The sequence below is a fragment of the Symsagittifera roscoffensis genome, chromosome 4, assembly GCF_963678635.1.
Source record: "Symsagittifera roscoffensis chromosome 4, txSymRosc1.1, whole genome shotgun sequence".
In the NCBI taxonomy this organism is placed as follows: Eukaryota; Metazoa; Xenacoelomorpha; order Acoela; family Convolutidae; genus Symsagittifera; species Symsagittifera roscoffensis.
Genome location: NC_087065.1, coordinates 50,610,945 through 50,745,738, shown reverse-complemented (window position 1 = coordinate 50,745,738; position 134,794 = coordinate 50,610,945). Strand labels below are relative to the sequence as shown.

The 134,794-nt window shown below is 38.0% G+C and overlaps 4 protein-coding genes across 7 annotated transcripts; 1 reads left to right on the top strand and 3 right to left on the bottom strand.

The window, feature by feature from the left end:
* Positions 1-13,307: 13,307 nt before the first annotated feature.
* LOC134844648 (G protein-coupled receptor kinase 3-like) lies at positions 13,308-76,664 on the bottom strand. 4 transcript variants are annotated; one of them, XM_063861443.1, is made up of 5 exons: positions 76,528-76,664; positions 75,472-76,268; positions 67,175-68,528; positions 19,195-19,776; positions 13,308-14,790 (listed from the first exon to the last, which is right to left on the bottom strand). In XM_063861443.1, exons 3-5 carry the CDS (start codon positions 67,860-67,862, stop codon positions 13,946-13,948), a joined length of 2,115 nt encoding a protein of 704 aa, XP_063717513.1. In that variant the 5' UTR covers positions 67,863-68,528; positions 75,472-76,268; positions 76,528-76,664; the 3' UTR covers positions 13,308-13,945. The 4 variants fall into 4 exon arrangements, with proteins under 4 accessions (XP_063717513.1, XP_063717514.1, XP_063717510.1 ...); XM_063861444.1 differs by lacking the exon at positions 76,528-76,664 and having other exon boundaries at positions 75,727-76,455; XM_063861440.1 differs by lacking the exons at positions 67,175-68,528; positions 75,472-76,268; positions 76,528-76,664 and adding exons at positions 41,105-42,452; positions 49,396-50,260 and having other exon boundaries at positions 13,309-14,790.
* On the top strand, positions 22,685-31,947 carry LOC134844649 (uncharacterized). The gene is made up of 5 exons (XM_063861445.1): positions 22,685-25,244; positions 27,358-27,587; positions 28,592-28,781; positions 30,314-30,609; positions 31,449-31,947. The coding sequence occupies exons 1-5, from the start codon at positions 25,034-25,036 to the stop codon at positions 31,848-31,850; spliced, it is 1,329 nt and encodes a 442-aa protein (XP_063717515.1). The 5' UTR covers positions 22,685-25,033; the 3' UTR covers positions 31,851-31,947.
* A 12,192-nt stretch (positions 76,665-88,856) lies between the features above and the next one.
* LOC134844932 (uncharacterized) lies at positions 88,857-89,267 on the bottom strand. The gene has a single exon (XM_063861758.1). The coding sequence runs from the start codon at positions 89,265-89,267 to the stop codon at positions 88,857-88,859; it is 411 nt and encodes a 136-aa protein (XP_063717828.1).
* An 8,399-nt stretch (positions 89,268-97,666) lies between these two features.
* On the bottom strand, positions 97,667-98,077 carry LOC134844931 (uncharacterized). Its single transcript, XM_063861757.1, has one exon. It carries the CDS (start codon positions 98,075-98,077, stop codon positions 97,667-97,669), a length of 411 nt encoding a protein of 136 aa, XP_063717827.1.
* Positions 98,078-134,794: the final 36,717 nt, after the last annotated feature.

The following is a 134,794-nucleotide window of genomic DNA, read 5'->3' as shown; positions in this document are numbered from 1 at the left end:
AGCTATTTCATGGAGCTGAATAAGTATTTCTTCCAAAGTATAATAAAAATTCTTCGTTGTCAGTTAACTCTAGCAATGAATCGACTAACGCTGCCGCCGGCGATACTCATAGCCAGGAGTCAACCGTTTTCCTCCTGCCAGTTGCATCAATTGCCGCTTCTGATGCAAAGAATGCTAATGCCGTAGTTCTTTACGATAATGCTTCCACGTACTCATGGGTATCCGCCAATCTCGTATAACTTCTCATTTGATTGGTACTCCCGCAAGCCTCACTATAAATGGATTCACTTCAAAGAGCTTGTTGAAAAGTCATCAGCTAAGTTTTTTTAAAGTTTCCTCTGAAACAATAATAGTGAATTTTCGTTTTCTTTTCGAGCTTATGTTGAACATCAAATCGGATAGCATAAGTATTCCTGCAGTTGGCTCCGACAAAAAACCCATACATTATAAATATAAGAAAATCGAAAATAATATTGGACAAGATTTCTACTACGCAATAAGACCTGTTGAGTACCTTCTAGGGAAGGACTCTAAGTCACAGTGCGCCTTACGCCTACCGATAGATTGGGTTGTAAGTGGTCCATTACTACCGTGCTTTAATCGAATTACTCTTGCTTTCAATGTGTTGGTGAGCTGACCAAATTAAACCTTTGCATGAGTTGGAGTCGTATGGAACCTTCCAGCAAGTAGATGCCCGTTCTTTCTGTCGCTGAAAAAAAACGCGTTTTGTATTTTGTTGAAAAATGATACCTTTCACGATGGTGAGAGGTACATTGTACCAGTGCTTTGGTGTGATAATGAAGTTGAATTACCGAAATAATATTATTCCCCTTTAGCTCAATTAAAACCTTTAGAAAGGAGGTTAAATGGAGATTCGTTGCTCAGCGAGAAAAATGCCGAGATGACATACAAAGAAGATGTGTAACAACCATTGAAGCACACGATACCAAATCACGAGCCGATCGTGAATGGTATCTCCCGCATCATCCGGTGTTGAACCAGAACAAATCCGGTAAAGTGCACTGAGTTCTCAATGGTGCATCGAAGTGTCATGGCGCTTCCTTGAACAAATCTCTGTTGGTTGGCCCGGATCTCCTTGAAAATCTCAATTTTGTACTTTTGAGATTCCGTCAGCATACATACGCCGTTGAGACCGATATCGAAGGGATGTTTTTACAGGTTGGAATCCGTGAAGAAGATCAATTTTCTTTCCGGTTTTTGTGGCGGGAGGAGCCCAAAACAAGTGCAGAGGTTCACCAATACACTCGTCACATTTTCGGCGCTCGCGACTGGTCGACTTGTGGGAATTGCGCTCTGCAGAAGACTGCATCTGATCATCAAAGTGAGCACTCCGAAGCTGCTTCAGCTGTTGTCCAGAAGTTTTATATGAACGTCTACATGGATTTTTTTTTCAAAATAGTGATCATGACTTAAAATTAGGAAGAGGTTTAGTCTCATGCTTAAACTAGGTGGGTTTCATCTGGCAAAATTGGTCAGCAACGTGCCCGATGTAGCAACCGCTCTCGATCTAATTCCTCTGTTAAGGATCTTTGTAAGAGTCCAGACCAGCCATCGCATGTCCTCGGTCCTAATTGGGATCACGTAAAAGATACCTTTGTCGTTAGTAGAGGGATTGATCGTCCACTAGACAAAGCAATCACTCAACGTACTGCGTAGAGTTTTGTTTCCTCTGTTTTTGGTCCAATTGGATTAGTAGCTCCGTATACCGTGAGACCTGGCCTTTATTAAAAGGTATATGGCGAATCAGTGGTCAAAAAGGGACGATGATCTCGCAGAGAAAGTCAAAAAGCAGTTCCCTGAGTGGCACTTAGGTCTTCATTTGTTAGGTTCTCTGACAAAAAATCTTAGCTATTTCACTGAAACTTTCGACTGAAGAGAACTTGACATGTTTGGTGTGAAATCGCCAGATGTTTTCTGCGCCGTCTGTAACCTTCGTGCGCGACTAACGAGTTCGCATCAGACCGAATTAGCCTGTGTGCTAGTTATTAATTAGTTACTTGTTGTTACAATCAAAATCACATTTTTTCAAAACTCAACAGCAATTTTTTTATAGATTAATTTTGATGTTAGTATTTCACTTCGACAACCCCATTTACTTTGATTGGCTACCTGAGAAGTAGCTCTCTCAATTCTATTCATAGCTGTTACTGTTTTTTTTCTGAAAATCCCTTTCCGAAAATCTCTTAATTTTCTTTTTTCTATGCAGAACGCGAGCGATTTCTCCCCAAAAGTATTTCTGACAATATTTGCTAATTGCATATCAAGCGAAATTATTCTTTGTTGCAATGCAAAAGTAAACAAAGTGGCGAAACTACATTTCGCATACACAAGCAAAAAAATTTGACTGATAACGCTACTGGGAAAGCTGAATTAGTATAACTTTGAGTCTACACAAACTAATAAGTGCCGCAAGCCAATTATGAGTCTACACAATTACTAAATGACACAAACCAATTATGATGCAAAAGCAGTATCAATCAATTTTAAAAAAAATACTATCTAATGTCTCTCAATTCAGAACGGACAGATTTTAACTAGTATCGAAAATGTTCATTAAACACACCCGACCCTGCCCAGGTTCAACCCTCTTATTTTGTTGCGGGTCTCTTCCACTACCTCTACGTACAGATCCATGATACATTCAAGCAACAGAGCTACTAAAGGCTCAGCTAAAATTGGAGAAGCCTGTTTGATAAATTTTGATATCAATATAATCATGTGGGATGAAGTAGGTAATTTAAAAAATATAAGCATTGGGCTTTACCCAAAACATTGGTTGTTGCTTTTTTAAAAAATGAGTGGAAAATTTTGTAATATTTAAATTTCTCAAAATTATACTTCTTGTTCAAACTTTAATGCGGAGCAGTTTATGCAAGGAGGCTTCTTACAAACTGCAAACTGTTGTCTTGGTTAAACCTTTGATATCAGATTGAGTTCTTTTGTCAAAAGTTTAAAAAAACGGACAAGAAATCAAAACATTGACTTTTTGGAAGGCCACAACTTTTTCTGTTCGAAAACTTGAGCGTGAGCGCTTACACAGACGAGCTTTGCTCAAACTTTTTTTCTCTTCATTGAACCTTAAGTTTCAGATTTGGGACGGTAGCTTAAGACAATTAGTAGCAAAACTGCTAAAAACAGTTTTTTTACTTTTGAAACTGCTCAAGAAGCTTACGTTTCCAAGGGTCATAAAATTTTGTGTAAAAAACTGGTCTTAACCGCTTATGAAATGGACCACAATCCGTTCTTGACGCTGAAACCAATATGTCAGGTTCGGGAGGATAATTTTCGAGAGAAGTTAAAAAGAATCAAAAATCATTAGAAAATTCTAACTATCCGAGGGTCATAAACTTTTGTGTACAAGAAATTGGGCGTAGACACTTATACAGGAGAGCTTGCCACAACCCGTTCTACCTATTGAAACCAAAATCTCTGAATTATGATTGTTGATTTTGAAAAAAAAAACCAATTTTGAAAAAACGGTCAAAAAACGAAAATTTGATTTTTCGGAGGGTCAAAAATTTTGTGTAAAAAAACTTAGGCGTAATCTTTTATGCAGAGGAGCTTCTCACAACCCAGTATACTAACTGAAACCAAAACCTCAGATTTTGGGATGGTAGTATTCGTAAATTTGACATTTCTGAGCTTCAAAATTTTTTGTGTGAAAAACTAGACCGTAACCGCTAAGGCAGGGGAGCTCCCCACAACCCGTCCGCTCAGTTGAAACTAATTTATCAGATTTTGGAGGGTCGTTTTTGAAAAATTGACTATTCTGAGGGTCATAACTTTTTGTGTAAAAAATGTTGGCAAAGCAGCTTATGCAGGCGAGCTTTCCACAACCTGTTATATCCAATGAACCCAAAATCCTAAACTTGGGAATGGTAGTTTTCGAGAAAGTATAAAAAAATCCAAAAATTTGGGTCGAAAATTCCCTTCACACACTTTTTCGAAAGCTGTAGAAAGTGGGATAACTGCTCATTTTTTTTTACATTTGTAAAAGAGAAAAAAGACGGCTGCTTGTGCAACCGATTGGGTCATTTCTTCTGTGATTTTTTTGGGTTATGATATTGTGGATTTTAGAGTGCCATATTCGTGAGAAAATCTGGCGCATGAGATAAGAGTATCTACAAGTGAAACTAGCTTATTGACATGCATCAAGTACCGTACCTATTGGCTATCTCCCCACCCACGCGGGAATGGTAGGGGTTGCGCAATTAATTCTTTTTTATTAACGTTTTTTAAAGGCTGCTCAATTCATTCAATCTCAACACTTGTGAACAAAAACTATTTAAAAACCGTTTTACGATAAGCGGATTTTATCCTTTTATCGGCAAAAGATTTACGTTCAAAATCTTTCCTCAGGAAGTTGACGCTTCTTACCACTCAAGGGCTTTTTCTGTTTCATAAATTTGATTTGGTTGATCGAAGGTATTTAAGTTAATGGGGTGCCGAAAACAAGGAGTAATTTTTACCGTTGCGTTTTGTCGAAAACACGCCTGCGGCGAAATACATATTTGTGTCGAACAGACGATCTTCGGAGAAAAAATTAATGCTTTTTTGAACAATTTCAAAAAATTTCGTCGATACTTTCAAAAAAATTTGTGAAACAATTGACGCTGTTTAATAATCGTGGTAGAATATCAAAAACAAAATTAACCACAGCGTTAATAGCTCATTAGCTTTTGCACAATTTGCGTTGAGTTTTTTTGAGATTTTAGATAATTGATTTTTGAAATTTTTTCTCATTAGCTTCAACCTCACTAATTTTCTTCATTTCGCCATTTCATTTGAAAAGTCAACCCCAAGCAAGCCTGAAGTCCTATCAAATCAAAATTATATCAACTCAAAAATTTCGGTAATTGTACGATTTTGTTGTTTTACTGTGTCAACTTGAGTTGCTGTCTGCTAATTTTCCTGACACACTTGTTTTATTTCCTACTCTTATGTAGATCTAATGCGTTATATCAGTAATGAAATAACTTTTTAGTCCTTTGTAATGTTTGTTTGTTCTCATTTTCTTTAAAAAACTATGAGGCCAATAAATAGGCCAATTATGACGCATAAGCAGTATCAATCAATTTCAAAAAAAAACTATTGTCCCTCAATTGAGAGCGGACGGATTTTAACTAGTATCGAAATCATTCTTTAAAAACACCCGACCCTGTCCACGTTCGAACCTTTTATTTTGTTACGTGTCTTTCCCTACCTCTACGCTACAGATCTAAGATACATTCAAGCAACAGTGCTGATAAAGGCCCAGCTAAAACTGGAGAAACTGGTTTGATAATTTTTGTTTTAGTTGTACTGATGCGTGAAAAAGTAGGTAAATTAACAAATTTAAGCATTGAGCTTTAGCTAAAACCTTGGTTGTTGCTTTAATGCCAAGCAGTTTATAAACGGAGGCTTCTTACGAACTATTGCCTGGATTAAACCTTTGGTATCAGGTTGAGTTGTTTACGAGAAGTCAGTATTTAATAAAAAACGGACAAGAAATCAAAACATTGACTTTTTGGAAGGCCATAAGTTTTTTCTGTTCGAAAAATTGAGCGTGAGCGCTTACACAGACGAGCTTTGCTCAAACTTCTCTCTCTTCATTGAACCTTAAGTTTCAGATTTGGGACGGTAGTTTAAGACAATAAGTAGCAAAACTGCTAAAAACAGTTTTACTTTTGAAACTGCTCAAGAAGCTTACATTTCCAAGGGTCATAAAAATTTGTGTAAAAAATTGGTCTTAACCGCTTATGAAATGGACCACAATCCGTTCTTGACGCTGAAACCATTGTGTCAGGTTAGGGAGGATAAGTTTCGAGAAGTCAAAAAGATTCAAAAATCATTAGAAAATTCTACTTATCCGAGGGTCATAAACTTTTGTGTACAAGAAATTGGGCGTAGACACTTATACAGGAGAGCTTGCCACAACCCGTTCTACCTATTGAAACCAAAATTTCAGATTTATGATTGTTGGTTTTGAAAACAAAAATCAATTTTGAAAAAACGAAACTTTGACTTTTCGGAGGGTCAAAATCTTTGTGTAAAAAAACTTAGGCGTAATCTTTTATGCAGAGGAGCTTCTCACAACCCACTCTACTAACTGAAACCACAACCTCAGATTTTGGGAGGGTAGTATTCGGAAATTTGACATTTCTGAGCTTCAAAACTTTTAGTGTGAAAAACTAGACCGTAACCGCTAAGGCAGGGGAGCTCCCCACAACCCGTCCGCTCGGTTGAAACTAAATTATCAGATTTTGGAGGGTACTTTTTGAAAAATTGACTATTCTGAGGGTCCTAACTTTTTGTGTAAAAATGTGGGCAAAGCAGCTTATGCCGGGGAGCCTGCTACAACCTGTTCTATCCAATGAACCCAAAATCCTAAATTTGGGAATGGTAGTTTTCGAGAAAATATTAAAAATCCAAAAATTTGGGTCAAATATTCCCTTCACACACTTTTTCGAAAGATGTAGAAAGTGGGATAACTGCTCATTTTTTTTACATTTGTAAAAGAAAAAAGACGGCTGCTTGTGCGACTGATTGGGTCATTTCTTCTGTGATTTTTTTGGGTTATGATATTGTGAATTTTAGAGTGCCATATTCGTGAGAGAACCTGGCGCATGAGGCAAGAGTATCTACAAGTGAAACTAGCTTATTGACATGCATCAAGTACCGTACCTATTGGCTATCTCCCCACCCACGCGGGAATGGTAGGGGTTGCGCAATTAATCCTTTTTATTAACTATTTTTAAAGGCTGCTCAATTCATTCAATTCTCAACACTTGTGAACAAAAGCAATTAAAAAACCATTTTACGACAAGCGGATTTTATCGTTTTATCGGCAAAAGATTTACGTTCAAAATCTGACGCTTCTTACCACTCAAGGGCTTTTTCTGTTTCACAAATTTGATTTGGTTGATCGAAGGTATTTAAATTAATGGGGTGCCGAAAACAAGGAGTTATTTTTTCCGTTGCGTTTTGTCGAAAATACGCCTAGGGCGAAATACATATTTGTGTCGAACAGACGATCTTCGGAGAAAAAATTAATGCTTTTTTTAACAATTTCAAAAAATTTCGTCGATACTTTCAAAAAAGTAGGTAAATTAACAAATTTAAGCATTGAGCTTTAGCTAAAACCTTGGTTGTTGCTTTAATGCCAAGCAGTTTATAAACGGAGGCTTCTTACGAACTATTGCCTGGATTAAACCTTTGGTATCAGGTTGAGTTGTTTACGAGAAGTCAGTATTTAATAAAAAACGGACAAGAAATCAAAACATTGACTTTTTGGAAGGCCATAAGTTTTTTCTGTTCGAAAAATTGAGCGTGAGCGCTTACACAGACGAGCTTTGCTCAAACTTCTCTCTCTTCATTGAACCTTAAGTTTCAGATTTGGGACGGTAGTTTAAGACAATAAGTAGCAAAACTGCTAAAAACAGTTTTACTTTTGAAACTGCTCAAGAAGCTTACATTTCCAAGGGTCATAAAAATTTGTGTAAAAAATTGGTCTTAACCGCTTATGAAATGGACCACAATCCGTTCTTGACGCTGAAACCATTGTGTCAGGTTAGGGAGGATAAGTTTCGAGAAGTCAAAAAGATTCAAAAATCATTAGAAAATTCTACTTATCCGAGGGTCATAAACTTTTGTGTACAAGAAATTGGGCGTAGACACTTATACAGGAGAGCTTGCCACAACCCGTTCTACCTATTGAAACCAAAATTTCAGATTTATGATTGTTGGTTTTGAAAACAAAAATCAATTTTGAAAAAAACGAAACTTTGACTTTTCGGAGGGTCAAAATCTTTGTGTAAAAAAACTTAGGCGTAATCTTTTATGCAGAGGAGCTTCTCACAACCCACTCTACTAACTGAAACCACAACCTCAGATTTTGGGAGGGTAGTATTCGGAAATTTGACATTTCTGAGCTTCAAAACTTTTAGTGTGAAAAACTAGACCGTAACCGCTAAGGCAGGGGAGCTCCCCACAACCCGTCCGCTCGGTTGAAACTAAATTATCAGATTTTGGAGGGTACTTTTTGAAAAATTGACTATTCTGAGGGTCCTAACTTTTTGTGTAAAAATGTGGGCAAAGCAGCTTATGCCGGGGAGCCTGCTACAGCCTGTTCTATCCAATGAACCCAAAATCCTAAATTTGGGAATGGTAGTTTTCGAGAAAATATTAAAAATCCAAAAATTTGGGTCAAATATTCCCTTCACACACTTTTTCGAAAGCTGTAGAAAGTGGGATAACTGCTCATTTTTTTTACATTTGTAAAAGAAAAAAGACGGCTGCTTGTGCGACTGATTGGGTCATTTCTTCTGTGATTTTTTTGGGTTATGATATTGTGAATTTTAGAGTGCCATATTCGTGAGAGAACCTGGCGCATGAGGCAAGAGTATCTACAAGTGAAACTAGCTTATTGACATGCATCAAGTACCGTACCTATTGGCTATCTCCCCACCCACGCGGGAATGGTAGGGGTTGCGCAATTAATCCTTTTTATTAACTATTTTTAAAGGCTGCTCAATTCATTCAATTCTCAACACTTGTGAACAAAAGCAATTAAAAAACCATTTTACGACAAGCGGATTTTATCGTTTTATCGGCAAAAGATTTACGTTCAAAATCTGACGCTTCTTACCACTCAAGGGCTTTTTCTGTTTCACAAATTTGATTTGGTTGATCGAAGGTATTTAAATTAATGGGGTGCCGAAAACAAGGAGTTATTTTTACCGTTGCGTTTTGTCGAAAATACGCCTAGGGCGAAATACATATTTGTGTCGAACAAACGATCTTCGGAGAAAAAATTAATGCTTTTTTTAACAATTTCAAAAAATTTCGTCGATACTTTCAAAAAATTTTGTGAAACAATTGACGCTGTTTAATAATCGTGGTAGAATATCAAAAACAAAATTAACCACAGCGTTAATAGCTGATTAGCTTTTGCACAATTTGCGTTTTTTCTCATTAGCTTCAACCTCACTAATTTTCTTCATTTCGCCATTTCATTTGAAAATTCAACACCAAGCAAGCCTGAAGTCCTATCAAATCAAAATTATATCAACTCAAAAATTTCGGTAATTGGACGATTTTGTTGTTTTACTGTGTCAACTTGAGTTGCTGTCTGCTAGTTTTCCTGACACACTTGTTTTATTTCCTACTCTTATGTAGATCTAATGCGTTATATCAGTAATGAAATAACTTTTTAGTCCTTTGTAATGTTAGTTTGTTCTCATTTTCTTTAAAAAACTATGAGGCCAATAAATAAGCCAATTATGACGCATAAGCAGTATCAATAAATTTCAAAAAAAAACTATTGTCCCTCAATTGAGAGCGGACGGATTTTAACTAGTATCGAAATCATTCATTAAAAACACCCGACCCTGTCCACGTTCGAAACTTTTATTTTGTTACGTGTCTTTCCCTACCTCTACGCTACAGATCTAAGATACATTCAAGCAACAGTGCTGATAAAGGCCCAGCTAAAACTGGAGAAACTGGTTTGATAATTTTTGTTTTAGTTGTACTGATGCGTGACAAAGTAGGTAAATTAACAAATTTAAGCATTGAGCTTTAGCCAAAACCTTGGTTGTTGCTTTAATGCCAAGCAGTTTATAAACGGAGGCTTCTTACGAACTATTGCCTTGATTAAACCTTTGGTATCAGATTGAGTTGTTTACGAGAAGTCAGTATTTAAAAAAAAACGGACAAGGAATCAAAACATTGACTTTTCGGAAGGTCATAACTTTTTAGTGTTGAAAAAATTAAGCGTGAGCCCTTTCACAGAAGAGCTTCACTCAAATCTTTCTCTCTTCATTGAACCTAAAATTTCAGATTTAGAATGGTGGTTGAAGACAATTAGAAAAACTGCTAAAAAAACAGTTTGTTGCCTTTTGAAACACTGCTTAAGAGGTTTGACTTTTCCAAGGGTCATAAATATTTGAAAAAAAAGGTCTTAACCGCTTATGAAATGGACATGAACCCGTTCTTGCCATTGAAACCAATATCTCAGATTCTGGAGGGTAGTTTTTGAGAGAAGTCAAAAAGATTCAAAAAACATAAGAAAATTCTACTTTTCAGAGGGTCACAACTTTTGTGTACAAGAAATTGGGCGGAGACGCTTATGCACGAGAGCTTGCCACAAACCGTTCTACCTATTGAAACCAAAATTTCAGATTTAGGAGGGTCATAACTTTTGTCTTAAAAAAATTAGGCGTTATCTTCTATGCAGATCTTCTCACAACCCAGTCTACTAACTGAAACCAAAACCTCAGATTTTGGGAGGGTAGTATTCGTAAATTTGACATTTCTGAGGTTCAAAACTTTTCGAGTGAAAAATTAGACCGTAACAGCTAATGCAGGGGAGCTCCCCACAATCCGTCCGCTTGGTTGAAACTAAAATCTCAGATTTTACAGGGGTAGTTTTCGCGGTCTAAGTTTCACAAAATGGTTTTAAAAAGTTTAAAAAATTGACTATTCTGGGGGCCATAACTTTATGTGTAAAAATTTGGGCCAAGGCGCTTAAGCAGTGGAGCTTTCCACAACCTGTTCTATCCATTGAACCCAAAATCCCAGATTTGGGAATGGTAGTTTTCGAGAAAAAGTTGAAAAAAATCTAAAAACTTGCTTCGAAAATCCCCCCACACATTTTTTCGAAGGCTGTAGAAAATGGGGTAAGTTAAAAAGAGAACATGGGAGTATGCAGGCACACAGGGGAGAGGTTGGAATATCCATTGTTACCACACTTTTGAAAATTGATAAAGTAGTTTTTGAGTAAACGAAAAACTTCCAAAACGTATCAAAAACAATTTAAAAAAAAAAAAACGGATCCTATACGTTTTCACAATACCTGTTTTTATCAAACAGGAACTAGAGGCTAGCTAAAGCTGGAAATACGTGTTTAATAATTTTTCATGTTTTTGTATTGATGTGGAAGGACAAGGGTAATTTCAAAAACAGACCTGTAGCAAAGAAAAGTAAATCCAAACTGAATGACTTGAAAATCTGTTACCTTCATCAATTACTTCATTTTTTTTGAAAATTTAAGTGATTACAAGAGCTTGTTAGGTTAAACGATGCTTAAAACGTTGCTTACTAAATTTGGGTGGGTAGTTTTTGAGAAGTCAAAACGTTTCAAAAAACGGTAAATGATCAAAAAACTGACTTTTCCGAGGGTCAGAACTTATTGTGTTAAAAAATGGGCGTAACCGCTTATGCAGTGGAGCTTAACTTGCCACAGCCCGTTCTACCTATTGAAACCAAATACTCAGATTTGGGAGGGTACTTTTCGAGAAAAGTCAAAATTTTGAAAAACGGTGAACATCGTAAATTTGACTTTTCTGACGGTCATAACTTTTTGTGTGAAAAAAATTGGGCAAAGCCGTTTATGCAGGGGAGCTTCCCACAACCTTTTCAATGCATTGAACCCAAAATCCTAGATTTGAGTGGGAAGTTTCTGAGAACATGTAAAACTCCAAAAACTTGGGTCAAAAATCCCCCCACACACTTTTTCGAAAGCTGTAGAAAATAGGGTAAGGCAAAAAGAGAGTATGCAGGCACACAGAAGAGAGGCCGGAAATCCCATTGGTAACGCTCTTTTAAAAATAAGTGAAATATTTTTTGAGAAAAACGAAAACTTTTTAAATCGTTTCAAAAAATAATAGTAAAAAAATCCGATCCCATACATTTTCATACTACCTGTTTTATCAAACAGGAATTTGTAAAATAATAATCTGTGTTAATATGCTTCGCATTGGCTATACTTGATAGCTGGTTATTGATCAAAATGAACACATTTTGTCGCAACAATATTTGCGACTTAGGTTGGAAAAAAAGGTAGTTCATACTATAACACAAGCATTGCTTCTAATTAGACAAGCCTTTTAATTCATTGGACCAAAAATAACTGCATATAAGAACAGATGGTCGAGCAGAAGACTACTCCGGCGTAGGTTAGAGTCCCCCAGATACCCATGTATTAATATACTACAAAAGGGGTTACATCCTATTTTAACACTTTTTTTGGTTCTAATTCTGTTCAGCCTTGGTTTAGGCTGACCGTAAAAAAGAACAATTTGTCTCAAGGATTAACACTGGCCATTTGACAGCTTGCTTAGTTATTCAGACGATTATGGCCGATGTCTCCGATTATAAAGTATGTTCGAAAATTGTGATATTTATGGATTTGCAGAGTTATTTTGCCGGGAAAATGCTCTTTAATTCAATTGTTAGAATTCCAAAATTTCTTCTTTTTGTGGAGATTAGCGCGCACGTTCTGTCCAAATTGATCCCAACTAGGAATTTAGTTAAGTCGATGTCTTCATCTTCCTTCTCTCTATTCTACAGTTTAACGACATAAGTTTTACTCGATAAAAAGTTTTGGAAACACCACACTTCTCCTTTAACGCCACTAAGTAAAAACTGCCTAAACTTAAATTCCGTTTACAAATTATTTTCCATAATTCTTGTAATATGAACTAAGAACGTAATCTCAAGTTCCACACTCTTAGTTATATTTGAATAGAAAGCATGCACATTTTTGCATCCACCAAGTTAGCAAGTAGTTCACGTGTATGCAATGCCTCTCTATCTTCCTGTAACTAAATGAACGAGAACGAATCGAATCCATCAGACATAATCCGATATTATCTTACTCAAAGGCAAAATCTATTGATTATGCTTATCGAGGCTACAAAAAATTCAGTGAAATCCTTAGCTCTAAATCAGATGTCTGTTACTTCTAAGCAAAAAAGTCAATGATCCGCTTTGTTCTTGCTTTTGAATTTTCTAATCAATCCATCAGTGGTAATCGAGATTAACCTTTCATAATTCAATATTCGAGATCCACTTTACAATCTGCCCTTTCTTTTTAAAAAGGGGGAGAAAGTACAATAAATTAGCGAATTGAATTTTTGCCCGATCAGAATGCAGCGAAATTGGACTTTTCACTAGTAAGTTCTAATGCTAATAAGTTGCTGTTTTTATTTACAGGGGAGACTTTAGCAGGTGCCATAGGAGGGGGAGCGGTGGTGAAGTGATTACGTCTCCGCCTCTCAATCGAAAGGTCGGATGTTCGAGACCCACCATGATCCGTGCTCGATGCTTGCGGGTGAGGCATCGTTACCCAACCCAGAAAAATAACCAAAAAATGGCATGTAGTTTTTAAGCAGGGGCACAACAGCGGTTCGCCGTGATGAGTTGTACAGCTCGTATGTTGGTCCTTTCCCTCGTGAATAAATGGTCTTAACTTGAGGAGGGATCGAACATCTCAGTAGTTTCATAGAAAAACATTAGAAATTTTATTTAAATAAACATTGATGTGAAATACATAATCAGATTTATTAAATTGAGTTAACAAGTCATAGTTATTTTTTTTATGTCACATGCCACAGTTGGCTTAATTTAAGTGTTTAATTGGACGAAATTAAATTTGCAGAAAATTAAATTGCGCGCACTCTCCCGTCCGCTCATCGTGAAGCAACAAACAACCACGACAACAATACTTGGAGAGGAGAACAGCTGGACCGAAATACAAACAACGAGTTCTCATCAACTAAAATCAATAAATTAAATCTATATTGCACCTGGGGGTAGTAGTAGTAAATATTGCGCTAACCTATTTTACACGTTTCATCGGCCATCATTTATTTTATTCATTTAGAGAATCAGCCGAGCTTTCAAAATGTAATCATCCTTATGTCCTTTAACAAAGTCCAAATTAGGATTTGTATGCAGATCAATGGTGAAACATTTTGAAATCTCGTGTTTGAGACGATTAGTTCGAATTTGATTGGTGACAATTGAATGTAATAAAAACATCAAGAGATAGAGAGAAAGAGAGAGAGAAAATAAGTTGAGCTAAAGAGTGGCGGAGGAGGAGCAGGAGGAGTGTCTAATTAAACGACAACAAAAGTGTATTGAGCAGCGGCAGCAGCAGAAGTCAGTCTATGGACACGGAGTGTTTGAGGTTTTTGGCAACTGCACTGACCGAGGCGTCAATAGTTTCGTTGTTGTTTAAGCCACGAGATAGAATTTTGTGGGCAGTTTTGATTCTGTGAGTGGCTTCGGTGAAAGCGGCTTTTATTTCCTGCATCCACTGTACATGTTCTGGCTCGGAGTCGCACTTGAACAGGTAGTTTTTCTCCTGTCCCATTTTGGTGTACTTGATCTGTATGCACTTGCAGTTCTTGATGGTCGTCTCCTCGATACGAGTGGTCGAGTCAAATGGCAACAGGTTCAAACTCTTACTTGAGTCACTACTCGCGTCGTCCCCGCGCCATTCCAGTCTGTTGGGAAAGAGGTAAAAGTATCGCTTCTGCCACTGGGACGCAAACGCTCCGCCCTGCTTGTGCATTAGACCATGCATGATACAATCACTCTTCTCTGCGATATCTGACTCCATAGTCGTGATGGTCGAGTTGCGAGCCCGAGTGGCCCTAGCCCGCTTCGCCTCGGCCTTGTCCGCGTCCTGATTGATGACCTCGAACACGGTCTCTGTGATTTCTGCCTGCCACCTGTCTGATAATGTGATTGCGAATCCCTCGTACTGTTTCTGGTCATTCTCGTCCAGCCGAATGTGCTTCGTCTCTTCGTCGTCGAACGAGCCTATGTCGAATGCATCGGCCGCATTCACCTCTCCCCTCGGTGGGATTAAGGGGGGCGTAAGTCTGTGGTGGTAGACATGTGACCAGTCTATCGAGGCGAAGAACGGCAGCTCCTTGATCTCATCCACCCCCTTCTCTCTCCGACAACCCAGTCGATCTGAAGGATTTCGCTTCAGCAAACCTATAATTAAAGTGCGAACAGTCATCTAAGTCAAGAAAAAACCTAGCCAACAGACAGTTGGAAAAGAGTCAATGAAGGCTAGTAAACAGGTATTCTGACTTATTTTTTTTAGTATCAGGGAGAAGCCCTGAATGTTCAAACTACCTTTTAAGGTCTATGGAGCAGTACCACTATGAAAAAATTTTTGATTAAATAAAACGATTTTTTTAAAATTTTTCTCACCAAATGCCATATAAAGTACAAAAAGATAGATTTCGCTTCTAGTTATAAATCAATTATGGCAAACAAGCGTCTTTTAACTAATTTGGACCGATTTCTAAAACGGATTATATCTCCACTTACGCGTTAATAGCGCGAAATATATCGCGCGTTAATTGTCCCAAATTGTCCAAAATGGCAATCTTTAAACCCCATAACTTTACGAAAAAAAATCACAGGTGAAATATCTTTACAAATTGCTCAGGACAACGATACCTTTTGAATGCTGCAAATTTTTTTGTCAAAAATGGCTAGTTCAAAAGTCGAAAATTGTCTGAAGAAAAAAAACCCACCCCGAGCACAAATATTCTGTTACTTTCGTTAGGAAAGACGGAACAAAAAGCTTGTAAAAAACTTTACAGTAAGGAAACTAGATACCGACTATTTATCTGCTTCAACTGAACTTATACTTTTCGCTTCACAAGAGCTTTGCTGATAATTCCTCGCCACATGGTGCTGTATCAATTCCAGCATAAATAAAATGGTTTCGTGAACATCTGGCAAATATATCGCGCGTTAAATGTCCCAAATTGGCAATCTTTAAACCCGATGACTTTACGAAAAATGATCACAGGTGAAAAAATTTTAAATTAAATTTACGCTCAAGACGACAATGCCCGTTGAATGATACAAAATTCCGTCAAAATGGCTAATTAAGAAGTCGAAATTTTTCTGAAGGAAAAAACACCCCGACACGAATATTCCGTTACTTTCGTTACGAAAGTCGGAACAAAAATAGAATTACAAGTTTCTAGAAATATTTATGATTGACAACTTTTTTTGATAAGACTAACAGAATTTGAAACACAGAGGCGAAGCTGCGCTTCGCAAACACTTGCGAGGACACGACCAAAAACAAGCTCTATCAAGTGAAATCGGAAAAAGTAGAAATAAGGCTCGAATTACCCAAAACTCGGCTACGTGTAGGATTCGAATCTGCCACTTTCTGCAATCAAGAGCCACGCAAGCCTAACAACCGACAAACACTAGTCACGAATAAAACAGCTACATATGCTAGTAAATTGTCAATACGATTCAGTAAAATTGGCACCATATACAAATAGACTCAATTGTGCAAGTAATAACTTGGAATATAACAAACTGAAGTCATCCACACTAACTTTGCATGTAACAAATCGCAAAGCATAAAGCCACATTATGTATAAATTATGCATTTCATAAAACTGAGATTTATTGACTCAGAAAATTACTGAAATCGAGATCGAGTTTTTATTATTGTGATGTTGTTTCAATTAAATAGCTTTTTCCGGTTCATTTGATGAATTAAAAATGCATCAGCTGTGTTACTTTACAACTATTCGAATGTCGAAGCACATGCTATCAAAAAGTTGTAAGGGTGCCTCAAAAGTGGCACCAAAATTTGCGTGTGTAAAATTGGATCAAAAGTGCAAGTGTAAAATTAGATCAAAAAATGAAATTTTTATTTCTTTGGGAAACCTGGTCATTAAATTATATTTCCGAAACTAGAAGTCGAGTCGATCACGTTTTTTGTGACCTTAACACTTTCGCTGTTCGATAGTGCAGTTTGCCTTCCTTTGAAAAAAAGAATTGTATTGAATTTCAAAAGAAATCAAAAGTCAAACCGTGAAAACTTTAATTTGAGCCCAGAAGGTGTTACTTCTCTTTCCCTCAGGCTGGCTTATATATGCTCCTCAGGGTGGAATCTTCGCAAATGTCGTGCCATGCTAGTTGCCGAGCGCGAACTTTCGCACAAAATTGCATTCAAGGTAAGTTGCCTAGAAAACTCTCGTTGGTTTTCTGAATTTCTTTTCGTGATTAGTTCTGGTTTTACTTGTTTTTAAACTTCTTCGACAATATTGATACGGAAAAGTGATGTTGAACTTTTCTTCGATTCATTTTATATATATTTGAGTCCTCCGATTGATTTGCTGTTTCTCACAGGTTCTAAATTTTAACACGGAGGCGAAGTTGCACTTCGCATACACAAGCAAAAATATGACCGACAACGCTACTGGAAAAAACTGAATGAGTAAAACTTTGAATCTACAAAATTTCTTAAGTAACGCACGCCAATTATGAGTCTACATAATTGCTAAGAGACGCAAGCCAATTATGAGGCATTAGCAGTACCAGTCAATTTGAAAACAAATTTACCAACTAAAATGCCTCAATTTATAGAGCGGACGCATTTTATCTAGTATACGAAAAAAAAACAATCGACCCTGCTGAGGTTCGAACCCTCTTACTTTGCTGCTGGTCTCCTTACCTACTTCTACGCTACAGAACCATAACACCTTGAAGCTAAAGTGCTATTTGTAATACAATAGTGTGTGTTAATATCCTTAGCATTTGCTGTACTTAATCGCTGGTTAGGTTGGAAGGTTGGAAAAAAAGTGGGTTCGTAATATCACACAAGCTTTGCTTGTGTAATGACGTCTTCTTTTCATATCCGAGTTTCATTCAGGTTGGGAATCTGAGAATTCGATCAATTATGTTCTGTTGCCTTTTCTGGTTTCCTGAAAGAGTTCAAGACCAGAAACATACCCTGTGTTTTGTGTGTTTGGTTCTTCAGGTCCGCGGCGATTGTGTGCACTTTATTCTAACCGATTCCTATTTGTTGTAAGTTTTTTTCCACTAGAACATGGTTGAGCTCTTTCTCCCTTTCTTCTTTTGACCCTTTCTCGAGGTCTTGTAGAAGTGCCAGCATGGCCCATTTTGTTGCCCATCGGGCAGCAGCTTTGAACGATATTAACAAAAAGGCGAAGCTGAATTTCGAAAACAGGCAAAAAACGGCGGCAACAACTCCCAAAAATAAATCAAAAAAGGCGAAACTGAGCTTGAAAATATGGAAACAAACACGTCGTCTCCCAGATTCGAGCTGCCAACCTGGAGATTACGACTCTAGCATCCTCCTATATCTCCGCATCGTTAAAATACGCATCGAACATTCTATTGAACTGCCAATGCTATGCAGCAACACTTAACAAAAATTAACACTAATTTATGCGAGTTGGATTTAAAAAAGTAAATTCGTAATATATCACTCCGCTCTACCACGCTGTGTAGTTACTGTAATTTAGGCGTGCGTGTTGGTTATTATCTATCATCATTGGAGAAAAAAATGCCTTTTCTTTGTTTCAACATTCGAATTTCATGATTGTCACTTTTGTCATGAAACAAAACTAAAGAAACCTGGACTCAAAAGTCATTTTTATAATCCGCTGGGAACTTTGATAATTAAAACCCACTTTCACAACAGTCATTCACCGTTATAGCACTTTCATTATTGAGCAGCGTGATTTGTTTTTTAATGAATTTGAATCAAGTCTAAAAAATCAACCGCGTGATCAAATAATAAGACTTTTTTGAAAAAAAAAAGAAATCATAAGAAGCTAACTCACTTTGTTCATCACTTAACAGGTAATAGATCGTTAAACTTTCAACTTTTGAATTGCTTTATGAATGAATCCGGATTACGTAATCACTGAAAAGTAAGAAGGTCAATCCTTAACCATTTATACAGTGCTCATTTAAATTACCCGGAACTAGAAACTTAAAAGGCTTTTTTTCTCGTATTGGGTTGACTTGATTTGAGGTTTACAAAAATGAAGACAAAACTTGCTTAGGATTTCAGCAGAATTAATATGGTGCAATTTGTTTTGCTAAATTCAGTCACAAAATTTTACCCCAAAAAAGACAACTTTTGGCTTTTTTAGTTAATCAAAAATTATTCCAACTAAAAAAACTGGATCATAAGTTATTTTCTAATTCCACTCTGAAATCTTGAAATTAAAACCTACTTTTGAAACTAAAAATTGTTTACAATTTTCGTGACCGTTAACTTTTTCTGAAAGAGGAAATTGCCTTTCTTTAACAAAGGGAAAGAGCTGAACTTAAGAAAAAACCAGAAGTGAAAGCGCAAAACTTAAATTTGAGCGTGAACAAACTTTAATGATTTTTCTAAAAAAAAAAATAGAAAAAATCATCAAAAAAATGAAAAACGTCTTCACTTCGCTCACTGACACATAAAAAAAACCCATCATATTTTAAGCTCTTTGAATTTCAAGAATTTTTTTTGATAACAAGATAATAAGAGAACAACACGATCTAGCCGAGCGTTAATAATGCTTGAGCTGAGGGAAATTTGTGTGTTGGCGTGTTTACCTGTTAGGAGCTCCTTCAACTCGTCGCTCATCGGACTGGGCAGATCAACGTCGTGGTTGGTGATGGCATTCTCGATCTCTTCCCTCTTCGTCTGCCCCTTTCCTCTGAAGGGACTGTAGCCTTTAACCAGTTTGAAAATGACACAACCGAGTGAGAACCAGTCGACTGAGGAGTCGTAGGGAATCTTCAGAATCACCTCTGGAGCCATGTATCCCAGGGTTCCCACATACGAGGAGGGCTTCTTCTTCGAGAAGTCGTAGGCCAGACCCAAATCTGATATCTTCACGTGGCCTGCTTCGTCTAGCAGAATGTTGGCTGGTTTCAGGTCTCGGTAGCAGATATTTCGGGAGCTCATGTGCTCCAGGCCCAGGATGATTTCGCAAGCGTAGAAGCGTCCCTCCTCTTCCGTGAACACTCCGTGGGACCCCAGGTGGTAGCTGAGGTCGCCTCCGTTCATCAGATCCAGAATAAAGCACAATTTGTCCGGAGTGGAGAATGCGTACGTCATGCACACTATGAATGGACTGTTCACTAATGCCAGCATGTTTCTCTCTGTGATCGCTAGACTTTCTCCTCCCTTGGCTGAAAACAAAACAAAATTACCTGAGAAATACGAATTACCTGAGAACATAAAATGTAGACCGAGGAACATTTGAACAGAGGTTAGGTAATTTTTCTACGTTAGCTGATACCTTTACTACCTCACCAAGAAGAAGATTAAACTTATTTCTTAATTTAATAATCAATCGCAAGCTATTTTTATGGTAAATATAATTTTAGCACATATCAAACTTTGAAACGATAAGCGATGAGACAAGCGATTTGCTAGCCGTATGAATCAAGCGTATCGAGCTAGATTGTCAGTAAGCACTTAGAAAAAAAATGCTAACTTAATTTTCGGGGCTATTGAAAATGGGGAGGAAGTTTGTATACAGGTGTTTTAGTTTTTTTTTGTTTTCCACGCAAAATCAAGGTACCATAAATAATCATGGGTTGAGTGATATGTCATATTAAATCAATTTCAGTCGTGATTCGAACGACATTCAAACTCCCAGTGACGAGAAAAACCGGTTTGAAAATTTTGATTTTTCGTTTATTTTCGAGCGTGTAAAGCGATCGAGTAACGTTCGTTGTATGAAAATTAACAATTTAGGCTAAAATATAATAACTTAAAATAAAAATAAGAATATAAAATTTTTTGGATGCCTAATATAGCGCTTTTCTGGCAAAAAAAAACTTATTTGAACAAACTTATAGGCAAAAATAATTAAACTTTCAGTGCAAAAATAATTAAACTTTCAGTGCAAAAAAAATAGAAAAAAAAATTAAAAAACTTTTTGAAAAGATTTGATTTATTGTTTATTCACTTTTTACAGACAATTGTAATCGTTTATGTCAAGTTCACTAAATTTCTACACGTTTGTATAGTTCTATCATCACACGAAGTAAAAGAAAAGGCACTAACTTGAAAAAAAAACATTCTGAGAATGTGGTCGGAACACTCGGTGGTATTTGCGGAGCAACCGGCTATCCATTTTATATCTTAATTTTTAATGAAAGACCAAATTAAATTTTTTGTTAACTTTTTCAACGATTCCCATTCGGAAAAGATCCCTGACCCCTTCGTTTTCAGTTCATGCATTTTACAATTAAGATCCTGGTTCATGGTGAAAACAATTAAATTTTTAACTCATTGTTCACCGAAACTGAGTAGACTACTGGGCGTTAAAAACATTAATTTTGTAATATTAATTTTACTGATTTAAACGTATTACCGACCGGAAAGGAATGGAAAACTTTTCTAGCTTTGTGCGCGAGGGTGGTTCATGAAAATCGCCATTAATAGCAAAATAAAAAAACTTCTTTCAAAAACTACTCTGAGTATTGATAGAACTAAGCAGAAACATACAGTTCTGAGTCACACAGAAAATTTTAGCTTTTAAAAAAATTCATCAAAGCCGTCCAAAACATTTTTGATAATACGTGAAATTTACTAAATTTTTTGGCAGATGAATATGGGTTTAAGATTCGGAAAACAGCAGCATCCATATCAACATACCGTATCGAACAGACTCGTAGCAGAGCTTCGAATCACTTACAATCAATGCAAGCGCAGCATTGCAACAAGCGAATAGAAATAGTGACGCTAATACCAAAATCGAAAGGAAAAATGAAAAAAAAAATGAAAAAGAAAAGGACAACCACCAACATCAAATATCTTTCAGTATTTACCAAGCGGCACCAAAGCCGACAAGTGAGTGGACGCCGAAAACAAAACAAAAAAAAGCCATATAAAAAAGTTAGTGTTGAAAAAGTTTTTAACAATTAACTGTAATCTTTCAAAAAATCGATGTTACTTTTTGCCTTTGAAGCAACCCAAAATGAACAAACTAAGACGATAAAAAAAATAGCCAACACCATTTAGGCCGAATTAAGTTTTTAAGCAAAAAAAATAGAAAACGGAAAATATACAACGAAGGGGTATTAATTTAAGAATTACAGGAGAACCAAAAACACTTGCATCTACGATAAAAATTGCTGACAGCACAAGAAAACTCTCCGATGTGGCAAATAAGCCAACAAACATAAGCAGATAAACGAACGTTCGACAGTTCAATTTTAATGGAAAAAAAGAATTTCATGCATACTGAAAAAAAACAAGGCCCGGCCGGGACTACAACCTCTGTTCTTAGGGTACAAAGGCATCCGCGAATCCTCTAGGCCAAAAGGGAAAAGGTCTCGAAGTTACTTAGGTTCAATAATAAGCAACTAGACTTTTTCCCGATTACAAGACAATTGCTCTCGCAAGTGTAAATAAAACATCATACTTATTGTAGCACATTAGCTAGTTTCGAGGTCCAAAAATGACGAAGCCACATACTACTCCACATTGCACCTATCATCTTTTTAAAACAGGCTGAATTGGGGATGGAAAATTTCATTAAGAGACTAATCTGATACCTAAACACTTGCAAGCTGGTCCAGCCTCTCCCCAAACAAGTTATATGGAACGCAGCTGATGTTTTATTCATCATATTTAAATATTTCTTTTATCTTTTGACCCCTTTGTCCAGGACTGCACGCACTCTGCACTCGAAAAGATTTGCTCCTCGGTTGATTACTGTTTTTGAGATATAAGAAATATATTTGATGAGCATGGAAGATTTGCTACAAACACAGTGCACAAACTATCCACAACTTATTTGCTTGGTCCTGGCTGGTTGATTCCAAACTTTATTCTGCAAATGCAATTTACTCTTGCTGTATACTTAGCCCGAAGTCTGTATTTTTCGGACCGTTAGTTTTTATTACTTATACAACTGGATCAATCGCCGAGCGGAACCACTAATCTAATCAAGCGTTAACTCAGTTAGATAGCAAGATGCTAACCCATTTTTTGTGTACAAACAAGATGCTATCAAATGGGAAGTCATTAAATATGTTTCATCTCAGCGACTGTTCCAATCAAAAACAAATCAGCCGTAACTAAGGCGACATAAAAAAAATTCCATATCCATTCCAACATACTCTCAGCGAATCCATCCAATTTTATTGAAAAAATAACCAGAACCAATAAAACCAGGAAAGCTTTTACAGTCCCTTTGATAATAACTACCCGCCACATGCTGACAATTTTGGCAGATTTTGACACTTTAAGCAGTTTTTTTCGAAGAACAACTTAGAACAGCCACGCCTTACAACAAATTCGAATGGTATTTTTGCGTTTTTGTTTTGAAGCAACCTCAAAACTACCAATTTACCCAAACATTATTATTGGGGGCGTGTTTCTCGTGCGGAGCTGACGACTTGGTTGAAATCATTTCGCCTGACTGCCCTTTTTGGAAATAAAAAAATTGTAAGGCAGCTTAATCTGTGAACTCGTTGCCTTCTTATTCTAATAAGTAAACTTCAAATGAACCTAATTATAGCACTCATTAGAAAACAAATAACAGTAGCAGACAGTTTACTTGAAACAAATCTTTCCTTGAAGTCAGAATTTAGTCCAACAAAGCTTCGTTTTACTTGTTTCTTTGAGGGTTTGACTGAAGAAGAGTTTGCAAGTTACACGCCAGTGTCGACAATTTGATACTAACTTCAAGTGTTCTAGCATTCTCTCAAGTGCCACTTATAAATTATACCACTTAAGCGAAAGAGAAATTAACCTATCATCGATACACAATTTGTCAGATACTCCCCAGTTGATCCCCCCTTGAGAATTTTGCGGAGATGACTAAATACGAGTATAACTCAACTTTGCAAAGTTTGAGGTTATTTTGAATGAGAACTTACAGCAATTTGCTCTTTTCCATGCTGAGACTAACTGAGCCAGTAGTTTGTAAACTTGAACAAAATCTGGTCAGTCTAAGCCGCGTCAGAGCAATTTGGGGTTTAAGCTGCTGTCACTGTCACAGATAGAATCATTTGGGCCTATTTCTGCTACTCTTCAAAGCAAACCCAAACATAAAGCCCAGAGCAAACGAGCCGTGCAAGTTGACGCTACTTGAGCTTAGAACGAACAACAATTTGGTGTTATTTCTACAGATCTAGTTACATTTGTAAGCTCAGCTCACATTTCTACCCCAACTTTGAACTGAACAACCCGTTGTTCAGTCGCGGTTGAAACCTAACTTGCGGCAGTCGTCATTCTTGTAGCTGCCGGTCGGCCGGCAAATGTGAATGCATTTGTGTTTGGCGTTAGTATTAAAACCTCATTAACCAGCAGTTATAATTTCGTTTTATTTGCCTCCTGTTCCTTGGTCTAATACTGTGTTCCAGTTAGCAACATCTGGTAAATTAGGAATACTGGCACGATTCGGACCCCTTCCTTCATTCCCTCCGTCATCCCGACACCTGTTTGGTAGTTGCGCACTAACAACAGCACAGGTCAGACATTTGTGCACGTGAATTGAATAGTAGACAGGTCCAATCAACAGTGCCCCCCTCGGGTTGCAGTGAAGTTTGATCAAGAAATAGACTAACTGCAATCTAAAGGGTAGTAGTACTAGGCGGCAAAGGTCGCAAGGGAAGCAAGTCCCGTCTGGTTTCAGTGCCAATTGGGGCAATATTGGTTTAATGTGCGCGTTCCTTTCAGTTCCAGTCCCATTTCAGGTGACTTTAGTTACTTCAACTTAATTCAATCCAATTTATTCCTTACTGCCTCAGACGACACAACTACCCCCCCCCCCTCCCTCACGTCAACACAACATACTCCTGCCCTCCCCCGACGTCCAGCTCGTTTCATTGCTGTTTTCTTATTCCTCGAACCTTGGCTTGTGTTTTGCTAGCATTTGAGGAATGTACATAAACCATTAGAGACACCATTTTCATAGCTAAATGCAATTGCAAATGAGTGAGCGATCCAAACGAACAACCCAGCACCAACTACTTTACCCAATTGCTCAAACCTGCTCTCTCCTGTTTCACTTCTGCCTTCTTTATAGCAATGTTTCCTTTTAATTCACCTTTCCTGAGAAACTCTTGGCTTACTTCACAAACAGGAAACAACAATTAACACACTGACACAAATTCGGGCGTCGAGCGCAGACAACAAATTTGGTTTGGTAAAAACTTGTTTAAAAACATTGATCGAAAAACGAAACAGCAAATTGGCACAATTTCCGTTGCTTTTATTGCGTTCTGAGATCTCACTCTTTACACAGAGTCTGCTTACCCACAACAAACAGAGTTTATTAAACACTTCCCAAGAAGTTAACTTAGTTTCCATTCTTTATTAAGTGAATCAGTCGGTAGTGAGTTTTACTACTTTTCTCTGGTCGACATTTTGTTTTGTACTGAAAAACTCGATTGATTTCGTAAAATAAAAACTACTTTTGGACAGATGGCTCTGCAAACCTCCACTTTGGTATCGGCCACAGTCAGCTTTTTGAATGGAGCTGTGACTGTGGCTGAGGCTGCAGGGCAGCAGCAGAACGAGACTGGCCTTGAGAGCAAAGAGCACTGGCTGGTGGAGTGTGCCAAAAGCTACCACACACTGGCCACCATAGCCATCATCGTCTTCTTCATCGTCAGTCTGCCCGGAAACACTTTTGGTGAGACTCACTTCACTTCAGTTCACTTCACTTCAGTTGATATGCACCTAGCGAGCATCGCTTACTTCACAGTCACTTCATTTGCACCAGACACAGCAATTCTTATCATGACTCAACAAAAGCACTCCACCTTCTCCACAATACTTAGCAGGCAACAAACATTACACGCAAAACACACTTTTCCACACACACACACACACACACACACACTTGGAGCAGCCTAACATTAGATTTGAACTCTTCACCCATAATTGGCTTCCTCATACTATCAAAAACACTCAACTTTTAAAATCTATTTATCGCTTGAGCATGGTAGGGATTGGCTACATTGAAAAATTTAAAAGCTATTTTCAACCAGCTATTTGAGTACCGGGCGTAATTACAGTACCACTATCAAGCAAATTAAAGTACCGTTAATTCGAGTACAGTTAAGCAAATCAAAAAGCCGGCTTGAAAAAGCAAGCTTCAAAAAAACACAATTGGAAAATCTGAAAAAAACCCACGTATTTTCTCACTAAATTCAGAAGCACTCAAATCATTACTCCAAATAAGCACTGGAACCATTTAGACAGTAATGCACCAATTCAGTTAGAATAATCTGCCTTCACGATAAATCAATATCGCTATAAGTTAGTAGCAATACACGAAGGTCAGAAGCTTGAAAAATTGCAATACGACTTGGAGTGAATGCCAATACAACGATCAATGCAACTCAAATTTAACTTACCAGCGCCAAACTTTTTTATTTTTTCAAATTTATTAGATTTGACTTGGCAAAAAACATGATTTGATTACAACAACTCACTTAATGATAACCGGATCATAATGCAATTTGATTTGTTTTTTTTTGTTGGAAATGAGAGGAAGTGGAGAGGAACTATGTTTTCGGATGTTTCTTTCTGTTCACGCCTGAGGTACCGCGAATAAACTCCAGTTGGAGTTGAAAGATAAATCAGAGTCGGGACACTTCTATCGATGTTGAAAAACTAAAAAGTTTCTGCTGAGAAAAAAAAACGGTTTCGAGTATTTGTTTTAAGCTCAATTTGTAAAGCACAAAGCCAGCGAGCGAGTAGCGCGAAAGGCTGCAAACAAATTAAATTTAAAAAGCGATCTAAGTCCGCGAAAGATCAAATTTGAGCGTGAACAAATTTAAGGCTTTTTCCTAAAAAAAAAAGAAACCACAGGAACTAAAAAGCGAGGAAATACAATATCAGTTCGTTCATCAACACCAAGCGATTGGAAGAGCTCAAATACCTACCGGAAAATTTGGGCTCACTAACAAGACATGTATGCATCAATGAAACCCAAATACATCAAAATTCTGTTGTTTAAGTCTCAAGCTTCAGCATTCTCAGAAAAATGTCGTTTTCGGAAACATATTTGCCTCCAAACAATGCACTAAATCTGCAAACGCCGCATTCTATAAAATAATTCTAAAAAACCTCAACAAAGCCAAATAGCTATCAAATAAAAAAGGATACTTGTTACTCTGCAGAACAAGCTGCAAAAATAGAACTCTAAACCCATTTTAAAGTAGAGCAGGAAAATAAATGAAAATGGTGAAAACATTTAAATTAGACTTCAAAGCACTCAATTTATTCGCTGCTGGTCGGCCGGCCGACGAGACCAAAGAACCGACGGAATAAGCAAGAGGATTAGAGAGGTATTAATTTGGCAGTTGCTTTTCCACTTCAGTGACATTTTCACATTTCAATTCTATCACAACCGACAAAGACTTCCTTTAAGAGACTGCACTTGTTTCAATATGCATTTGTGATGCGCTACAGGCGCCAGCCACCATCGTTGCACTTTTAACAAATCTAACTATACAGCTACCAGCAGCAGCAGCACCATTGCATCAGCAGTGCCACAACATTAGGCATGAACAAAAAAGCGAGAATGTCAAGGAATGAACAACTAAATGGGCAGACCTAATTCACTCATTTGGAGGGTATTCCAGAAGAAGAAAGCATACAGGAGTGAAATGAGAGAAAAGGACTAAGATCATGTATGGTATGGTATGTATTGTGTGGTATGTATGGTATGGTATGTATTGTGTGGTATCTATGGTATGGTATGTATTGTGTGGTATGGTATGGTATGTGTGGTTTAGTGGTGTGGATCTATGGACAGCAGGTGACTCGGACCTCGTATGCATTCTACGTGCTGGTGATTGCCTCCATCGACCTCATGTTCACAGTGGTGGTGGTGCCGTGCACTCTCTTCCTGCGCATCTCCAACTATCTGCCCTTCAACAAGTTCTACGTGCAGGAGGTCTTTTACCACAGCCCCAAAGACATGTGCCAAATATTCACAGTCTTCCTCCTCATATTCATCGCAGAGGTCAGTCAGTCAAGTCACCACCACATCCACATCCACACAAACCCACTCCATTCAAACTCAACCTCAACCTCATCCTCATCCAATCCCTCACTCACTACTGCCTCCACGCCCTCGTCATTTAAGTTGCGTACAATTCAACAAATGAGCACATCCTATTTCCAACTCCCTCTCATGCTATTATTACTGACAACCAATTTCCCACTTTTACTCATTTCGAATTGCAAACAAAAAAAAATGAGCTAGCTCTTTTTTCAGAATACAACCAAGAAACAAATTCATACCTTGGATATTGAAAAAAATGGAGAAAAAATAATTAAGTGTCGAATTATTCAAATCTTTAGCAATGCTTTTCAAGTGTTTTTTCTTAATCACACCAAAATCGCTCGACTTTTTATCTCAGACACGCAATTCAAAAGGCACCTTCCACCACTGCCGCTAGTTTTTATTGCACATTCCGGGGCACTAAGAAAAAAAAACAAATCCCCTGGCTCTAAAATTCTTCGAAATCGGGAAAACAGACCACAGATCACTGCTTTTTATTTTGACATTTGCAGCCAGATGGCTAGTAGAAGCTAGTAATAATAAGTTATGATATAATAGTATATCTGGGAAAAGGTGGGATTTAATGCGTTTCAGGGCCCTCCCATTTTGACGCCAAATTAATGAGCTACAATTTCGACTAAAAGCATGTGAATTACATGTCAGTTGAAAAAAAATAAAAGAAAAGTGAAGAAATAGCTTCAGAGCTACAGATTACCAAGAGAAAACTTAAGTACCCCAGCGCAAAATGTATATCTCGCTGTGTCCATTCCCAAAAAATCGCAAAAAAACAACGACGAAAAATTGATAGAATCGCACGAAGGATTTTTTTTTTGAAAAATAGTTGATTTTGCCGAGGACGCTTTTATCATTTATGATTGAATCTAGTATCCATCTAAAAAAAGAGGGCGGCAGCGTTATAAATGAAATGTAGACTAGTGTTGTATTTGTTGTATTAATTTGAGGAGCGGATCAAAATTTTCTCCAACCCGTTCCGCCCTATCACGAAAGCGGCCCAGGGGCTGATGCGGATAGGCTGTGTGTTGACTGTGGCCCTGTGTCTGTTTGTGCCCCCAGTGCTGCTGGCATACTACCAACTGGCATGGCACCTCAAACTGTTCACCAAACTACTGCAGCCACTGGTGCTCATTGTGGGTATGTAATGTATACTGTTACATTGCACCACACAACACAGCATATAGTCACGTAACATGCTGCTGCAGCTGCCCTTGCTTTGTACATGAAACTCTGTGGGTACGAGAAAACGCAAAAGCTCTGTTCAATCCTGCAAACCTGCCATATCTCAAAGCGAAGGGGTGGGAGAGCGGGGGACGGGGAGAGGGGACAAGAGAGCGCATTGCATGGTCAACAAGAGTGGGTTGAATGGGCAGGGAGGCTATCTACTAACTGTCCCATTGAAGGTTCTATCGATATGTAGAAGCCACTAAATATTATAATGTTATATATTATCAGTAGCGTGCCGGGGAGGGGGGGGGGAGGAAGGGGGTTTCTCTCAATTCTGGTTGCCAAACTTTTCCAAAGGGTCCCCCTTTGGTATAATTTCACGACACCCATTTTTTGCTAACCAACCTCTCAAAATTTTTCTAAAGGCCTTTGGCGCCAACATCACTAACTTTGAAAGGGGAGCGCGCGCCAAAAAACGCAAACTTTTTGGTCAAATTTTTCCAAAAGTGACTAAAAACGCCTCTTTTGGCCAGCTTTTTTTAAAATTTTTTTGACAAAGTAGGGTTTGTATAGTACTTTTGGAGAACTCGGAAAATGAAATTTTTAGACCTTAAAAAAGGTCGACAAAATTTTCAACATTTCTCGAAAAACCGCCCCTCCCCCTAGAAAAATTTCGCATGCCACAAAATATTATATTTTATAATTTGGAAGCGCCGAAGCGGCCAAAAACGCATCGCGCCAAAATAAACAATTAACTGCATGCCTCTCATGTACTTGTGGGCAGTGCAATTGGCGTGCACGCTCAGCTAGAAAGAAACTGGCTTTTCTTCTTCTCAACTGAAGTGAGACGAGCATCGGAATGGAATGGCCATAGAGTAGATGGGATTAACATTTCAAGTCAATAAAGGAAATAATATTTTAGGAAGCTTCTTGGTCGGCAGAGGTAGAAATGAAAGAAGAAAAGGAAAGAAGAAAAGGACAAAAGCATCTAGCTCTAATTATACCGCAGCCTCCTTTTCTTCGTCTCTCCTCCTCCTCCTCCTTTTCTCATGCTGGAGGATAATTTGAAACAAAGTAAAGCAAAGCAGGGCGCACAAACAGCAACAGCAGCATATTTTACACGTTCTACTTTCACCTCCTCCTCCCACTCCGCCATTTCAATTCATTTACCCCCCCCCCCCCCCCGTTTCAACTGATTTTTATAATACATCCACGTGATTAAAACCTTATCTTTTTAAACCATTTGAATCACATGGTTAAAAAAGAGATAGTGTTTGATTCATTTGATGAAGTTGAACCAACGCTACATGTGCATGTTTCACATCTTTCAACTTCAATATTTTGCAACACAAAAGCAGGGTTTTTGTCAGGTCCAACTAAAAGGCAACTAACAGCTGCAAAAATGGTCAAATGAACGACGTCAACTGATGGCTGAGATAGAAATGGTCATTTCGAAACTTTTTCATAAGTCCTTTTTAAGCAAGCATCTAACTTGGTTTCAGCTGCCACAATTCTGTTCTGTCTAAACGTTCGAGTCGTGCTCTACGCCACACGATCCAAATCCGAGCGAAATGAGCTGCAGAAGGACATCCGAGCTGCCAAGTCTCGCTGTCGGCGGGAGAACCGAGGCAGTGGACCCAACCAGAGGGGTTTAGGTGGGGGCAAGAGTGGCAGTTCCGGGGGCTCTCTGGTGACAGGGACAACAGCCAATGGAGCGGCCGGAGGCAGCAGCAGCACAAGCGCTCAAGGGATCGAAATGGCCCCAATTCGGGAAAACAAGCAATCCTTCGCATCGCAGGCTAGCTTTCTATGTTCGAATATCTACGCTTTCCCACAAAACGCTAACATAGGGGAACATTTCACTTTCCACGAGATGACTTGCGTTAAATTTGAAGCTAGAGAAAACTTGCATGTATTATGAAATCGCATCAAAATTAGTTGAAAAAAAATTGACAACAATAGAAAAAGGATGATATGATAATAAGATAGACAGAACAATGTTGAGAAAAGGTTAAAAGATCTTAAGCAGTTCTCTGTAAATACCCAAATAGCTCGTATGCTGGCCCTATATTTTATGGAGTCACTTAGCATTTCAGCAAGACTCTCTCTTTGGGATCGTCAGATCGTGCATTCTATTCAATGCCATCATGGCAAGCATTCTGTTCAAGGCGAGCTCTCACTTGACTTCTAGCTTCAGGTCCACCACAACCTGACCAATTTTCGCCCAAATAATAATTCCACCGACACTTCACAATGCAAACCAAAACAAGCTTCAATCAACTAAATAATTCAGTCTAGAATGATGAAAAACGGAGAAAAAAAAGGAAATTGATATCTCAACATTTATCAATTTTCGAATTTCGGAGAAAAGAATAAATCACGTAATTTTGCGCCGTTTGCACATTTGTAATTGGAAAACACATTTGTCCTTCCTTCTAGCGCACGAATTTGAATTGAACTCAAAAATAAAGCAAAAACCAAAACAGCCAAAGATCGAATTCGCATGTGAACAGAAATGTCTTTCCTAACAAAAACAAAAAAAATCAAATCGACCTTTATAAGTGTCTTCACTAAGTTCGTTGACACTTCAAAAAAATATGTTATAAAGTGTGCCACTGAACTTGTTTAATTGTGTAGAACAGACGCCGACTGAGCAATTTGGAGGAAGATGCGAAAATGGTGATCGCGTTGATTGTGACATCACTGGTGACTTGTGGATTCTGCTTGGTGAAAATGCAGCTGATCATTGAGTTCATTCTGGACAAAAACAACTTGTTCATTGTGCACGGATGCTGGTCTTACTACCTACTGCAGGACTTCATCCCACACGCCCTCGCATACACCAATTACGTAATGAGTCCTATAGTGTATTACGTCATTTCGAAGCGATTCCGAGAAGACGTCTCGAGGACAGTGCGAATCATCAGAGACTGCAACATTTCGGAGCCGAAAGCGAAGACAATTACAATCACCGACTGTTCCACTCGATCCAACAACAAGATCTCCAATTCGCTCGCGTCTGCAATTTCCATAGTGTAATTAATTACTGAATGCAATGCAACCAAAGACAATGAAATAAGGAATGTTTATTCAATGTTGAAACTTGATTGAGAAATGCTTATTTGTTGCACGTTTAATTCAAAAATAAATTCGCACTTAGCTTAAAAGAAATAAAACTCAAATAGGAGCTCCTATAATAGGCCTTATGGGAGCATCTATAATAGGAACTTATCGCACGAAGTGTAGTGGAAGGAAAACAAAACTCACAAGGAAATAGAGAGAAACTTCAAGTCGAGTGACATGAATCTGAAAAATCTTCACACTGCAACTGACACAACACACAGTGGGAATTTAGCGATTAAACCCAAATGAAACACTCAAAGATAAGGACAGCCAGTTGCTGTGCAAGTAGCACAAAATTACGACCAGGATATACTAAAAAAAAATCGGAAATACACATTCGATACTGCGTCAATTTATGATTTTTTTTTCGATTTTGAATCAGAGTTGAAAGGACTTTAACAAGACACCACTTTGAACCCACAACGAGCTTTGTCAAAGTAGTCAAGATTGGGCAAAAAATCCACCTTTCGCAACCCTGATGACATAGCCAAAGGACAGTCTTGAGCTTCCTGCCAGTCGTTTCCATCCTAGTTTTCTTACGAGGCCCCTACAGAACCCAGAGAAATCCCACTTCCTGAATTTTCTGGCAGAAAGTCTAGGACTAAGCAGTTCAATTTAATTATAGCTACGGTTATTAACGGTTAATCAATAAAAAAAGCTTGAAGTTTATAAATCTTTAGTACAAATTTCATTCATCTTAAAAAGCAACTTCATTCATCTGCAATCAATTAGCCTTTATTAGCTTGCATTTTTGCAGTTATTTCAATCGCCTTTCACTGAAAAACAAAGCGAACAGGTTGTTGAAAAAGTATAGAAAAATGAAACCGAAACTCCGATTGATCTTTCGAAGGAAAAAATGTATCACGTTGAAATACTTTGAAATTCAAGAATTGTTCATGACTGGCACTTTTTTCTTAAAATTATCAAATTTAGAGAAAAATGGATCAAAAAGTAATTTTTTTCATTCCACTGGGAATTCAGAAAACTTAGGTTCATTTTTGAAATTAGAAATCATTTACCTTTTTCGTTACCTAGACACTTCTGCTATCCGATAGTGGAATTTGGTTCCTTCCAACAAAAAAAAACTGAATTTGAATAAAAATTAAAAGTCAAACCGCGAACAATGCAACTAAAACAAAAAATTCTCGAACAACTAGTGCCGATCACTTCTTTTTTATCGTGAGGCAATAATTCGTCGCTAGCAACAATTAGTAGCAGAAGATGATTCATCGCAACTAAAAAAGCGGCAGAGCAATTTTTCATATTAATTGTGAAACCAATTTGAAATGAATTGATTTAGCAATGCGCAGCCAGAATTGTAGTCAGAATATCCTAAGCAAGTGCTACCTGACATCAACCGACTATACTTGTCGATTTGGGAGTTGAAGCAAAATTGTAATCATTTGATCTGCTACCCTTCAAATTCAAAATATACTTTTGAATTCCGCATCACAACACCCGCAGCAAGGCTTGCCAGCTGCAATGGAAAAACAGTCAACTGATCCTAACAAATTTTGTTATATCAAGCACAAATTATACGCAGAAGCGAAGTGGAGTCCGGCAACACTTGCGATAGATCACACCCATAGCATTACAAGCTAGCGGATATCAAATTACAGGGGACACTATTAAGCCACAAAATTAATTCAAAGGTCGAAAAAAAACTAAATATAGAGAAAACAAATTTTTGAAAAAACAATCGAGAGACGAAAAACCAAGCGTCAAATAAGCACTGATAAAAAACTACCGAGCGGTTATTGGCAGACAATGCTTGGGTCTATGTACGTTGAGCCAGAAAAAAGTCGCAGCATTTTTGTGCTAATAAAAAATTCAATAATAGAAAGCGATTAAAGCTTAAGCTATTTAAGCAAAAAGTATATAGAAAATCTTGAAACTCAAAAACCAGCATCTTTAAAAACATTAAAAACGGCACTTTAAAACGGTGGAAACTTTCTGAGCCTTCAAGCAAAGTTCATGCTTTGAAAGAAAGCCGACAAAAATAACCAAAAAAACGTCAGTCCGACAATTCAAGCATATCATGAAAAATCAAATTACATAGATTTTTTTAAAAAAATCACCTGAAAATCGAGCCTCAGACCTCAAGCTTCTATTGGAGGCACTTTAACAATACACTAAATTGAAAACCTGTAAAGTTACAGAGGTTTCTTAATAAAGCAAGGTCACAAATTTATAAGAAAAGTTCTTTACGAAAAAAGTCGATTTACCGATCACAACTCGTTGAAGGCAGGCAAAAATTAAGCTTAAACATTAGTTAAAGCTTCAGTTGACTGATATTTTATTTGCCAAATTCATTAAAACGAAAACAAAGTTCTCTCCAACTTTTTCAGAAAAACTTAACAGGCAAACAGGCGAACTTAACAGGCAAACAGGCAGAAAAACAATCCAAGTCAAACTAAACAGGCAAACAGGCGAAGTGGAGCTCCGCACCACTTGCGATAGAACAAATATAAAAACATTTTTTGTAAGTCTCGATAGAAGTTCACTCTAGGTAGGCAACCATGCCAGACATTTGAATGTTATAACACAGCCAACAGACAGTAAGAAAAGAGTCTTGAACGCAAGGACATAAGAAAAAATACTGCGAAAACCAAAAAACAAATATATGGCACTAAAGCTGTTTCATTTTCAAAAAAAATTTTGACTGACATTATGTTAATAAAATTAACCCAATTTGAGAAAACTGGATCAATAGGTAAGTTTTTATTCCGCCGGGAAATCTAAGAAAAATTCCACTTTCGAAACTAAAAATCAATCCATTTTTTCGCGCCAGTTCGACTTTTATAATTGGAGAGCACATTTTTTCCTAACTTTAAGCAGATGATTTTGAACTGAACTCAAAATGCATAGCTACCTAGGTGCATTCATAAATGCATTAACATATCTGAACGCTCATCTGTAGTTATTAATGCATTTTAAGACTTTTCACTGAAAAAAAAAACAAAAAAAAGTACCAGGAATTTTATAAAGTTATTCACTACTTTGATTACTCTTAATTAGCAACGGAACAAATTTACGAAGAACAAACAAAGCCGACAATCTTTGACATACAAAAATTGGGCCGAAAAAACATGTTCTTATTAAAAATATCTTATCATGTTCTTATTAAAAGTTTTAAATCCCACCAAAAACTACGAAAAAACTTTCACCGGCAACTAAAAAGAATTAGTTAAGAAAAATTAATCTGTGATGTGGCAACTAAGCCGACAATTTGAGAGCAGAGACCGGTTAATCTGAATTTTTTTTTATATATATTTAAAATAATTCAATCCCCCGTGAAACTAGAATGAACACCTAACCAAAATGACCAACACCTCGTAACTACAATGAAATTTGCCTACAGCACAACCCAAAATCCATGATCTGGCAACTAAGCCGGCGAAATATGAGCAGACACCAGCTGAGCCGAAAAAAATTGATTAAAACTTTTTAATGTTTCAAGAACCCATTCCGAAACTAGAGCGAACAACACTTGCACTTGCAACTACAATAAGAAATGCTCAAGCACAAGAAAAATTTGTGATGCGGCAACTAAGCCGACAAAACATGAGCAGACACCAGTTGAGCCGAAAAATATTGATTTAAAATTTCTTTTTTAATGTTTCCAGTCCCCCTGAAACTAGAATGAACAACACTTGCAACTACAATGAAAGTTGCTTGCAGCCCAGCAAAATCCTTGAAGGGCAACTGAGCCGACAAAACGTGAGCAGACAAAAAAAGTGCCATAATGCAATTTCACCAATTTTTTTAATTGCCTTATTAGACTGAAAAAAAATCAAGGTCCGGTCGAGACACACACCCCAGATCTTAGAGTGCAAAGGCGACGGCGTTAACGCCAGGCCAAGTGAAAATTAATATGGAAGTTTTTGAGGTTTAATGAAAAAGAAACAATGTGTGAAGAAAAGACTAAAGATAGAGTAATAGAGAAGATTTGTAAGAAAAGTTTAGTTGTTTACGGGAAATTTTTTACGGTTTTGCTGTTTACGGTGGGGGTTAGGAAATTAGACGATAAGCAAATTAGACGTGACCAACAAAAACGAATTTAGACGTTAAATTGTTTTTGCAAAACTAGCATTTTAGACGGAAAGCAAAGGGCTAACAAAACTTATTGCTTAAAACAAGTTTTCATAATTACAAAAATAATATAAGATCGCATTGCATATCAAAATATTTATCTCAATTGATTTATAAAATGTTAATTTCAAGATTATAAAACATTTTTGAAATGCATAAATTATATACAATTGCGGCATGTGATAAATGCGGAATGTGAAAATTGCGGCATGTGAGAAGTTGATTTGCATTTAAGAAAGCTGAACAAAAGTTAATTGTAGTCGGTAAACAAACTTCAGACACGAAACAATACAGCTAGCGTGTAGCGCACCTCCGGTGCTGAATTTTTGACAACTCATGAAAAACCGCATACATTGGAAACCACATCTGCAGGCTTTTACTGTACTCAGACAGCGCCCAATTACATGGCTGGTGATTTGATAATTTATTTATTTTTTTAATTCCTATTTTCCGTCATCTCGAAAAAGTCAAATCTCGAAAAGTACAAAAATTTGAGTAGTCATATTTGGAGGCAAGATTTACAACTCCTGGGAATACCCTGGCAGCACCCAATCACAGGGTTGGGATATTTAAATTTTAAGAATTTTCTAAATCTAAGTTAATTGAAAATGTTGGAAAAATCGTACAAAAAATCCTCAAATCTTGAAAACTACAAGGATTTGAGCAGTCATGTTTCGAGGCAAGATTTGCAACCCTTATGAGTACCCAGACAGCACCCAACTACGACGGGGTTAGGAAATTCAAATGAAAAAATCAAAGTTTCGTTTTCTGAAAAACTTTGACAAAATCACAATAACGTCATATCTGAAAAAACCACAAAAATTTGAGCAGTCATAAATGTATTCAAGGTTCAAAACCGTGAGAGTAGTCTGACAGCACCCAATTACAAGTTTGGGAATTTCAAATCTGAAGAAAAAAGTTTGTTTAGGTTTTCTAAAACTTTTTTTGAAAAAAATTACAAAAAAACGTCATATCTCAAAAACTACAAGAATTTGACCAGTCATAATTGGAGGCAAGGTTTGCAATCTCCTGAGAATACTCTTATAGCCCCCAACTATAGGGTTGAGAAATTCAAACAATGAGGAAAAAAAATTCGTTCAGTTTTCTGGATTTTTTTTTTGAAAAATCATAAAAAACGTAATATCTCAAAAACTACAAGGATTTGAGCAGTCATTTTTAGAGGCAAGATTCGCAACTCCTGAGGGTACCCTGCCAGCACTGAATTACAGGGTAAAAAATTTCAAATTTTTAAGAAAAAAATTCATTAAGTTTTCTGAAATTTTTTTGAAAAATCACAAAAAACGTGATATCTCGGAAACTGCAAGGATTTGAGCAGTCATTTTTGGAAGCAAGATTCGCAACCCAAGAGAGTACCCTGACAGCACACAAATCCAGGGTAAAAAAGTTTCAAATTTTGAAAACAAATATTAATTCAAAATTTCGAAAAACTTTTTTGAAAAAATCACAAAAAACGTGATATCTCGAAAACTACAAGGATTTGAGTCGTCTCATTTGAATTAGGATTCGCAACTCACGAGAGTACTCTGACAGCACCCAACTACAGGTTTGGGAATTTCAAGTTGAGTAAATTTTGTAATTTAAAGTTTTCTTAATTGGAGGCCAAATTGGCAACCACTTTGTGAACCCTGACAGCATCCCACTATTGGGCTGCTTTTTAAAAACTCGGTGGAATAACCACTGAATTCAAACTGGGAAATCGAGAAAAAATCTGTACCATTGCAATATATGAAAAAAAAAAGATATAGCTTTGAAAAAAAAATCCAAAAAAGATTTCTGATAAAGGTAAAGAGAGATTGGAGACAACCGTTTGACAGTAGTACTATTTAAAACTAAACCGTCGACACCAAATTCAAAGTTCAAAAATTAGGAGACGGGTAGACAGACATAATCAAATTAATTAAAAAAGCAGGTATTCAGACAGACAGACTTAATTTGGCCTTGAAAAAAATTACTGAAAAATTAATGACCTTGCGAAAAAGTAATTGAAAAATTTTCTTAAGCATTGCAAAATTATTAAGCTTAAACATGGGAGATAGCTGTCACTAGCATTTAAATATAGTATAGATATAGATTACGTCTAATGTCCCATATTTGTAATTTTGCATCGACGTCTAAATTCGTTTTTTGTTGGTCACGTCTAATTTGCTTTTCGTCTTATTTCCTAGGCCCCGTTTATGGTTTAGTGCTTACTGGAAGAAAAGTCTAGATACCGATTACAAGACACTTAGAACGGCTTAGCATTGTACTTATAGTAGCAGATTAGCTATTTTCGAGGCCCTCAAGTGACGTAATCACATACTATTCTTCAGATTCAAAAAGCATTCGTTCCACCGTTCAGTAAACTTGAAGTTTGATAAACTCGAAGTTTGATTGCAAGACAAAGTGTTACATTAACACAGACGAAGAAGGGCGAACATTTTTTTTTGAAAAAGTGGAAATTCAGAGAAAATCCAGAAAAAAATTAGAAACACAACCAACAAAATTATTAAGCTTTTGTATTTACCGAGCGGCCAGTAAACCGACAATACGTGGATAGGCGCCCAATTATCAGAAAACAAAAAATTCAGACTAAATTTTTTGTCAGAAAAATTATTTAACTATATAACTATGAACTTTAGTATCACAACAGACCTGAGTTTTTTGTGAAATGATAATCAATTTTTGCCTTTCAAACGACAAATCTAATAAGACGTAAACCAAAACCATTTAGATCGAAAAAACCTTAAAGCGATATATATATATATATATATATATATATATATATATATATATATATATATATATATATATATATATATATTTACAAATTATATGAGTAAATTGACAAAACTTGCAACAAAAACGAAATTGCTTACAGCACAATAAAAATCCTTGATGTGGCAATTGCGTCGACAAAACATCAGCTAAAAATCCAAATCAATTTTCCCCGAAAAAAAAACAATCAATTTTCGACACTGAAAAAAACAAGGGCCAGCAGGAACCTGAGAGTCCCAAGGTAACCTCGTTACTTTTAGACCAAATGAGAAGGAGCATGCAAGCTGTTTTGGTTAAAAAATAAAGCAAGTTCAATTTCTCGAAGATTTGTAAGAAAAGCTGTTTACGGAGATAAAATTCTAGCTCCCAATTAGAAGAGTTGCTACCGCAAGTGTAATAAAAAATCCCCTTTATATTAATTCACGGTTTTCGATAACTTCTATTTTTAAAACAAATGCAACAATTTAGAAGCTTTGCCTTCATATGCTAGATATTGTGGCATGAAATGTATTAGCTTGAAAGATAATCTGTTGATAATTTCCTAGGAATGGAGTTCTATATAAAAAAAGAGGTTACAAAAAAAGGGAGCCGGTTGCGGTGCAAGTAGCAAGAATGTTACCGCCACAATTATTTAAGGAAAAATGCAAAAACAAGGAAAACATTAGAAGATAAAATATAAAGTTTCAAACATTTTTTCTATCTTTGGCTTTTCATTTTTTTGTCTTGTGTTTGTTATGTTTTGTAATGAAATGAATTAGATTGAAAACTGCAACAATGAGATGTAATTATAGACGAAAAAAAATTTAAGTGTAGCAGCATTTAATTTGGAAGTGAGCTTATACATTGGCTGAATAGGATGTTGCAAACGGATACTGCTGGTTTCCATCTACACTTGCACTTGATTCAGTGGCCAAAGTGAAGGCAGTTTTCACTATTTGGCTAGAGCAATGAAATAGTATACGTCGATTCGCTTGCACAACAAAACATGTTAAAAGGCATGCACTGGACCAGTGAAAAATTCTCAGCTTCATGCCGTTAGATTTCACAAGAAAAAAGCCGAATAAAATTTATGATCGATATCTATTTGTAGCTATGCGCCATTCGCTTCAAATTATACTATCTGCAAACAAATTTTTTAACTGCTTCTGCAAGAACATTGCTCACGCAGCATTTAAAAGCGCAGGGATATCAATCATGTATCATCGGCACAAAAGTCAAGCTAGCACACTTGGGGGGAGGGGGTGCTGCTGGTGTTATGTAATTCTCTTTCATATCTTCTGTTGACATTTAACCAGACGAGGAAGTGACATTTTATAGCACGCTTTTACTTCCTGCAGATGTTTTGAATTGAATGCCGCAACCCTCTTTTGAAGAGTGCGTTAGAAGTACTGAGTTCAAGAGCAGCAGACAAGGTTGTACACAACAAAAAGTGTGCTGACATTACCACGCAAATCAGACCAGTTGTTTAAGCAATTAGTGTCCTTCTCTATCTTCAGTGAAAGTTACCAATTGTTATCTTTCCAGGCAATGTTAAAATTAAAAAGGGTTAAAACCCGCAGGGGACCACTGTACAATTATCAATATTCTCCACAAAAAAAAAACTTTTTGGCTATCTTTGCTCCCACACTGAGAGTATAAGAAAGAGCAAAAAATATAAGAACATAGCCAACTGACAGTTGGAAAAGAGTAATGAACGCAAGGAAACTGAAACAAAAACTGACTTGTTTTTTTTTCAAAACCTTCAACTTTTGAATTTCGAAGAAAAAAAGATGGCCTTAAAGCTTTTTGAATTTGTAGAACAATTTATGATGGACACTTTTTGGTTAAAATTAACCCAATTTGAGAAAACTGGATCAATAGGTAGAACTTATTTCACTGGGAAATCTGATAATTAATTTCCATTTTCGAAATTAGAAGTCTATCACGTTTTTCGTGACCTTTACATCTTTACTGTTCGATAGTGGAGTTTGCCTTCCTTTTTAACAATGGAAATGCACCGAGCTTAAAAAGAAATCACAAGTTAAACCGCGAAAAAACAAAATTGAGCGTGAACAAATAATAAGACTTTTTCCTGAAAAAAAAAATCAGCAAGATCTATAAAAGAGTACTCACTACGTTCATTACTCTTAATAGTATAAGTGAGGTTCAAAAACACAATCTTATATTTATGTCAGTCTTGTAGTTGAACAGCTCAGGAGAAAGTGGTTGGTTTGGTGATATTAGCTAGCCGAGCACAATGGCTGCTGCTGTAATGAAATACAGATAAGATGAAGAAGAAGTAGAGTGAGAATTTTGATGCTTACCTTTGATTCGCTTCTTGTCTAGACACTTCATAGCGTACATTTTGCCCGTGTCCGCCTTCCTAGCCCCGTATACCTCTCCGAAGCCGCCCCTGCCGATGATTCTGTGCACTGAGAAGTCGCTCATAGACAGCTGTATGTTGAGCTCCACATTCTTCCATTGGAGAAAGCGTGTGAACTGTTCGCTCTTGAGAAAGGGCTCGTAGGCCTCCTTCTCTAAGGACTTCTTGATCTCCTCAATGTAGACGTTGAACAGTTCTGTGGAGGGTACCTGGTTCTTGTTCAGCTCCTCCTTGATGTGGTTGAGCGCTTCCTCCGAGTAGTTGTATGTCACACAGATCAGCTCAGTCATGATGTGCTTGTCGTACATCTTGCGCGTGATCTTCTCCCGCTCCTCGTCACAGTGTGTGCTCTGGTAGTTCAGGATGTCCTCGTAGAACTCAATTCTCTGAGTGGACAGTTCCAGGTGTTTGCTGCAGTATTCCTTCATAAGGAGAAAGCCAATCTTCTGATGAAATATTTTCTCAAATGTGATTTCGTTGCGCTGTTGCAGGTACCTGTGCATCACACATCTAATTTGGGGGTCCGGCAACACTATTTTCTTACTCGCTCGGGCAGCCGGGGTACTCTTGGACTTCTCCATCGCCATCAGGTAGCTCACATCTGCCAAAACTGCCTCCAAATCCGCCATTTGGAAGTACGTCCAACAGAACTGATTTAATACAGCCTTTTAAAAAGTGTAACAAACAACTAATCAAATATACTTGATCGCAAACAACGTTACAAATAAGATTACAAATAAAACCATAAGGGTTCTTTCAAAGAAAAGTAGTAAGAGTCTTCGTAGCGAGAGAGAAAGAATAAGTGTAAAAAAACTCGCGACAAAAATCGGCAGTTAAAAGAGGGTGAGACAAAACAAATGCTAAAAGATTAACCAATTAATCATAATTTGGGGGAAAATGATAAGAGAGATAGGGCATCTGTAATAATGAATGAGTTGCTGGAGCGGAGGAGGGGAACGGGTCAGCACAACAGGTGAGAGAAAGGAAGGATAGAATGAGAGTTGATGAAGGTAAGACAAGCTATGGTAATGGAACTCTTTAGTTTCACCGCCTAGACCACCACCAGCAATAAAATAAAAAAACAACTACAGCAACAGCAGCAGCAGTTGGGGCTGCATGGCAAAATCAGGACATTCTAGATGCTAACAGGGCTCTTCTTTTCCTTCCTTTCTTGCCCTTCTAATAAATTGCTAATCTAAATATAACTGCTGCAGTGCAGATAAATTGGCAGTGGATTTAAATTTTGAAGCATGGAATCTGCCGCCAAGGTTGACATCACATATCGAAACCTGAAACAAAATGAAGTTTGTTGAATAAAGAGAGAGCAATTGTAAAAACAGATGGCGTCCAAATGTGAAAGAGACAAAGAGTCAAACTGAAGCACCAATTTTCTCCTGGGCACTTATAAAATAATAGGAACAGGAGCGACAGCAGAGAGAAGAGAAAGAGAGATTAAGTGTTCGCCCGCCTCCCCTCTCTCTCTCGCTCTACGCCTCCCCTCCCCTCGCCGCAACTGCGATTCGGAGCCACTTTCCTCTTACTGTGGATTGGTGCAGACTCATTCGAAACTTATTTGACCAGTTTATTTATTCTTGTCGGCGCCTTTTTTCAGCTTATAATCACTGAGGTAGAAGCAACTTCAAATAACGAAACTATTGTTTCGCAAAAATTCATCTTCGTCTCACTTGAACAAAACAACAGCAAAACATCCCAAAATCTGCTAAAACAGTCTAATACTATCAGAACGAGTTCCACACTTTTAGCGGGTAGAGTTTGATGCTACTAATGGTTTCCTTTGGAAGTATGCATGATTAAAAGAGATTTCGCTGCAATTTCAAAGTGGTTTGAAAACGATTCTAATTTGCAATCCAAATTACTCATTAGGCCATAAAAACATGCATGAAGAATCTTCACAAAAAATGAGTCAATTTCTGGATGAAACAAGTTCGTCTTTGAACACATTTTGGTTACGGCAAAAACTCATTACATAAACCATCTTTTTTGCCATAAATGCACTTCGATTTTTTTCTGTGGGGGTTTAACAAACTCGTTTGTCATTATAAGCTTTAGTTCACATTTGAGTGCGAAAAAGCTACTTGAATTACATTTTAAACACTCTTCCCAGGATTATTGTTCCGACTAATTCCAAAAAAACTATAGCTTTGGGAGTGTTTTTACAATAAATTTTGAGTTAAGAGTGGTATCATATTAAAGCTCTTTCAGCTCTGATTCTAAAAAACTAAAATTGTCTCGAAAACTGATCAAGCATCTCAGACAAGTTAAAAAACCATACAATATAAAAGTAGAAAAAACATTTTTGTACAACAAAACATAACCAACAGACAGTTGGAAAACAGTCAATAACCACTGACCTGTTTTTTTTTGAAAAAAAAAACACATTTTTCAATTTTCCGCGAAAAAAATAGAATGCTTCAAAGCTCTTTGAATTTCTAGAAAATTTATGGCTGACACTTTTGCGTTAAAATTAACCCAAATTGAGAAAGCTGTATCAATAGGTACAATTTTTTTTTCGCCGGAAAATCTGATTATTAAATTCCATTTTCGAAATTAGAAGTCAATCGCGTTTGTCATAACCTTTACACTTTTGCTGTTCGATAGTGGAAATTGCCTTTATTTTAAGAAACGAAATCAACCAATTTAAAAAGAACAATAAATTAAAGAAAAGCAAAATTAAATATGAGACTGAACAAACTTCAAGACCTTTCAAGAAAAAAAATCCTGGCGATCTTTAAAAAAGTCTGAGCTACGTTCATCGACACCAGGGGCGGACACCCCCCCCCCCCTCAGGGATTCGACACCCTGCCGACCCAAAGGGTCCTCCCTTTGGTACTTTTAAGAAATCCACTTTTGGCTAACCGACCCTAAAATTTTTCTAAAGGCGCCTTGGGCGCCAATATTTACTAATTTTGAGGGGCGAGCGCGCGCCGAAAAAACGCAATTTTTTGGTCAAAATTTTCTAAAAAGTGCCTAAAAGCGGCGCAGAAAATTTGGCGAAAACAGCGTTTTTTTAGTGCTTTGGGAGAGCTCAAAAAATCAATTTGGTCGACCTAAAAAAAACAAAAAGGTCGTCAAAATTTTGAAAATCCGCCCCCCCCCTCGAGAAAATCCTAGATCCGCCCCTGATCGACACTTTAAAAATTTCATTTGGATGCTTGCTTTTTTATAAAAACAATTCAATTTCCAGTCGTAGTTCATTGTCTAAATTATGTCGTCCCTATGACATAACACAGATGATTATTTCTTTTTGTTCGGACCAATTCACAAAGTGCAGAAACTATTCTAATTTTTTTTCACCAAACTTATGGTACCTTAAGCAAAGCTCACAGGTCCTCAAGTGAGGTATCATATTAAAGCCAAATTGGTCGAGATCCGAATTCCAGGAAAAAAATTGCCTCAGCGTCCAGGAACTCAATGAAAAGAAACTTGTGAGATGGATCTCCATACTGCAACTTTAACGCTATTCTACTAAAACTATTTACGTTGTTTTAGCAACTATCCCTTCGCATTCCTGCAGTTTTTCGTCTACTTCAGAAGCACTTTACAAAAAAAATACCCAGAAACCAAAATTTGACATTTACAATTTTTCATTTCTTTTCGAAATTCTGTCTTAATCAAGGTCGGAACAATCCGAGCTGTTTGCACAGCAAGTAGCAATCCTTGTTCGATTTGGATAATCTGAATTGTCCTATAAATAAATCACCGTGTTCATGTTGTTTTGCTGCAGCTACACCGATTTCTTCGGAGCTATGCTAAGGAGAGGTGACGAAATCAGCACAAAGTCGCCATCATTGGAATAAGTTGTTTCACCTTCTATGTCGATTGTGCCGTTAAAGACCCTGAAAAACTACAGTGGCAGATGTGAAGGAAACGAAATCACAATGTCCAGGCAAACAAAATGTTCCCAAATCTGTCTCTAGCATAATTAATCTTTCTAATTCAATCGGAAGCTCCGAAGAAATCGGAGAGATTAATTACGCTAGGGACGGATTTGGGAAAAATTCGTTTGTCTGGACATGGTGATTTCGTTTCTTCACATCTGCCACTGCAGTTTCCCAGGGTTTTTAACGGTACAATCGACATAGAAAGTGAAACAATTTATTCCAATGATGGCGACTTTGTGCTGTCGTCACCTCTCCTTAGCATAGCACAATTAAAAAGAAAGTTGGGTTATGGTTTTGTTCAATCTGTTTTAGCGGACAGTTTTTTCGGCGTGCGAATAACCGAGTGAAAATCTATCACCCTTTTGAGCGGGCAGTTTTTTGTTATTAGAGATAATGAAGGAAAACTGCCATAATGTGAGGTTTAGCAGCTTCTTCGGGATTCTACCAGAGATAACCTTGAAAGCAGTTACATAGATGAACGCTGGTATGTTCAGACGAGGGCAGACACCGGGTACATTATTGTTCAACCTATGATGGTATAGCTTTTAATGTGAGTTGAGCACCCGAATTGGAGCTGAGAGAACATCTGATTTTTTCCGGTCTTGTTTGCAATCACTCGCTGATATAACTTGCAAGTATCTTTAACTTTTGGCTGGGAAAATTCTGTACTTTTAATGGTATGAAAATTTTTGATTCCATGAGCATAATCGTGCTTCAAAATGCTCTCCTGCTTTTCGATAAACAAATGCTTATCGTCGGGTTTGAACAAATGTTCGAGCGAGGGTCTGAATGTTTTGGTTGATTTCGTCGAATAAAATACGGTGCTCTGATCTGTGCTAAAGGTTACAGCTGACAATGTTAGAAGATGATTTGACATTTCATTATGTTTTTAAGCGGAGATATTTTTGTTTTGTAATGTAGATATGTGATGATTTTCATTCTTAAGCATCCAGCAGTTGTTTTTAAAGTGTTCTTTTACATTGCTTGCAGACATTGCCAGTAAGCGTCACTAAATTTGATGGTTCATAGCTGCATAGTTCAGGGCACTCCTACAAAACGGTTTTTAAGTAACACTAAGAGCTGTCAGTAACTTTTTTGAGCATATGACTTTTTTTTGAAAATTGTCACACTTCTTAATGCAAAGCTAATTGAAGCTGACTTGGCGTCAATTTTGCTTCGAGAATTTTGAGGTTGCGAGAGGCAGACAGTGTGGTGCCATCAACCATTACATTTCGGAATGTTTAATCTAGAATCAAACATTTGATTCTAAATTAAACTCATTGGTTCATGTTGAAAACATAGATGTAGTGGACTAGTCTTATGATACTGATATAGGTTGATGAATGTAATTTTTTTTCTCTTTCCTTTCATTCAAAATATTTGAAAACACAAAAATGAACATAATAGAGCCAATTTTTTTGTACCGAGCACAACAACAAATTTCCATTATATTTACAGTTCCATCAAACCGATAAAAAATAATTAGAAATTTTTTCACAACTTTTGTCGCGTTTTTTTAGTAAAGAGCGATTGGAATGAAATCAAACTTCAAAAATTCAATCGAAACTCATAGACTAGCAAGCGAATAAAAAGATAAATTCCGTAGCTATAATTCTTCAAACACCATTAAGATCGTAATAAATTGGAGTCAAAAGATTCAGACGCTTTTTCAACACGAAACCAATAAATTTCTTTCAAAGTTTTCAATGCAGCTCAATCTTTGACTTCATAATGATATATCAATCGACCTCCTCCGAAGTATGCTAGCGGTAACTGATTTTGAATGCAAAAAAAAATATATATAAACTTATAAACAAATGCTTTTATAAAATTAAGATTAAAATGAAAACAAACAATTATCTGGGAAACTTACGATCAAATGAAGACTATCGACAGAACCTTGTTTTAAACAAAAATCAGGTTTAAATGACATCAAATTTCGAACAAAGACGAGATAGCGTTTCGAATACAATTTTTAAAATTGAACACAAGACTAAGATATTGAGATAATTACAGAAAATTACGCTTGTCAATGAAATTGTAGCGCTTTCAAGCGATCTTAGAGGCAGAATGTACCATTCATTAACGCCAACAACTGGGCCACTGCTGCTTACTTATACTCATATTGCCAAATGAAACTCAAACCAAGCCAGCAATTCAATTCTTTAGTTGCTACACCAAAGCTGAAAATCTCAAATAGCTCGTGAAATAGCTAAATTTATTTTTATTTTCGAACAGGTGTCAGATTTTTCATCGGTTTAAAGATATCTGCTCTAAACACAAAACGAAAAAGTTTTTTTTTATAGGTATTGATAATTTACTTGTGTCCAATATTTTAGCCAAAGAGAGGTAATTAGAAGGTTGCTTTATAGTCCTACTTCCACCAAAATTTTGATTAGACTCGTGCTTACTTGACATTAATTTCATAGTCAAAACCAGAGAATACGAAATGAGAGAACAATTTTTCATCAACATTCGGTTGTTTTCAGTGCATGGTGTGCTAAGAGGAAGTAGACGAAAGCTTGTAACAAGTGAAAATAGTAATGATAAAAGTAGTAGTAATCGACTTCAATTGTCTTCGAAAAACTTCTAACTGTCAAATTTTTTTCTACTCTTTTGCAGTTTTTTTTTCAAAAAATTGTAAACAATTTTTTATAGCCAAGGAAGCGCTTAACACCACTTAAGCCGCGCTGAAGAGCTTCAAAAACTTATTTGCCTGAATTCGAACTTATTCGCCTGAATTGGAACTTATTTGCCTGAACTGAAACTAAGAAACTAAGCTTCAAAAACTTAATTGCCTGAATTGGAACTAAGCTAAACACCGCTTAAACCGCGCTGAAGAGCTTCAAAAATTTATTTGCCTGAATTCGAACTTATTCGCCTGAACTGGAACTTATTTGCCTGAATTGAAACTAAGAAACTAAGCTTCAAAAACTTATTTGCCTGAATTCAAAATAAGCTAAACACTGCTTAAACGCGCTGAAAAGCTTCAAACACTTATTTGCCTGAATTGGAACTTATTCGCCTGAATTGGAACTTATTTGCCTGAATTGAAAATAAGAAACTAAGCTTCAAAAACTTATTTGCCTGAATTGAAACTAAGCTAAACACTGCTTAAACAGCGCTGAAGAGCTTAGAAAACTTATTTGCCTGAATTGGAACTTATTTGCCTGTATTGAAAGTAAAAAACTAAGCTTCAAAAACTTATTTGCCTGAATTGAAACTATAACACCGCTTAAACAGCGCTGAAGAGCTTCAAAAACCCATTTACCTGAATTGAAACTAATGTCCCAGTTATTGAGGAAGTAACGGCATAGTTTTTTTCATCCTAATTTTAGGCACCTCATTGGAAGCTCGAATAGAAGTTAAGTATGGTATCGTATAAAACCTCTTTTGGTCCGTATTTGGATTCCACATGTAACATCAAAAAATATATCAAAAACAACTACACATTGTACATAATCAAATAACAAAAACAGAACAAGGATAGCCGGTTACTGTTAAAGTAGCACAGAATGTTCTGACCATTGTCTAAAAAATTACATCAAAAAAGTTTTTTCAAATTTTTGTCGTTTTGTTTTGGCGCAGTGTGATAAAAGGAGCTGAACAAAAAAACTGGGGATTAGTTATATTCGACATTCATAGTAAAACAGGCAAATTGAAAAACAATTTTTGCAGAAAAATCACTAGAAAAACGAAAAAAAAAATCAAAAAAAAGTTATTGAATTTTTGAAGATTTTGATTCCAAAAAGGCGCTAAAACACTAAAACCAACTATCGTTACTCAAACGAAACTAAGTTTTTAAATTTTAAATTAAGCTATTGTAAGCTTTTAAGCCATTAAAATAAGACTGCTCACTCGATTCGCTCGAAGACAAAAACCAGTTTTTAAACCAGTTTTTTTCCCGACACTGGGAAAAATTTTTTGAAATGGTTTAATGTTCGAATCACAACTGTAACAGTTTCAATGTGATATATCACTCAACTCTCTCCATGATTTATGGTGGTAACTGATTTTGCGTGGAAAAAAAACAAAAAAAATACTAAAAGGCCCGAATACAAAGTTCCTCCCCATTTTTCAAATAGTCGGAACAATAACAAGAAATAGCTACATAAAATGCATTTTTAGTCATTTTCACCGTATAAAAAATGTTTCGAGTTTTTTTTCTCGCACCAACCCTGAATTAACGGGAAGAGCAGTACAGCTCCTATCCGGGCAAATCAAAAGATCCGAGCTTGCAGAGTGAAATAGTAACCGGAGACTCTATAAGTTGCGGGGGCGGAAGTTATTAAATGTTCACGCTAATTTATTGAAAGCAATCATCTCTTACCCTTTGAGCCCAGAACAGAATTCATGTGCGGCACATCAAAAGGAATGGAATAATAAGACCATAAACACACGCACTTGGGCTCACGTTCTAAACCGGGCAATAGACGGCCAGCCGCCCTGGCAACCTAAGTAGGGTGGGAGGAGGAATGCAATTCAGGGTCAGGGCTAATGGAGCGCGGAACACATCTTTCACATGTAATTCACTAGACCAGGTGTTCTAGGGCAGAGAAAAGAGCACAATAAAAAAGTCACTGACCAACAGTAGTTTTGATGTGATGATATAATAAGACTGAGTAAAGCGAAGTAATTGCTTCCCATCAATAATTACATTGATTCAATTCAGACCAACTTTAATAGCACAGAAGGGGAAATGGGAAGAGAAAAAGAGAAAGATTTTGGAAGAGCAGCAGGCTAGTAGCATTGTAAGGACGAGAAAGGACGTAAACGCAAACAGTCTGTTTCAGTAGCCACAATCACAATCACAGACAGCGGAGGCAACTATCACAATTCGTGCTAATTTACCCAAATTCATTTCTACAACCGAATTTTAATCGGTTTCAGTTAGGCGAGCAGCGCAACAGCACAGCACAGCGCATTGGAGGGGGGATGGTGATAGGATGTTTGCAATGCAATTTAGACAATTGATTGCATTTTGATGGCACGTTTCGTTTCCATTACGCTTCTTTCCAAGCAGTTATGCTATGCTTGCTACTGTGAATTTTCACATAGCATTATTAATAAAACATTGGCAGTGAAATGCAATTTATTTTTTGTGCAATTGGTGTATCCTTCTCTCTTCTGCGTGTGTGTGTGTATGTGTGCATTAGTGCTTTGCTCGCTTCTTCTCTTGTGCTACTGATGGATAGGGAAGTACTATTTTTGATGCGTTTAAATTAACAGTACCGAGCGAGAGAGAGAAGAGAAGAAAGAAGCTCTGCTTTCCTTTACAAAGAGAGAGAGAGAGAGAGAGAGAGAGAGAGAGAAAGAGAGGGGAGACAAGGAGGGAGCGAACGAGCACCAGAGAAGAGAACAAGAATACTATGTACGGCTTTGTACACTGCATGGCAGAGGGTAGCGCGAATAGAAGAGAGAGCAGAGATGTATTGTAAGGTTAAGCTATGGGGGAATTGGGGGAAGCAACTCCACCGTTGGGGCACACAGCACAAGGTTTGGGTATGGTGTGTATCGATAGAAATGGTAGTACGCGTAGTAATAGTAGCAGTGTTAGTAGTAGTAGTAGTAGTAGTGTGGATGGAAAAGAAACGACGACGGCGGCAGTGCTGTGGGCGGCTGCTACTAGTTGGACTTAGCCAATGCAGCAGCCTGGGCTGAAATGGGTAAAAGATGGCCGACTAAAATATGAAACAAGTTTTTAAGAGAGTGAGAGAGAGAGAGAGATAGCGAAGAAAATGAAAGTTGACTTGAGGGCTAACTGATGAACTGCACTAGTGGCAATGCAACTGCACTAGTGGCAATGTAGTCCCTATGCTCTCACTCGAGTTAGAGTGAGAAGGCCAAATGAGGAGCGACAGGGAGGGGGATTGGTGGGTTAGGCGGCGGCCGCCACCACCACCACTACCCGTTGGCACTGTCTACTCATTATAATTTATCTAAAATACTCCATTGACATCGCATTACCTTAGCTACTCTTTTCCTTTCCTTTCTTTCCTGCTCTATACTAGTACTAGCATTCTACTCCCTAGCAGGGGACAGCAATAGTGTATGGACTAACAGACAACTTCAGTTTCATACTCAAAAGTAAGCAGATCCTAACTCCACAACCCGATTAGTTGAACGAGCATACAAAGTGGCATTTAGAAATATTCAGTCAAAATGGCCCAAAAAAAATTACCGAAATATACATATCGAAATTATTCAAACTGAGGTTTCACTTGAAGAGAGAGATAACTAGATACTTTTCAAAAAATTGCTCAAAATCGTCCGAGATTATTTTGGTAGTTGTCTTTGCTAAGGATAAAACACTTGTTCATGAATGGAAATGGAAGTTGAAAAAGGTTACTTCACTGCCCATTAGTCTGTTTATTAGGCTGTCTATTAGATGTACTGCTCTGATATAAAACCTATTGGGCACTCAATGACTATGGACTGCACAACACATTGGCCCAAATTGGCAGTAGAAGAGCAAACACACACACACGCACACAAGTGACTTCTAATCCCCCAATAGTCTTGTCACTTCACTAATATCTTTATAGTAATTTCTTACCATAATACATATTAGCACGTAAATAACCAACCCACAACAGCAGCACAGATTTGAACATAGAAGAAAATATCATGCCACAAATCAGTCAGCCAATTATGTGAACAGTGCGCCAATAATATCTCTCCTCCCCAGAACCCAATTGTGTCTCTTCAAGTACGAAGCACAACAACACAGTCACAAAAAAACGCTAACAATGCCATGCCAACAACTCATACATATATCTCCATTCTGACTTCCTATTTTAGCGGAAATTAAACATTTTCTGCTTTGAGCAAATACCAATTAAAACCTGTCTTAAATTTCCTCCTTATGTAGTTGTAGTAGTATGTGTTAAAATGTCAGAATATATATTCGCATGTTTAGGTAGTACACACGTTTTATACCATGTCTCTTCCCTTTTCTTAACAAGTCTATTATTTCCCGTTCTTTTTCATCAACTTGTACTAAATTTACACATACGAGAATCACGCATACACTTTCCCATGTAGGTATATTCGCAATATCTTAGCAGCTAACGGAACACATGCTTTCTTTTTTAGCAACCAGCAGCAAGCTCCGTCACTTTTCTTATTAACATACTTAGTCTACGGCAGTCGTCCATGATATCATGTGAAACAAAGATTAATCAAAAAAGGTTAAAAAGAACAACAGTTCTGAGCTCTCTAAGAAGCCGCTGAAAACAAGGTCGATGTATTTTTTTCTCGCCGACCCACGTCACAATGACAGGGCGGCAAAATGCCAAACAAGGCACAACCCCCACCCAAACACCCACTTGAACAACCCAAACAATGCAAAAAACATCAGTTACAGTTACAACTCTGACTGTCTTTTGGCGCGTCCGGGTACAAAAATTTCAAAAGATAGATGTATAAGCGGAAAAGATGTCACTGGAGATGATGGCATAGTCTATCTAGTCTGTAAAACAACGGGAGATTTTCTTGTCACTCGAATTTGAATTTAGGACCCTAGCGCTGAAATTTTATAAGCAAGCGTTTAGTAACTTAAGCGAGAAAGGGACAAGAACTAGCTCTAAAAGGTTCAAAAAGTGAAAAAGTAAAGAAAACGCTAATAAAAATTAAGCCGGGATCAAACACCCGACTTTGAGATTACAAGTCGCGCGTCTTAGCATCTGCGCCATGTCCACAGGTCTCTTTTTATGTAATTTTTTTTTACACAAGCGAAGCGGAGCTTTGCACCACTTGCAAAAAAAAACACGAAAAAAACAGAGGCGAAGCGGAGCTCCACGTCACTTGCAATACCACACATACAAAAAACACAGATAGAAAAAAACGAAAGAAAAATGCTAAGCTAGGCGAAACAAAATTTTTGTATGTCTCGATAAAAGATAACTAGATAAAAGATAAGTCCGAAATACGTTCTAACTCTCAAACAAAAAAAAGACAATTTCGAAGTCTAACACTCATTTTTTACACTTTTAAAAAAACTAGGTCGCAGCTTATGAAACAGTGATAAAATTCCTACTCCTAGATTTTTAGATCAAACCACTTTAATCTCATATTTGGCAGGGTAGTTTTGGAGAGAAGCAGAAAAAAGTTTCGAGAACTGTCAAAAATTGACATTTTCTAAAGCCGAACCTCTTTTTTCAACAAAATTAGGGCAAAGCAACTTACTCAGGGGGAATCCCAGAACACGCTTTTGATTGAACCCTTAATTTCAGATTTGTCATGGTGTTTCGAACTAGGAGGGCAAAGGTCGTAGAACGCCCGGTGAAGTAAAAAGAGACTAGCTAATAAACCATGTTCGCAGGGAAGCAGCTGTTCTCTCTATTGGTTCCACTTGTTGGTACTACTATGATAGATTGGTCCTATGATAAAAGCAATTATGATCTTCAGGTCCCGCATGCATTTCGCATGTGATAATTTTGAAAACTAGTATGCTTATAAATTATACATTTCAAAAATCTAGCGAAAATCTATCAGAAACCTTTCAGATTTAAAAAAAAGGTCAATTAAAATAGGCCCTTCCGTCATGCGACGATACGTGCACAGGTTGGATAGGGCCCTACCAACGCTACATAAATACATCGGCAAAAATTAATGAATAAATCAAGTCGATTTTAATGCATCCAGTGAATTGTCAATTAAAATCTACGCTCCTCGATTATAGCACAGATAGAATTGTCTATGTTGGATGTATTTTTAAGTTTTTTTACACCCCCTAAGGCGGAGGATTGCACTCCTCAGAAGCGCAAAACTTATTTTTGTTCTTAAAAAGTTTTTTGTGTCCGAGTATGATTCGTTCCGTTTTTCGCTTATTTCTCTGCTAGTTTCTGGACGGTTTTTGTGAAGCCTGGTGCTGTTTAAGCAGAGCCTGGTTCAGATTAAAAATTTTAATCACTTTTATTTTTATATCAAGAAATATGCTCACTTCAACTTATTTTACGATTTAACAACAATAATCGGATTGGCTTATTTGTCATCAAAATTCGATTTTTTTTTGCATTTTTTGAATTTTCTACCTCAAAATGTTGAGGGGGGAGGTTTTACGAAACAAAGAAACTTAAAATTTGTTTGAAAATATACAGCGACATCTTTCTGAATGGCGAAATCATAATTGTTAGACATTTCAGAGCCCTATGTGTCCTATTCACAAGGGGCCTGGTTATTTTCAAGGAACCACTCTATCATAGTAGTACCCACTTGTTTGAAATCAGCAAAGTAGTTCGAGAAAAATTGATTTTTTTTAAAAAGCAAATTTTTTCATAAGCGCCATAAAAATAATAGAGGAAACCACATCCTTATAAAACATGTTTTTTTTAAATCAAATAGAAACTATTCACCAATAAACCAGATACAAAAAAATGTTAGGGACCACCAGGTATAGATATAAAATTCCAGATATACCGTGATAAGCCACTACGCTTCGCTTGTAGAAAACAGAATCTGGATTGCATACTCGCACTGATAAAACCGCTTGAGCAAATTTTCATATATTAATAGCTAAGGGTTTTTTCACAGGGCTATGTGATGAAAGATCAGTCATAACACGATAACTTTCGACCTAGTGATTAATTACATAGAAAAATTCGAAGACTATTGAAAATATTTCAGTATGAATTAAAAGTGGTGGCTTCTTTTTTTCTTTTTCTGAAACACACCCAGTTGAAAATAGCGAACAGAAATTTTGAAACAGTAGGCAACAGCCCAATGAGAATTTGCTTAAAATAAGATTCGAGATAATCACAGGTTGTCGAAAGTACTTACGGTATCGAAATCTCTGTGAAACCATCGAAAAATTATTTCATCTGTCGCGTGGCTAGCTTAGACCATTACAGTAAACAAATCCTTCCTAAAAATTAGATGAATGAAAACCAACAGAGAGTTAGTTAGCCAAAGCAAATTGAAACAAAAAACAGCAAAATGATTGTTACAGAAAAGTATTTACAGGAAGGAAAAACATAGCCAACAGACATGGGGGAAAAGTGTCAAGGTGTGCCATTCCCTCGGATTGGCACAGTCAAACCTGCCGATGCACGACGAAAAGAACATTAAAGGCGTTAGCACCGAATTTGTGATGAAAAGGAGTATGTTCTGATATTTTGAATTTTCAAAATTTCGACTTGAACAAAAACGTTTCTGAGAAATACGAAAAACGGCCATTTTGACCGGAAAAAAGACAAGACAACAACAACCGAATTGCAAGACAAAAACAGTCGAAAAATGAGTGAAAAACAGAAGAGCGAAGCCTTTTATCGTGACAACAAGACAAGATAAGGTGCTTATCGAAAGAAGATCATACAGACGGAAGTTCCAGTTGGACTTTCGGGACGGATCCGAATCTCCTGTGCCACGAAATCAGAGAGATAACGACGTTATCTCCAGGAGAGTACTGAATCAGAGGCTCGGGGCCCAGAGACTGTTAGAGACATTCACGGTATATTTTAACTGCTGTAATGCACTGAACGTGTTTAATTTTCTCCAATTATGTTTAGTATTTCACAGCATGAGCAGTTAGAGTCGAGGACAGAGTCAATCCATCCTAATGAATTTAGTATATAGCAGTCACTAAAACATATTGATCTATTGTTTTCTAGCCGTGTTTTTGATAACAATCACGTTGTCTGGAAATCCGAGACCCAGCTACGTGTTTATTTTTGCAGGTAAACGAGAGCTGATGGCCTAAAAAAGGTAATTAATACTAAGGCCTTACCAGACCAGAAAAATAACTGGCTGAGTCAAGACGGTTAAAAACGAGTAGGATTAAGGTATCTGACGTCAGCCAAATTTCATTAGGTCTTTTTTTTTACAATCCGTCACCGTGTAGTGTCTCGGCGAGAGATACATAGACTTTTAATGGCGCTCCTGGGCGGGCTTGTTAAAGGCAATAGACCTTCATGATCAGAAAACGTTTCAGCGCCGGATCCTCCTCTTTGGGCGTACGCCCGAATTAGAGGCCTTAGTGTCCTGCATTATGCTGGGCGGAAGGTGTGGACCCTCTACCTGGTACTACTTAGCTTTTTAACCTAGTTAAGACCAAAATTTCAGGGGTCGGAGGATCGTATAACCTTCGCCCGGAAATACATATCGACGGAAAATAAAGCAAGGTTACGAAACGACTGCCTAGCGTCTAAACACAGATTTACATGCTTTTAACTGTCTCTGCAAAAGCCAGTTCTCTGTGTGGTCCTTTTAAAATCGGGTCGACAAAATCATTACTGTTTTTTGGCTATCGGCCAGAAAGCGCAGATAATCTTAGTTACATGCAAATAGTGAGTTCATGGTTGGGTCTCAGTATCCCAAGACCGTGAGCTCACTCCTGAAAACAAGGCTACTAATTATTTTTTATATTACTATTTTTCTTTCAGTAGACAAAAATCATCATATCCATCGGAGATGGATCATCCTTTTACTCAACTCCTAGCTTCTCATTATCTGAAAACGAAATTAGATGTTATCAATTCAATTCAGGACATGACCGGAAGCTAAAAGTTGTTATAAAGGAGTTACAGTTTTCTTCCCGAGACCCTTCCGGATTCTCCGGAATTGATCGTAAACGATTGTAGAGCTACAATCGTTACATTTCAAACAGTCTCGATTGTAATTTCAATATTGTTTTCACGTTCGTCTCATCTTCGAGAGTCAATGTTGCTGTTTTCTACCAAAAATTGGTCTGTTTTCAGTGTTTGCTGAATTTGAAGGCCGTGACCTGTCTTTATTTCACAAAGAATTTTTAAAATTTATTTTGTCACTTCAAACTGACCTTTCCTGATTCGTCAAATTGTACGATTAGCACAGTTAATCTATGAAAACTGCCAATCTTCCCACTCGAATGTCACAAAAAAAATTCGATGCTGCCATGCATTTTGACGCCATTCTGGTAAAACTAAAATTATCCTACTATGCTTCCTCCCTTCGAAAATTTAGTTGTTATTGGTCCTGAATAATAATAAAATTAAGAAACTTGGTGGTTAGAAGGAACAATGAAATAATCTCCTTGTTCAGGAGATTACTCAAGACCTTCATATCACCACAAAGTGATCAGTCATCTTAGTTGATTAAAAACAGTCATGCAGGCTGAAATACTTATAATACACTTCACTCAAGCCTTTCTTTTGGTCTTCTTTGTTTAGAAGTTCTGAAAATTTTAAATTTTTTCTATCTTTCCTGTTTTTGGATCTTGTTCTCCGGATCTTTGTCATTGCTCCATCTCTTCCTCCTGCGACATTGACTCTGCACTTTCAGTTTCAGTGTCTTGCAACATGTCAGTGGCCATTCTGACGCTGTTGGAGGCAGTCCTCCAACACCTCTGCTCTTCTACCCTTTGTTTACCTCAAGGTAGAGGATCTACACTAGTTTCCCTATTCCTGCAGAAGCTGTTGTAGAGGCACAACGTCACGCTTCTCTCCAGGTCTTCCTTCAACCTTTCATTTCTTTTTCTCCCGTCACAATAACTTGTACTGGACATTCTTTTCACTGCGGTAGTCTCTGCATTCCGATGCGTTACGAAAGCTCGCTAGAAAACTCCCGATCCAATGTCCAGCTGATACGCCCTTTTCACCCTGCTGTGCTTCGACATGAGCTTTTTTGGCTTACTCGTACAGCTATGCAGTCATTTTGGCTCTAACCCATGGCATCAGTCGCCTTCTGGCCCATATCGTCTTCACTTCCATCGGAATGTTCAACACTTTGCGCGTTGTCTCAAAAACATCTAAGTCTTTTAGACAATCAAGTTCCTCCAGCTGTTCTTTCGTCGGTGTATCTTGTCGATTGTTCTCCTTTATATGAGCTTCCATTCATCGAATTGCAATAACTGCATAACTCCAACTATCACTAACGCTATCGGCTGTGATGAATCTGATAAACCCATTGAGAGCAGCTCTGCAGAGTCCCAGATCAATACCAGATTACTAAGCCAGGGATACCACATTGTTTGTCGTAAACAGTGGCATGGGAACTCGTCATGTGTCAACATGATGCCTCTCAAATTCCGTTTCCCGACCCTTCCAGTAGTGGTTCTACTTCCATCATCACTTGGTGGAATTCATCATTTTCGTCTACTGCATTATAATCCGTCGCTGTTGATCCTCACTGTTTGTGTCTTTCAAAATCATTATATCCGAGATTCTTCCTGGGTTCATCAGCTCCACCATCCGATATAACTAGACTATTGTGGCGCCTCCGAAGGCCATCATCGTAGTGATCCATGACGTCCTTGAGTTCTGCAAAACTCTCACCAGACTATCGCCCAATATCAAATGTGACGTCCCGAGCGTTGCTGAATGTTCATTGCCGGACTCAACTTCGATCGGTTAAAACACGCTCGCATGTCCGTATCTGGAACTCAAGTGAAACTGTTCTTAATTTGGTTTTTCTTCTGTATGTCAAATACGCGGGACATTTTCTTCATGGGCACTCCATTGTCTTCCTGCCAGAGGCTTTTGAGGTCTCTGTTGGTTTTGTCCCGGCAGCAGCTCCCGTTTTCTTCATTACTTCCGAAGAGAGCTCTACTCTGCCAGTATTGTCAAGCCTTCCATAGGGTGCAGTCACCCCGGAACTTCTCACACTCCTGTTGGCAACAAGTCGTCCAGCTGATTCTCTCAGCTTTTGCATGGTTTGCTCCACGGCTGGATCACCCAGGGTGTCACTTGGGTCGGGGATTGTTACTCTGCCTGTTGCTGTTGGGATTTGCAATTCAGTTGTTTGGCTCAGTTCGCGAGGCGTTAGAAGCTCCATCGGGGACTGTCCACTAGGAACATCCCTTTCGGGCATTGTTCTTTCTGCTGCTGTCGTTAATGCCAGTCGTTGCGATCGCTCCTTATACTCTTGCCTCAAGCGTTCTATCTCCTCTCCTCGCTTCTTGTTGCAATCCTTGAACAGACTCCTCCACATGTCTGGGTCTTCTTCAGTTCTGAGTAAAGTTTTTTTCACCCGCTCCAGTTCGTCTTTTGTTTCGTTCAGCTCTATCATTGTTTCATTCATCTGGACCTCTTCTTCTACTCTCGCCCGTTTAGTTGGCACAGCTCCTCTCAATTGTGAGCTAGACGAGGCTGCCTCGCTTCTCACCTCTTGATGCATTCTCCTTAATCTAGGCCTAGGCTTGGTCGGAAGAAGCGTTTCACCTGGTTGGTAGGTCCTGAAACGTCCCAATCCAGGCTCGTTTGCCAAGTCACTTCCTGAGAGTGCCCCGTTTCTCCACCTCATTACCCTCATGTTTGGGCGGTCTAGTACTCCTTGTTGTCCATAAGCGGCCATCAGTAAGACTTCCGTGGGGCGGTCTCCACGGTTGTCGTGCCCTAAGATGTTTATTAAGGCGGCCAGCAACATGATTACCTCTGGGTTCTCCAGAGCAAAGTCTCGATCCATCAGCCGGCGATAGATCGCATCTATCACCGGTCCTACAAAGGTTTGGTCAAGGTCCATTAATTCATCCAAGTTGAAATTATCCATTTCGTATGATTCGGTTTCGATTATCATGTTGCACAATTGAAATTGGATGAAAACTTAAACGATCAATCAGGATCTAGAAAAAAAATTATACGCAGAAGCGAAGTGGAGTCCGGCAACACTTGCGATAGATCACACCCATAGCATTACAAGCTAGCGGCTATCAAATTACAGGGGACACTATTAAGCCACAAAATTAATTCAAAGGTCGAAAAAAAACTAAATATAGAGAAAACAAATTTTTGAAAAAACAATCGAGAGACGAAAAACCAAGCGTCAAATAAGCACTGATAAAAAACTACCGAGCGGTTATTGGCAGACAATGCTTGGGTCTATGTACGTTGAGCCAGAAAAAAGTCGCAGCATTTTTGTGCTAATAAAAAATTCAATAATAGAAAGCGATTAAAGCTTAAGCTATTTAAGCAAAAAGTATATAGAAAATCTTGAAACTCAAAAACCAGCATCTTTAAAAACATTAAAAACGGCACTTTAAAACGGTGGAAACTTTCTGAGCCTTCAAGCAAAGTTCATGCTTTGAAAGAAAGCCGACAAAAATAACCAAAAAAACGTCAGTCCGACAATTCAAGCATATCATGAAAAATCAAATTACATAGATTTTTTTAAAAAAATCACCTGAAAATTGAGCCTCAGACCTCAAGCTTCTATTGGAGGCACTTTAACAATACACTAAATTGAAAACCTGTAAAGTTACAGAGGTTTCTTAATAAAGCAAGGTCACAAATTTATAAGAAAAGTTCTTTACGAAAAAAGTCGATTTACCGATCACAAATCGTTGAAGGCAGGCAAAAATTAAGCTTAAACATTAGTTAAAGCTTCAGTTGACTGATATTTTATTTGCCAAATTCATTAAAACGAAAACAAAGTTCTCTCCAACTTTTTCAGAAAAACTTCAATCCAAGTCAAACTAAACAGGCAAACAGGCGAAGTGGAGCTCCGCACCACTTGCGATAGAACAAATATAAAAACATTTTTTGTAAGTCTCGATAGAAGTTCACTCTAGGTAGGCAACCATGCCAGATATTTGAATGTTATAACACAGCCAACAGACAGTAAGAAAAGAGTCTTGAACGCAAGGACATAAGAAAAAATACTGCGAAAACCAAAAAACAAATATATGGCCCTAAAGCTGTTTCATTTTCAAAAAAAAATTTTGACTGACATTATGTTAATAAAATTAACCCAATTTGAGAAAACTGGATCAATAGGTAAGTTTTTATTCCGCCGGGAAATCTAAGAAAAATTCCACTTTCGAAACTAAAAATCAATCCATTTTTTCGCGCCAGTTCCACTTTTATAATTGGAGAGCACATTTTTTCCTAACTTTAAGCAGATGATTTTGAACTGAACTCAAAATGCATAGCTACCTAGGTGCATTCATAAATGCATTAACATATCTGAACGCTCATCTGTAGTTATTAATGCATTTTAAGACTTTTCACTGAAAAAAAAACAAAAAAAATTACCAGGAATTTTATAAAGTTATTCACTACTTTGATTACTCTTAATTAGCAACGGAACAAATTTACGAAGAACAAACAAAGCCGACAATCTTTGACATACAAAAATTGGGCCGAAAAAACATGTTCTTATTAAAAATATCTTATCATGTTCTTATTAAAAGTTTTAAATCCCACCAAAAACTACGAAAAAACTTTCACCGGCAACTAAAAAGAATTAGTTAAGAAAAATTAATCTGTGATGTGGCAACTAAGCCGACAATTTGAGAGCAGAGACCGGTTAATCTGAATTTTTTTTTTATATATATTTAAAATAATTCAATCCCCCGTGAAACTAGAATGAACACCTAACCAAAATGACCAACACCTCGTAACTACAATGAAATTTGCCTACAGCACAACCCAAAATCCGTGATCTGGCAACTAAGCCGGCGAAATATGAGCAGACACCAGCTGAGCCGAAAAAAATTGATTAAAACTTTTTAATGTTTCAAGAACCCATTCCGAAACTAGAGCGAACAACACTTGCACTTGCAACTACAATAAGAAATGCTCAAGCACAAGAAAAATTTGTGATGCGGCAACTAAGCCGACAAAACATGAGCAGACACCAGTTGAGCCGAAAAATATTGATTTAAAATTTCTTTTTTAATGTTTCCAGTCCCCCTGAAACTAGAATGAACAACACTTGCAACTACAATGAAAGTTGCTTGCAGCCCAGCAAAATCCTTGAAGGGCAACTGAGCCGACAAAACGTGAGCAGACAAAAAAAGTGCCATAATGCAATTTCACCAATTTTTTTAATTGCCTTATTAGACTGAAAAAAAATCAAGGTCCGGTCGAGACACACACCCCAGATCTTAGAGTGCAAAGGCGACGGCGTTAACGCCAGGCCAAGTGAAAGTTAAAATGGAAGTTTTTGAGGTTTAATGAAAAAGAAACAATGTGTGAAGAAAAAACTAAAGATAGAGTAATAGAGAAGATTTGTAAGAAAAGTTTAGTTGTTTACGGGAAATTTTTTACGGTTTTGCTGTTTACGGTGGGGGTTAGGAAATTAGACGATAAGCAAATTAGACGTGACCAACAAAAACGAATTTAGACGTTAAATTGTTTTTGCAAAACTAGCATTTTAGACGGAAAGCAAAGGGCTAACAAAACTTATTGCTTAAAACAAGTTTTCATAATTACAAAAATAATATAAGATCGCATTGCATATCAAAATATTTATCTCAATTGATTTATAAAATGTTATTTTCAAGATTATAAAACATTTTTGAAATGCATAAATTATATACAATTGCGGCATGTGATAAATGCGGAATGTGAAAATTGCGGCATGTGAGAAGTTGATTTGCATTTAAGAAAGCTGAAAAAAAGTTAATTGTAGTCGGTAAACAAACTTCAGACACGAAACAATACAGCTAGCGTGTAGCGCACCTCCGGTGCTTCGAATTTTTGACAACTCATGAAAAACCGCATACATTGGAAACCACATCTGCAGGCTTTTACTGTACTCAGACAGCGCCCAATTACATGGCTGGTGATTTGATAATTTATTTATTTTTTTAATTCCTATTTTCCGTCATCTCGAAAAAGTCAAATCTCGAAAAGTACAAAAATTTGAGTAGTCATATTTGGAGGCAAGATTTACAACTCCTGGGAATACCCTGGCAGCACCCAATCACAGGGTTGGGATATTTAAATTTTAAGAATTTTCTAAATCTAAGTTAATTGAAAATGTTGGAAAAATCGTACAAAAAATCCTCAAATCTTGAAAACTACAAGGATTTGAGCAGTCATGTTTCGAGGCAAGATTTGCAACCCTTATGAGTACCCAGACAGCACCCAACTACGACGGGGTTAGGAAATTCAAATGAAAAAATCAAAGTTTCGTTTTCTGAAAAACTTTGACAAAATCACAATAACGTCATATCTAAAAAAACCACAAAAATTTGAGCAGTCATAAATGTATTCAAGGTTCAAAACCCGTGAGAGTAGTCTGACAGCACCCAATTACAAGTTTGGGAATTTCAAATCTGAAGAAAAAAGTTTGTTTAGGTTTTCTAAAACTTTTTTTGAAAAAAATTACAAAAAAACGTCATATCTCAAAAACTACAAGAATTTGACCAGTCATAATTGGAGGCAAGGTTTGCAATCTCCTGAGAATACTCTTATAGCCCCCAACTATAGGGTTGAGAAATTCAAACAATGAGGAAAAAAAATTCGTTCAGTTTTCTGGATTTTTTTTTGAAAAATCATAAAAAACGTAATATCTCAAAAACTACAAGGATTTGAGCAGTCATTTTTAGAGGCAAGATTCGCAACTCCTGAGGGTACCCTGCCAGCACTGAATTACAGGGTAAAGAATTTCAAATTTTTAAGAAAAAAATTCATTAAGTTTTCTGAAATTTTTTTGAAAAATCACAAAAAACGTGATATCTCGGAAACTGCAAGGATTTGAGCAGTCATTTTTGGAAGCAAGATTCGCAACCCAAGAGAGTACCCTGACAGCACACAAATCCAGGGTAAAAAGTTTCAAATTTTGAAAACAAATATTAATTCAAAATTTCGAAAAACTTTTTTGAAAAAATCACAAAAAACGTGATATCTCGAAAACTACAAGGATTTGAGTCCTCTCATTTGAATTAGGATTCGCAACTCACGAGAGTACTCTGACAGCACCCAACTACAGGTTTGGGAATTTCAAGTTGAGTAAATTTTGTAATTTAAAGTTTTCTTAATTGGAGGCCAAATTGGCAACCACTTTGTGAACCCTGACAGCATCCCACTATTGGGCTGCTTTTTAAAAACTCGGTGGAATAACCACTGAATTCAAACTGGGAAATCGAGAAAAAATCTGTACCATTGCAATATATGAAAAAAAAGATATAGCTTTGCAAAAAAAATCCAAAAAAGATTTCTGATAAAGGTAAAGAGAGATTGGAGACAACCGTTTGACAGTAGTACTATTTTGAACTAAATCGTCGACACCAAATTCAAAGTTCAAAAATTAGGAGACGGGTAGACAGACATAATCAAATTAATTAAAAAAGCAGGTATTCAGACAGACAGACTTAATTTGGCCTTGAAAAAATTACTGAAAAATTAATGACCTTGCGAAAAAGTAATTGAAAAATTTTCTTAAGCATTGCAAAATTATTAAGCTTAAACATGGGAGATAGCTGTCACTAGCATTTAAATATAGTATAGATATAGATTACGTCTAATGTCCCATATTTGTAATTTTGCATCGACGTCTAAATTCGTTTTTGTTGGTCACGTCTAATTTGCTTTTCGTCTTATTTCCTAGGCCCCGTTTATGGTTTAGTGCTTACTGGAAGAAAAGTCTAGATACCGATTACAAGACACTTAGAACGGCTTAGCATTGTACTTATAGTAGCAGATTAGCTATTTTCGAGGCCCTCAAGTGACGTAATCACATACTATTCTTCAGATTCAAAAAGCATTCGTTCCACCGTTCAGTAAACTTGAAGTTTGATAAACTCGAAGTTTGATTGCAAGACAAAGTGTTACATTAACACAGACGAAGAAGGGCGAACATTTTTTTTGAAAAAGTGGAAATTCAGAGAAAATCCAGAAATTAGAAACACAACCAACAAAATTATTAAGCTTTTGTATTTACCGAGCGGCCAGTAAACCGACAATACGTGGATAGGCGCCCAATTATCAGAAAACAAAAAAAAAAATTCAGACTAAATTTTTTGTCAGAAAAATTATTTAACTATATAACTATGAACTTTAGTATCACAACAGACCTGAGTTTTTGTGAAATGATAATCAATTTTTGCCTTTCAAACGACAAATCTAATAAGACGTAAACCAAAACCATTTAGATCGAAAAAACCTTAAAGCGATATATATATATATATATATATATATATATATATATATATATTTACAAATTATATGAGTAAATTGACAAAACTTGCAACAAAAACGAAATTGCTTACAGCACAATAAAAATCCTTGATGTGGCAATTGCGTCGACAAAACATCAGCTAAAAATCCAAATCAATTTTCCCCGAAAAAAAACAATCAATTTTCGACACTGAAAAAAACAAGGGCCAGCAGGAACCTGAGAGTCCCAAGGTAACCTCGTTACTTTTAGACCAAATGAGAAGGAGCATGCAAGCTGTTTTGGTTAAAAAATAAAGCAAGTTCAATTTCTCGAAGATTTGTAAGAAAAGCTGTTTACGGAGATAAAATTCTAGCTCCCAATTAGAAGAGTTGCTACCGCAAGTGTAATAAAAAATCCCCTTTATATTAATTCACGGTTTTCGATAACTTCTATTTTTAAAACAAATGCAACAATTTAGAAGCTTTGCCTTCATATGCTAGATATTGTGGCATGAAATGTATTAGCTTGAAAGATAATCTGTTGATAATTTCCTAGGAATGGAGTTCTATATAAAAAAAGAGGTTACAAAAAAAGGGAGCCGGTTGCGGTGCAAGTAGCAAGAATGTTACCGCCACAATTATTTAAGGAAAAATGCAAAAACAAGGAAAACATTAGAAGATAAAATATAAAGTTTCAAACATTTTTTCTATCTTTGGCTTTTCATTTTTTTGTCTTGTGTTTGTTATGTTTTGTAATGAAATGAATTAGATTGAAAACTGCAACAATGAGATGTAATTATAGACGAAAAAAAATTTAAGTGTAGCAGCATTTAATTTGGAAGTGAGCTTATACATTGGCTGAATAGGATGTTGCAAACGGATACTGCTGGTTTCCATCTACACTTGCACTTGATTCAGTGGCCAAAGTGAAGGCAGTTTTCACTATTTGGCAAGAGCAATGAAATAGTATACGTCGATTCGCTTGCACAACAAAACATGTTAAAAGGCATGCACTGGACCAGTGAAAAATTCTCAGCTTCATGCCGTTAGATTTCACAAGAAAAAAGCCGAATAAAATTTATGATCGATATCTATTTGTAGCTATGCGCCATTCGCTTCAAATTATACCATCTGCAAACAAATTTTTTAACTGCTTCTGCAAGAACATTGCTCACGCAGCATTTAAAAGCGCAGGGATATCAATCATGTATCATCGGCACAAAAGTCAAGCTAGCACACTTGGGGGGAGGGGGTGCTGCTGGTGTTATGTAATTCTCTTTCATATCTTCTGTTGACATTTAACCAGACGAGGAAGTGACATTTTATAGCACGCTTTTACTTCCTGCAGATGTTTTGAATTGAATGCCGCAACCCTCTTTTGAAGAGTGCGTTAGAAGTACTGAGTTCAAGAGCAGCAGACAAGGTTGTACACAACAAAAAGTGTGCTGACATTACCACGCAAATCAGACCAGTTGTTTAAGCAACTAGTGTCCTTCTCTATCTTCAGTGAAAGTTACCAATTGTTATCTTTCCAGGCAATGTTAAAATTAAAAAGGGTTAAAACCCGCAGGGGACCACTGTACAATTATCAATATTCTCCACAAAAAAAAACTTTTTGGCTATCTTTGCTCCCACACTGAGAGTATAAGAAAGAGCAAAAAATATAAGAACATAGCCAACTGACAGTTGGAAAAGAGTAATGAACGCAAGGAAACTGAAACAAAAACTGACTTGTTTTTTTTTCAAAACCTTCAACTTTTGAATTTCGAAGAAAAAAAGATGGCCTTAAAGCTTTTTGAATTTGTAGAACAATTTATGATGGACACTTTTTGGTTAAAATTAACCCAATTTGAGAAAACTGGATCAATAGGTAGAACTTATTTCACTGGGAAATCTGATAATTAATTTCCATTTTCGAAATTAGAAGTCTATCACGTTTTTCGTGACCTTTACATCTTTACTGTTCGATAGTGGAGTTTGCCTTCCTTTTTAACAATGGAAATGCACCGAGCTTAAAAAGAAATCACAAGTTAAACCGCGAAAAATCAAAATTGAGCGTGAACAAATAATAAGACTTTTTCCTGAAAAAAAAAATCAGCAAGATCTATAAAAGAGTACTCACTACGTTCATTACTCTTAATAGTATAAGTGAGGTTCAAAAACACAATCTTATATTTATGTCAGTCTTGTAGTTGAACAGCTCAGGAGAAAGTGGTTGGTTTGGTGATATTAGCTAGCCGAGCACAATGGCTGCTGCTGTAATGAAATACAGATAAGATGAAGAAGAAGTAGAGTGAGAATTTTGATGCTTACCTTTGATTCGCTTCTTGTCTAGACACTTCATGGCGTACATTTTGCCCGTGTCCGCCTTCCTAGCCCCGTATACCTCTCCGAAGCCGCCCCTGCCGATGATTCTGTGCACTGAGAAGTCGCTCATAGACAGCTGTATGTTGAGCTCCACATTCTTCCATTGGAGAAAGCGTGTGAACTGTTCGCTCTTGAGAAAGGGCTCGTAGGCCTCCTTCTCTAAGGACTTCTTGATCTCCTCAATGTAGACGTTGAACAGTTCTGTGGAGGGTACCTGGTTCTTGTTCAGCTCCTCCTTGATGTGGTTGAGCGCTTCCTCCGAGTAGTTGTATGTCACACAGATCAGCTCAGTCATGATGTGCTTGTCGTACATCTTGCGCGTGATCTTCTCCCGCTCCTCGTCACAGTGTGTGCTCTGGTAGTTCAGGATGTCCTCGTAGAACTCAATTCTCTGAGTGGACAGTTCCAGGTGTTTGCTGCAGTATTCCTTCATAAGAAGAAAGCCAATCTTCTGATGAAATATTTTCTCGAATGTGATTTCGTTGCGCTGTTGCAGGTACCTGTGCATCACACATCTAATTTGGGGGTCCGGCAACACTATTTTCTTACTCGCTCGGGCAGCCGGGGTACTCTTGGACTTCTCCATCGCCATCAGGTAGCTCACATCTGCCAAAACTGCCTCCAAATCCGCCATTTGGAAGTACGTCCAACAGAACTGATTTAATATAGCCTTTTAAAAAGTGTAACAAACAACTAATCAAATATACTTGATCGCAAACAACGTTACAAATAAGATTACAAATAAAACCATAAGGGTTCTTTCAAAGAAAAGTAGTAAGAGTCTTCGTAGCGAGAGAGAAAGAATAAGTGTAAAAAAACTCGCGACACAAATCGGCAGTTAAAAGAGGGTGAGACAAAACAAATGCTAAAAGATTAACCAATTAATCATAATTTGGGGGAAAATGATAAGAGAGATAGGGCATCTGTAATAATGAATGAGTTGCTGGAGCGGAGGAGGGGAACGGGTCAGCACAACAGGTGAGAGAAAGGAAGGATAGAATGAGAGTTGATGAAGGTAAGACAAGCTATGGTAATGGAACTCTTTAGTTTCACCGCCTAGACCACCACCAGCAGCAGCAATAAAATAAAAAAACAACTACAGCAACAGCAGCAGCAGTTGGGGCTGCATGGCAAAATCAGGACATTCTAGATGCTAACAGGGCTCTTCTTTTCCTTCCTTTCTTGCCCTTCTAATAAATTGCTAATCTAAATATAACTGCTGCAGTGCAGTTAAATTGGCAGTGGATTTAAATTTTGAAGCATGGAATCTGCCGCCAAGGTTGACATCACATATCGAAACCTGAAACAAAATGAAGTTTGTTGAATAAAGAGAGAGCAATTGTAAAAACAGATGGCGTCCAAATGTGAAAGAGACAAAGAGTCAAACTGAAGCACCAATTTTCTCCTGGGCACTTATAAAATAATAGGAACAGGAGCGACAGCAGAGAGAAGAGAAAGAGAGATTAAGTGTTCGCCCGCCTCCCCTCTCTCTCTCGCTCTACGCCTCCCCTCCCCTCGCCGCAACTGCGATTCGGAGCCACTTTCCTCTTACTGTGGATTGGTGCAGACTCATTCGAAACTTATTTGACCAGTTTATTTATTCTTGTCGGCGCCTTTTTTCAGCTTATAATCACTGAGGTAGAAGCAACTTCAAATAACGAAACTATTGTTTCGCAAAAATTCATCTTCGTCTCACTTGAACAAAACAACAGCAAAACATCCCAAAATCTGCTAAAACAGTCTAATACTATCAGAACGAGTTCCACACTTTTAGCGGGTAGAGTTTGATGCTACTAATGGTTTCCTTTGGAAGTATGCATGATTAAAAGAGATTTCGCTGCAATTTCAAAGTGGTTTGAAAACGATTCTAATTTGCAATCCAAATTACTCATTAGGCCATAAAAACATGCATGAAGAATCTTCACAAAAAATGAGTCAATTTCTGGATGAAACAAGTTCGTCTTTGAACACATTTTGGTTACGGCAAAAACTCATTACATAAACCATCTTTTTTGCCATAAATGCACTTCGATTTTTTTCTGTGGGGGTTTAACAAACTCGTTTGTCATTATAAGCTTTAGTTCACATTTGAGTGCGAAAAAGCTACTTGAATTACATTTTAAACACTCTTCCCAGGATTATTGTTCCGACTAATTCCAAAAAAACTATAGCTTTGGGAGTGTTTTTACAATAAATTTTGAGTTAAGAGTGGTATCATATTAAAGCTCTTTCAGCTCTGATTCTAAAAAACTAAAATTGTCTCGAAAACTGATCAAGCATCTCAGACAAGTTAAAAAACCATACAATATAAAAGTAGAAAAAACATTTTTGTACAACAAAACATAACCAACAGACAGTTGGAAAACAGTCAATAACCACTGACCTGTTTTTTTTTGAAAAAAAAAACACATTTTTCAATTTTCCGCGAAAAAAATAGAATGCTTCAAAGCTCTTTGAATTTCTAGAAAATTTATGGCTGACACTTTTGCGTTAAAATTAACCCAAATTGAGAAAGCTGTATCAATAGGTACAATTTTTTTTTCGCCGGAAAATCTGATTATTAAATTCCATTTTCGAAATTAGAAGTCAATCGCGTTTGTCATAACCTTTACACTTTTGCTGTTCGATAGTGGAAATTGCCTTTATTTTAAGAAACGAAATCAACCAATTTAAAAAGAACAATAAATTAAAGAAAAGCAAAATTAAATATGAGACTGAACAAACTTCAAGACCTTTCAAGAAAAAAAATCCTGGCGATCTTTAAAAAAGTCTGAGCTACGTTCATCGACACCAGGGGCGGACACCCCCCCCCCCCTCAGGGATTCGACACCCTGCCGACCCAAAGGGTCCTCCCTTTGGTACTTTTAAGAAATCCACTTTTGGCTAACCGACCCTAAAATTTTTCTAAAGGCGCCTTGGGCGCCAATATTTACTAATTTTGAGGGGCGAGCGCGCGCCGAAAAAACGCAATTTTTTGGTCAAAATTTTCTAAAAAGTGCCTAAAAGCGGCGCAGAAAATTTGGCGAAAACAGCGTTTTTTTAGTGCTTTGGGAGAGCTCAAAAAATCAATTTGGTCGACCTAAAAAAAACAAAAAGGTCGTCAAAATTTTGAAAATCCGCCCCCCCCCTCGAGAAAATCCTAGATCCGCCCCTGATCGACACTTTAAAAATTTCATTTGGATGCTTGCTTTTTTATAAAAACAATTCAATTTCCAGTCGTAGTTCATTGTCTAAATTATGTCGTCCCTATGACATAACACAGATGATTATTTCTTTTTGTTCGGACCAATTCACAAAGTGCAGAAACTATTCTAATTTTTTTTCACCAAACTTATGGTACCTTAAGCAAAGCTCACAGGTCCTCAAGTGAGGTATCATATTAAAGCCAAATTGGTCGAGATCCGAATTCCAGGAAAAAAATTGCCTCAGCGTCCAGGAACTCAATGAAAAGAAACTTGTGAGATGGATCTCCATACTGCAACTTTAACGCTATTCTACTAAAACTATTTACGTTGTTTTAGCAACTATCCCTTCGCATTCCTGCAGTTTTTCGTCTACTTCAGAAGCACTTTACAAAAAAAATACCCAGAAACCAAAATTTGACATTTACAATTTTTCATTTCTTTTCGAAATTCTGTCTTAATCAAGGTCGGAACAATCCGAGCTGTTTGCACAGCAAGTAGCAATCCTTGTTCGATTTGGATAATCTGAATTGTCCTATAAATAAATCACCGTGTTCATGTTGTTTTGCTGCAGCTACACCGATTTCTTCGGAGCTATGCTAAGGAGAGGTGACGAAATCAGCACAAAGTCGCCATCATTGGAATAAGTTGTTTCACCTTCTATGTCGATTGTGCCGTTAAAGACCCTGAAAAACTACAGTGGCAGATGTGAAGGAAACGAAATCACAATGTCCAGGCAAACAAAATGTTCCCAAATCTGTCTCTAGCATAATTAATCTTTCTAATTCAATCGGAAGCTCCGAAGAAATCGGAGAGATTAATTACGCTAGGGACGGATTTGGGAAAAATTCGTTTGTCTGGACATGGTGATTTCGTTTCTTCACATCTGCCACTGCAGTTTCCCAGGGTTTTTAACGGTACAATCGACATAGAAAGTGAAACAATTTATTCCAATGATGGCGACTTTGTGCTGTCGTCACCTCTCCTTAGCATAGCACAATTAAAAAGAAAGTTGGGTTATGGTTTTGTTCAATCTGTTTTAGCGGACAGTTTTTTCGGCGTGCGAATAACCGAGTGAAAATCTATCACCCTTTTGAGCGGGCAGTTTTTTGTTATTAGAGATAATGAAGGAAAACTGCCATAATGTGAGGTTTAGCAGCTTCTTCGGGATTCTACCAGAGATAACCTTGAAAGCAGTTACATAGATGAACGCTGGTATGTTCAGACGAGGGCAGACACCGGGTACATTATTGTTCAACCTATGATGGTATAGCTTTTAATGTGAGTTGAGCACCCGAATTGGAGCTGAGAGAACATCTGATTTTTTCCGGTCTTGTTTGCAATCACTCGCTGATATAACTTGCAAGTATCTTTAACTTTTGGCTGGGAAAATTCTGTACTTTTAATGGTATGAAAATTTTTGATTCCATGAGCATAATCGTGCTTCAAAATGCTCTCCTGCTTTTCGATAAACAAATGCTTATCGTCGGGTTTGAACAAATGTTCGAGCGAGGGTCTGAATGTTTTGGTTGATTTCGTCGAATAAAATACGGTGCTCTGATCTGTGCTAAAGGTTACAGCTGACAATGTTAGAAGATGATTTGACATTTCATTATGTTTTTAAGCGGAGATATTTTTGTTTTGTAATGTAGATATGTGATGATTTTCATTCTTAAGCATCCAGCAGTTGTTTTTAAAGTGTTCTTTTACATTGCTTGCAGACATTGCCAGTAAGCGTCACTAAATTTGATGGTTCATAGCTGCATAGTTCAGGGCACTCCTACAAAACGGTTTTTAAGTAACACTAAGAGCTGTCAGTAACTTTTTTGAGCATATGACTTTTTTTTGAAAATTGTCACACTTCTTAATGCAAAGCTAATTGAAGCTGACTTGGCGTCAATTTTGCTTCGAGAATTTTGAGGTTGCGAGAGGCAGACAGTGTGGTGCCATCAACCATTACATTTCGGAATGTTTAATCTAGAATCAAACATTTGATTCTAAATTAAACTCATTGGTTCATGTTGAAAACATAGATGTAGTGGACTAGTCTTATGATACTGATATAGGTTGATGAATGTAATTTTTTTTCTCTTTCCTTTCATTCAAAATATTTGAAAACACAAAAATGAACATAATAGAGCCAATTTTTTTGTACCGAGCACAACAACAAATTTCCATTATATTTACAGTTCCATCAAACCGATAAAAAATAATTAGAAATTTTTTCACAACTTTTGTCGCGTTTTTTTAGTAAAGAGCGATTGGAATGAAATCAAACTTCAAAAATTCAATCGAAACTCATAGACTAGCAAGCGAATAAAAAGATAAATTCCGTAGCTATAATTCTTCAAACACCATTAAGATCGTAATAAATTGGAGTCAAAAGATTCAGACGCTTTTTCAACACGAAACCAATAAATTTCTTTCAAAGTTTTCAATGCAGCTCAATCTTTGACTTCATAATGATATATCAATCGACCTCCTCCGAAGTATGCTAGCGGTAACTGATTTTGAATGCAAAAAAAAATATATATAAACTTATAAACAAATGCTTTTATAAAATTAAGATTAAAATGAAAACAAACAATTATCTGGGAAACTTACGATCAAATGAAGACTATCGACAGAACCTTGTTTTAAACAAAAATCAGGTTTAAATGACATCAAATTTCGAACAAAGACGAGATAGCGTTTCGAATACAATTTTTAAAATTGAACACAAGACTAAGATATTGAGATAATTACAGAAAATTACGCTTGTCAATGAAATTGTAGCGCTTTCAAGCGATCTTAGAGGCAGAATGTACCATTCATTAACGCCAACAACTGGGCCACTGCTGCTTACTTATACTCATATTGCCAAATGAAACTCAAACCAAGCCAGCAATTCAATTCTTTAGTTGCTACACCAAAGCTGAAAATCTCAAATAGCTCGTGAAATAGCTAAATTTATTTTTATTTTCGAACAGGTGTCAGATTTTTCATCGGTTTAAAGATATCTGCTCTAAACACAAAACGAAAAAGTTTTTTTTTATAGGTATTGATAATTTACTTGTGTCCAATATTTTAGCCAAAGAGAGGTAATTAGAAGGTTGCTTTATAGTCCTACTTCCACCAAAATTTTGATTAGACTCGTGCTTACTTGACATTAATTTCATAGTCAAAACCAGAGAATACGAAATGAGAGAACAATTTTTCATCAACATTCGGTTGTTTTCAGTGCATGGTGTGCTAAGAGGAAGTAGACGAAAGCTTGTAACAAGTGAAAATAGTAATGATAAAAGTAGTAGTAATCGACTTCAATTGTCTTCGAAAAACTTCTAACTGTCAAATTTTTTTCTACTCTTTTGCAGTTTTTTTTTCAAAAAATTGTAAACAATTTTTTATAGCCAAGGAAGCGCTTAACACCACTTAAGCCGCGCTGAAGAGCTTCAAAAACTTATTTGCCTGAATTCGAACTTATTCGCCTGAATTGGAACTTATTTGCCTGAACTGAAACTAAGAAACTAAGCTTCAAAAACTTAATTGCCTGAATTGGAACTAAGCTAAACACCGCTTAAACCGCGCTGAAGAGCTTCAAAAATTTATTTGCCTGAATTCGAACTTATTCGCCTGAACTGGAACTTATTTGCCTGAATTGAAACTAAGAAACTAAGCTTCAAAAACTTATTTGCCTGAATTCAAAATAAGCTAAACACTGCTTAAACGCGCTGAAAAGCTTCAAACACTTATTTGCCTGAATTGGAACTTATTCGCCTGAATTGGAACTTATTTGCCTGAATTGAAAATAAGAAACTAAGCTTCAAAAACTTATTTGCCTGAATTGAAACTAAGCTAAACACTGCTTAAACAGCGCTGAAGAGCTTAGAAAACTTATTTGCCTGAATTGGAACTTATTTGCCTGTATTGAAAGTAAAAAACTAAGCTTCAAAAACTTATTTGCCTGAATTGAAACTATAACACCGCTTAAACAGCGCTGAAGAGCTTCAAAAACCCATTTACCTGAATTGAAACTAATGTCCCAGTTATTGAGGAAGTAACGGCATAGTTTTTTTCATCCTAATTTTAGGCACCTCATTGGAAGCTCGAATAGAAGTTAAGTATGGTATCGTATAAAACCTCTTTTGGTCCGTATTTGGATTCCACATGTAACATCAAAAAATATATCAAAAACAACTACACATTGTACATAATCAAATAACAAAAACAGAACAAGGATAGCCGGTTACTGTTAAAGTAGCACAGAATGTTCTGACCATTGTCTAAAAAATTACATCAAAAAAGTTTTTTCAAATTTTTGTCGTTTTGTTTTGGCGCAGTGTGATAAAAGGAGCTGAACAAAAAAACTGGGGATTAGTTATATTCGACATTCATAGTAAAACAGGCAAATTGAAAAACAATTTTTGCAGAAAAATCACTAGAAAAACGAAACAAAAAATCAAAAAAAAGTTATTGAATTTTTGAAGATTTTGATTCCAAAAAGGCGCTAAAACACTAAAACCAACTATCGTTACTCAAACGAAACTAAGTTTTTAAATTTTAAATTAAGCTATTGTAAGCTTTTAAGCCATTAAAATAAGACTGCTCACTCGATTCGCTCGACGACAAAAACCAGTTTTTAAACCAGTTTTTTTCCCGACACTGGGAAAAATTTTTTGAAATGGTTTAATGTTCGAATCACAACTGTAACAGTTTCAATGTGATATATCACTCAACTCTCTCCATGATTTATGGTGGTAACTGATTTTGCGTGGAAAAAAAACAAAAAAAATACTAAAAGGCCCGAATACAAAGTTCCTCCCCATTTTTCAAATAGTCGGAACAATAACAAGAAATAGCTACATAAAATGCATTTTTAGTCATTTTCACCGTATAAAAAATGTTTCGAGTTTTTTTTCTCGCACCAACCCTGAATTAACGGGAAGAGCAGTACAGCTCCTATCCGGGCAAATCAAAAGATCCGAGCTTGCAGAGTGAAATAGTAACCGGAGACTCTATAAGTTGCGGGGGCGGAAGTTATTAAATGTTCACGCTAATTTATTGAAAGCAATCATCTCTTACCCTTTGAGCCCAGAACAGAATTCATGTGCGGCACATCAAAAGGAATGGAATAATAAGACCATAAACACACGCACTTGGGCTCACGTTCTAAACCGGGCAATAGACGGCCAGCCGCCCTGGCAACCTAAGTAGGGTGGGAGGAGGAATGCAATTCAGGGTCAGGGCTAATGGAGCGCGGAACACATCTTTCACATGTAATTCACTAGACCAGGTGTTCTAGGGCAGAGAAAAGAGCACAATAAAAAAGTCACTGACCAACAGTAGTTTTGATGTGATGATATAATAAGACTGAGTAAAGCGAAGTAATTGCTTCCCATCAATAATTACATTGATTCAATTCAGACCAACTTTAATAGCACAGAAGGGGAAATGGGAAGAGAAAAAGAGAAAGATTTTGGAAGAGCAGCAGGCTAGTAGCATTGTAAGGACGAGAAAGGACGTAAACGCAAACAGTCTGTTTCAGTAGCCACAATCACAATCACAGACAGCGGAGGCAACTATCACAATTCGTGCTAATTTACCCAAATTCATTTCTACAACCGAATTTTAATCGGTTTCAGTTAGGCGAGCAGCGCAACAGCACAGCACAGCGCATTGGAGGGGGGATGGTGATAGGATGTTTGCAAAGCAATTTAGACAATTGATTGCATTTTGATGGCACGTTTCGTTTCCATTACGCTTCTTTCCAAGCAGTTATGCTATGCTTGCTACTGTGAATTTTCACATAGCATTATTAATAAAACATTGGCAGTGAAATGCAATTTATTTTTTGTGCAATTGGTGTATCCTTCTCTCTTCTGCGTGTGTGTGTGTATGTGTGCATTAGTGCTTTGCTCGCTTCTTCTCTTGTGCTACTGATGGATAGGGAAGTACTATTTTTGATGCGTTTAAAATTAACAGTACCGAGCGAGAGAGAGAAGAGAAGAAAGAAGCTCTGCTTTCCTTTACAAAGAGAGAGAGAGAGAGAGAGAGAGAGAGAGAGAAAGAGAGGGGAGACAAGGAGGGAGCGAACGAGCACCAGAGAAGAGAACAAGAACACTATGTACGGCTTTGTACACTGCATGGCAGAGGGTAGCGCGAATAGAAGAGAGAGCAGAGATGTATTGTATGGTTAAGCTATGGGGGAATTGGGGGAAGCAACTCCACCGTTGGGGCACACAGCACAAGGTTTGGGTATGGTGTGTATCGATAGAAATGGTAGTACGCGTAGTAATAGTAGCAGTGTTAGTAGTAGTAGTAGTATGGATGGAAAAGAAACGACGACGGCGGCAGTGCTGTGGGCGGCTGCTACTAGTTGGACTTAGCCAATGCAGCAGCCTGGGCTGAAATGGGTAAAAGATGGCCGACTAAAATATGAAACAAGTTTTTAAGAGAGTGAGAGAGAGAGAGAGATAGCGAAGAAAATGAAAGTTGACTTGAGGGCTAACTGATGAACTGCACTAGTGGCAATGCAACTGCACTAGTGGCAATGTAGTCCCTATGCTCTCACTCGAGTTAGAGTGAGAAGGCCAAATGAGGAGCGACAGGGAGGGGGGGGGATTGGTGGGTTAGGCGGCGGCCGCCACCACCACCACTACCCGTTGGCACTGTCTACTCATTATAATTTATCTAAAATACTCCATTGACATCGCATTACCTTAGCTACTCTTTTCCTTTCCTTTCTTTCCTGCTCTATACTAGTACTAGCATTCTACTCCCTAGCAGGGGACAGCAATAGTGTATGGACTAACAGACAACTTCAGTTTCATACTCAAAAGTAAGCAGATCCTAACTCCACAACCCGATTAGTTGAACGAGCATACAAAGTGGCATTTAGAAATATTCAGTCAAAATGGCCCAAAAAAAATTATCGAAATATACAAATCGAAATTATTCAAACTGAGGTTTCACTTGAAGAGATAACTAGATACTTTTCAAAAAATTGCTCAAAATCGTCCGAGATTATTTTGGTAGTTGTCTTTGCTAAGGATAAAACACTTGTTCATGAATGGAAATGGAAGTTGAAAAAGGTTACTTCACTGCCCATTAGTCTGTTTATTAGGCTGTCTATTAGATGTACTGCTCTGATATAAAACCTATTGGGCACTCAATGACTATGGACTGCACAACACATTGGCCCAAATTGGCAGTAGAAGAGCAAACACACACACACGCACACAAGTGACTTCTAATCCCCCAATAGTCTTGTCACTTCACTAATATCTTTATAGTAATTTCTTACCATAATACATATTAGCACGTAAATAACCAACCCACAACAGCAGCACAGATTTGAACATAGAAGAAAATATCATGCCACAAATCAGTCAGCCAATTATGTGAACAGTGCGCCAATAATATCTCTCCTCCCCAGAACCCAATTGTGTCTCTTCAAGTACGAAGCACAACAACACAGTCACAAAAAAACGCTAACAATGCCATGCCAACAACTCATACATATATCTCCATTCTGACTTCCTATTTTAGCGGAAATTAAACATTTTCTGCTTTGAGCAAATACCAATTAAAACCTGTCTTAAATTTCCTCCTTATGTAGTTGTAGTAGTATGTGTTAAAATGTCAGAATATATATTCGCATGTTTAGGTAGTACACACGTTTTATACCATGTCTCTTCCCTTTTCTTAACAAGTCTATTATTTCCCGTTCTTTTTCATCAACTTGTACTAAATTTACACATACGAGAATCACGCATACACTTTCCCATGTAGGTATATTCGCAATATCTTAGCAGCTAACGGAACACATGCTTTCTTTTTTAGCAACCAGCAGCAAGCTCCGTCACTTTTCTTATTAACATACTTAGTCTACGGCAGTCGTCCATGATATCATGTGAAACAAAGATTAATCAAAAAAGGTTAAAAAGAACAACAGTTCTGAGCTCTCTAAGAAGCCGCTGAAAACAAGGTCGATGTATTTTTTTCTCGCCGACCCACGTCACAATGACAGGGCGGCAAAATGCCAAACAAGGCACAACCCCCACCCAAACACCCACTTGAACAACCCAAACAATGCAAAAAACATCAGTTACAGTTACAACTCTGACTGTCTTTTGGCGCGTCCGGGTACAAAAATTTCAAAAGATAGATGTATAAGCGGAAAAGATGTCACTGGAGATGATGGCATAGTCTATCTAGTCTGTAAAACAACGGGAGATTTTCTTGTCACTCGAATTTGAATTTAGGACCCTAGCGCTGAAATTTTATAAGCAAGCGTTTAGTAACTTAAGCGAGAAAGGGACAAGAACTAGCTCTAAAAGGTTCAAAAAGTGAAAAAGTAAAGAAAACGCTAATAAAAATTAAGCCGGGATCAAACACCCGACTTTGAGATTACAAGTCGCGCGTCTTAGCATCTGCGCCATGTCCACAGGTCTCTTTTTATGTAATTTTTTTTTACACAAGCGAAGCGGAGCTTTGCACCACTTGCAAAAAAAAACACGAAAAAAACAGAGGCGAAGCGGAGCTCCACGTCACTTGCAATACCACACATACAAAAAACACAGATAGAAAAAAACGAAAGAAAAATGCTAAGCTAGGCGAAACAAAATTTTTGTATGTCTCGATAAAAGATAACTAGATAAAAGATAAGTCCGAAATACGTTCTAACTCTCAAACAAAAAAAAGACAATTTCGAAGTCTAACACTCATTTTTTACACTTTTAAAAAAACTAGGTCGCAGCTTATGAAACAGTGATAAAATTCCTACTCCTAGATTTTTAGATCAAACCACTTTAATCTCATATTTGGCAGGGTAGTTTTGGAGAGAAGCAGAAAAAAGTTTCGAGAACTGTCAAAAATTGACATTTTCTAAAGCCGAACCTCTTTTTTCAACAAAATTAGGGCAAAGCAACTTACTCAGGGGGAATCCCAGAACACGCTTTTGATTGAACCCTTAATTTCAGATTTGTCATGGTGTTTCGAACTAGGAGGGCAAAGGTCGTAGAACGCCCGGTGAAGTAAAAAGAGACTAGCTAATAAACCATGTTCGCAGGGAAGCAGCTGTTCTCTCTATTGGTTCCACTTGTTGGTACTACTATGATAGATTGGTCCTATGATAAAAGCAATTATGATCTTCAGGTCCCGCATGCATTTCGCATGTGATAATTTTGAAAACTAGTATGCTTATAAATTATACATTTCAAAAATCTAGCGAAAATCTATCAGAAACCTTTCAGATTTAAAAAAAAGGTCAATTAAAATAGGCCCTTCCGTCATGCGACGATACGTGCACAGGTTGGATAGGGCCCTACCAACGCTACATAAATACATCGGCAAAAATTAATGAATAAATCAAGTCGATTTTAATGCATCCAGTGAATTGTCAATTAAAATCTACGCTCCTCGATTATAGCACAGATAGAATTGTCTATGTTGGATGTATTTTTAAGTTTTTTTACACCCCCTAAGGCGGAGGATTGCACTCCTCAGAAGCGCAAAACTTATTTTTGTTCTTAAAAAGTTTTTTGTGTCCGAGTATGATTCGTTCCGTTTTTCGCTTATTTCTCTGCTAGTTTCTGGACGGTTTTTGTGAAGCCTGGTGCTGTTTAAGCAGAGCCTGGTTCAGATTAAAAATTTTAATCACTTTTATTTTTATATCAAGAAATATGCTCACTTCAACTTATTTTACGATTTAACAACAATAATCGGATTGGCTTATTTGTCATCAAAATTCGATTTTTTTTTGCATTTTTTGAATTTTCTACCTCAAAATGTTGAGGGGGGAGGTTTTACGAAACAAAGAAACTTAAAATTTGTTTGAAAATATACAGCGACATCTTTCTGAATGGCGAAATCATAATTGTTAGACATTTCAGAGCCCTATGTGTCCTATTCACAAGGGGCCTGGTTATTTTCAAGGAACCACTCTATCATAGTAGTACCCACTTGTTTGAAATCAGCAAAGTAGTTCGAGAAAAATTGATTTTTTTTAAAAAGCAAATTTTTTCATAAGCGCCATAAAAATAATAGAGGAAACCACATCCTTATAAAACATGTTTTTTTTAAATCAAATAGAAACTATTCACCAATAAACCAGATACAAAAAAATGTTAGGGACCACCAGGTATAGATATAAAATTCCAGATATACCGTGATAAGCCACTACGCTTCGCTTGTAGAAAACAGAATCTGGATTGCATACTCGCACTGATAAAACCGCTTGAGCAAATTTTCATATATTAATAGCTAAGGGTTTTTTCACAGGGCTATGTGATGAAAGATCAGTCATAACACGATAACTTTCGACCTAGTGATTAATTACATAGAAAAATTCGAAGACTATTGAAAATATTTCAGTATGAATTAAAAGTGGTGGCTTCTTTTTTTCTTTTTCTGAAACACACCCAGTTGAAAATAGCGAACAGAAATTTTGAAACAGTAGGCAACAGCCCAATGAGAATTTGCTTAAAATAAGATTCGAGATAATCACAGGTTGTCGAAAGTACTTACGGTATCGAAATCTCTGTGAAACCATCGAAAAATTATTTCATCTGTCGCGTGGCTAGCTTAGACCATTACAGTAAACAAATCCTTCCTAAAAATTAGATGAATGAAAACCAACAGAGAGTTAGTTAGCCAAAGCAAATTGAAACAAAAAACAGCAAAATGATTGTTACAGAAAAGTATTTACAGGAAGGAAAAACATAGCCAACAGACATGGGGGAAAAGTGTCAAGGTGTGCCATTCCCTCGGATTGGCACAGTCAAACCTGCCGATGCACGACGAAAAGAACATTAAAGGCGTTAGCACCGAATTTGTGATGAAAAGGAGTATGTTCTGATATTTTGAATTTTCAAAATTTCGACTTGAACAAAAACGTTTCTGAGAAATACGAAAAACGGCCATTTTGACCGGAAAAAAGACAAGACAACAACAACCGAATTGCAAGACAAAAACAGTCGAAAAATGAGTGAAAAACAGAAGAGCGAAGCCTTTTATCGTGACAACAAGACAAGATAAGGTGCTTATCGAAAGAAGATCATACAGACGGAAGTTCCAGTTGGACTTTCGGGACGGATCCGAATCTCCTGTGCCACGAAATCAGAGAGATAACGACGTTATCTCCAGGAGAGTACTGAATCAGAGGCTCGGGGCCCAGAGACTGTTAGAGACATTCACGGTATATTTTAACTGCTGTAATGCACTGAACGTGTTTAATTTTCTCCAATTATGTTTAGTATTTCACAGCATGAGCAGTTAGAGTCGAGGACAGAGTCAATCCATCCTAATGAATTTAGTATATAGCAGTCACTAAAACATATTGATCTATTGTTTTCTAGCCGTGTTTTTGATAACAATCACGTTGTCTGGAAATCCGAGACCCAGCTACGTGTTTATTTTTGCAGGTAAACGAGAGCTGATGGCCTAAAAAAGGTAATTAATACTAAGGCCTTACCAGACCAGAAAAATAACTGGCTGAGTCAAGACGGTTAAAAACGAGTAGGATTAAGGTATCTGACGTCAGCCAAATTTCATTAGGTCTTTTTTTTTTACAATCCGTCACCGTGTAGTGTCTCGGCGAGAGATACATAGACTTTTAATGGCGCTCCTGGGCGGGCTTGTTAAAGGCAATAGACCTTCATGATCAGAAAACGTTTCAGCGCCGGATCCTCCTCTTTGGGCGTACGCCCGAATTAGAGGCCTTAGTGTCCTGCATTATGCTGGGCGGAAGGTGTGGACCCTCTACCTGGTACTACTTAGCTTTTTAACCTAGTTAAGACCAAAATTTCAGGGGTCGGAGGATCGTATAACCTTCGCCCGGAAATACATATCGACGGAAAATAAAGCAAGGTTACGAAACGACTGCCTAGCGTCTAAACACAGATTTACATGCTTTTAACTGTCTCTGCAAAAGCCAGTTCTCTGTGTGGTCCTTTTAAAATCGGGTCGACAAAATCATTACTGTTTTTTGGCTATCGGCCAGAAAGCGCAGATAATCTTAGTTACATGCAAATAGTGAGTTCATGGTTGGGTCTCAGTATCCCAAGACCGTGAGCTCACTCCTGAAAACAAGGCTACTAATTATTTTTTATATTACTATTTTTCTTTCAGTAGACAAAAATCATCATATCCATCGGAGATGGATCATCCTTTTACTCAACTCCTAGCTTCTCATTATCTGAAAACGAAATTAGATGTTATCAATTCAATTCAGGACATGACCGGAAGCTAAAAGTTGTTAAAAAGGAGTTACAGTTTTCTTCCCGAGACCCTTCCGGATTCTCCGGAATTGATCGTAAACGATTGTAGAGCTACAATCGTTACATTTCAAACAGTCTCGATTGTAATTTCAATATTGTTTTCACGTTCGTCTCATCTTCGAGAGTCAATGTTGCTGTTTTCTACCAAAAATTGGTCTGTTTTCAGTGTTTGCTGAATTTGAAGGCCGTGACCTGTCTTTATTTCACAAAGAATTTTTAAAATTTATTTTGTCACTTCAAACTGACCTTTCCTGATTCGTCAAATTGTACGATTAGCACAGTTAATCTATGAAAACTGCCAATCTTCCCACTCGAATGTCACAAAAAAAATTCGATGCTGCCATGCATTTTGACGCCATTCTGGTAAAACTAAAATTATCCTACTATGCTTCCTCCCTTCGAAAATTTAGTTGTTATTGGTCCTGAATAATAATAAAATTAAGAAACTTGGTGGTTAGAAGGAACAATGAAATAATCTCCTTGTTCAGGAGATTACTCAAGACCTTCATATCACCACAAAGTGATCAGTCATCTTAGTTGATTAAAAACAGTCATGCAGGCTGAAATACTTATAATACACTTCACTCAAGCCTTTCTTTTGGTCTTCTTTGTTTAGAAGTTCTGAAAATTTTAAATTTTTTCTATCTTTCCTGTTTTTGGATCTTGTTCTCCGGATCTTTGTCATTGCTCCATCTCTTCCTCCTGCGACATTGACTCTGCACTTCAGTTTCAGTGTCTTGCAACATGTCAGTGGCCATTCTGACGCTGTTGGAGGCAGTCCTCCAACACCTCTGCTCTTCTACCCTTTGTTTACCTCAAGGTAGAGGATCTACACTAGTTTCCCTATTCCTGCAGAAGCTGTTGTAGAGGCACAACGTCACGCTTCTCTCCAGGTCTTCCTTCAACCTTTCATTTCTTTTTCTCCCGTCACAATAACTTGTACTGGACATTCTTTTCACTGCGGTAGTCTCTGCATTCCGATGCGTTACGAAAGCTCGCTAGAAAACTCCCGATCCAATGTCCAGCTGATACGCCCTTTTCACCCTGCTGTGCTTCGACATGAGCTTTTTTGGCTTACTCGTACAGCTATGCAGTCATTTTGGCTCTAACCCATGGCATCAGTCGCCTTCTGGCCCATATCGTCTTCACTTCCATCGGAATGTTCAACACTTTGCGCGTTGTCTCAAAAACATCTAAGTCTTTTAGACAATCAAGTTCCTCCAGCTGTTCTTTCGTCGGTGTATCTTGTCGATTGTTCTCCTTTATATGAGCTTCCATTCATCGAATTGCAATAACTGCATAACTCCAACTATCACTAACGCTATCGGCTGTGATGAATCTGATAAACCCATTGAGAGCAGCTCTGCAGAGTCCCAGATCAATACCAGATTACTAAGCCAGGGATACCACATTGTTTGTCGTAAACAGTGGCATGGGAACTCGTCATGTGTCAACATGATGCCTCTCAAATTCCGTTTCCCGACCCTTCCAGTAGTGGTTCTACTTCCATCATCACTTGGTGGAATTCATCATTTTCGTCTACTGCATTATAATCCGTCGCTGTTGATCCTCACTGTTTGTGTCTTTCAAAATCATTATATCCGAGATTCTTCCTGGGTTCATCAGCTCCACCATCCGATATAACTAGACTATTGTGGCGCCTCCGAAGGCCATCATCGTAGTGATCCATGACGTCCTTGAGTTCTGCAAAACTCTCACCAGACTATCGCCCAATATCAAATGTGACGTCCCGAGCGTTGCTGAATGTTCATTGCCGGACTCAACTTCGATCGGTTAAAACACGCTCGCATGTCCGTATCTGGAACTCAAGTGAAACTGTTCTTAATTTGGTTTTTCTTCTGTATGTCAAATACGCGGGACATTTTCTTCATGGGCACTCCATTGTCTTCCTGCCAGAGGCTTTTGAGGTCTCTGTTGGTTTTGTCCCGGCAGCAGCTCCCGTTTTCTTCATTACTTCCGAAGAGAGCTCTACTCTGCCAGTATTGTCAAGCCTTCCATAGGGTGCAGTCACCCCGGAACTTCTCACACTCCTGTTGGCAACAAGTCGTCCAGCTGATTCTCTCAGCTTTTGCATGGTTTGCTCCACGGCTGGATCACCCAGGGTGTCACTTGGGTCGGGGATTGTTACTCTGCCTGTTGCTGTTGGGATTTGCAATTCAGTTGTTTGGCTCAGTTCGCGAGGCGTTAGAAGCTCCATCGGGGACTGTCCACTAGGAACATCCCTTTCGGGCATTGTTCTTTCTGCTGCTGTCGTTAATGGCAGTCGTTGCGATCGCTCCTTATACTCTTGCCTCAAGCGTTCTATCTCCTCTCCTCGCTTCTTGTTGCAATCCTTGAACAGACTCCTCCACATGTCTGGGTCTTCTTCAGTTCTGAGTAAAGTTTTTTTCACCCGCTCCAGTTCGTCTTTTGTTTCGTTCAGCTCTATCATTGTTTCATTCATCTGGACCTCTTCTTCTACTCTCGCCCGTTTAGTTGGCACAGCTCCTCTCAATTGTGAGCTAGACGAGGCTGCCTCGCTTCTCACCTCTTGATGCATTCTCCTTAATCTAGGCCTAGGCTTGGTCGGAAGAAGCGTTTCACCTGGTTGGTAGGTCCTGAAACGTCCCAATCCAGGCTCGTTTGCCAAGTCACTTCCTGAGAGTGCCCCGTTTCTCCACCTCATTACCCTCATGTTTGGGCGGTCTAGTACTCCTTGTTGTCCATAAGCGGCCATCAGTAAGACTTCCGTGGGGCGGTCTCCACGGTTGTCGTGCCCTAAGATGTTTATTAAGGCGGCCAGCAACATGATTACCTCTGGGTTCTCCAGAGCAAAGTCTCGATCCATCAGCCGGCGATAGATCGCATCTATCACCGGTCCTACAAAGGTTTGGTCAAGGTCCATTAATTCATCCAAGTTGAAATTATCCATTTCGTATGATTCGGTTTCGATTATCATGTTGCACAATTGAAATTGGATGAAAACTTAAACGATCAATCAGGATCTAGAAAAAAAATTTTGAGTATCACATTTGTCAACATTACTCCCAATTTGTTTTAAAATTAATTTCAAAACAATCAGATAAAAAGATTTTGACTTTGAAATATTTTAAAATTGATTCAATTCCGAAACCTTGGAATCTGATTTAAAATTGGGCAGTCCAAACTTTGAGTGTATTCCTAAGATTATTATTCAAGCACTCGTGGTCACTAACCCCTCTAAACCCAAGATCCTAAATACATAACACATAACACATAAAACATCCTACAGTCAACCTACACTCAGCCTATACTCAAATAGTATTTTTTATGTAAATACATTTATATATTAGTATCAGAAAAAATTACGTGTATCAGCCCAAACAGCTCCCGTGGATAAAGTCGTCCGCGGTTTGTGTTGTAAACTGGAAGTGAGAGTTCTTTCACTTCCTTCTCCACTACGAAGTCTCACAGTCTCGTTAATGATAGAACCAAATCTTCAGGGTCCACTTGCTGCTTTTTCGTCGCCCTCGTCACCAAGAAACATAAGTTCTTTCCTGGTTTGTGCGAAGCCACCGGAGGCAAGGCTGCTACACCTCCTATTCCTGGTCTTTGATTCCATAAAAGTTCTATGTTTTTATATTCTCTCTTAAACTCTGCTGCTAACGCTGTTCTAAAACTCATGTCCGCAAAGATCGCTATCGCTTATGTCCTATTTGTAAGTATAAAATCGCTATCCGTTAGTATTATGCTGCTCGAGTATTCATTTAGCAAGTTAAATATGACTCTTTTACTCTCCCTGTGTCCGGTTTCTTAGAGTTTTTGCTTGCTTCTGCTTCTAGGTCACCTATTTCTCTCGCAGGTTTTAATTTTTTCATTAAAAAATTTTCAGTTTGGGTAAGTCTTACCACCAGACCCCGGACAAAAGTATCTATCGACGTCCCCGTTGTTCGCATACCGGATATAAGGTTAAGGTTGGACGCAGGAATGAGTAATTGCCCTTCCTGGGCTGCCCCGGAAGGATCTTCTCTGTCTTCTTTTATGTTTTTCTTGCTCTCGCGGTCTACTTCTTGAATCGTGACACTGGTTTCTTTCGGGTCTGATGTCATTTCATTAAACTGCTTTAGGACGCGCAAATTCGTTAATTCCTGTTTGTATGATTGCTGCTGCTCATCGTCAAGTTATACCTCAGATTTACTCCGATCGTCGATACATTCCTTATCTTGGTCATAGACGATGTTGATGTCTTGTGACGCTGGTATCTCTTCTAGACCCATCAATTCCTCCACTATCTTTTTCAGGTCTATCCTGTCCACTACCAAATTGTCTGCGTAAGTTCTTGCAGTTCTGGTCCTGTCACTCTGTCTTGTTTGCATTGTAAAGGGTAGATCTGATTCCATTTTCATTTTCATTTTCATCGCAATTTCCTTAGATCCTTTTTTGTTGCCATGACATACATGCTGTTACTCACTTCTCGCATGCCTTCTCATCCCAGGCCATTCAAAGCGTTTCAGGATCCTCTGATTTTTTTTTTGATCCCCTGGTGGCCCATTTGATCATGTGATCTGAATAAGAGTTCCGTTTGATAGAGTTGCTGCAGCACTATCGCATTATATTTATACAGGACCTTGTCCTCCTCTCTCCTTTTACAGGTATAACCTCCCCTCTTTTTGGATTTAGTATTGTCTCAAGATTCGGTAACTATCCTCTTCCAGGTGACCCATTCAACCATTTTCTATTCCCTTATCACCTTTTCAAGTACTTGTCATGTGGTAATTTCTTTGCGCTCGTAGTAGGTCCGAGGTCTGTATCTCGCCTTCAAGTATGTCTTCATGACCCTCGATTGACTAATCAACTCGTCGGGCTGATGCGCGTCATCTTCCATCTTAACGAACCAAATCTTCGCCAATGGCTCTGTCTCTTGTCTGAACGGTTGAAGGTCAGTCCTGACTGCTTCCTTCTGCGGTAACAAGCTCATCGAACGTTTCGATACCGCTATCATTTCCAGGTCATCTGCTTCGTTGTCAAAGACTCTTTCACTGGGCACCAGGTAGCGATCACTGTCAGGGTCTTGACATACTTCCCTGTCCAAGTCTCTTGCCCGAGTCTCTACTAGTAATATGTGTATCTCTAACTCTGACATTTCTGATCCTTTGCTCGAGTTCTTCTCTGAGTAGGTGTCGATCTCTGAATTCCTCGAGGGGTTGCCCTGATGAGTCTGTCAGGGAGCACGCCTCCACCGCAGGTTCCAACTTGTACGTTCTGCTCAGCCATCTAAACTTCCCGGACAAGATTTGGTTCGTCTGGTATTGTTCATTTACATGACCATTTTCTTCAACATCCGACTCCCCCGAAAAATTCTCGTGTTCCGCGTTTTCCGATTCAACTTCCATCCAATCATTGTCAGGTTCCTCAAAAGTGACGACAATCTTCTTTTGAGCTCCGATCTTTTGTATTTTTTCCTTGTATGATGTTCTCACCAAACGCTTTGTGGAATCGATAATACCATTTGCTGAATTACCGTCCTGCAATCCTTTTCGTTTTCTTGATGGTATTATCTGTATCTTCTCACTGACTGTCGGCAATGCTATGGCTGCTGCCCATTCGGGGTCATTTCTAGTCACTTCTCTCTCTATTGATCCACCCAGCATCCGCATTACTTGTGATGTGACCTGCACCTTGTTGTATAGCAATGAGAAGCTGTTTATGTTCATACGGGATTGTTCCTGTTGGACCAGGTTCGAACGTAGCACAGATCCAAGGGCACTGGGTCCCTTTTTGATAAGATATTTTTTTCTGCTGCTTTCTCCACTGGTAATTCTGGGTGTCCTCGAATTGGATGTCCTGACTTGTCCAACCACCTCATCATGGGAAGTGCTTCATAAGTTTCTTTGTCCAGAAACGAGAATCCGTCCATGACTTCCGCCTGATTGGCCTGCTTCTGTTCTAGTCTCTCAGAAAAATTGGTCTTCTTAATAAGACTGTCAGCATTTTAGTGCATGTCACCCATCCTGGGCTCGATTCTCATGTGGTAGCCATCCAACCAGAAAATCCAACGAACGATATAACTCTGGTCCATCAAGTACGTCTTCAGTCAGGAAAGGGCTCTGTTATCCACACGCAACAAAAAGGGAGCGCTCAACAAGTATGCGCGGTACTTATCCAAGAACATGACTACCGCAAACATTTCTGCTTTTGATGCACCATATTTCATTTCAGTGTCGCCCAACACTTTGCTGCCATATGCAATGGGACGGAGAACTGTTCTCCCATTCCTTGCTCCTGATGTAGTATTCCTGGAATGGTTAGTACTGGAGCATCAGTGTCGAGAGCGTACATGCCTTTCTCCGTGGGCGTGCCTAGCACTGGCGCTTCACAGAGTTCCCGCTTTATATTCTTGAAAGCTTCCTGAGCTCTTTCATTCCATTCGAACATTTTCCCTTTGTTGTGCAAAAATTGCTGCATTGGGTACACCTTGTCAGCGTATTTTTGTATGAACTCGCGGTAATAATTGGCAAATCCCAGGAAACTCATGAGCTGTGTATCCGTTCTGGGGGCCTTCCATGGCAGCACGGCCTCCACCGCATCCGGATCCGGCCTCACGCCATGCCTGTCTACCATTCTTCCCAGGTATTTGATCGAGCCCCTAAGGATCTCACATTTCGACGGTTTGCATTTCCTGCCGGCTTTCTTCATGCAATCTGCCGATGTGATCTGCGAAGGTTGGTGTCGCTATGACCACGTCATCCACGTAGCACATCACGAGATTCCAGTACTTCTTTAATATCCTGGTTAAAGCCTGAGCCATCAGTCTTTGAAAGGTCGCCGTGGCATTGCACAAGACAAAGGCATCTTCTTCCACTGGAACAAACCCAATTCGCATGCAAACCTAATCTTCTCTCTGTCCCTGTTTCGCAGAGGAACCTGCCAGAAGGCAGAACCCAGATCCAGTGTAGTAAAAAAAAATTGGCATCGCCTAGTCTCGAGAGGCTCTCGTCTATGCGTGGTATTGGGTTAGCGTCCTTTATGGTCACCGCGTTCAGGTAGCAAAAATCACAACAGAATCTAAGCTGTCCCCCTTTCTCTATAGCCATGACAACTTCACAAGCCCAAGGTGACTTTGAGGGTTCTACCATGTCGTATTCGAGCAACATTTCTATTTTCGCTCGGCACGCTTCCAATTTATGTGGTGTCAAGCGCCCTACCTGTGGGGAACGGCGCCTTCCTCTAGTCCGATTTTGTGCTCGACGAAATTGCCACAACCAATATCCGCCTTATGTTTTGAAAAACGTCCGCGTTCCGATTTAAAACTTCTTTTAGTGACTTGAACTCTCCCTCACCTATCTTACCTCTCAAGTGCTCTATCTCTAGTTCATATGACAAAGGGCTTTCCGGAAAATTGGAGCAATTCGACAGGCCGTCATCCGTTTCGGATCTCATTGAAAACATTTTTTTCAAAGATTTCAACTCAATAATCCTTTTTAGGATCTCCTTCAATCAGCATGAAAGGGATAGTCTTTCATGGAATTTTTTCAAGTGCGGTTCTTCTTCATAATCCTTTCTCATTGGCAAAGCGTAGCCAAGTTCCCTTTCACGCTGGATTGAAACTGTTGTGTCCAGTGTATTCCACAATACACTCACACACAGCACGCTTCGTGTTACAGAAAAGCCTAAAACTACTGAACTTTTACTGTTTGGGTTGAGTACCAAGCAAACCTGCTTACTATAACTAAAAGAAGTCAAGTTTCTCATCCTAAAATAGCTACTACTGCCTGACCGGGCTGTAATTTCACTTTTCTGTCTAAAAAAATTGGTATCTTATTTTCATCAGTTGATATTCTGTTAACTGGTCTCTTAGCATACTTCCTGTACGGGTTCCTAATTCTAATCAGTCCATTGATCAGGTCGATCATCACGTCGAAGTTTCTGAGAAAGTCGCGACCCAAAATGAAGTGATCTGAATCGTCCAGGTTCTCTACCACAAGGAAACTCATCCATAGATTTTGTCCTCCAATGTGGAGGACTGTTATCAGTGTTCTCCCAGCCACGTAAATTGCTCCTGACGGCTGACAATCTTAGATTCGTTGGAAATAAGTCATGCCCTCTGAAGCCCATTCCCTCCCAAGTCTTCACTGGCAATACACTAATCAATGACCCTGTATCTAGAAGACCTGTTACTCCAATTTTCTTTCCATTGGTGTCTAGCAGATGTGCAGTCACATCTGCCTCGTACCCAGTGTTTACCGCATCTTGCTCCTTCATGGCGTCATGACCGATTTTACGGACTTTAAGATCTTCCTGACCAAAAACGATCTGTCTTGTTTGGTCACTGTCTGTTGTGACCTAGGTCTTAGTATAGATACTGATCCCGTCCACGCTCAACATGACTTGATATGGTCCATAGACTTCCACATAGCGCCCGTGAAGTTTCTTTATAAGAGTGCCACTCGTTGTTAACAACGCTCGCGCAGCCCTCGATTCAGTGCATGGCTCTACCTGTCTCAGATAGTCCGCATATGTGTCCAAATGCCTTAAAGTGAACTCTGAAGGCTCACTTAGGTTCCTGATCACCTGATGTCCCGCCACTGAGATTAATGACTGTATTTTGCTCCTTTGTGGCACCATACCGAATGTCTGCCCGGAGATTACATTCAGTTTCATGGTCAAACTGCTCAGTGCTTTTGTTTCTTCCATCTCCGATGCTTCAGAGGCGTTTAGCTTTTCTTGATTTTTCTCATTTTCTAATTCTAGCTTCTGTTCTATCTCCCTTGTCACCAATTCCTTTTGGACTCTGTTTAAGGCATCTCTCGCTGCTGCCTTATAGTCGATCTTAAAAACGTCTGCTGTGGTTCCAGGCTCCCGTTCACACGTTTCTTCTAACACCGCCTGCATTTTCTTCGTAGCCAGCTCATGCGGTTTCTCTTTCCTGCGGGCTTCCGTCTCACTCATCAGGCGTGCCTTGCTAGCTTTCACAGCCGATAAAGCTTCTTCATGCCTTGAATGCTTGATTTCTGCCACAGAATCTCAAAACTGTGGACAATCTGATTTAAATTGACCCTCCCTGTAGCTACAAAAAAAACACGTGGGGCCGAATTTTGCAATCACTCCTCTCATGAAATCTTCATGATCGACCTCTGCCGCATCCTCATCTTCGAGACCCAAGCCTATCGCCTTCATACCTTGTTTGTAGGTTGGGCATGCTAATACGTGATGATCCGTCGAACTGCAGTTTGCACAAGAGCGTCTATTGTCCATGTCGTCCCTAGGTTTGTACCAGTTGTTACCCTGGTTAACAGGTCCATTATTGAAATAGCCATAAATGTTTTTGTAATAACCTGATCCAATAGTAGGTTTAAAAACAGATACTTCTTGGAGTTCAGCCGCAAATCTTCCGGTGTCGGCGCATTGTTTGAGAGAGGTGTATAATGCGTTGCTAACATTGTTCTAAGTTCATCGTTCTTCACACCATTTATGAATTTTGATGCTACTGCTAGGTTCTTCCTGCTGTTTGATTCATCTGGTTGACTACGCCTTCTCAGCATTTCTAAATCAGCTAAGAACTTGTCTTCGTTTCGTCTTCACGTTGCCTCCGTTTTTCGAAGCGGATAAATACTTGGTGACCTTGTACCCCTGAGCCAAAACGATTCAACACGATTTCAAAGATGGTATTGTTTTTTGACCATTGCGCAATTAGGGCTGTCCGATCCAGGTTGCTGGTGAGCGCACTGCTTTCTTGTCTTTCTGGTCTTTCTGTCAAGTTTTCTTCCTCAAGATGCAGCTTCATGATCTCTATCCAGGTATCTATACAGCCGTCAGATTCATTTTTATAGCATCTTGGTTTCTTGAATACCCTTCGGGACTTCTCTTTGCGTTCACTGCTCCTAGATAACCTCGCTAGGAAAGTCTCCAAGGACCTGTTCAGATGTTCATACGCTGTAGCCATTGCCGTTGCATCACGTGAATGCCCCGCTTGATCATTGTTGCCCTCTGATGGAGGCTGCGGAATTTCCCTCCTGTTCGAGTCGCTGGGTTGACTTCTTTTGTGATTGGCATGGCTCCAGCTTGTCGAATCACATCTTCCAGTCTCATTTGCGTCTCGCGTCGGTCGTTCGTCTGAGGTCGGATTGTTGCCAGTAGAACCTCCTCTGATGTTTGGGCCCCGCGGCCTATTGTCCCCTGTCGCATGGCTGGATGAACTGCCCCTTCCTCTCGTGGATCCATATGTCCTTCTTCTTTTGGTTTGTTCATTGAAGTTCACTCTCGGCTCCCTGCTGGTTTTTCCTGAGTTTGTTTCCACAATCCTCGATCCGCTCCTGGTTCCTAGGAGCCCATCCAACCTATCCATGATAGCCTGAGTGCGCCTCTCCATCATCGCGTCTTTTCTCGTGTCGAGAGTCCCAATTGTCTGCTCTTGCTGACTCGTAGTTTCTCCATATAATATCTCAGTGGTGTCTCTCTTTGCTCAGCTTCCCTCGTCATTCGCAACAAATTGTCGGCCAAGTATTCATTCGTCCTTTCCTCCAAGCGTTTTTTGCTTCTGCTGACTTCTTGTCTATTGCAGTTGATCTCTTCCCGCAAGTTTTCTCTCTCGACGTGAATTGCTTTGTCCAGTTCACTAATTCTTAGGGACATCTGTTCATTCTGCTCACCTATGCAGTCTTCTATACTGGACAAGGCCTCTTCGATTGATGCCCCGTTGTCCAATAATGGCGTGACTAGTGGTGGCGTCACCCTATCGGTTCCAGGTAGTTCAGTGCTCGTCGAGACTCGAATTTTACATCTCTGTCTCGATGTTTCTTTATTATCCGAGTTATTTGACCCTGTGTTCCTGTTCTTTCCGGGTTGCACCTCCGAATTTGTCACGGTCATAAGCTCTTTTGCCTGCTGTCTTCCATCTATAGTCTTGTTGATTGTCCTGACCACGCCAAACTGATCGGAAGAACCAGTCTTCCTGTTGGTGGATGCTCCATTCTCATGGGTCGAACTGTTGAGGCTTACTTGAGTCTCGAAGTCACCTACCTCGTCATTGTCCTCCTCCTCTTCCTGGGTTTCTGATTCATCACTCTAGTAAATGGGAAGAAGTTTCCCAAAGTGTTCTTCACTCGTTCTGAAAACGAGGAGGACGTTGCCGTTTTCTCTGTCACCCCAGGCATCATGATATTGTCAGTGGGTGGTCTTGTTGTTGCTAGATTTTCAGTCGAGGTGTCGGACAGTTCCGATATCTCCTCTCGATCTAGAGTCCCGGTGGGAGTGGCAAATTCGTGGCCTTGTTCTACTGGAGTAGATTCTTTTGCCAACCTTCTGTTGCCCTTCCCTTCCGTTCCACGTTCCGCCCGATTATCATCCAGGGCGGGCCTCGGATAGATCTCTACAACCATTCAGCCTGAAACTTTCTTCCCTTTGTTGGTCCGAGCCCATGCAATCCTTACTACAAAAGGGTTGTTCATCGGTTTTATTTGTTTCTTTGGTATAAATTTTCGAGAGCTATCCTTTAGTTTAGGTATCTTCGACTTGTCTAGACTCATTTTCGATTGTTCACTTCACGCTAATTACACACTCAATTCTTTGATTACCGTTTTTTTTGTTTGACAACTGATGACAATAACACAGAACATTAAAATCCAAAAGTTTCACTCAAATAGTAACCACGAAATTTTATAGGTTATAACAGTACAGCGTGTATACAATTTATGCACAACAATTGATTATTGGTTAATGGATGTAAAACTAGCACAGATTGATGATATCAATATCGCTAAAAGATAGTGTACTCACTACCCAATCAAGAAAAATTATTGAGGATTTAAAACCAAAAACGGAGAAAGCTAAAATATATATATATAAATATATATAAATATATATATATATATATATATACATATATATATAAAAAAATAAACATAATATATATATATATATATATATATATATATATATATATACATTTATATTTATTTCCAAAAAATGTATGTGTATTTCACTTGGTCTGTCCTAATTCGATAGTCGAACATGTTTCTAAAGAAAGAGCTTTCCCTGTTTAGTGCAACACTAAACAGACAAAACTTAAAGGCAGTATTTTTTCTCAAGTGTGTGACTATTTCATCCACCAATTCCTGTGTTACCTATCTGACTTCGAATTTCCCGAGCTAGACCTACTGAAATCTTCAAGGCAACCACTTTTTCTAAACAAAATTGTTAAGATTTTCATCCACACCAATCAGTGTCGAACTCTGTTTTCAATTAGACTTAGAGTCAAGAATCTCCGGGCTTAGACCTGTTTTGTTTTACTATGATCTTTTCAAATTTTAATTTAAGGCAAGTTACCAGTGCAGTCATTGGTGTCTAGCCTGATTCCTAATATCCTAAGACCACTATGTATCTCACTTTCGTCTAGGTACGTTTTAGGATTCCTACAACCACGTTCGTTTTATAAGAAAAAATGATATTTCTGGGACCTCTCCGGATTGGCGAAATGAAAATCCCTCCCGATTGACAAAAATGGGACCCCTTCGGATTGCCAAAATTATTACTCTTCCAGATTGGCAAAATTAGGACCCTTTCGAATTGGCAAAAATAGGACCCTTCCGAAATGACAAAATTGGTACCTTTTGGGATTGGCGAAAAAAGGACCCTACCGGGTTGGCAAAAACAGGACCCTCCGATTTGGGACCCCTCAGGGTTTGTAAAAATAGCCTTTCCGTGTTGTTCAAATATCACACCCAAGACCCTTCTGATACGGTCTCAGTACTTATTATGCTATATATACTAATCAGGAAGGGTAAATTCCGGCCCTAGAACCTTCCGGATTGAAGCTAAGCTGCTTGTTTGACATTTTTCCTTAACTGTGAAGGGTCTTATAACTAGCCTAGCTTTGACTCGAATATCGTTTTCTGGGTTTCTTAGCTCTCCGTTTTCATCGAGAAAAACGTAAAATTGCCTTTTTTAACCGTTACTACCGTTTGGTAGGGGTATAGGGGCTTTCTAAAATTTTTTTTCTACAAAACGTGAAGTGTCTACCTTCACAGATTGGTAGTTTTGCTAAAATTAACCTTAAAATTTGTTATGCTCACTTTTTTTCTCGAAACAATTAGTTCATGGGTAAGCCTGTTTAATTTCTGTTCAATCGGTACCATGATTAATTGGATTTGAGTAGTTCTAAAGTTATTAACCAAAACATCTTTTCTGCGAAGTCAAAATGTTTTCAAACTTGAAGGTTCTGCCTAATTTTTTTTAGCAATTCCTGTCTTATTGACCTAAAATGTATTGATCCGAGCTCAGAAGGCCTTTAGTCTTCTAGTTGGTTGCAAAAAAAAACCCCATATAAAACGTTCCAGTTGAAAACATTTGTCAAAAAAATGCTATTTGGACCCCTCCGAATTGATAAATCCTCTAAATCAAATACGTTAAGTTCAATTTCACCGTGGCCCGTCATTTCACTAGTGTATGTTTTCTGAACAACAATTTTTTATCGCTCTATCTCAAAAAAATTCTTATTTTGTATCTTTTTGTTTTTTGAAAAACCACAAAATTTCGGATTTCGGCACCCAATTAGTTCCAACCGCGTCCGAACAGTGTAACTCACTAATTTTGCGCTTTTTTACCTTTCAAAAAATATCGATATCTCAAAAATCGCGATATGTGGGAGGATTAAAATATCACTAATTTGACCCTAAACCCGGTCTGTTTGCTGTGTTTTTCACTGAAAAACGATAAATGAGTTTTATTACAGGCAGTATAAATAGTATTAATATTAATACAATTTTGATCGTAACAATCTTGCTTGATATAAATGCCTGTAACAACAATAAATCTGACAACAACAAACGGGAGGGTCGGATCACATCTCGGCTGGGGGGATGATTTCTACTGATTTTATATTTTTTCTGTTTTTGTTTTTTTTGGTTGTTTTTTATGTTTTTGGCTTTGCTATGTGTATCTCTAACTCTGACATTTCTGATCCTTTGCTCGAGTTCTTCTCTGAGTAGGTGTCGATCTCTGAATTCCTCGAGGGGTTGCCAACTGATGAGTCTGTCAGGGAGCACGCCTCCACCGCAGGTTCCAACTTGTACGTTCTGCTCAGCCATCTAAACTTCCCGGACAAGATTTGGTTCGTCTGGTATTGTTCATTTACATGACCATTTTCTTCAACATCCGACTCCCCCGAAAAATTCTCGTGTTCCGCGTTTTCCGATTCAACTTCCATCCAATCATTGTCAGGTTCCTCAAAAGTGACGACAATCTTCTTTTGAGCTCCGATCTTTTGTATTTTTTCCTTGTATGATGTTCTCACCAAACGCTTTGTGGAATCGATAATACCATTTGCTGAATTACCGTCCTGCAATCCTTTTCGTTTTCTTGATGGTATTATCTGTATCTTCTCACTGACTGTCGGCAATGCTATGGCTGCTGCCCATTCGGGGTCATTTCTAGTCACTTCTCTCTCTATTGATCCACCCAGCATCCGCATTACTTGTGATGTGACCTGCACCTTGTTGTATAGCAATGAGAAGCTGTTTATGTTCATACGGGATTGTTCCTGTTGGACCAGGTTCGAACGTAGCACAGATCCAAGGGCACTGGGTCCCTTTTTGATAAGATATTTTTTTCTGCTGCTTTCTCCACTGGTAATTCTGGGTGTCCTCGAATTGGATGTCCTGACTTGTCCAACCACCTCATCATGGGAAGTGCTTCATAAGTTTCTTTGTCCAGAAACGAGAATCCGTCCATGACTTCCGCCTGATTGGCCTGCTTCTGTTCTAGTCTCTCAGAAAAATTGGTCTTCTTAATAAGACTGTCAGCATTTTAGTGCATGTCACCCATCCTGGGCTCGATTCTCATGTGGTAGCCATCCAACCAGAAAATCCAACGAACGATATAACTCTGGTCCATCAAGTACGTCTTCAGTCAGGAAAGGGCTCTGTTATCCACACGCAACAAAAAGGGAGCGCTCAACAAGTATGCGCGGTACTTATCCAAGAACATGACTACCGCAAACATTTCTGCTTTTGATGCACCATATTTCATTTCAGTGTCGCCCAACACTTTGCTGCCATATGCAATGGGACGGAGAACTGTTCTCCCATTCCTTGCTCCTGATGTAGTATTCCTGGAATGGTTAGTACTGGAGCATCAGTGTCGAGAGCGTACATGCCTTTCTCCGTGGGCGTGCCTAGCACTGGCGCTTCACAGAGTTCCCGCTTTATATTCTTGAAAGCTTCCTGAGCTCTTTCATTCCATTCGAACATTTTCCCTTTGTTGTGCAAAAATTGCTGCATTGGGTACACCTTGTCAGCGTATTTTTGTATGAACTCGCGGTAATAATTGGCAAATCCCAGGAAACTCATGAGCTGTGTATCCGTTCTGGGGGCCTTCCATGGCAGCACGGCCTCCACCGCATCCGGATCCGGCCTCACGCCATGCCTGTCTACCATTCTTCCCAGGTATTTGATCGAGCCCCTAAGGATCTCACATTTCGACGGTTTGCATTTCCTGCCGGCTTTCTTCATGCAATCTGCCGATGTGATCTGCGAAGGTTGGTGTCGCTATGACCACGTCATCCACGTAGCACATCACGAGATTCCAGTACTTCTTTAATATCCTGGTTAAAGCCTGAGCCATCAGTCTTTGAAAGGTCGCCGTGGCATTGCACAAGACAAAGGCATCTTCTTCCACTGGAACAAACCCAATTCGCATGCAAACCTAATCTTCTCTCTGTCCCTGTTTCGCAGAGGAACCTGCCAGAAGGCAGAACCCAGATCCGGTGTAGTAAAAAAAAATTGGCATCGCCTAGTCTCGAGAGGCTCTCGTCTATGCGTGGTATTGGGTTAGCGTCCTTTATGGTCACCGCGTTCAGGTAGTAAAAATCACAACAGAATCTAAGCTGTCCCCCTTTCTCTATAGCCATGACAACTTCACAAGCCCAAGGTGACTTTGAGGGTTCTACCATGTCGTATTCGAGCAACATTTCTATTTTCGCTCGGCACGCTTCCAATTTATGTGGTGTCAAGCGCCCTACCTGTGGGGAAGGGCGCCTTCCTCTAGTCCGATTTTGTGCTCGACGAAATTGCCACAACCAATATCCGCCTTATGTTTTGAAAAACGTCCGCGTTCCGATTTAAAACTTCTTTTAGTGACTTGAACTCTCCCTCACATATCTTACCTCTCAAGTGCTCTATCTCTAGTTCATATGACAAAGGGCTTTCCGGAAAATTGGAGCAATTCGACAGGCCGTCATCCGTTTCGGATCTCATTGAAAACATTTTTTTCAAAGATTTCAACTCAATAATCCTTTTTAGGATCTCCTTCAATCAGCATGAAAGGGATAGTCTTTCATGGAATTTTTTCAAGTGCGGTTCTTCTTCATAATCCTTTCTCATTGGCAAAGCGTAGCCAAGTTCCCTTTCACGCTGGATTGAAACTGTTGTGTCCAGTGTATTCCACAATACACTCACACACAGCACGCTTCGTGTTACAGAAAAGCCTAAAACTACTGAACTTTTACTGTTTGGGTTGAGTACCAAGCAAACCTGCTTACTATAACTAAAAGAAGTCAAGTTTCTCATCCTAAAATAGCTACTACTGCCTGACCGGGCTGTAATTTCACTTTTCTGTCTAAAAAAATTGGTATCTTATTTTCATCAGTTGATATTCTGTTAACTGGTCTCTTAGCATACTTCCTGTACGGGTTCCTAATTCTAATCAGTCCATTGATCAGGTCGATCATCACGTCGAAGTTTCTGAGAAAGTCGCGACCCAAAATGAAGTGATCTGAATCGTCCAGGTTCTCTACCACAAGGAAACTCATCCATAGATTTTGTCCTCCAATGTGGAGGACTGTTATCAGTGTTCTCCCAGCCACGTAAATTGCTCCTGACGGCTGACAATCTTAGATTCGTTGGAAATAAGTCATGCCCTCTGAAGCCCATTCCCTCCCAAGTCTTCACTGGCAATACACTAATCAATGACCCTGTATCTAGAAGACCTGTTACTCCAATTTTCTTTCCATTGGTGTCTAGCAGATGTGCAGTCACATCTGCCTCGTACCCAGTGTTCACCGCATCTTGCTCCTTCATGGCGTCATGACCGATTTTACGGACTTTAAGATCTTCCTGACCAAAAACGATCTGTCTTGTTTGGTCACTGTCTGTTGTGACCTAGGTCTTAGTATAGATACTGATCCCGTCCACGCTCAACATGACTTGATATGGTCCATAGACTTCCACATAGCGCCCGTGAAGTTTCTTTATAAGAGTGCCACTCGTTGTTAACAACGCTCGCGCAGCCCTCGATTCAGTGCATGGCTCTACCTGTCTCAGATAGTCCGCATATGTGTCCAAATGCCTTAAAGTGAACTCTGAAGGCTCACTTAGGTTCCTGATCACCTGATGTCCCGCCACTGAGATTAATGACTGTATTTTGCTCCTTTGTGGCACCATACCGAATGTCTGCCCGGAGATTACATTCAGTTTCATGGTCAAACTGCTCAGTGCTTTTGTTTCTTCCATCTCCGATGCTTCAGAGGCGTTTAGCTTTTCTTGATTTTTCTCATTTTCTAATTCTAGCTTCTGTTCTATCTCCCTTGTCACCAATTCCTTTTGGACTCTGTTTAAGGCATCTCTCGCTGCTGCCTTATAGTCGATCTTAAAAACGTCTGCTGTGGTTCCAGGCTCCCGTTCACACGTTTCTTCTAACACCGCCTGCATTTTCTTCGTAGCCAGCTCATGCGGTTTCTCTTTCCTGCGGGCTTCCGTCTCACTCATCAGGCGTGCCTTGCTAGCTTTCACAGCCGATAAAGCTTCTTCATGCCTTGAATGCTTGATTTCTGCCACAGAATCTCAAAACTGTGGACAATCTGATTTAAATTGACCCTCCCTGTAGCTACAAAAAAAACACGTGGGGCCGAATTTTGCAATCACTCCTCTCATGAAATCTTCATGATCGACCTCTGCCGCATCCTCATCTTCGAGACCCAAGCCTATCGCCTTCATACCTTGTTTGTAGGTTGGGCATGCTAATACGTGATGATCCGTCGAACTGCAGTTTGCACAAGAGCGTCTATTGTCCATGTCGTCCCTAGGTTTGTACCAGTTGTTACCCTGGTTAACAGGTCCATTATTGAAATAGCCATAAATGTTTTTGTAATAACCTGATCCAATAGTAGGTTTAAAAACAGATACTTCTTGGAGTTCAGCCGCAAATCTTCCGGTGTCGGCGCATTGTTTGAGAGAGGTGTATAATGCGTTGCTAACATTGTTCTAAGTTCATCGTTCTTCACACCATTTATGAATTTTGATGCTACTGCTAGGTTCTTCCTGCTGTTTGATTCATCTGGTTGACTACGCCTTCTCAGCATTTCTAAATCAGCTAAGAACTTGTCTTCGTTTCGTCTTCACGTTGCCTCCGTTTTTCGAAGCGGATAAATACTTGGTGACCTTGTACCCCTGAGCCAAAACGATTCAACACGATTTCAAAGATGGTATTGTTTTTTGACCATTGCGCAATTAGGGCTGTCCGATCCAGGTTGCTGGTGAGCGCACTGCTTTCTTGTCTTTCTGGTCTTTCTGTCAAGTTTTCTTCCTCAAGATGCAGCTTCATGATCTCTATCCAGGTATCTATACAGCCGTCAGATTCATTTTTATAGCATCTTGGTTTCTTGAATACCCTTCGGGACTTCTCTTTGCGTTCACTGCTCCTAGATAACCTCGTTAGGAAAGTCTCCAAGGACCTGTTCAGATGTTCATACGCTGTAGCCATTGCCGTTGCATCACGTGAATGCCCCGCTTGATCATTGTTGCCCTCTGATGGAGGCTGCGGAATTTCCCTCCTGTTCGAGTCGCTGGGTTGACTTCTTTTGTGATTGGCATGGCTCCAGCTTGTCGAATCACATCTTCCAGTCTCATTTGCGTCTCGCGTCGGTCGTTCGTCTGAGGTCGGATTGTTGCCAGTAGAACCTCCTCTGATGTTTGGGCCCCGCGGCCTATTGTCCCCTGTCGCATGGCTGGATGAACTGCCCCTTCCTCTCGTGGATCCATATGTCCTTCTTCTTTTGGTTTGTTCATTGAAGTTCACTCTCGGCTCCCTGCTGGTTTTTCCTGAGTTTGTTTCCACAATCCTCGATCCGCTCCTGGTTCCTAGGAGCCCATCCAACCTATCCATGATAGCCTGAGTGCGCCTCTCCATCATCGCGTCTTTTCTCGTGTCGAGAGTCCCAATTGTCTGCTCTTGCTGACTCGTAGTTTCTCCATATAATATCTCAGTGGTGTCTCTCTTTGCTCAGCTTCCCTCGTCATTCGCAACAAATTGTCGGCCAAGTATTCATTCGTCCTTTCCTCCAAGCGTTTTTTGCTTCTGCTGACTTCTTGTCTATTGCAGTTGATCTCTTCCCGCAAGTTTTCTCTCTCGACGTGAATTGCTTTGTCCAGTTCACTAATTCTTAGGGACATCTGTTCATTCTGCTCACCTATGCAGTCTTCTATACTGGACAAGGCCTCTTCGATTGATGCCCCGTTGTCCAATAATGGCGTGACTAGTGGTGGCGTCACCCTATCGGTTCCAGGTAGTTCAGTGCTCGTCGAGACTCGAATTTTACATCTCTGTCTCGATGTTTCTTTATTATCCGAGTTATTTGACCCTGTGTTCCTGTTCTTTCCGGGTTGCACCTCCGAATTTGTCACGGTCATAAGCTCTTTTGCCTGCTGTCTTCCATCTATAGTCTTGTTGATTGTCCTGACCACGCCAAACTGATCGGAAGAACCAGTCTTCCTGTTGGTGGATGCTCCATTCTCATGGGTCGAACTGTTGAGGCTTACTTGAGTCTCGAAGTCACCTACCTCGTCATTGTCCTCCTCCTCTTCCTGGGTTTCTGATTCATCACTCTAGTAAATGGGAAGAAGTTTCCCAAAGTGTTCTTCACTCGTTCTGAAAACGAGGAGGACGTTGCCGTTTTCTCTGTCACCCCAGGCATCATGATATTGTCAGTGGGTGGTCTTGTTGTTGCTAGATTTTCAGTCGAGGTGTCGGACAGTTCCGATATCTCCTCTCGATCTAGAGTCCCGGTGGGAGTGGCAAATTCGTGGCCTTGTTCTACTGGAGTAGATTCTTTTGCCAACCTTCTGTTGCCCTTCCCTTCCGTTCCACGTTCCGCCCGATTATCATCCAGGGCGGGCCTCGGATAGATCTCTACAACCATTCAGCCTGAAACTTTCTTCCCTTTGTTGGTCCGAGCCCATGCAATCCTTACTACAAAAGGGTTGTTCATCGGTTTTATTTGTTTCTTTGGTATAAATTTTCGAGAGCTATCCTTTAGTTTAGGTATCTTCGACTTGTCTAGACTCATTTTCGATTGTTCACTTCACGCTAATTACACACTCAATTCTTTGATTACCGTTTTTTTTGTTTGACAACTGATGACAATAACACAGAACATTAAAATCCAAAAGTTTCACTCAAATAGTAACCACGAAATTTTATAGGTTATAACAGTACAGCGTGTATACAATTTATGCACAACAATTGATTATTGGTTAATGGATGTAAAACTAGCACAGATTGATGATATCAATATCGCTAAAAGATAGTGTACTCACTACCCAATCAAGAAAAATTATTGAGGATTTAAAACCAAAAACGGAGAAAGCTAAAATATATATATATAAATATATATAAATATATATATATATATATATATATATATATACATATATATATAAAAAAATAAACATATATATATATATATATATATATATATATATATATATATATATATATATATATATATATACATTTATATTTATTTCCAAAAAATGTATGTGTATTTCACTTGGTCTGTCCTAATTCGATAGTCGAACATGTTTCTAAAGAAAGAGCTTTCCCTGTTTAGTGCAACACTAAACAGACAAAACTTAAAGGCAGTATTTTTTCTCAAGTGTGTGACTATTTCATCCACCAATTCCTGTGTTACCTATCTGACTTCGAATTTCCCGAGCTAGACCTACTGAAATCTTCAAGGCAACCACTTTTTCTAAACAAAATTGTTAAGATTTTCATCCACACCAATCAGTGTCGAACTCTGTTTTCAATTAGACTTAGAGTCAAGAATCTCCGGGCTTAGACCTGTTTTGTTTTACTATGATCTTTTCAAATTTTAATTTAAGGCAAGTTACCAGTGCAGTCATTGGTGTCTAGCCTGATTCCTAATATCCTAAGACCACTATGTATCTCACTTTCGACTAGGTACGTTTTAGGATTCCTACAACCACGTTCGTTTTATAAGAAAAAATGATATTTCTGGGACCTCTCCGGATTGGCGAAATGAAAATCCCTCCCGATTGACAAAAATGGGACCCCTTCGGATTGCCAAAATTATTACTCTTCCAGATTGGCAAAATTAGGACCCTTTCGAATTGGCAAAAATAGGACCCTTCCGAAATGACAAAATTGGTACCTTTTGGGATTGGCGAAAAAAGGACCCTACCGGGTTGGCAAAAACAGGACCCTCCGATTTGGGACCCCTCAGGGTTTGTAAAAATAGCCTTTCCGTGTTGTTCAAATATCACACCCAAGACCCTTCTGATACGGTCTCAGTACTTATTATGCTATATATACTAATCAGGAAGGGTAAATTCCGGCCCTAGAACCTTCCGGATTGAAGCTAAGCTGCTTGTTTGACAATTTTCCTTAACTGTGAAGGGTCTTATAACTAGCCTAGCTTTGACTCGAATATCGTTTTCTGGGTTTCTTAGCTCTCCGTTTTCATCGAGAAAAACGTAAAATTGCCTTTTTTAACCGTTACTACCGTTTGGTAGGGGTATAGGGGCTTTCTAAAATTTTTTTTCTACAAAACGTGAAGTGTCTACCTTCACAGATTGGTAGTTTTGCTAAAATTAACCTTAAAATTTGTTATGCTCACTTTTTTTCTCGAAACAATTAGTTCATGGGTAAGCCTGTTTAATTTCTGTTCAATCGGTACCATGATTAATTGGATTTGAGTAGTTCTAAAGTTATTAACCAAAACATCTTTTCTGCGAAGTCAAAATGTTTTCAAACTTGAAGGTTCTGCCTAATTTTTTTTAGCAATTCCTGTCTTATTGACCTAAAATGTATTGATCCGAGCTCAGAAGGCCTTTAGTCTTCTAGTTGGTTGCAAAAAAAAACCCCATATAAAACGTTCCAGTTGAAAACATTTGTCAAAAAAATGCTATTTGGACCCCTCCGAATTGATAAATCCTCTAAATCAAATACGTTAAGTTCAATTTCACCGTGGCCCGTCATTTCACTAGTGTATGTTTTCTGAACAACAATTTTTTATCGCTCTATCTCAAAAAAATTCTTATTTTGTATCTTTTTGTTTTTTGAAAAACCACAAAATTTCGGATTTCGGCACCCAATTAGTTCCAACCGCGTCCGAACAGTGTAACTCACTAATTTTGCGCTTTTTTACCTTTCAAAAAATATCGATATCTCAAAAATCGCGATATGTGGGAGGATTAAAATATCACTAATTTGACCCTAAACCCGGTCTGTTTGCTGTGTTTTTCACTGAAAAACGATAAATGAGTTTTATTACAGGCAGTATAAATAGTATTAATATTAATACAATTTTGATCGTAACAATCTTGCTTGATATAAATGCCTGTAACAACAATAAATCTGACAACAACAAACGGGAGGGTCGGATCACATCTCGGCTGGGGGGATGATTTCTACTGATTTTATATTTTTTCTGTTTTTGTTTTTTTTGGTTGTTTTTTATGTTTTTGGCTTTGTCTTGGGTACTATATTAATTTTTTGTTTGGTTTCTTGTATGTCTTTAAGTGCCTTTGGTCATATACCGCTCAGGGAACGACGGGACTGCCAATCCCCCCACCCTTCACGATACGTGAATTTTCGGTCTTAAATAGGTTAAAAAACTAAACCCGGGAATTGGGAAGGCTTCCTTGTTCCGAACTATCCTTCCACCCCTGTGCTAAGGGCCTTATTTAGAGCATCCGCTCGGCGCGGAGTGGTGCTCGTTAACGGTTCTGCCGGTCATGATGTTAAAACGAAAAACACCCAGGAGCGCCATAACAACAAATATGTAACATTCGCCCGGAAGTACATATCGACGGAAAAAAAAACTAGGTTATGAAACGACTGGCTAGCGTCTAAACACAGCTCTACATGCTTTTACCCGTCTCTGCCAAAGCCAGTTTTTTTTGTGATTCTTTTAACATCGGGTCGACAAAATCATTACTCTTTTGGCAATCGGCTACAACGACTTTTGGGTATTGTTAGCAACTTTTTAGAATCGTTCGGGTACTATTTCAATGAAATTAGTTGACAGAGGTCACAATTAGCTCGGTCCGAATGTACATTACATCGCTTGCGAACTTCTGAGTCAAGGGTCCTAATTCGGGTTTTTGGTGTGAAGGAGGGTGTAGCAATATCGATTAACGGCCACTATCAGGCTAAACCTGTATTATAAATTACCTATCTACCATTTAGACCCGAAACGCAACAATTTGTCGAAAGCTACCGATTTTTGAACAAACAGTTAACCCCAAACTTTTGGATATCCGAGTTCTTCCGAACGATATAAAGCTTCTGCGCAGTGAGGTTTTACATAGTTCAACACCACTAATAAAAGAACCCGCGCGGTGAAAGACTCAGTAATAGAATTTTTTCGATCACATTTTTCATTTTTTCTGAATTTCGACAATAAGTTTTCAGGATTGAAATTTTAAGTTTTTATTGATAAAGCGATAAAAATTTCTGCCCTAAGAACTTGTTAGCATAACAAGCGCCGTTGTTAGAACAGTTTTCAAGTAACCCTCGAGTAGCTCGGTGGATAAAGATAGAGACTTAAAGATTGGAAAAGGAAGGAATCGAAGGGAAGGAATATCACACCCAAGACCCTTCTGATACGGTCTCAGTACTTATTATGCTATATATACTAATCAGGAAGGGTAAATACCGGCCCTAGAACCTTCCGGATTGAAGCTAAGCTGCTTGTTTGACATTTTTCCTTAACTGTGAAGGGTCTTATAACTAGCCTAGCTTTGACTCGACTATCGTTTTCTGGGTTTATTAGCTCTCCGTTTTCTTCGAGAAAAACGTAAAATTGCCTTTTTTAACCGTTACTACCGTTTGGTAGGGGTATAGGGGCTTTCTAAAAATTTTTTTACAAAACGTGAAGTGTCTACCTTCACAGATTGGTAGTTTTGCTAAAATTAACCTTAAAATTTGTTATGCTCACTTTTTTTCTCGAAACAATTAGTTCATGGGTAAGCCTGTTTAATTTCTGTTCAATCGGTACCAAGATTAATTGGATTTGAGTAGTTCTAAAGTTATTAACCAAAACATTTTTTCTGCGAAGTCAAAATGTTTTCAAACTTGAAGGTTCTGCCTAATTTTTTTTTTAGCAATTCCTGTCTTATTGACCTAAAATGTATTGATCCGAGCTCAGAAGGCCTTTAGTCTTCTAGTTCGTTGCAAAAAAAACCTGATATCCGAACGATATAAAGCTTCTGCGCAGTGAGTTTTTACATAGTTCAACACCACTAATAAAAGAACCCGCGCGGTGAAAGACTCAGTAATAGAATTTTTTCGATCACATTTTTCATATTTTCTGAATTTCGACAATAAGTTTTCAGGATTGAAATTTTAAGTTTTTATTGATAAAGCGATAAAAATCTCTGCCCTAAGAACTTGTTAGCATAACAAGCGCCGTTGTTAGAACAGTTTTCAAGTAACCTTCGAGTAGCTCGGTGGATAAAGATAGAGACTTAAAGATTGGAAAAGGAAGGAATCGAAGGGTCCAACTCCGATAGTTTTTGGCCAAGTTTTTGTTTCTAAACCAAATTTTGTCCATTTTTTTTTTGCTAACCGGTTTTTTAAAAATCCTTTACTGTACAAGGCTACTGCGCTCATTTCAAGTTTTTTCGAGCTCTGTCAGTAAGAATTGCAAAAAAATTATCTAATAAATTATATAGGTAGTGAAAAAAGGCCAATTTAGTGAACACTTTCTTGTTGATTTCTCAAAGACTAAGCAACTTGTCGACAAAAATAGGACCCCTCCGAATTGGGACCCCTCCGGGTTGTTAAAATAAGACCCATCGGGGTTGGCTAAAATATTACCCTTCCAGATTGGCAATAATAAGACCCCTCCGGATTTGTAAAAATAGCCTTTCCGTGTTGTTTAAAAAAATCATACCCAAGATCCTTCTTGATACGGTCTCAAGGCTTATTATGCTATATACACTAACTAGAAAGGGTATATTCCGGCCCTAGAGCCTCCCGGATTGAAGCTAAGCTGCTTATTTGACAATTTTTCTTAACTGTGAAGGGTCTTATAACTAGCTAATTTTGACTCAACTATCGTTTTATGGGTTCCTTAGCCCTTCCATTTTTTTGAGAAACACGTTAAACTGTCTTTTTTAACCGTTAGTACCGTTTGGTAGGGCTATAAGAGCTTTTCAAAAGATTTTTGTTTACAAAACGTAAAAAGGTTACCTTCACAGACCGGTAGTTTTGCTGAAAACAACCTTAAAATTTTGTTATGCTTTAAGGTGCATAACACTAAGGTGCTGAAAAACAAACTTAAAATTTTTTATGCTTTGATTTTTTTAAAAAACAATTGATTTTTGGGTAAGCCTACTTAGTTTCTGTTCTGTCGGTACCAAGATAACAGGATCTGTCCATTAGTTCTAAAGTTTTAAACTAAAACGTCTTTTCTGCGAAGTCAAAATATTTTCAAACTTATAGGTTGAGCCCAACTTTTTTCGCAATTCCTGTTTTATTGCCTAAAATTTATTGATCCGAGCTCAGAAGGCCTTTAGTCTTCTAGTTCGTTGCAAAAAAAACCTGATATCCGAACGATATAAAGCTTCTGCGCAGTGAGTTTTTACATAGTTCAACACCACTAATAAAAGAACCCGCGCGGTGAAAGACTCAGTAATAGAATTTTTTCGATCACATTTTTCATATTTTCTGAATTTCGACAATAAGTTTTCAGGATTGAAATTTTAAGTTTTTATTGATAAAGCGATAAAAATCTCTGCCCTAAGAACTTGTTAGCATAACAAGCGCCGTTGTTAGAACAGTTTTCAAGTAACCTTCGAGTAGCTCGGTGGATAAAGATAGAGACTTAAAGATTGGAAAAGGAAGGAATCGAAGGGTCCAACTCCGATAGTTTTTGGCCAAGTTTTTGTTTCTAAACCAAATTTTGTCCATTTTTTTTTTGCTAACCGGTTTTTTAAAAATCCTTTACTGTACAAGGCTACTGCGCTCATTTCAAGTTTTTTCGAGCTCTGTCAGTAAGAATTGCAAAAAAATTATCTAATAAATTATATAGGTAGTGAAAAAAGGCCAATTTAGTGAACACTTTCTTGTTGATTTCTCAAAGACTAAGCAACTTGTCGACAAAAATAGGACCCCTCCGAATTGGGACCCCTCCGGGTTGTTAAAATAAGACCCATCGGGGTTGGCTAAAATATTACCCTTCCAGATTGGCAATAATAAGACCCCTCCGGATTTGTAAAAATAGCCTTTCCGTGTTGTTTAAAAAAATCATACCCAAGATCCTTCTTGATACGGTCTCAAGGCTTATTATGCTATATACACTAACTAGAAAGGGTATATTCCGGCCCTAGAGCCTCCCGGATTGAAGCTAAGCTGCTTATTTGACAATTTTTCTTAACTGTGAAGGGTCTTATAACTAGCTAATTTTGACTCAACTATCGTTTTATGGGTTCCTTAGCCCTTCCATTTTTTTGAGAAACACGTTAAACTGTCTTTTTTAACCGTTAGTACCGTTTGGTAGGGCTATAAGAGCTTTTCAAAAGATTTTTGTTTACAAAACGTAAAAAGGTTACCTTCACAGACCGGTAGTTTTGCTGAAAACAACCTTAAAATTTTGTTATGCTTTAAGGTGCATAACACTAAGGTGCTGAAAAACAAACTTAAAATTTTTTATGCTTTGATTTTTTTAAAAAACAATTGATTTTTGGGTAAGCCTACTTAGTTTCTGTTCTGTCGGTACCAAGATAACAGGATCTGTCCATTAGTTCTAAAGTTTTAAACCAAAACGTCTTTTCTGCGAAGTCAAAATATTTTCAAACTTCTAGGTTGAGCCCAACTTTTTTCGCAATTCCTGTTTTATTGCCTAAAATTTATTGATCCGAGCTCAGAAGGCCTTTTGTCTTCTATTTCGATGCAAAAAACCCGATCTAAAACGTGCCAGTTGAAAAAATTTGTCAAAAACAATGCTATTTGGACCCGTCCGAATTGATGAATCCTGTAAATCAAACATGTTAAGTTCGATTTCAGCGAGGCCCGGATGGTTATTGGCAAACGTTATTTAAAACCTTTCGAGTCACTAGTGTATGTTGGCCGAACAACAATTTCTATCGCCCATTTGTCTTGTTTTGTATCATTTGGTTTTTTAAAAAATCACGAAATTTTGGAGCTCGGCGCGGAGTGCTCGTTAACGGTTCTGCCGGTCATGATGTTAAGAAGAATAAGACCCAGGAGCGCCCTAAAAACAAATATGTAACATTCGACCGGAAGTACATATCGACGGAAAAAGAGCTAGGTTATGAAACGACTGGCTAGCGTCTAAACACAGCTCTACATTCTTTTATCCGTCTCTGCATAGCCAGTTTTTTGTGTGGTCCTGGTAACATCGGGTCAACAAAATCCTTACTGACTTTGGCTATCGGCCAGAACGCGCAGATTAACTGAGTTACATGCAAAATAGTGAGCTCAAGATTGGGTCTCAGTATCCCACGACCACGAGGTCACTCCTTAAAACAGGGCTACTACTCATTTATTATATTACGATTGTTTTTGTTCAGTAGAAAAAAATCATCATCTCCATCGGAGATGGATCAACCCTTTCCCTCAACTTAATTATCTGAAAACGAAATTAGATGTTATCAATTCAATTCAGTACATAACTGGAAGCTAAAAGTTGTTAAAAAGGAGTTTCAGTTTTCCTCCCGAGACCCTTCCGGATTCTCCGGAATTGCTCGGTAACGATTGTAGAGCTACAATCGTTCCAATTCGGCCAGTCTCGATCGTAAATTTAATATAGTTTTCACGTTCGTCTCATCTTCGAGAGTCAATGTTGCTGTTTTTTAGTGAAAATCGGTCTGCTCTGATTTTCGCGGTTTTCAGTGTTCGCAAAAATTTAAGGTCGTGAAGTGTCTTTATTTCAGAGAACTAATTTTTAAATTTATTTCTTCACTTCAAATTGATCTTTCCTGATTCGTCAAATTGTACGACTAGCACTGTTAATCTAAAAAAACTGCCAATCTTCCAACTCGAATGTCACAATAAAAATTCGATGCTGCCATGCATTTTGGCGCCCTTCCTGTCGAATGTCATATCAGATGGGAATTCATGAGCCCGCTTATCCCCAGCACCTGGGCCCAAAACAAATAAAGAGAAAGTGTAAAAACCCAAAATTAATGTGTAGTTAGGAAAAAGCTAAAAATAATTTTAATTGAAAACAAAAAAGTACAAAAATAAAGAAAACAAAACCCAAAAAAGACCAGAAACAGAAAAAAAACATAAATTGACGGTTAATGCTTTTTTTGCGGACGAGATGTGATTCATTTTTCCCATTTGTTGTTGTTTTAGGTTGATTAATATCATTTTTGATCGAAAGATCAAGTGTGCTGGTTGTTGGTTGGGTACCCTCCTTTGAGTGTTCTTTGAGTATTTAAGCACGTTAATGACAATTTTTCCGGTGAGTGGAAGGTAGAGTGGTAAGCTAATAGACTTGTTCAAGACGCAGGAAGCGTCAACAAAAATCAGATCTACAACGACTTTTGGGTATCGTTAGCAACTTAATAGAATCGTTTGGGTACTATTTCAATGAAATTAGTTAACAGAGGCCACAATTAGCTCGGTCCGAATGTACATTACATCGCTTGCGAACTTCTGAGTCAAGGGTCTGAATTCTGGATTTTGGTGTAAAGGAGGGTGTAGTAAAACCAATTAACGACCACTAATAGGTTAGTACCTGTATTATATATTACCTATCTAACATTTAGACCCGGAATACCCCAATTTGCCGATTTTTGACCAAACTGTTAACCCCAAATTTTTGGATATCCGAGTTTTTCCGAACAATATAAAGCTTCTGCGCAGTGAGTTACTGCATAGTTCAGCATCACTAACAAAGAAATCGCGCGGTAAAAGACTCAGTAGAAGAACTTTTTGGTCGCATTTTTCATATTTTTCTGAATTTCGACAATAAGTTTTGACAATTGAAACTTTAAGTTTTCATTGATAAAGCAATAAAAATCTCTGCGCTAGGATTCTGTTAGCATAACAAACTCTGTTGTTAGAAGAGCTTTCAGGTAACCCTCGAGTAGCTCGATGGATAAAGATGGAGACTTAAAGATCGGAAAAGGAAGGAGTCGAAGGGTCCAACTCCGATTGTTTTTGGCCAAGTTATTTTTTGTTTCTAAACCTAATTTAGTCAGTTTTTTCGTAATAATCCTCTACTGTACAAGGCTACTGCGCTCATTTCAAGTTTTTTCGAACACTCTCAGTTTTGACTTGACTAAAGTTTTCGGGGTTCCTTAGCCCACCGTTTTCTTCGAGAAAATTGTAAAATTGCCTTTTTAAAACGTTACTACCTTTTGGTAGTGGCATAGGGACTTTCCAAAAAAAATGTTCTATAGAACGTGAAGGGTGTACCTTTACAGATCAGTAGTTTTGCTGAAGACAATCTTAAAACTTTTTCATGCTTACTTTTTTCTAGAAACAATTAATTTATGAGTAAGCCTACTTAAACCAAATAGGCTTAAACCGAATTGGTTCTATCGATATGAAGATTAACTGGACCTGTCCATTAGTTTCAAACATATTAACCAAAACATCTTTTCTGCGAGGTCAAATTATTTCAAACTTATAGGTTCCGCCTAACTTTTTTCGCAATTCTTGTCTTATTGACCTAAAAGTTAGAGCTCAGAATTTTTTAGTTCGATGCACCGGGGCCCGGATGGTTATTGGCAAAAGTGTTTTAAAACTTGTCGACTCACTAGTGTATGTTGTCCGAACAACAGTTTTTATCGCCCTGTCTCAAAACTTTCGAAAAATTTTCTTATTTTGTATCGTTTCCTTTTTTGAAAAATCACGAAATTTGGGATTTCGGCACCCAATTAGTTCCAACCACGTCCAAACTAAATTGAACCAATTCCAATAGTTATGTTAGTGCAGTTACAATGTAATTCACTAATTTAGCGCTTTCTTACCTTTCAAAAATATCGATATCTCAAAAATCGCGATTTGTGGGGGATCGAAATATCACTATTTTGACCCTAAAAACCAGTCTGTTTGCTGTGTTTTTCACTGAAAAACGATATAGGAGTATTAATACAGGCAGTATAAATAGTAAAAATAATAATTTTATACCCCTTTGGACTTGTTCAAAATCCGAATGAAGGTGCCTATTTCGGAAGTTCGCAACTCGGTGGAGGATCACTACAGTGCACTCACTGTCGAGCCCCCCACAAATTTTTATCTTAATTTCTGTACCAAAAAGGGATACAAAACTTGTTAACGATACCCAACAGTCGATTGTTGTTGTCCTTGAGACTCTCCCTGCTGCTCCTTGCGCTGCTTGCCGGATCAGTCTTCCGCTCTATTCCCGAGAACCTTCCGGATTGAGCGCATATTTGCCTTAACTTGCTTAAATACTCAAACAATCCTACAGTACAGGCACATGACAAACTTCAGAATTATGCTAACGAACTTGTTTTATCTAAAATTGTGTAACAACAATATATCTACTAACAACAATTGGGAGGGTCGGATCACATCCAGTATGGGGAATGATTTCTACTAATTTTATATTTTTTCTGCTTTTGGTTTTTTTCGGTTATTTTTTATGTTTTTGGTTTTTCTTGGGTACTATACTAACTTTTTGTTTGTTTTCCTGTAAATCTCTAAGTGTTCGTGGTCTTATACTCCTCAGAGAACGGACGGGACGGACGATCACCCCACCCTTCACCATACGTGAAATTTCGGTCTTAATTAGGATAAAAAATTAAAACGGGGATTTCTGAAGGCTTCCGCGTGCCAAACTACCCTTCCGCCCCTGTGCTAAGGGCCTTATTTAGGGAATTTGCTCGGCGCGGAGTGCTCGTTAATGGTTCTGCCGGTCATGAAGAAAAAAAGAATAACACCCAGGAGCGCCCTAAAAACAAATATGTAGCGTTCGACCGGAAGTACATTTCGACGGGAAAAAAGCTAGGTTATGAAACGACTGGCTAGCGTCTAAACACAGCTCTGAATGCTTTTATCCGTCTCTGCCAAAGCCAGTTGTTTGAGTGGTCCTTGTAACATCGGTTCGACAAAATCATTACCGTGGCTATCGGCCAGAACGCGCAGATTAACTTTGTTATATGCAAAATAATGAGCTCATGGTTGTGTCTCAGTATCCCACGACCACGAGGTCACTTCTTAAAATAGCGCCACTACTTATTTGTTACATTCCTATTGTTTTGGTTCAGTAGATAAAAATCATCATATTCATTGGAGATGGATCAACCCTTTCCCTCAACTCCTAGCTTCTCATTATCTGAAAACTACATTAGATGCTATCAATTCAACTCAGGGCATGACCGGAAGCTAAAAGTTGTGAAAATGGAGTTTCAGTTTTCTTCCGGAGACACTTCCGGATTATCCAGAATTGCTTGGTAACGATTGTAAAGCTACAATTGTTACAATTCTGTCAGTCTCGATAGCAATTTTAGTATAGTTTTCACGTTCGTCTGCTCTTCGAAAGTCTGTTCTGATTTTCGCGATTTTCAGTGTTCGCGAAATTTCAAGTGTCTTTATTTTAGAACGAATGTCAATCCAAGTGGGAAGTTTTGCGCCCGCTTATCCCGAGGTCCTGGGCCCAAAACAATTTAAGAGAAAGCGTAAAAAATTAGTGTGTAATTAAGAAAAAGCTAAAATTAACTTTAATTTAAACCAAAAAAGTACTAAAAAAACGCCTTGAGTGTTGCTTGAGTATTTAAGCACGTTAATGATAATTTTGCCGTGATCGGAGGCTAGAGTGGCAAGCTGATAGATGTGTTCAAGACGCAGGAAGGGTCAACAAAAATCATATCTACAACGACTTTTGGGTATCGTTAGCAACTTAATAGAATCGTTCGGGTACTATTTCAATGAAATTAGTTGACAGAGGTCACAATTAGCTCGGTCCGAATGTACATTACATTGCTTGCGAACTTCTGAGTCAATGGTCCTAATTCGGGTTTTGGTGTAAAGGAGGGTATAGCAATATCGATTAACGACCACTAATAGGTTAGAACCTGTATTATATATTACCTATCTACCATCTAGACCCGAAAAGACCCCAATTTGTAGAAAAATACCGATTTTTGACCAACAGTTAACCCCAAATTTTTCGATATCCGAATTTTTTCCCTATCATTATAAGGCTTCTGCGCAGTGAGTTACTACATAGTTCAACACCACTGAGAAAAAAAATCGCGCGGTAAAAGACTCAGTAGAAAATTTTTTTTCGATCACATTTTTCATAATATTTTGAATTTCGACAATAAGTTTGAGGTTGGAAATTTTAAGTTTTTTTTAGTAAAGCGAAAAAAAAATTGCGCTAGGAACCTGTTAGCATAACAAACTCTGTTGTTAGAAAAGTTTTCAGGTAACCCTCGAGTAGCTCGGTGGATAAAGATAAAGACTTAAAAATCGGAAAAGGAAGGAATCGGGGGGTCCAAATCCGATAGTTTTTGTCCAAATTTTTGTTTCTAAACCATTTTAGGCCGGATTTTTTGCAATAATCCTTTACTGTACAAAACTACTGCGCTCGTTTCAATTTTTTTAGCACTTTCACTAAGAATTGCAAAAAATTTTCTTATAAATCATATAGGTAGTGAAAAAAGGCCAATTCAGTAAACGCTTTCTTGTTAATTTCTCAAAGACTAACCAATTTATCGGAACAATTTTGGTACCATAAGTCGAAGTTTTTAATCATTTATTTGAACTGCAACCATTTTTAGTTTGTTAGCATCGGATTTTTTTTTTTTAAATTATCATTTCGGAGGGTTTATATTTTCGGGAACGCTCAGAACTCCATTTTTATTCTATCAGGTAGGTTGACCGGTTCAACGTAACTTTTTAAAGTAAGTTAGACTTCAATCGGATGCTTTACCGCGGCAAAAACGCCTGTTTTTGCGATTTTTGGAAAACCCTCCGAAGTGATGGCCCATTGTGATTCATTCTGAAACTAGCCGGAGACCCCTTCGAGGCAAAAATTTGAAAATTCGGAAATCAAAGGTAACCCGCCGAGGTAACCCTGCGAAGTGTACTATGCCTCTTAGTAACCCTCCCTAGTGAAATTAGGAGAACCTTCTGAAGTAACTTAAGTGCTCAAGGTACCCGCCGAAGTAAATTAAATGTTTGATTACCCTCCGAGTAACCATCTGAGGCGACTTAAGCGCCTCAACAACCCTCCTTTGTGAAAGTCAAAGGGACCCTCCGAGGTATTTTAGAGGTGTCAAGTACTCTTTTAAAATTGAAATCTAAGGCTAATTACTTATGGGGTGTGTGTATTAAGAGTGAATAGACCAGTTGACCCGGAGATTCGCGATCAATTTTGGATTCTAGATCGGGTTCATCAAATGTAACCAAACAATTTTTTTCAATTATTATGTTCGTTGTGTGGTTGCCTTGAGCTACTTAGTAGAAAGGCTCGGGCAATCCGGGAACCAATAGAAGAAGAAGTCGGTCAGTGTATTAGGTTAAAACAACTCAGTTGAGAAGAGAACGATTGTTCCCTGCACTCGTGCACTTGGAACTGTTCGAGTGTTTGAGAGCTTTTGCTTAGATTCTAAACACATTCGACCAGCGTTTGCCTTGATCTACTTAGTAGGACAGCTTGGGGAATTGCAGGACACATAAAAGAAAAATTTGGTGAGTGCAGTAGCAAAGAGACACTGCCCTGAGACGACGGTGTTTGGAGTGTTCCAATTGAGGAAAGTCTTTTTCTTCAAGATTCGGTTTTTGTTAAATCTTTTTGAAGCCATCACTAACATTTTGCAAAGAATTGTTCAACTTTAAACGAGGAAGTGCTTTGTCTTATATACAGCGGTAAGCTGATATTGATACGAGAGATCGTTGTCACCTAAAGAGTGTGTTGTTATTTATTGTTAGTGTTTTGTGTGTTGGTTATTGTGTCTTGCCGATCAGAGGTGATCGTTGTCACCTATAGAGTGATCGTTGTCACCTATAGAGTTAATAAGTGATTGAGTGGCGCTAATAGCAACTAAACACTGGGCCGAATTAGTGTGTTCCCTTAGCTGAGTTGTTCATAGAATCTCTAAGAGACTAAGAAAAGCTTCTTATCATGAAAGAAATGAAAACATAGGCACGCGTAAGTTTTCTTTTTTGTGGATCTTCGGCTAGCAGCATTTCCGACGTCTTCGCTAGTGAGGCAACGAGCGAAAGTCAAAGTGATCTTATAGTGAAGCTGCACTTTGAGGAAGAAAACCTCTCGAAGAAACAGAAAAGTAGTGCAATGACGAGTATGGCAAAAAGGACGAACGAATGTGACAGCGCTCGTAAGATCTTTGATCTCTTGCTGAATCGTTTCGGATAGGGTGCGCAGGGGCATCAGGCGATGGTGAAGTTTGAAAAGTGGCGCCAAAGAGATGATGAGTCCATAGAAAAATTCTTGGATGATCTCGAGCTGCTGAGAAGTAGAAGTAACCCTGACGAGAGAATCTCAGAAAGGAACTTAGACATGGCCTCGAAGTTCGTGGACGGAGTAAAGAGCGATGAACTGAAAACCATTTTGGCCACCCACTTTACCTTGTCAGCGGACTCTGTTCCCACGCCCGATGATTTTTGCATGAAGTCGCGTGAATACCTGCTCATAAGGCCGAGGATTCAGAATCGCTAGAGCAATTACTCCAATTACGGTGGAATAATTACCGGCACAAAATCCGGTTAGTATAAACCTCGTGATGACATGGACAAAAGGAGATCATGCGCGAACTGTGGGTTGCTGGACCATCACGTGTCAGGCCGTTCCACTTATAAAAGAAGCAGGAAAGCAATTGATTACTACCTCGACGACGTGGATGCAACTGATGATGACCAAGAGAAATATGTGAGAGGACTTATAATGAAAAATGGACCAAGATGTTTTTTTGCAACTTAGAAGGGCAACTCAAGTTAGAATTTGGTATGCATTTTGGGACTCAATTTTGGGATGCAGTAGCAGACGCAAAACAACCCCGCCACGAAGGCGCGCTCTCCGGAGTAAAGGCCAGTCGAGCACGCCCAATGAACGAAGCGGAGTCGCGAACGAAAGAAGTGTCACAAGGCAACAACACAACTAAGAAGGTGAGGACCTTGCCGGATCATGCGATTGCCTCGAACCTGAAGGCCGTCCCACTCAAGGTGAATTATGGCCCAGCGGCCCGGACCGCACTAATAAAGGTTCAACAAGAGTTAGCCAAGAAAAAATTTGAACAATGGGTGAAATCTAAACTGGAAAATACGGAGTTGCGCGAGAAACCGGATGCCTTGCAGATGACAGTGGAAGCAGAAGACAAGGAAAAACCCAAGCGCAGTGGTTTAATTTGATTGTCATCTCGGGAAAACCTTTGCAATGACGAGATAGGGAAGCAAGATAACGTCAATCATATCGGTTGCGGGTCATCAGGTGATGAAGAACTTGAGTGAGCCGCCTGAAATTACCCTCGTTCACTTGGATGTCTATGCAGATTACTTGGGGGGGGGAGGTCCTAAGTTGGACTCCAGGGCACTGAGAGCGCTACTCGCAACAGGTGGGCCGAGGCTGATGAGGGTACACGGACATCATGTAGAGGTCTATGGCCCATAGACGATTCTGATGAATGTGGATGGCATTAACATTTACACGAAGGCTCACGTGAAGAATGCAAGTGATCAAGTAGGCCAGATCTACATCGGACAAAAGAAACTCAAGGTACGGCGAATTGGACACAATGCCATCCTTGAGCAGGATGCAGTCCATATAGGCTGCAAAGCCGATCTAGCAGCACACGTACTGGACGTGCAGGGCAAGCGACTCTCTGTAAAGAGACTATTTGACACCTGGACCGACATGGGCTTCAATAGGTCGGGTTTGATGAAGACTAATATCAGGCTGGCTGCGGCCAACCAGGGTGCAATCTATGTGGCCGGAAGGAAACCTATCACCTCGCTGCAACTGGGAGGAAGGCATCTCTGGATGAGCTTTCTGGTTGTTGAAAACCTGGACGTATCAGACCGGTTCATCTTAGGACGCGACTTCGTGCGAAACTTTGATGTCACCGACGGGTTGATACGAATCAAGACCCAGAGAGGAAGTATGAAAAGAAACCTGTAAATAAGATCTTGATAAATGCAGCAAAGATGCCAATCTGCCTAAATCGAAAAATTAGGTTAAAACCGAATCAAGCTGTAGTGGCGATTTTTAGGACGAGGAATTTAATTGAACTTAGTAACAACAGACAAGTATGTCTGTTTCACAACAAAAACTGAGGATTCGATTTTTTTTAGGAAGAAGCTTCTCACTCCATCAGAACGGACTATGTGTGAATGTGTTGTTGAACAAACAGGAAACATCGGTGACGAGACAACGTGGAAAGAAGTATTGCTTTACGTTGCCTCTGAACACAGAATATTAGAGTATGTAGAACTTGAAGAGGTTTAAAGAGTGTCCCTCACATGCATACCAAGATTGTATGCTGAAAAAAATAAGTGAATTGAAATCTTTTTAAGAAGTGTTTTCCATGAAACCGGAGACAGACGATGCGCTCTTTAGTTCTTCAAAATTCCCTGAGAGACAAATAGACACAGAATTAGCAGCTAATAATTCAGTCCTACCTGAGATAGAGCACCTGAAATGCAAAATATCGGATAAGGAACTGGACTCGCTTAGGGAAGTGTTGAAGCGGAACGCAGAGATTTTTTCAAACCACAAAGCCGACATAGGTTGTTGCAATTTTGTGGACAATGAGATAGAAATAGAAGAAGTCTCGGTGTCTCATAGGGAAGGAGCTAGGAGAATAACCACACGTAAATCAGAAGCATGTAGGAGAGAAAGTAAGGTGTTAATGAAAAACGCCATAATTGAGCCATCAAAATCCACGTGGTCATCAAAGTAGCGTGGTCATTGCTAAGAACAAAGGGGAAAACTTAGGTTTTATTGCAGTTGTCGCTACTTGAACGCAGTAAGGATAAAAAAAGCATACCCGATCCCTCGCACTGATGAAAGTCTCTCGATGTTAGAAGACGCCAAATTCTCTACGACGTTGGATTTGGCCTCTACTTTCCGGCAAGTTTCCCTCAGGAAACAAAATCGAGAGGAAACGGGCCTTACGTGTGAACTGGGTCAGTTCCAGTGGAAAAGAATGCCATTTGGACTATGCAACTCGACAGCTACATTTCAAAGATTGATGGCCCAGGTACTCAAGAATGTAACAAAGAAATATGTAAACTTCATAATGTGCATCGTTGATGACGTTGTGATCGCAACATCAACCCTGGAGGACCACAAAGAGAGACTAGACGAAAACTCAACTTGCATGAAACGGGCCGCCTGAAATGAAAACCGATCAAGTGCGAGATCCTGAGGAACCCAATAAAGTACCTAGGTCGCCTTGTGGATAAGCAAGGAGTCAGACCAGACCCTGAAGCAGTTGAAGCAGTACTGACAGTTTTTGAGCTTTCTCGGCTTCGCTAACTACTACCGAGATTCATCAAAGAGTGTGCCGATAAGATTTACCCTATACAGCAATTGATGCGGAAGAAGCGAGAGAAGTTCAACTGGACTGACGAGGCTCAAGTCTCTTTTGAAAACATCAAACGCGAATTTTGTGAGGCTCCATTCCTCCTCATGCCGACCGAGAAAAGAAAGTTTGTGCTGGACACGGACGCATCAGTAGTTGCTATCTCGGGCAAACTCCATCAGGAACAAGAATGGAATGGGAGGACTGTTCTCCGACCCATATGAGCAAAGTTCTGCGCGACACCGAATCGAAATATGGTATACCGAAAGCAGAATTGCAGTAATTACTTTTGTGGAAAAATATAGAGCCTAATTAGGGAGTGCTCCCTTTAATTTGCTCGTAGACAATCGAGCTCTCGCTTGGTTGAAAACTTTTTCGATGGATCAAAGCAATATCGGTCGCTGGATAAAACGCATGGATGGCTACCACATGATCATAGAGCACGGAACCCGTGACAAAAACCAAAATGCCGATAGCCTTATTTAAAATGATGGATGTTTTTTGAGCGAGTGGAAGAGAGGCAAACTAACTAGGCAGAACTTAAGGATGATTATGTGGCACTCACCAGATGGCTTGACAAATCAGAGCATCCCATACCAGGACCCACCGAAATCCTGCTGGAAGAGCTGCCGAGATAAAGTTGTTGGAATAGGGGGATCCGGTTCCGTTGGACTTGTTAGTGCGCTCCAACCTGGTACTACACTAACTTACCAGGCTAGTATCAATAGCTTAGCCTTGCTCAGTAGAATGATGAGCGTAGCACCGGATGTCACGTGGAAGCTCCGCGATCTGCTTGACATAAAGTTTGAAAGGCAGGATCATGAATGGATGGAAACCATGCAAAGGCTGACTATCACGGAAAAAAATGCGAAAAGACCGGTAGCGACCCAGAGTCGGGATGTTGAACGGGATCGCCAACCATTAGTGAACCAGCTGGTGAACTCGGTATCAAGAATGTCTTATTGAGAACATCATACGGTGAGCATCAACAACTTACCAGCTTTCAGCCCACTCAGGGAGTCAGTATTGAACTGAAGTCCAGTATGGAAAGGAGGATTCAGTTCATTGATGCAAAACAAGAATACGAGCCGTGCTCGGACTGCTCAACGGGAGATCAGACATTGTCCGGGGAGTCAACTGAGGAAAGCGGTCTAGACAGGGAACTGTCCGGGGAGACGGGCTCCATCATGCCCGGCCAGGATAATTTGTTGGGGAAGTCGATGCCAGGACGACTGAGGGACAAGATTTTGTCCGGGGAGCCGAGAAACATGAAGAATAAGCCTGAAGGTGACTGTGTAGACTCCATTAGCACGAGTGATGGTTCGAAGTATCAAACCTGGGGGAATGTGTCTGAAACGACTCCAAATTCAGACGCGTCAGAGGTAGTGTTTCTGTTGGAATGGAAACAGCGCGTGTTAGACAGAGAGATGCATCAAGACGCCTACAGAGACAGATACAGCTCCGGCGAGAAAGGTACTATACTCGATCATGCAGCAAACGACCTTGATTTGATAGCCGTGTCGAAGCGTCCGACTAGACTACTTCCGCATGCTACGGTCGTCTGTACCAATTTCAAACACTTAAAGCAAGAGGCGGCAACTTTGAAAAAATTTTGGTGTGTTAATCTGATGGACGGTGACCAAGCTCCGAAAATATTTCGCGGACAACTAAATGCGATAAAGACGTATTTGAAAGCCAGATACAGACTGTCGGATCTTTTGAGAGCTCAGCGAAATGATTATTTCAAACTGAAAATAGCGAAATGAAAAACAATGCTAATTGAACACCTCTGGACTGATTCATCCACTCAATCCAACTCTTTAAGTCCCATTTCACTGGTACCAGAAAGATTACCGGAAAAGGGGTTCTAAACGTGTCGATTCACTAAGTTTTGTTGTCCGAACAACAATTTTTATCACACTATCTCAAAAACTTTGAAACATTTTTTGTATTTTGCGGCGTTTTGTTCATCCAAAAATCGTGAAAAAACGGATCTCGGTAATAATTTGTTCTAATAATTCCAGCACTAAATTCAACCGGTTCCTTTAGTTATATTAGCTGAATTACGAATTAACTCAGCAATTTAGCGCTTGTTCCTTCCAAAAACATGAAAAAATCAAAAGAAAACGCGTTTTGTGATGGATCAAATTATCAAAAATTTGACCTAAAAACTTGTCTGTTTACGGAATTTTTAATTGAAAAACGGAATGGGAATATTAACACGAGTAGTATAAGTAGTAGCACTGGTGGCATTAAATCCCTACGGTTCCGTTCAATATCCGAATAAAGGTGCTTAACTCGATAATTCGCAACTCGGTGGAGGGTCACTACAGTGCAGTCACTGTCGAGCCGCCCACAGACTGATATCGCTTTTTCTTACCAAGAAAACTACCAAACTTTTTAAAGATACCCAACAGTCAATTGTTGTTATCCATGTGATCCTTCCTTCCACTTCTTGTACTGCTGGATCAGTCTTCTACTTCAATCATCTGATCCTTCCGGATTGAGTGCAACTTAGCAATAACGTGCTTAAATACTCAAACAATCAGTACAGGTACATGCAGTACAGGCACAGTACAAACAATACAAACAGCACAAACAAACAGTACAAACAGCACAAACAAACAGTGCAGGCACATGAAAAGGCTACAGAATTATCCTAACGATCTTAATTTGATATAACTGCCTTAACAACAATGTATCTACAAAACAAACGGGAAGGTCAGATCATATCTCATCTGGGAGGTTGGTTTTTTCTGATCTTACGTTGTTAAATGTTTTTGGTTTTTTCGATAGTTTTCATGTTTTTTGTTTTTTAAGGGTCTATACTATGTTTCATTGGCTTCTTGTGTATCTTTAAATGTTTTTTGATTAAATCTCTTGGGGATCGACGGGATGGCAATCCACCCATCTTTCGCGATGCGTGAATTTTTGGTCTTATCTAAATTAAAAAGCTAAATAGCGGAATCCGGAAAATTGTCGCACTCGGAACCACCTTTTCAGATCTGAATTAAGGGCCTTATTTGGAGCAGGCGCTCGGCGCGGAGACCTCTCGTTAATGGGTTTGCCCATCACGATGTTAAGAACAGCATCCAGGAGCGACATTTCTGCTAATGACAAGATTGTATCGGAGGAAATTTCTTTTGGTTCAATTACAAGATTTAGTTCGATTTGAGAATACGTATAGTTCATCCAATGTGGCGGGCTTGGGAGGAGTTAAGGGTTGAACGGCTTTTCCTTAATTTTCTCAGATGTTGGTGTCAAAATTAAGTAAACTGATGGAGTTTTATGCGCATTTTGTTGAGATTTTGTACCTGTAGGCTGAGGATAACTTTGAATTGTATTTATGGAAATATCTAGGGGGGTTGATTTGGGCATCCTGTTTGGTCATTGGTGAATTGTCTGTCAGTCGATTGTGGTTTTTGGGTTTTTGATTTTGACTTTGGTATCTGATTCGATTTGAATCTTGTTGTAATGGTGGAAAAATGTTGTATGTTGGTTCGTATTAAGGTTCGCTTAAGGGTGCACTAAGATGAGCTGATGTTAATGGTTCGGGCAATGTATTTCTTACTTCTGAATTCTTTACGCAAGATAAATGAAAAAAGGATTGAGGTTGAATTGATTGACTTGTTGTAGATGATGACTGGGACTTTTGGAGTGGGTTCGTAGGTCGGGAATCTTTTATCGGCGCTGGGTAGGCAATTTTAACTTTTGATCTTTAAGTTTTTTTTCTAACGTATTGATTAAAAAGAGTGTTCATGGTATTATTCTTCTGCAAAGATTATCATGGGAACATTTGCTAGTACAAAAGCAATTATTGCATTTTCAAAACATTTGTAAAGACCAGGATGAAGGAAGCTATTAAGTTCGAAAAAAATAAAAAGTAACAAAAGTTCTTTTTTATTGAAGAAACGTTGCATCCTTTAGAAGAAAAGACATTTAATATCCTACCTGGTTAGGTGGTCGATAGTTTGTGTATGAAAAAAATAGGTTTGAATAAGGGAAGAGAAAATTAAAAATTGTTTAAAAGAAACTACGAATATGATTATTATGAAATCTAAAAGGTCGCCTAATAAAAAACGCAGAAATTGAAAATGTCTGGCAGAAATTAGAAAAAGTTGAAAAGTATAAATTTAACAAGTTGTTTGACTGGATTTAAAGTAAGCATTCAAAAACTGATTTGTTTACGAATTATTTTTAGTTTATTTGAACTTTTTTTGAACTACTCGATTAACTTGTCGTTGATGTTTAGGTGAACTGTTTCGATAATTATGATTTTTGTAAATGGTTGTTGTGAAATCTTTTTATGCGGTGATAGCTTTTAATTCTAGTGAGGATAGCTTTTAATTTGAGGGGCTGTTTATATTTCGTGAATATTTTTGTGTTTCGTCTACATAGCGAAAATTGTTTGAAAATGGCAATTTTTGTCTGCTATTACCATAACCGATGGAACTGGTTGTCCTGAACGTTTATTGCTTAGATTATTTTTCAAAGAAAATTTTGATTTTTTTTCATATATTGGAAAAAAAGTTCACTTGGTTCTTTAACTTTTGTTCTAATTTCTTTATTTGTTCAGTATCAGAGTCAATTTGACTAAGTATTAACTTTTTAGTCGTGGTGATGGTTCGTTTTTAGCATTTTTTTAAAAATTCTGGGGTACTTCTACGGTCATTTTTCGTGTAAATAATTCTGTTGGTGTATTGCGAGTAAGTGTGTCGCGTGGAGCAAACTTTTTGGCTGCTGTAAAAAATATCTGTAGGTGTTGAAGTTTCATTGAACTTAATTTAATCTATATACTTTATGTTTCCGATAAGTTTTTTGAACAAAAAGAAAAATAATGGGTTTATGAATAGTTTAAAAATTTGTTGGATGTTCCGATTCAAAGGTTAAAATTATATATTCTGTCAGCGTATTTTTTTGAGCTGTACACACTCTCATAAGTGTAGAGAGTCTTAGCTATGCTTGTGTGAAAAGTCTTGAATTTGCCGATATTAGATTCATTTTGTTGGTGCCTTGATGTGATTGTAAAAGTGTTGCGCCAGTTCGAAAATTATAGGAATCGCACATGGCATAGAACGGTTGAGTGGCATCAGCGATTTTTGTTCAGTTAGGAGTGTGTTGATTTCATCAGAACGTTTTGATCTTCCAGGGCCCAATCGAATTTGTTTTGTTGACCTTATCTATTATAAAATTGTCGAACACATAAGTGCTTTTCATAAACTTACTTTTTCAATTATTTAACTTTCTAAGGAATTCTTGGATTTTCTTTTGATTTGATGATGGTTGCAGTGATTTGTTTACAAATTATTTTTAGTTTATTTGAACTTTTTTCAGAGGGTGGTCGGATTGTATATTGTTTTCTGACAAATGGGTTGGTTATAAGGAGGTTTGGTTGAAGGGAAGTCTGGAGTGTTGGGTATAAAGTTTCATCTTCCTGTTTTTATGCATTGGATGAATAGGGGTTTTTGGGAGGTAGGTTGTCTTTAGGCTGGGCGATGTTATAAAATTTTTAATGTTCTGTTTTTCTATGGCGAGTTTTGGGATCTGAATGTAATCAAAAATGTTGATTTTTGGATTGATTGATAGAAGGGGGTTGCAACTTGGATATGGTGTTTACTTGATTTGTTAAATATAAAGGTAATGCTTATTTTTGACCTTGAAGTCTCTGAATTGGAAATTTAAATCCAGTTCTAGTTTGAGTTACGTTGGCTGATAATAGCAGTTGTGTTGAATAAAGAGTGAGATAATTTCAAGTGATATGGTTGGTCGATTCTATTATTGATGCTTAGAAATGTAGATTGAAATGGTATATTGAAAAATATCTTTTGCGATTGATTTTCAATCAATAATGAATGTTATTGATATGAAAATAAGGTAGGATATTAATAATCAGGTGGATGGTTGTCTAGATTGATCTCTAAAATTTTAGATTGGGGATTAAACTTTTTCATTTTTTTCTTAGTTGATTACGGAGTCGGGGCGATGGGCTTTATACTAAGTTATTATTGTTTTTTAGGTGATATAACTTGTTCTTGTAATTTACGGTTTGCTCTTTGTTTTTCAGCTGGTTTTTTAAAAAACTTTTCTGATATAGCTTTTGTTTTAGGAAGGGGACTGTGGAAGTGTGTTTGGAGTCTCTGATATTTGTGATTCATTTTTATTTTGGGTTCTTTCAACATTATGTAATTCTGTAAAAAAGTACAATTTTATTAGTTCGTGAAAAGCATTTTTCTTGGGGTAATATGGTAAAAGGTAAAAGGATAATCCAAAAATTGTTGTGATTTGGGAGCTTAATGCTGGTGAAAATAATTTTACCTCTGTTGAGTATTCAGCATAATTTTTATCGTGTCCGTTAGTTTTACATCGGTGGTATTCTTGTTAGGAACGGTTCATACCTTCAACTAGGCCATTTGTCCATAGAGCATGCGAGATTTGTGTTTGATGTTGTATAAATGACAAAACGTGATTATTTTGTTATTTATAAATTCTGTTCCGTTGTCTGTTATAAGGATTCCGAGTTATCGAAATTTAGCTATCCAAAGATCATAGAGTGCAGTGAATGCATAAAAGGCATTTGAAATTGTTGCAGGGTTTAATGCTACATAATGGGTGAATGCGTCTACAATGACCATTATGTAAGAACGTCCTCCTAAAGCTGGTGATATAGAGAGTTTTGTGTCAAATAAAAATCTGTGATTCAAATATAAGCTTTGCCTTTCAAACTTTTGTTTTTCTGCTATTCGTTTTTGACGTGGAAATGGTTTCTTTAATTGACATGTAACCCAGTTGTTACAAAGTATTTTAATCCATATTGATGTCTTTGGAAAATAAAGCATTTTGTGTGAAATTGTGATACGTTTTTTTTTCTGCTCCTTTATGTACTTTTGATTTAAGGAGTGTGTTTCGATAATTACTTTTAAAATTTAACTTAATGGGAGACAAGGTAATTTCGTTTCTGGCTTATGATATTCTAATGAATCGGTGTTTTTGTTTATTTTGGTGTTTTTAAATTGTTATTAAACTGTGGTGAGTAATTTCTTGTTTCCAAAGATAGAAGTGTTGGCTTTTATGAGTTGAGTTTTGTAATTATGTCAAGATAATATTTAGCGAGTAACAGGGCTAAATTTTTTTTACTTTTTAGGCAAGTCGGTTGTTAAATTACTTCTGCATTGCAATCGGATATTTTTCATTTCTTGATTGGATAAAGTAAAATTGTCTATTGGGTCGTTTAAATCAAGTAATTTCTTAATGGTATACTTTTTTTTATCTAATGGTCCAGCTAAAGTAATTGTATCAATTACCTCCTCTTTTTACACTAGTGAGAAAAAGATATTTTGTTTTGAGGTCCAGTTTTGTGTTTTTATTTGAGTATTATGTTTTATCCATGATGAGGAGGGAATAAGTTGAATGGGTTTTTTCCTAATAAGTCAACATCGTAATGATTGTTTTGGCAACCTAAGTACAGTGGGAAATGTTCTAAATTATTTATTTGTTTAGTATTAGACTCAAATTGACTGCGTTTTAACCTTCTAGTCAGGGTGATGGTTCGACTTTAGCCGGAAAATTGTTTTTGAGTTCTGGGGTATTTCTACGGTTATTTTTCTGTAAATAATTTGGGGATGTATTGCGAGTAAGTGTGTTGCGTGCAGCAAGTTTTTGCCTGCTGTCAAAACTATCTGTAGGCGTTGAAGTTTCCTTGAATTTAATTTAATCTAAAAAAATATTGGGTTTATGAATAGTTTAAAAATTTGCTGGATGTTCCGATTCAAAGGTTAAAAATATATATTCTGTCAGTGTAATTTTTATAGCTGTACACACTCTCATAAGTGTAGAGAGTCTTAGCTATGCTTGTGTGAAAAGTCTTGAATTTGCTGATATTAGATTCATTTTGTTTGTGCCTTGATGTGATTGTAAAAGTGTTGCGCCAGTTCGAAAATTATATGAACCGCACATGGCATTTATGAACCGCCGAACGGTTGAGTGGGATAGCGATTTTTGTTCAGTTAGGAGTGTGTTGATTTCATCAAAACGTTTTGATCTTCCAGGGCCCAATCGAATTTGTTTTGTTGACCGTATCTGTTAAAAAAAGGTCAAAGATATAATTGCTTTTCATAAACTTACTTGCTCAAATATTTAATATTCCGAGGAGTTTTTGGATTTTTTTTGGTTTGTTGATAATTGCAGCTTTAAAATTGCATTTATTTGTTTAAGGGCATTATTGTTAATACTTAAATTTTAAAGAAACTTTACACGGGTGAGGAAAAATGGGATTCATTGGGAGTTGTTTATGTTTTTTTCCGTTGGTTAAATTTGATGATATGTATCTAAGAACTCGAATTTTTATTGTTTTGTTCGTGATTAAAGGAAGACATTGTCTAAAATGTGATAAAATTCTGAAAACTTGACTCATAAAATCAGTAAAAGCTGCTGTTCCTTTAGAGATACCACAGAAAAAAAACGTATAATTTCGTATTGTTGTTTGCAATAAAGGATTGTGTTAAACCGCGTGATTGTTCATCCAGTGGCAGTTGATTATTTGCATGTTCATGTCGGCTGTTTTGTAATATTGTCCGTTTTTTTTTGTGAGTATTAGTTTGTATAGATTCTATGGGCCCATTGCATTTGGATTCATCAAAAAGGTAGTTTGTTTTGCTTCTGATAATAATTTAGGGGTTCGCCTGTTGCGAGGATAACAATTAGTTGACAAAAAAATTTCCATCGTGTTGTTGTTTTTTATTTAATCTTGAAATATTTTCCTTTTGCACAAGGATGTCTAAAATTAAGGATGCCTTTTTTTATGGGCGAAATAGTTTCGTGTTGATCACGGATGTTTAAAATCAATTGGAATTTCATATTCATACTCAATTTTTAACATAATAATAACTAATGTGCTTTCGGTTTCACTTTCTTTATCTGTACTTTCGCAGTATTTATGATTTAATGCATTTCTAGAGTTTCCGTTTTATCTATTCGTAGTGGGTCTGCTGAAGTTGTTTTGTTTCTAGCCTACTCGATTAACTTGTCGTTGATGTTTAGGTGAACTGTTTCGATAATTATGATTTTTGTAAATGGTTGTTGTGAAATCTTTTTATGCGGTGATAGCTTTTAATTCTAGCGAGGATAGCTTTTAATTTGAGGGGCTGTTTATATTTCGTGAATATTTTTGTGTTTCTCCTACATAGCGAAAATTGTTTGAAAATGGCAATTTTTGTCTGCTATTACCATAACCGATGGAACTGGTTGTCCTGAACGTTTATTGCTTAGATTGTTTTTCAAAGAAATTTTTGATTTTTTTTCATATATTGCAAAAAACAGTTCACTTGGTTCTTTAACTTTTGTTCTAATTTCTTTATTTGTTCAGTATCAGAGTCAATTTGACTAAGTATTAACTTTTTAGTCGTAGTGGTGGTTCGTTTTTAGCATTTTTTTTGAATTCTGGGGTACTTCTACGGTCATTTTTCGTGTAAATAATTCTGTTGGTGTATTGCGAGTAAGTGTGTCGCGTGGAGCAAACTTTTTGCCTGCTGTAAAAACTATCTGTAGGTGTTGAAGTTTCATTGAACTTAATTTAATCTATATACTTTATGTTTCCGATAAGATTTTTGAACAAAAAGAAAAATAATGGGTTTAAGAATAGTTTAAAAATTTGTTGGATGTTCCGATTCAAAGGTTAAAGTTATATATTCTGTCAGCGTAATTTTTTGAGCTGTACACACTCTCATAAGTGTAGAGAGTCTTAGCTATGCTTGTGTGAAAAGTCTTGAATTCATTTTGTTGGTGCCTTGATGTGATTGTAAAAGTGTTGCGCCAGTTCGAAAATTATAGGAATCGCACATGGCATAGAACGGTTGAGTGGCTTCAGCGATTTTTGTTCAGTTAGGAGTGTGTTGATTTCATCAAAACGTTTTGATCTTCCAGGGCCCAATCGAATTTGTTTTGTTGACCTTATCTATTATAAAATTGTCGAAGACATAAGTGCTTTTCATAAACTTACTTTTTCAAATATTTAACGTGCTAAGGAATTCTTGGATTTTCTTTTGATTTGATGATGGTTGCAGTTTTCAAAATGCAGTTATTTTTTTAAGGGCGTTTTTGTTATTACATCATTAAAATTTTAAAGAAATTTAACACGGGTGAGGAAAAAATGGGATTTTTTGGGAGCTGTTCTCAATTTTTTCTTATAGTTAATTTTGATGATATGTCTCTAAGACTTTGAAATTTTATTGTTTTGTGTGTGATTAAATGATGACATTGTCTAAAATGTGATAAAAATTTTACCCATAATAAGTGGTCCGAAAACTTTACTCATAAATGCAATAGAAGCTGCTGTTCCTTTAGAGATACCACAGAAAAAACTAATAATTTCGTATTGTTGGTTGCCAATAAAAGATTGTCTTAAACCGCGTGATTGTTCATCCAGTGGCAGTTGCATGTTCATGTCGGCTGTTTTGTAATATTGTCCAATTTTTTGCGAGTATTAGTTTGTATAGATTCTATGGGCCCATTGCATTTGGATTCATCAAAAAGGTAGTTTGTTTTGCTTCTGATAATAATTTAGGGGTTCGCCTGTTGCGAGAATAACAATTAAGTGACAAAAAAATTTCCATCGTGTTGTTGTTCTTTATTTAATCTTGAAATATTTTCCTTTTGCACAAGGATGTCTAAAATTAAGGATGCCTTTTTTTATGGGCGAAATAGTTTCGTGTTGATCACGGATGTTTAAAATCAATTGGAATTTCATATTCTTACTAAATTTTTAACATAATAAAAACTAATGTGCTTTCGGTTTCACTTTCTTTATCTGTACTTTCGCAGTATTTATGATTTAATGCATTTCTAAAGTTTCCGTTTTATCTATTCGTGGTGGGTCTGCTGAAGTTGTTTTGTTTCTAGCCTACTCGATTAACTTGTCGTTGATGTTTAGGTGAACTGTTTCGATAATTATGATTTTTGTAAATGGTTGTTGTGAAATCTTTTTATGCGGTGATAGCTTTTAATTCTAGTGAGGATAGCTTTTAATTTGAGGGGCTGTTTATATTTCGTGAATATTTTTGTGTTTCGTCTACATAGCGAAAATTGTTTGAAAATGGCAATTTTTGTCTGCTATTACCATAACCGATGGAACTGGTTGTCCTGAACGTTTATTGCTTAGATTTTTTTTCAAAGAAATTTTTGATTTTTTTCCATATATTGGAAAAAAAGTTCACTTGGTTCTTTAACTTTTGTTCTAATTTCTTTATTTGTTCAGTATCAGAGTCAATTTGACTAAGTATTAACTTTTTAATCGTGGTGGTGGTTCGTTTTTAGCATTTTTTTTGAATTCTGGGGTACTTCTACGGTCATTTTTCGTGTAAATAATTCTGTTGGTGTTTTGCGAGTAAGTGTGTCGCGTGGAGCAAACTTTTTGCCTGCTGTAAAAAATATCTGTAGGTGTTGAAACTTCATTGAACTTAATTTAATCTATATACTTTATGTTTCCGGTAAGATTTTTGAACAAAAAGAAAAGTAATGGGTTTATGAATAGTTTAAAAATTTGTTGGATGTTCCGATTCAAAGGTTAAAGTTATATATTCTGTCAGCGTAATTTTTTGAGCTGTACACACTCTCATAAGTGTAGAGAGTCTTAGCTATGCTTGTGTGAAAAGTCTTGAATTTGCCGATATTAGATTCATTTTGTTGGTGCCTTGATGTGATTGTAAAAGTGTTGCGCCAGTTCGAATATTATAGGAAACGCACATGGCATAGAACGGTTGAGTGGCATCAGCGATTTTTGTTCGGTTAGGAGTGTGTTGATTTCATCAGAACGTTTTGATCTTCCAGGGCCCAATCGAATTTGTTTTGTTGACCTTATCTATTATAAAATTGTCGAAGACATAAGTGCTTTTCATAAACTTACTTTTTCAATTATTTAACGTTCTAAGGAATTCTTGGATTTTCTTTTGATTTGATGATGGTTGCAGTTTTCAAAATGCATTTATTTTTTTAAGGGCGTTTTTGTTATTACATCATTAAAACTTTAAAGAAACTTAACACGGGTGAGGAAAAAATGGGATTTTTTGGGAGCTGTTCTCAATTTTTTCTTATAGTTAATTTTGATGATATGTCTCTAAGACTTTGAAATTTTATTGTTTTGTGTGTGATTAAATGATGACATTGTCTAAAATGTGATAACAATTTTACCCATAATAAGTGGTCTGATAACTTTACTCATAAATGCAGTAGAAGCTGCTGTTCCTTTAGAGATACCACAGAAAAAACGTATAATTTCGTATTGTTGGTTGCCAATAAAAGATTGTGTTAAACCGCGTGATTGTTCATCCAGTGGCAGTTGATTATTTGCATGTTCATGTCGGCTGTTTTGTAATATTGTCCGTTTTTTTGTGAGTATTAGTTTGTATAGATTCTATGGGCCCATTGCATTTGGATTCATCAAAAAGGTAGTTTATTTTGCTTCTGATAATAATTTAGGGGTTCGCCTGTTGCGAGAATAACAATAAGTTGACAAAAAAATTTCCATCGTGTTGTTGTTCTTTATTTAATCTTGAAATATTTTCCTTTAGCACAAGGATGTCTAAAATTAAGGATGCCTTTTTTTATGGGCGAAATAGTTTCGTGTTGATCACGGATGTTTAAAATCAATTGCAATTTCATATTCATGTTCAGTTTTCAACATAATAATAATTAATGTGCTTTCGGTTTCATTTTCTTCATCTGTACTTTCGCAGTATTTATGATTTAATGCATTTCTAAAGTTTCCGTTTTATCTAATCGTGGTGGGTCTGCTGAAGTTGTTTTGTTCCTAGCCTACTCGATTAACTTGTCGTTGATGTTTAGGTGAACTGTTTCGATAGTTATGATTTTTGTAAATGGTTGTTGTGAAATCTTTTTATGCGGTGATAGCTTTTAATTCTAGCGAGGATAGCTTTTAATTTGAGGGGCTGTTTAAATTTCGTGAATATTTTTGTGTTTCATCTACATAGCGAAAATTGTTTGAAAATGGCAATTTTTGTCTGCTATTACCATAACCGATGGAACTGGTTGTCCTGAACGTTTATTGCTTAGATTGTTTTTCAAAGAAACTTTTGATTTTTTTCATATATTGGAAAAAAAGTTCACTTGGTTCTTTAACTTTTGTTCTAATTTCTTTATTTGTTCAGTATCAGAGTCAATTTGACTAAGTATTAACTTTTTAGTCGTGGTGGTGGTTCGTTTTTAGCATTTTTTTTGAATTCTGGGGTACTTCTACGGTCATTTTTCGTGTAAATAATTCTGTTGGTATATTGCGAGTAAGTGTGTCGCGTGGAGCAAACTTTTTGCCTGCTGTAAAAACTATCTGTAGGTGTTGAAGTTTCATTGAACTTAATTTAATCTATATACTTTATGTTTCCGATAAGAATTTTGAACAAAAAGAAAAATAATGGGTTTATGAATAGTTTAAAAATTTGTTGGATGTTCCGATTCAAAGGTTAAAGTTATATATTCTGTCAGCGTAATTTTTTGAGCTGTACACACTCTCATAAGTGTAGAGAGTCTTAGCTATGCTTGTGTGAAAATCCTTGAAATTGCCGATATTAGATTCTTTTTGTTGGTGCCTTGATGTGATTGTAAAAGTGTTGCGCCAGTTCGAAAATTATAGGAATCGCACATGGCATAGAACGGTTGAGTGGGATCTGCTATTTTCGTTCAGTTAGAAGTGCTGTTATTTCATCAAATTGTTTTGATCTTCCAGTGTCCAATCGAATTTGTTTTGTTGACCTTATCTGTTACAAAAAAAGGTCAAAGATATAATTGCTTTTCATAAACTTATTTTCTCAAATATTTAACATTCCGAGGAATTTTTGGATTTTCTTTTAGTTTGATGATGGTTGCAGTTTTAAAATTCCATTTTTTTTCAGGGCGTTAATGTTATTACTTTATATAAATTTAATGAAACTTTACACGGTTGAGGAAAAAATGGGGTTTATCAGGAGCTGTTTTCAATTTTTTCTTTTAGTTAATTTGATGATACGTATCTAAGACTTTGAATTTTTATTGTTCTGTTTGTCATTAAATGAAGACATTGTCTAAAATGTGATAAAATTTTTTTCCCAAAATAAAAGGTCTGAAAATTTGACTCATAAATGCAGTAAAAACTGCTGTTCCTTTAGAGATACCAAAGAAAAAACTAAAAATTTCGTATTGTTGGTTTTGTATGTGTTAAACCGCGTGATTGCTCATCCAGTTTGTGGCAGTTGATTATTTGCACGCTCATGTCGGCTGTTTTATATTTTTGTCCATTTCTTTTTCTGTGTATTGCTTGTATTGGTTCTATGGGCCTATTGCATTTGGATTCACCAATAAGGGAGTTCATTTATTTTGCTTCTGATAATA

What these genes read in the sequence shown, in the direction of transcription:
- LOC134844649 (XM_063861445.1), top strand. Translation starts at nt 25,034, where the DNA reads ATGGCTCTGCAAACCTCCACTTTGGTATCGGCCACAGTCAGCTTTTTG. An exon ending in TCTGCCCGGAAACACTTTTG is followed by an intron (nt 25,245 to 27,357) that starts GTGAGACTCACT and finishes TGTGTGGTTTAG; the next exon opens with TGGTGTGGATCTATGGACAG. An exon ending in AGCAATCCTTCGCATCGCAG is followed by an intron (nt 30,610 to 31,448) that starts GCTAGCTTTCTA and finishes TTAATTGTGTAG; the next exon opens with AACAGACGCCGACTGAGCAA.
- LOC134844648 (XM_063861443.1), bottom strand. Translation starts at nt 67,862, where the DNA reads ATGGCGGATTTGGAGGCAGTTTTGGCAGATGTGAGCTACCTGATGGCG. An exon ending in AGACAAGAAGCGAATCAAAG is followed by an intron (nt 19,777 to 67,174) that starts GTAAGCATCAAA and finishes TTTTGTTTTCAG; the next exon opens with CCAAGGGAGGAGAAAGTCTA. An exon ending in GTTGAAGGAGCTCCTAACAG is followed by an intron (nt 14,791 to 19,194) that starts GTAAACACGCCA and finishes CTTTAATTATAG; the next exon opens with GTTTGCTGAAGCGAAATCCT.
- LOC134844932 (XM_063861758.1), bottom strand. Translation starts at nt 89,267, where the DNA reads ATGGTAGACAGGCATGGCGTGAGGCCGGATCCGGATGCGGTGGAGGCC.
- LOC134844931 (XM_063861757.1), bottom strand. Translation starts at nt 98,077, where the DNA reads ATGGTAGACAGGCATGGCGTGAGGCCGGATCCGGATGCGGTGGAGGCC.